Source organism: Fundulus heteroclitus, chromosome 14, assembly GCF_011125445.2.
Source record: "Fundulus heteroclitus isolate FHET01 chromosome 14, MU-UCD_Fhet_4.1, whole genome shotgun sequence".
Classification (NCBI taxonomy): Eukaryota; Metazoa; Chordata; class Actinopteri; order Cyprinodontiformes; family Fundulidae; genus Fundulus; species Fundulus heteroclitus.
In genome coordinates, this window is record NC_046374.1 from 26,218,014 (window position 1) to 26,362,192 (window position 144,179).

The 144,179-nt window shown below is 41.4% G+C and overlaps 1 protein-coding gene and 1 long non-coding RNA gene across 6 annotated transcripts; both read right to left on the reverse strand.

The window, feature by feature from the left end:
* Window positions 1–2,547: 2,547 nt before the first annotated feature.
* Window positions 2,548–30,950, reverse strand: LOC118565739. The gene is made up of 4 exons (XR_004932562.1): window positions 30,479–30,950; window positions 24,129–24,300; window positions 23,303–23,358; window positions 2,548–2,574 (listed from the first exon to the last, which is right to left on the reverse strand). It is a non-coding gene; the product is annotated as an uncharacterized LOC118565739 (long non-coding RNA).
* A 10,396-nt stretch (window positions 30,951–41,346) lies between these two features.
* On the reverse strand, window positions 41,347–62,418 carry dnah2 (dynein, axonemal, heavy chain 2). Of its 5 annotated transcripts, none has more exons than XR_004932690.1 (7): window positions 62,095–62,418; window positions 61,867–62,008; window positions 60,368–61,777; window positions 57,734–57,853; window positions 57,506–57,641; window positions 56,909–57,099; window positions 41,347–41,526 (listed from the first exon to the last, which is right to left on the reverse strand). XR_004932690.1 is itself a non-coding variant. In XM_036146933.1 (3 exons), exons 1-3 carry the CDS (start codon window positions 57,858–57,860, stop codon window positions 56,958–56,960), a joined length of 405 nt encoding a protein of 134 aa, XP_036002826.1. In that variant the 5' UTR covers window positions 57,861–57,953; the 3' UTR covers window positions 56,909–56,957. The 5 variants fall into 5 exon arrangements, 1 of the variants encoding a protein (XP_036002826.1); XR_004932691.1 differs by having other exon boundaries at window positions 60,368–60,436; window positions 61,461–62,008; XR_004932689.1 differs by having other exon boundaries at window positions 60,368–62,008.
* Between the last annotated feature and the right edge of the window lie 81,761 nt (window positions 62,419–144,179).

The following is a 144,179-nucleotide window of genomic DNA, read 5'->3' on the forward strand; positions in this document are numbered from 1 at the left end:
GTCTTAGATGATGGTGCTTTGATTTAAAGTCCAGACCTAAATCCAATTAAGTAGTTTTTACCAGACTTAAGTATGAATGATTAGTTACACGCTGTCTTAAATGTAGTTTACCTTACATTTTGGGAGACATTTCAGCAGGCAGATGTACAATGTTGGTAGAGGCATATTGCAAAGACCTGTGAGTGTAAAAGCAGCAAAAGGAGATTCTACAAATCACTGACTCAGAGGGGCGAAATGCAAATGCCTGAACTAGTAAGATTTTATCTTCTTAAAAATGTTAGACATCATCCAGCATTTTTCCTCCACTTCACATGTATGAACTATTTGTGTTGGTCTGTTGCATGAAATCCCAAGGAATACAGCCATGTGTTGTTGTTTTTTTAAATTGGTAAAATAAAAAATAAAAATAAAAAATTAAAATGATGTTATTATTTATTATTTTACATATTAAATATTATGCAACAAAAACAACTTTCACGTGCTAATTGTGTGAACCGCTGAATTAAGATCCTAAAAACCTTAAATGTCTATTCTGTAATTATTATCTATCTATCTATCTATCTATCTATCTATCTATATATATATATATATATATATATATATATATATATATATATATATATATATATATATATATATAAACTATGTTTTTGGTTTTTGATACCATCCAAACAAGGGTGGGAAATTTAAGTTATAAAAGGTAATTTTTCTTTAAGATATGTTTTCTATTCTGTATTTACTCAAAAATTAAAGCGTACTACTTACATTTCTTTAAATAATGCAAAAGATTCAAGAATGTATCCAGCTAGTCAGCTCCATGAACCTTTTCGTTCTCCAATAAAACGTTTACAAATTTATAACACAGATAACAGATTTTGAAGGGCAGATAAACTTTAGGTCACCTTTGTCTCAGAGGCAAATCACCAGGGAAATTTGTTCCCATCTTTTATAACTAAAAAAAACTAAATATTTACTAGCGCAATTATAGTTTTGAGCATTTTCAAGCACTTAATTTTTTTTTTCTTTTAAACAGAGCTTGATCAAGTTAAACAGAATCAGTGATGTTCAACCCCTGTATGAACCCTAGCGTCCATAAACAAGGACGCACATTGGGGGAGAGAGAGAAAAAGCCCAGGTATAAAACAGGGGGAAAAATAAGCACATAAACTTCCTCACATCCCGCTTTCTGTGTGGCGCTTCTAAGGATATGAACTGAGTTCTAAACAGCATGAAATATTCAGGGAATTTTTTTTCAACATGTGCTCTTTCCTCTTTTGCACGTGTAGAAGTGCAGAAAGAAATGTCGAGAGAGAGCAAGGGGGATGCAGGAGAGAGGAGTTGGAGGAGGGAGAAGGAGTCAACGAGGGCAAAGGTAGATCAAGCAGCGGGAGAGGAGAGAGAGAGAAAAAGAGAGAGAGAGAACCCAGCTGACTGTTCCTAGCTACTCCCCTTAGCAACAGCCCCGGCTCTGCCTTCGTCTCATTGGTCGGCCGGCGGCTTGCCTCGGCATGTCGGCCAATCGGGGGTCTCCTTACAATCCTGCATTGTGGATTTGATTCTCACCATGGCAACACTAGCCTGATCCTAGCTGTGGATGTGGCCTGTGTTTTAGCCTGCTTCTCCACACACACACACACACACACACACTGTACTGTACATACAGTACAAAGCAGAGCAGCACCGCTGAGCTCAACCAACGAGGCTCCACAGATAAAATAAAAAAAAAAACACACAAGCTCACATGGCAGACGAGCATAGGAAGGTACAGCAGTTCAGGCCAAACAGTTCGGCTCAAATCCTTGGTGAGAAGAAGTAGAAAATGAAGCTTTTATTTGGCTTCTTGGCTTGAACTATCCTCACGCTCCTCTGTGAAATTGCTCCAAAGCATTAATCTTGAGCTTCTCGCGCTTCGGGGGGGAATAATTGCATATTTCGTTTGTCTGTAAAGGTCATGCTGCCATTTTCATTCCTTAAATATGCCGGCATTTCGGTGATTTCTGCTCTTCGTGTAATCACAGCTACACTCAAATACATGACAGCCCGGTAATAATGATTTACAAACCTAAATCCCTTCAAGCACGCCACCCCTGCAGATATTAGTAGCCAATATATATATATATTTTTTTTTTTTGTTAGACATATAGGCTAGAAAAGTTTTTCTAAAACATACATCCTGAGTAAAAAAAACCCAACATGTACATAAATATAAAAACTAAAAGGTGATCTATAAGCTTTAATAAAAAAAAACGTCCTAACTGAGCATAAATATAAAGGTAAAGGTAAAAACATTCACGAAATTAGGTAGTAATTAACAAGTAGTTTTTGCAGCACTATTATTCTGAGATAAAAGTAGATAATAGCTAGTTAGTTAGTTGGACTATGCGCTCAGTTTGTAAGCTGCATGACAAACACTGGCCTACTGTAGCTTTAAAGCTGTTTCCAGACCCTTTTCAGCCAGCTGAGCAGCAGTGAGCAGCAACGGTTTGGGGGTGGACCCCTGACTTACCCTATGCTCCATAAAGGTGGGTGGGGGGGGGGGGGGGGGGGGGGGACTCCAGCACTTTCTTCATTATTCTAAAAAAACAAACAAAAAAGAAAAGAGAAGTTTTAATTGTTAACAACAAGGGTTGCAAGAGCACACAAAATTCCCAGTTAGGTGTGCACTACAGGCTTTAAGTACCTTTGGAACGTTTCAATCAACACAAACGATAGAAATGTCAAGATGTTTTCTTAGTTCAACAATACACAAAGAATGTTACAGACAGTTTCATTTCATTGATCGTTCAAGCGTTTCAAAAAGTGACCAGTATAGAACTGAGTGGAGATTAAGTGTGAATTTGTCAGTAAAAACATTGTAGCTGGACAAAAACGCTTGAGAATGGTCGGTGATGCTGTTAAACACTTGTTAAATAAGACTGGCAACCTTTAATAATAATAATAATTTTTTTTTAAACCCTTTGGAGCTGATTTGATGTATAGACAATCCAGTGAACACTTCCGGAATCACGCTTGGTGGGAAACCCCCTCCCGACAGTCAGACAGCCTCCCCTCATCACAATATTGTCTGCATGTCCTCATAATGTTTATTTTGGTACAGCTATTGAAATCTGCATGGCGGAACGTGAAGAGCTGCGATGTTGTTCGGCACAAGAACATTCCCAATGTGCATTGGGTTTGACGCGGGCCGTATTCGTTGGTTACACGTGTGAACCAACAGGGCAAAACCCAACATTTTCAGCATGAATAGGGACACCATTACAGCCCTAGCAGCAAAAGAAAAAATTTTCTTTTGCAAAACGCTATCATGCTGAAGACTGCTCGTCTTTAACAGACTAAAAGGTGGGTTTCGAATGTGATATATATATATATATATATATATATATATATATATATATATATATATATATATATATATATATATTCAGCCCATTTACCATTACTCCTGAACTTTTATTTTCCTCAGTCAGACACAGACTCTGGAAACGAGGCTCCAGTCACAGAAATTAAAACTAATTTCAGGCATAAAAGTGTGATCAGTGAACAAATGATATTTCTACAGCGATTAGACATCGTAACTTGTAAAAATTCATCATGAAAGCCAATGGAAAGGTTTAAACTTGAAAAAATTTCAAAGGTATTTAGCTTTTCTTTTAGAAAATAGCTCTGTACCATAAAGAGGAGTTCTTTTGGTCACCTCTGGTTGTTCAGAAATCGCTAATTAAGCAGACCACATCCTGTAATGAGGCGCTGCTCTATAAATGAAGGCGACACAGAGGGAACTAAACCAGGTATGGACCGCTAGATCACAGCTTACAGCTTTAGATAAACATTACATGACTTTTAAACCCCCTTCCCCATCGTGTTCCACCTACTAACTTTTTCGAAATCCAACCAAGATGGGCAGAAGACATTTCAGTGTTTTATGAAGGCGACTATTGTCAATTTGATCTTCTAAGCATTTAGCCTCTTTTACAACTCTTTCACATAGCTGTAAAAAGAAGTCTCTCTCTAAAAGCTGCACAAATGATGGCAGCCATATTTCCCCACAATTCAATTCAATTCAATTCAATTTTATTTATATAGCGCCAAATCATGAAACATGTCATCTCAAGGCACTTTACAAAATCAAGTTCAATCACAACCTATCTAATGTGTTATAATGGCAACAAATAATGTCCTTCAGTCCTGGTGAGGTTTTTTTTTTCCCCCATTGAATCGTATAGTTTCTGGTACCACTACTTCAAAAACCTTGAGCTACGAAGCCCGCTTAGCCTTACAAAAGTTCACCTTTACGGTGGCGTTTCTACCCTGTTTGGTGACTCAGGTGCCCTTAACAGCAGCAGCCTGACTTCAGCCCTCCATGCAACCTTGGTCCTTTCAGAAATCCCGCTGAGATGGTCTGAAGGGGTCTCAGCCCAAGGCTGAAGTGTTTCATAAAAGGGGTTGGAGTGACAGGTTGCTGCTTTAAGCCACCAGCGATTTTCACAAAATGTTTTTCTGTATTAACGCTATATAGAAAAGCCCCTCTCCAAGCTGCCTCTGGCCTTTCATGCGTCGCAAATCGCGCAGCCACGCTCCTCTTTCAAATATGAACCTGGCATTGTCGAACCACGGGAACCCATGTAGCGGAACGTAGCGGGGTTGATTTAGAGAGCTAGAAATGAAATGTGCGTCTGACATCGCCTAGTCTAAAGGGTAAAGCAACAGCAACATCTAACACTCTGTTTTCATTTTCCATGTTCACCTTAAATCCAGTGAGCTACACTGTCTCAATCTACCTGGTCCAGTGTCTAAGACTGCAAGAAATTATACATCTGAAATGGTGCACTCCTGCAGCCCCTGTTGATTTTCGCTTTAAATCTTTAAACAAGCTGGTACCACGGACCATCCATCCATCCATCTATCTCGACATCAAACCCTTGAGTTCTGAAGCCAACCTGGCCTTGCCTAAGTCAATCTTTACAATGTCTTTGTCCCTGAGCACCCAAGCAACTTAGACACCTCCCTCTTGCCTAAAAGGGACCTAAGTCCTTTGCTTAAAGTGTTTTGATTTCAGAAAACTTGAAAATGAGCATGTTAACCCAGGAATTAAGTGTCCATCAGTGCTGAAGTCAATAATTACCTGAAACTACGCCATTGACATTTGACATTAGACCAAATGTAGACTGTACCCTTTCCCAAAGCTATTTACAGTTTACAAGTTTCAGCTCAACGACAAAAGAGCTTTCAAACTCTGAAGCTACTTTAAACAAAGTGACTTTATTTAGAATTAATCAAATGTTTTTTTAATTTGATACTGAATGGTCATCTGAAAGTGAAAGTTATTTTGCAAGGTGTTTAAATTCAGGGTCTCAAAAAAGCAACTTCGGACATGCATCATCTTTGTTTTGAATTCAAGCCACTGTTCTAAAAACAAAACAAAAAAAAAACAGTTTAAGCTGAAACTGTTGGAATGCAGAAAGATTTCTTCGGGCGCGACTATTCAATGTGGTACTGCGTTTAAAACCCTGAAACAAACACCCGGGCAGTCCTAGAAAAGGTAACTGGCTGTTTCGCCTTTGTTCTTTCAGCAAGGCCACATTTGTAGAAGCTGTGAGCTAGACAGAGATAGAATCAAAGGTATGAAGAACAGGGGTGAGAGAGATGGAGAAAGGGGGGGGGAGAGCAGAGAAACAAAGAGCGAGCAACTGGGAGAGGTGGAGAGATGGAGCATGAGACAAGCCGGCTCCTAGAGAATAAGCAGGAGGAGAGACGATGAATAGCAGCTCCTCTGCACACAGACACATGATGAATGGGTCTGCAGCCTGAAAAGCCCGAACAGAGGACAACGAGGGAAGTGTGTCTGCTCATCCCACACTGTGGATGTATGTAGGCTCCAACAGAATGATCCATCTAAGCCATGACCACACTGGAGGGAGGGTTTGGATCCCTTCACCCACCACGAATCAAAAACCTACCCACAATCCCAAGGAAAAAGGGCTCAGGGTCAGTTGTCAAACCTAAGAGTGGGTAATTAAAATGAAATTACAGAGCTTCCTTTGGAGTTTGACGCCAGGCAATGTATGTATCTAACTGACTACAATTAGTCAGCCAATTACCCCAGGGCCTAATTACATTGGGCCTCCATAGGAAGGCAGTGGGAGAGGCAATAATGGGTTTTAGGGTGGCTTGTGTTAATATAAGTGATCGATAATTAGCATGATCCCTCTAAAAAGGTCAACACCTCACATGAAAGGCTGGTTTGCCAATGGAGACTTCTGCTGTTATTAAGTTAATTGGCACGGCGGCAGTAAATTGTTATTTTCTATTAGCAATTGACGACACCATGCATTAGGATGCTATTGTTGAGGCAATGGATGTAGGTTGCAACCTGTTACACGTTCGTTGGATGAGATTGCTATAATTTAAAGTTCCTGAATCAATAAACATCTCATATACCACTTAGATTTTTTTAACTGAGTTTTTTTAATCAACAATTTTATTAAACATGCAATGCAGCACTTAAAGCATTGCAAGAACAATCTGGTCCAACCAGTTCTGGATGCTAGCTAATGACGTTTATATTAAAACTAAACAAAGACTATACCTGCAAGCTCATTCTTTTAGTCACTACCCCAATCCTGTCAGTGTAGGCCTATATAGGATAGGGGCAGGACAATGAGACACGTTTGGGCCTTTTTAACCAAACCATCTTAAAGTATGGCTTAAAAACAAGCTCTAAAACAATCTTTGTTGTGTCAAAGTAGAGGGAAGAACTCTCATGCCTGGCCCAGGACCTAACATATTTTTCGGATTATAAAGCGCACTAACTATTCTTCCCAAGTGTATAATATCACTCCACCCCTCCACGTACACACATACTACCTGAGAGGGAGAGCTATCCGTCTCTGTCAGGAGGACAGTGTAGTTAGACTACACTCCCCTGTTTCTAACATACGGCCAAAAATAAACGTAACTTTTATATTGAACTAACTTACTAGGTTTATTTTTGCTAGCTCGTACTCCGGGTGCAGGCTGCCCAAAGGCTCCCACATAGTCGGGCGTACTGTGCGCATACTGTGACCTTGGCGGACTTCACACTGACTCTCCGTGGACAATTTACCCTTCATAGTCGAGCGTACCGCTGCCTACATTTATTGTGGCAAATTCCTACAATTCCCACACTTTCTGCCAGTGGGATGAAGCGGTTGAACGGATGGTGAAATGTGTGATTAGCTAGCTGAGCACCTAGAGCCATTTCTTTTCCAGCAGGCTCCCACCGCAAACATGTCAGTGCAAACAGAGAGAGACTGCGATGTTGCGCGTCCTTGGGACCGCCTGCTTGGAGCAACTCAGGGTATCAAGCTCGGTGACACATACAAAACAGTTCAATGTGAAGGCTTCTTGCCTCTGAGCAGTCTAAAGTGTGACACATGCCTGTATGAAGCGGAGTCTGTGCAGAGTCCGCATTGAGTACGCCTCAAGTACTCGCGGAGTGAACTACGCCCGAGTATATGGGGATCTTTTGATGAATGCACTTCTAGTTTCGACATTACAGTCAAGCAGTCTTGTAGACAGCTCAGGGGTCCGATCAGGCAGTGGCACATTGTACCGTAATACTCTGAATAGCCATTGAGATTTTTGAACACACTGTACCACATAAAATCGGACACTAAGCACAACTTTGATCACATATAAGGCGCATTGGATTATAAAGCGCACCATACATTTTTGAGAAAATGTATGGTGCGCCTTATAATGTTGAATGTTAGGATTTTAAATGTTCCTTATAGTCCGAAAAATACATTAAGTGTAAAGGTCTAAAACATGGAGTTTATACCCTCTGGGTTACTCAGGACTTTCTCACCAGATGTCATGTGGTATGGCAGCAAAGACCATCGCTGATGTAAACCATCCTGGTCTTTTACTGGTCAACTATAGCATTTTGGTCAAGTCTAAAGACATCGCAGAACCATGAATCCAGCAGATATTAACAGCTCTATTAGAAAAAACAAAGTCACTTGCATTCCCACTACTTCACATCCACTCACCATGTCATCTCTGTGACAACATATCTTGGCAGCCCAGAGGCGTATCACCATCATCACACCATTACATTTGTGTATCTGGCTAACTTCTTGGTCAACTAGCGGGTCCAATCCAGATGAAGCAGCGGCAAAACCAACTACTACATTTGAAACCTGCTCCCAGAGTGGATAAGTCTGAAGCCCCCCACCCCCCCAGCGGAGGCCTCATCTTGACACCCCTATTCTCAAAACAGGCTACAAACTAACAAGTTTGCGCATGCAAGCCAACGTAGACCTCGCCTCTCCCTAATCACGAATGCGCTAACACAAACAACAATAATAGCGGACTTTGGTGTTACAGTTGTGTTTCAGAGACTATTCAATTTATATAGGATTTTTACACCAACACATTTTGCTCTTCTACGGCTTTGTGAAGATCAGTCTGTGCACAAACCCCTCTTTTCTCTATCCTGCATTTGCCATTTTCTCTCTGCTCTTCTTCCTTTTTCTTACTTCTCTACATCTGTAGCAGTGTTACTGCATCACTCACTGGTGGGGCTTAGTAAGCACGATGCCACCTATTAAGGCTCCTCCGGCTTCAAGTGGTTTCATCTTAATGCTCAAACCTTTCTGTGCAGATACAGTCTCGGACTACATGTGGGTGTAGCCTATAATGGCAACGAAGCAAGAGGAAGGCATTTCACACCCTGTGTAAAAGGGCCAAAAAATGATCAGTTTGAGTTTATGCAATTAAAGTTACTTAAGACTCGTTTTGCTCAATGACCCTGCTATATGGCCAAGACAGAGGCCTGATTTAATCCAATCTCACCTTTCACAAGACAAACAACTGAGCAACCAAGATATTGTTGAACTGCAAAGCAGAAAGCAACAGCAACTCTGCCACCCGTTGACATCACCCACCGTCTTGCCTCTGTGACTAACTCTGGTGAACCAGAGGAGTGTGAACTTCACCAAGGCCAGTTCCATGTTGATCATTTCTGTACTCACTATGAAGCCAGCGGAAGGCATTTCAAGGTCTGGTGTCTTAACAGCTGCCGGAAAGCCTCTAGAAATACGGGCTCTCGGTTTACAGCCCTTGGGGTCACTTGTGATTTGGCTAGACGGTCCCCCTAGACATTCACGGGTCAACTTACTGAGCTTGTCTTGTAGCCAGACATAGAAACGTGAAGCTAGCAATTAACAGCATTGCTGCCACCACTTCACACCTGCTCACTATCTCGTCTGTGTTACTACCCCTCTTGGTGGCTCAAAGGGATAAACAGCGGCAGGTAAGCTTCAGCTCCTTACACAGTTCACTACAGGTTGGAAGAGAAGGGATATCTGGAGGGTTTTGGTTCCCGTTATGTCACATTAACACCTCCATAGACAAACACCAGCCATATAACATATTTCTGTCACACATTTTTTCCAAAGATGGAGAAACATTTCAAAGACAAGGTTTCTGCTGGGAAATGGGCTTTAATGCAGCAAAAGGAAAGATGGGACATTCATTGTAGCATTGCTTGGTCTCCGTTGAAGCTCTATAACCCATACCACTAGGTCAATATTCACAAAATGTACATAAAGGTTAGATCTTAGCTAACATCTGCATTACTGAACACAATTGGCAGTACATTTTGATAACGCTTTACTGAAACAGGTGAAATATTTCAGAGCTGCAATGACTGTAGATTCTGGATTATTTAAGATGATTGAATTATATCTGGAGTGGGGCTTTTACACTGTGGCAGTATGGGTTAATGGCGATATGTGTGTCAGTGTGCTCATGTTGCAGAGGGCATGGCAGCTGAAGTTCCACTAATCGAGTTAGCTGTGATAACAGCAGCGGCAGCCGGCTTTCCAGGAATAAACTCCCCATCGTGTGTCCACCCCTCAGCAAGAGGATTTCACACATGCTCACAAAACAGCAATACGCACCAAGCATGACCCACCTTTTTTTTTTTTTTTTTTTTTTTTGCTTGGGTTTTTAAAAGTCCATGGGAACAAAGAGATGCATAATGCATGTACACGCTCCCTCTGACAACCTTATTAACGCTCTGAACTCAGCGTTCGCACTCCTGGCCTCGTTTTACAACACGTCAGTTCTCATCGGCTTCAGATCCACAGGTGCTGACACGTCAATCCCTGTGCAGATATGTGGATGTCTTTCTTGTTGACCTGCCAGCAGGTAAGTCAGAAGATTAATAACGTCTTGAGTGCCTGGCCTCCTAACCGACGCGCCATAAAGACCTCTTAGCGACATAATGGCTCACTTCCTCCGTTCAAACTCGGTGACCCGTGTCACCTGTCGGGCCATCAGGTTTGAATGTGTTTGCAGAGGAATCTTGCAGCGAAAAAAATCCAACAGCCATACCTATACAGGTTTTCCTTTCAATGTATTAAAAACTCTCCCAAGTCCTTTAAAATTTCCTTCAAACAGCCAGATTTTGTTCTTTAATAGCATTGCTTAATACTTTCCTGGACTTTGTGAAGTTTTTTTTTTTTTTTGTGGACACTGGCAACTTTCTCTACCCATTGTCTGCCCAGGCTTTCCTTTTTGGCAAACCCAACTCGTACCTAGAAACAATGGTTTATTCCTAAGTGATATAGCATGAATAAAGGAAACTAGCACCTCCCATTACACCACCACCCCCAAATGGTTTCATGTTTTTGCCAAATTCTGACCCTTTAAAGTGGATGTTGCAGCTGAAACAGAGACGCATTGGACCAGGCAAGATTTCTTCAATGCATCACTGTCCAGTTTTAGTGGCGCGTGTGATAGCTATACGCTCAGTTACCTGTTCTTAGCCCATGGGTTTTCTGCTGCTGTAGCCCACCTTGGTGCATCTTTTGCCAACCTTGGTGGTAATTTGTGGTTATTAGAGCCAATGTTGCTTTTTTATCTACTTAAAACAGTCCGCTGACAAAGGTTTCCGTTCCGCGCACCTAGGAAAATTCCTACCTACGTGGACAGTCCTGTGCCAAAAAACATGGTGGACGAACAAACGCATTGTCTGTAAATATAGACGTCTTTATGATTCAGCTCATAAAGATCACAGTGATCAACAAATTGTTGACAATTCCTGGAGAAAAATCGCCGTCACTCTTGAAAGAAAGGACGAGGCTTTAAAAATGTTGGAAACAACTGTGTTTTCTACGTGTAGCCGGGCGTAGTATGCTAGGCGTAAGAGCACAACGCTGCCCTCTAGGGTATAGGAGAATAGTGCTGCTCAAAAGCCGCATAGCGCATAAAAGCTGCAGATCTTGTGTCCACACGGCTCATTTCTGCCTGGAATGTACCAGCGTCAAGCATAAACCAGCTTTTAAGCCTGGTTTATGCTTGAGGCAATCCGCGAGGTCTCCACAGCCATATTACGTCATTTTGGCTACCACGCCCCTTCGCGTGGCCAAAAGATTCTGTTCCACGCACCTAGGAAAATTCCTACCTACACGGACATATTAAAGGTTTGACCCATAAACATCACAGTGATAAAAAATGTGTTAACAATTCCTGAAAAAAAAAAATCAGCATCACTCTTGGAAGAAAAGAAGAGGCTTTAAAATGTTGGACAAACCTGTGTTTTCTACTTTTACGTGTAGTGGGGTGTAGTAAACCGCGTAGGAGCACAACGATGCCCTCTAGTGTCTAGGAGAATAGTCCTACTTTGGAGGAATCTCTGGGAGGGAGACCTGCTGTAACATCTCCAGAGGACTGGCTTTGGTTTGATGCCCTGGCACAACCTGACCCTCCATTGTTCTATAGAAGAAAAAGCTGCTATTGGAGCCTCATCCACTGTGCTGCATAGAAAAACTCTCCACTGGGATAGCTTTGTCTTTAACAGCAATGTTGAAAACTGGACTGTCCAGATAATTTTTTTCCCCCCAAAGAATATAACTTTATTCTTCTTCATGTCGCACATTTGGTGCCATGTTGCAACTTTCCAAAAGGGTTAGGAGAACCTGTATCCTCCAAAGGCATATTTGGTTTATAAGCACTTCTACCACAGACGTCCTCTTATTGTTATGAGTTGCAGTCAGCATCACAAAGTTGGTTCGAGGATATAAAGGCTGTCATTGCACATATTTGTCAAAATTACAATGAAATTGCGTTGTTTCACAGACCGAGAAATAAAATTACCAAAAGACAATTTTATCCAAATGAGTACAAATAAGTCAAAGATTAAAGAATAATATAAAAATCGGAATAAAGCAGTTTTGGAGCCACTGAAGACCCATCTACATCTCAAGTTGTAGGTGAGAAAAGTGAAGCACAGGGAAAGCTGCAGACCGTAGCACCTAAAACAGGAAAAACAGGATCTGCTTGAGTCTCCACAGATAACCTCTTAAGGTTCAGCACAGGTGATAAATTCAGGCCTCCCAACTTCACTTTTTGTCATAAACCCCTCGGGATCTTTTTGAGAAATTTAAAAAGACTAATCTCTGCAATGATGACACATTGCGAGAGCCCTTAGTTATCTTTGGCATCATGCTGTCATGATAGTGTGAACGTCTGACAGAAAACGGCATGGAAGTCAGATTTATGCACAGATTTTGACATTTTAAAGCTTAGGGTCTTAAAATCGAGTCTTGGTCTTAAGCTGATTTACAACTGTGTTAATGAGCAACCCCCATTAATGTGAATTTCTGCAATTTCTTCCCCGGTCTCTTTCAATTAAGTGACTTTATCTTTACTTATTCTCTGTATTGATAAGCATTAGAATTTAAGTTGTAACAAGATTTCTTGCAGTTCAAGTTCATTGGTAAGCCAAACGTCCAGAGACATGCATTTCCCCCTTCGTGCAAATTGCGCATCATTTAAAAATGGGTCAGAAACCAATGCTGTCTCCCCAACACGGCTCTTGTCCAGGTCTGCCATTTTTTTTACTTTTTTTATCCCCCAAAACTCAGCTTTTCTCACACTTGCGATTCGTTTTGCAGATACATGCAGACGCTCGCTCGGTGCTGCTTTTCATTTGCTGCCGTCTGGCTCGGCTGACTGTAACCTTTTACGGCATTGTGGGTTCCCTTATCTACCTGCGTGGCATTTAAACATCTTACATGTGAAGTAATTTCATATAAAGAATACCAGGTCTGATGCAAACCCACTGCGACACATCTAAAACTCTGATGAGTTCTGGTGAGGCAGGCTAACGAGTTGTTTTCTTCACAGCTTTGTCTGTCGGACACTCCCTTCGACAAAAAATCTCTCCAGTCTTGATACCACCACTTATGTTCTCTGTCGCCCGTCCCAGACAGCCCAGCAATTTGAATCGTTCTGCATATTTGCTAAATGACATCCCGATCGGACGACTCTTTCTGGATGTGTTTGACTGGGTTTGTCGGTGAACGCTGTGCATGAAAGAAACAAAAGACAGATCCAACCAATCGAACGAGAGCATGTCAAAAAATAAAAAAAAAGCATCATGTGTGATCGACTGGATCCTTCTCTCTTTCTCTGGCGCCTATCCCACCACCCTTCGCTGGCCTCTCGCGCACAAAAGGCAGGGGGGGAGGCCGGGTGGCGAAGGAGCACAAAGGACTGGGAGCTGTGGGCAAGCCCTGGGGAGAGGGAGGGGGGGTGGATGTGGGGGTAACACAGGGTCAAAGGGGGGCCACGGGGGTGTATGGAGAAACCTGAGAGGCAGAAAGCCAGAACAGGAGCTCTGGGAGAGAAACACGGAGGAGGGGAGTGATGAAGGGAAGAGAAGGGGGAGGGAGGGCAGGGGGAGTCCAACAGGACCAGGGCTGGATTTGTTCAAGAAAGGGATTGGGTTTGGGAGAGAGGCCGGGATTTGATGAGATTTGCACTTTTTCCCTTGGAAGAGAGATGCTCATCCTCCAACTCCTAAAGCCTGTGTAAGCTTGTCGAAGACACGTTTCTTTTTTTTTTTTAAAGCAACAGTTTCAATGTTCGCCATCCTCCTCTTTCCGCTTAAAAACCAGAGCTGCAGCTAGATGTTCCTCCATACCATAAAAAAGCAAACGGGTCTAGGTTTTCTGCTAAGACGAACCTTCAGAAAAAAAGTAGAGGTGTCAAAAGTATTCACATCTATCACTCAGGTAGAAGTATAGATACTAGGGTTTGAAAATACTCCTTTAGGAGAAGAAGTATCAACTCAAAGCTTTTACTCAAGTAAAAGTGTAAAATTATCGGATATAAAACTACTTAAAGTATTAAAGTAGAAGTATCCCCCCTCACCCCATTACTATAATCATATAATATGATGGTAATAATGAAAGAAATTGGGATTTGGCTGTTTCACCCATATTTAGTACAACGCTAATATATCAAAGGTCCATAGAAGCGCAACACTGAGCATCAACATGGGTTTCATGGAGCAGAAATCTGACGACTGGTTGTCTATAAGTATTGGTGCAAAAAGTCAGACTTCAGAGACATTATCAATAACCTTTTACTTATAATTGGAATGTAAATGAACATCTAAGCGTAGCTACAGGAATTGATGAGGGCAACAGATGTAAGATAACACACCTGGACATGAAAATGAGTGCGTTACCCTTTTAAGACAATTACCCTGGTATGGTTGTCTGTATACAGTAGACAGTGTTGTCAAAAAGAATAATCCCAGCGGTTAATCAAAAAAGGAAAAAAACAAAAACAAATCCAGATGCAGATCCAGATGCGCAGTACTGCTTCCAACCACGATGAGAATCACTCTGTTCAGGTAGCGCTATTTATCAGAATCTTTTTTGTTTTGTTTTGTTTTTACTGACAAGCCAGAACCAAAACAAGCTGAAATAAAATAGAAGTAAAGAGATTATTTTCAAAAAGTAAGGAGTAGAAAGTACAGATAATTGCTTGAAAATATAACGAGTACAAGTAAAAAAAACAGGCTAAAAAATATTTACTCCACTAAAGTATGAATAACCAGAACTTCTACTTATAAGGTAAAGTATTTTTACTTAGTTACTTGACACCTCTGGGAAGAAAAAAAGGAAAGAAAAATGAACACTTTGCTGCAGGAATGTGTAAATTATGAAACATTTTAGCCTACGACGCAGGTTCTCCTTGTCCTGCTCTTGTGGCTACAGGGGGAAATAAAGCCAAGGTCGGACGTTATTATGCCGTCATGGAAATCAAAGTGACACGAGAAACATTTTCTCAGACGCTGGTTTCCATGGCAGCTCGTCCACGGAGCCCAACAAACGTGCAGAACGCACGAATGCAGCGATGTGTTTAGTATCAAAGCTGTCAAAGCGGACTAAGCTCCTCATGGGTTCAGCATTGATAACACGTTCGTTAACGGGGTTCAACCCAACACACCACTCTGTTCCAGCATATACGTTGCTATGGAAAAGTAACCCCCCCCCTCACTTATATATTTATTTACTTTTGACTATTTTAACACCAAACATAGATTACTAGGTTATTAAAGCACATGCACTGTTGTGAGCTATGATTTTTTATCCAAAACAACCATGCGTAGTCTTTTTACGTCGCTGTGGCATTCTGGCCTACTCTCGACTGCAGACTTGTTTTAAAGAGGACATATCACGCTTTTCAGTTCTTCCTTTTCACATTTAAATCCCTCAGTTGTGGTCCGTATGAAGATGAACGTCACGGTTTTGGTCTGAATTCCTCAATAAATTTCCGTTGCCGTCGGAGAGCGACTCGTTTTGGTGCCGTGTCTTTAAATCTAAAGGAGGCGCTTATGTCCCCTTTAATTCAGCCACAGCGTATCAATAAGATTCAAGGGGTGACTTTGACTAGGCCACTCCAGAACCTTTGCTGTCCTGCCGCATAAGTGTGCTAGAGCTTAAGGATACAAACGAATGGATTTCCAGGACTCATGGTTGAAGCAATTACAGCAATTCCTCCAGGCGACAGCCAAGCAGTCACAGACCACCACACCACCGCTGCTGTGTTTGATTGTTGCCATTGTGTTGTCTGCTGAAAGGCTGTCCGGCAAAGTTTCAATCGTCTCTCACAAATAGGTGAAGGGGACGGTTGTCCTTTTCTGCTCCTTCTGCACAGGACAGGTGACAGATTGACTGGAAAAAAGTAAATATTTTACTATTTCTGAGGCTGATATAACTTCGCTTGTACTCTATTTTAGTAATCCACACATTGTGAGCAAATTTTACTTTGTCAAAGTTTCTCTTTCTGCTTTAGTTGTGTAACTTGGTCCTTTCTGGTCGCATGTTACGCTGCCCATAAGAGCCAGGTTTCCCTTAGAAGAGGGGTTTTAATCTTTGAAGAAAGAACCACTGTTTACAAAAAGAACATGTAATTGGGCCCCATTTTAGTTTCGCCCGTATTTATGGGTGACGTTTGATGTTTTGTAATTATTCGGCGTTATAAACGTTTCATTGGGTCTGTCCTGGTTAAATAAAGTATAAATGAAAAGGCAGGAAAAAAAAACATTTGGGAACCTAACAGGACAGAAGCTAATTCTCCTCCGGTCGACATTAAAAGTTATATAACCTCTTTGTCTGCGTTGCGCCTTTTTAAACTCCCTCTCGTCTTGAGCTCAGTGGGTTTTCTGACTCTTATTTGTTTTAATAGAACCAGTGTTCCCACAGCTGTAGTTTGGGACCATTGCAGCCCTCGGATGGTGTGTAAGCGCAGCGATACGCCCTCGTAGCCCTCCAGGAAGTGAGTGATGTCAGCTCCACCTCCCTACGCCGCTCCTCCCTCAATGACACCATGATGATGATGACGAGGAGGAGGAGAAAGAGGCAGATGAAGAGGAGTCTCTGTCGCTCTTTCCTTCCTGTCCTCCACCTCACCCACTGCTTCCTGCCAACCGGCCTCCAGGCGTCCTGACTCAGCTCCCTCCACCTCTCTTCACATCAGTTCAGACTGAAACGCATTTTGTCTTGTCTTTCATTGTCCATCCTTATTCTCAGGGTCTCTGGCTGTCTGTACGTTTTTTTGTAGCGCAGCGTCAGGTAGGGGCAGCAGAAAGGGAAAACAGTGAGCACAAAGAGAAAGGACACGGCGCAAAGAGGAAAAAACCTAAGTGCAAACAGGCCGAAGCACCGATAAGGAGGGGAAAGACCATCTTAGATCGTAAAGATAGGGAATCAAAAACCTTTCGCTGACCCTCCTCCGCAGTGCGGGGGACATGTGGATGGCACATTGCTCAGCGTTTCAAAGGTAGACAAAGAGAAGGATGACAACTGAGCTCCAAAAGTCCTCTGCTGGACGTAGAGATCAACAGTTTTAGAGCAAAACCAGGAAAAAAAACACCCATCTTCCAGCAAATTGTGGTTTATGCAGTGGAATACTGTTAAAAAGGAACGTAGCGTTTACTACAAAGTCCTTAACCCAAACATGTGCCACTCGTCACGTCTTAAACTAGATCCCAGTCCAAATAAGCCGCCTGACCTAACTGGAACCAGGTGTAACACGTGGAGCCGATTGTCTTAAAAAACGTGCCGACATCAAAAACGGTTAACGCTTTCTGCCGGACCCAGGAGAGTCCAGCGATCAGACGCGGTCCAACTTTTAGATCTTCTGAAATCACTCCAATGAGGGAGGAGAAGAAAAACGCGTTCGGTCGGGGGACTTTTTACGGGGCTCTGACGCGCTTTAATTCATCGTGGGCTTTAGCGACAGAACAGGTCTGTAAATGTTCTTCGTCAGGTCAGTCCTGACGTTCCTCGTCTGCATCCTTGAACTATTTTCCTTCCTCAATTGATCTGTAATTCTGCGCTTGTCCGATGCACGTCCTAAATTTTTCAATATTTTAGTTGTTTAACGACAGTCGGGCGGCTATTGGACCAATCACACCAAACTCTAAACGGTCGTTTCATGCAGGGATCCTCAACACCAAGTCTTAATATCCTAATTGGTCACTCAATTATAGTAGTGGTGAAAACACATTACTACGAAAAGGGACACAGCGTCGGCATTCATCACCTGCTCCTTGTACCGTTAACTCCAATTATTCCTCACCCTGGCAGGTTTAGGTTTTCATAACAATCTTCAAAGTGTTTTCTGGCATGTTCCTTCTAAATGGACTCGGCATCAACAGCTTAGAGCGACCAAGGCAGAGACCCCCGACTTGATTCTGACAGAGAAAAATGAGGGTGATGGAAAGGAGGCCTTCAAAACCTCAAAGAAAAATCATCAAAATAGCGCTTATTATAACGGTTTTCCCTGAACCTTTTGTCTGCATGTGTTCGGTGTGTGAAAATAGAATCGTCTCGGTTATTAGGAAGCTGTGCACGGTTCAAATTGTTGCCTCGCTGCGCATGCTTTGAGGCGTGGAAGGGGACGTAGCAGCCCGTTTGGTATCAAACCATAAGGTTTGATACAATGAAAAAATTTAATATGCAGAGGTTGAACAAGGTTGCCAGGTATGTACAAGGAGTGTTCGTCCTACTCTAGCATCCTTAATCCCATCACAATATCGCTAAATTAAGCCAATTTATCTTAACTTTTACACAAAAACCACTAGCCAAAAATATTAGCAACCGGTAGCTCTGTTAAGTTTTGTCATTATGCATAAAACGTCAAACCCTATTTTGCAAAAAAAAGCACGTTTATAACAATTTTTATTATGTTTTACAATTATGTTTCAAGCAACTGCAACAGTTCTGAGATTATGCGTCGACGTTGGGCCGCACTTAACTTGCATATTAGTTTATCACACCGGTCAGTCTAATACCAGGAGTTGCTTTGGTTAAAAAATTAACAATTTTTTCTAGTAATAGCTGCATTTTGTGGTGTTGAGTCTAAAAAAACCAAACAACAACTGAGTTGCAAAATATTAGAGAAAAGGTTTGGTCTCAGTCTTAGATGTTCTGGTTTTGATGGGGGATGGAGGTCTTGGTCCCGGATGAGCCGACCTTGACTCCATGTCTGCTGTTCACTCTTAACACCGCATTGCCCTTTCTTCGCCCATATGCAGTTGTATACTGTCCATTTTACACTGTTTATCCCAATACACATGGAAACCTATCTCAAACACATCACAGGAGCCATACTAGAAAGACCTGACAGGACTTGAAGTTTCAAAAAAATTTGCTTCTTTTCCTCGAGCTTAGACCCGCACATAAAGCTGTTTTAGGTATGTCAACAAACAGCATGACAGCAACCTCTATTGCCATCATCCTTGCAGGCCAGTTTTTAACCCTGAGTCCGGTGCCAAAAACACATCATGCCTTTAGTGTAAAGGAGCAATAAGTGAGATATTTACTGTAAAAGAGGCAAGCTCATCATTAGCCAAGCCCAACTCAAAGAGGAGTAAAACCTCAATAACAGACAAGCAAGTCGATAACGTCCGGTTCCAGAGCCGCACCGACCCTCCAGGTCTTCTGCAACGGCCCTCTGTAGCTTCAGGCACAAAAAAAAAAAAAACGGCACAAAAATAAAGGCTTGTTTGAGAAGTTTGAGCATGAAATCGACACAATGAGTAAAATTGCCAACCAGCAGGCTAGGCTACTTATTAACTGGAGTATAAAATGAAACAACTTAACTTGTATTGGCTAGATCCACTGTTTCTGCAGATCATGTCAACTGCTGATCCAGTTTTATGGCATCCAGTTGAGCAAAAATACTTGACACAGTCTGTTCATCAGCAATGATCTCCCTATGGGGCATCTTAGACCAGTAGAGATTTATCGTTAATTTTCCAAGTCCTGGAAACATCCAAAGAAGGCGCTCCGGTCCCACTCCAGTAGCCCTCTGGACGCGTAGGATGCAGCGGCTCTACATTTTTGGGACTGAAAGGTTTTGGCGGGATGCCTTGCTTCATTCGAGTCCCCTCGCACCGACGAGGCTACGCGTTCTTTGTTTATTTCAAACATGTTTGTTACACACCATCAACAGGGATACCAAAGATAGTAGGGATGTTAAAATAAAGTCAGCAAAGCTCCCGTGTACCTGTGTTTACAACAGTGTAGTAGTAAAACTCCCAGACAACATGAGCTAACGCTAGCTGGCATTAGCTTGACGGTAGCTTGGTCTGTAGCGAGAACACTGAGCACGTTGACCTTTAAAATGACTATTCAAGAAAGGGCCTCCCACTTTTATGCAGTTCTTTTTTCATTCGGGTTGTCCAGTGCTTTGGAGTGAGCTGAAAATCTTGAGAGAATTCAAAGAGAACCCCTCAGACTAGTAGCCTTTCTAAGAACGGCGGCCATTTTGATATTAAAAGCGTGCTTTTTGTAGCCGTTCGTGTGTGTAATCGATCTGATTTGTGTCCAGCTGTGAATATCTGAAACAAAGCTGCAAAGCTTGTAACAAACCGCCTCAGGTGTAAGACTTAAGCCGCGTCCTCAGAGACCCCGGCTTTAGAAAAAAAACGTGTGTCTTTGTCCCTGAGCGGCGGATCAAAGCCGTGAGCGAGAGGAGAGCGGGGGTGTTTGGGGCAGATGTCAGAAGGTGTGTAAAAGTGAGACGGAGCGCTTAGCTTAGGTGTGAAGGCACCTCAGTAACGGGTAGAGGTATGAATTTTGTTAGAGAAACACACAGTCTATGGACAACTATTCCTACTAAAATGACGAATATCTGCATATAAGTGAAACTAATATTTTAGTTATTCAGTTTGCCCTCAGTTTCCAACCACATTTATTCTGCTATGAGTTAGTTTTGTCCATTACATTCATTTAACTCGTGATTTTGAATTATTTTTTTATGTTTCATTTGACAACATATATAATTAAAATCCATTAGAAAAATTAAAACTATTAATGCTGGTTTTTAGCGGTTGCATTTTGCACTAAGATAAAAAACTGAAAAATGTAAAAAAAAAAAAAAAAAGACAAAATTTCTTCTTAATGTGACATAAATTAACTGAAATAATTTACTAGAGTCCTTTTTTATTTGATTTGGCCTTAACTTCCAACATTATTTAAATAAATTGATTTCTGCATCATTTCCGTTTCCATGTATTTCTCATAACTGATTTTTTTTTCTATCTTGAATTTGTCACTTCATACCTTTTATTTATATTTAATTTCAGCAAAGAGGTACACTCCTCAAATAAAATAAAACTTTTTAACTATAGTATATCTAAATTGTTCATATTAATCTGGTTAGTTCAGTAGTAGAGGGGGTTGTTAATCAGTGCTGCTGCTCTGGTGCTAATCAAATTAACAACAGGGGCACTAAAAGATTTTCCTTCTACTTAACTTTCCATTAATATCCCAGAATAAAGCTTTATATGAGCAGCCAGCTGCTGTCTCTCTCCATCTTTCTTATTTATCCTTCTGTCTCTTTACTTTTGTCTGTCTTAATCTATCATGTATCTTTATGTGTTGTTATACTTTGAAAGATACCTGCCTCTTTTCATTCCAACTTCTTGATTGAATGAAAATGTCTTTATCTATAGATCTGCCAGAGTTTAGAATACATCTAAGTGTAACTTTATTTAGCGCTTATGTTATTACATTTGGGATCAGATTAATGCAATCCATTAATGCTGTCTATCTAGCAAACATGAATGTGTTTTCCAAGAAAAAAGCAGCCATCTGTTTTCAGTGAGGGACTCAGGAAGGTGGATTTCCAGCAGACAGACTCTAGTCCATGCATTTGTTACTTCAAGGCTGGACTATTGTAATTCTTTACTATCAGGAAGTCCACAAAATGCAGTTCAAAGTCTTCAGCTGATCCAAAATGCTGCAGCAAGAGTTCTGATGAAAATCAACAAGAGGGATCATATTTCTCCAATTTTAGCTTCCCTTCATTGGCTTCCTGTTAAATCAACAATAGAATTTAAAATTCTTCTTTTAACATCTAAAGCCCTTAATAATCAAGCTCCACCATATATCAGAGCTCTGATTACCCCGTATGTTCCTAACAGAGCACTTCGCTCTCAGACTGCAGGTCTGCTGGTGGTTCCTAGAGTCTCTAAAAGTAGAATGGGAGGCAGATCCTTTAGCTATCAGGCTCCTCTCCTGTGGAACCAACTCCCAGTTTTGGTCCGTGAGGCAGACACCCTGTCTACTTTTAAGACTAATCTTAAAACTTTCCTTTTTGACAAAGCTTATAGTTAGAGTGGCTCATGTTACCCTGAGCTACCTCTATAGTTATGCTGCTATGGGCTTAGGCTACTGGAGGAGATCAGGATCTATTTTTCTCACTCTGCTGAGTTCTACTGTTCTTCAGTTTACTGTTCTCCAGTTTTTGTTCTGTCTTTTCTCTCTTCATAGTAGGTACACCTGGTCTGGCGTTCGTTAACTGTGACATCATCCAGGGAAGACAGATCACCTGCTATTACCATCTAACATAGGAAGGATTTCTGGATCAATGTATGCTTCTGTGCTTTCTGTGTCTCTGCTCTGTCTTCTCTAAGCCCCAGTTGGTCGAGGCAGCCTGGTTCTGCTGGAGGTTTTTCTTCCCGTTAAAGGGGATTTTCCTCTCCACTGTCGCTGCATGCATGCTCAGTAAGGAGGATTGCTGCAAAGCCATCAACAATGCATCAACAATCCCTGTGGCTCTACGCTCTTTCAGGAGGAGTGAATGCTGCAATCTGCTGGGTTTCCTTAGATAGGAATCGTTTAACCAATTTGTATGTATGATTTGATTGAATTTGACTTTGTAAAGTGTCTTGAGATGACATGTTGTAAACTGCCGTTATATAAATAAAATTGAATCGACTTACTCTTATAAGAAATTATCACCCAATTTGTACATTTCTGCAGTTACCTTGTGATGTTTTGGCAGTCTCTGCCCTCCATACAGTAGAAGTTACCAAAACAAAATGAAAAAAGATTGAAGGTATAAATTGTTTTAAAGCATCTAAAGTTTAAATAAGCATGTCGCCATAAATTGACTCCAAACTGCTGCAGATTCTTTGTAAAAAAAAAAAAAAATGGAGCTGGTTACTAAAACAACAGAGTGGCTAAAAGGAAGTTGGCAGCTTAACAACAAACACAATGTGAATAGAGAAATATGTTTTAAAGAAATGAACCTGTCAGACTGGGTCATGGTGTTTAAACAGACACACAGCAGGTCAGAACACAGAAAAAACAAACACGTGGCCCACTCCGAACAAGTCAGTCTCTCCGAGCGGTTCAGCTCTTCACGTTATGTTACAGAGGTCGCCCCCCCCCCCCCCCCCCCCGTATGCAGACAGCTTCAGCACCGAAAGTCTCAGACATAAGAAACGCTCCCCGTGGGACTGGTTGCCCATCGGAAAGTTTTAAAGCTGAAATTTCTCAGCAACGGCAACTTTCTTTTCATATTCTGGCAAAGGTTGTATTGTTCCCTGACAAGCATTCGGCCGTTTGCACATGGCAGCAGAGCTGAACCAGTGAAGTCGTGCATTCATCACGAGCGACTCTGCTGGCAGGCGAGGCGATAAGAGGTCAGAAGGTCTCACCTGAGCAGGAACGCTCCGTACGCTCGCAGACGGATGCAGGTTCGGCCCGCCCCCTCCTGCAGCAGGAAGAGAAAACGACACCGATGTGTTCGATATGGATCAGCTCAGTCCGTCTGCCTCCAACATGCACATCGCCTTATTAGAGGGAAAGCTATTTTTGCTGCTGGGAACCTTTTCTGACGGCTTTAGACACGCCGGCTCCGTTCCATTTCCCACACACTTCCAGACTCAAACTTCCAGGATCTTAAACTCTGTGACGGACGATTTTTACGCTCAATTTGCCGAATTTAAATAGACATTTTAAACCAAAGTCTCTCACAGCAAACCACTAAAACGTCCTAGTTCTACTTTCAGTTTGGTCCCTCTGGGACATTTTTAAAGAAAACAGGAACGATCATTTCAAGCCCGTTCTTGCTTTTTGTTTTTGATTCTGTTCCCCGTTTTAAACGGCACGATAATGTTTCCGTATTATTGTGTCATTAACTGGTGTCTAGTTACAGGTCTTCCCTTGGAAATGAGAGCAGTCCCAATGAGATTACCTGTCTAAATAAAAGTGAATTAATAGGCTTTAATTAGGTTTATTTTAAGCTTTAGAAAAAAAATGCATTAAACTCAAAATTTAAAGAAGAAAATCCTAAACAGTTAAAAAAAGTTACCTTTAAAAAATTTACAATTTATTTTTAAATAGAGTAAGTAAAAATCAGGTGATTTTAGGGGAAGTTTATAGATTTGTAAATAAAACTTTAGATGATTATAAAACATGTTTTGATTACATCAGATTATATTTCTAGCAATCTAAGATTTAGGTCAACTTTGGCCATCTTACCGTCTCTTTAAAGACGATGGAGGACTTTTGCAGCTGCAGGTGTCGCCGTGCATCTCGTCCATCTCGTTCGGTCGGTCGGCAGCCATCAGTCATCACTCGGTGACTTCAGTCAGGCGCTGGAGGATCCTCAAACACAGCCCTGAGGAGTCGGTTCATTCTCCTGATTCTTTTTCTGTGGAGAAAAACAGACAGAAACTTGATGCTGTTCTTCTTAAACGAGCCCTACGGCTGCGGTGAACTGAAAAGAGCAGCCGCTCAAGTTAGAATATCTTTAAAAAGTCTACAGAAACTCGTTTTTCTTTATCAACTAGTTTCATGAGTCAGTGATATTTCAGGTGTTTATTTCAAATCATTACTGTTGCAGGTAATGGAAACTTTTAAGAATATGACTTTAAAGTGATAGAAAGGGATTTTTAAGTCCAGAAATATAACCACCTATGAAATCAGAGTCATCGACACCCTACACATGGGAGGGCAAGGCGCGAAAGCTCACAGAGAGCTGCATCTGAACAGTGGAAAGTCAAGTGGAAGGAAGAAATTCACACAAGCAACAGGGATTCAATTCAATTCGATTCAATTTATATAGCGCCAACTCATGAAACATGTCATCTCGAGGCACTTTACAAAGTCAGAATCAATCATATTATACAGATTGGTCAAAAATGTCCTATATAAGGGAACCAGTTGATTGTATCAAAGTCCCGACAAGTCGTCTGCATTGTCCATGGCTTTGCAGCAATCCCTCATACTGAGCAAGCATGAAGCGACAGTGGAAAGAAAAACCACCCATTAACGGGAAGGAAAAACCTCCAGCAGAACCGGGCTCAGAATAAACGTTCATCTGCCTCGACCGACTGGGGGTTACAGAAGATAACGGCAGCCGTGACATGACAGGAGCCTGTTGGCGGCTCTGACGGCGTCGGCAGCAGCTGGAGTCACAGCCTCAGGAGACACTTCTACACGGAGAGCAGGAAATGTGTCGGACACCCACGTTCTTTGACTTGGAGATGACCGGTACGATTTCTTTCCAGCGCACTGGTCAGGCATGATAATGAAGCCAATGACGCATGGAGTCCTGCTATGGTGGGTTGTTGATGGCCGACAAAGTTTGCCCCAAAAAAAACCTTGTGTCCCCCTCTGGAGACTAGTGTGGACCAGCATGGGGTTTGGATTTAAAGGTTTACCTCCTGGTTCAACGAGAAATTTAATCTGAAACCCAGCACCAAACGACTGCTTTGTTCTGACAGAGCACTGCACACATGCTTGCTGAAAACAGTACACCTATTCTACATATCAAAATATTTGACATTAAAGTCCATTTTATAATCAGCTCGATGCAAACAGCACCCTGCAGCGATGCTTGCACCGGTTCAGCCTCCAACCTCACACAGCCTCTGGTTGGTTTTACTAAATCATCTATGTGCGTGTCGCCCTCTAGAGGGAACAGCGGATTCCTGCAGTTGAAAAAAAAGACACCAGTCAAAGCCTGAGGTGGAGGTCCTGACTGCTGCTCCAACACGTGGAGGTAAGAATTAAAGAGACTAATTTTCTTTAAATAAAGACAAACGACATGAGACAAAAAGAAGAAGTCCTGCTGCATTAAATGCAACACGCTCATACCAGACTACGGTTGTCGGCATTATTATAGTGATGGGACAGTGATGCACTCTGGGCAAAAATACCAAACTTGGAGTTTTTTTTCTATTTTCCTGCTAAATTTAGACAAAATTATGTTAAAGCTTTGATCCCAGACCAGTGGTTTGTGACCCTGTTCCTTAGGACCCACTGCCTGCATGGGGTAAGAGTTTCTCTGCATGCCCCAAACAACTTAACTGAAGGGCTTCTGGTGCACTTACAGAGGAAGTAATGCATTTAAATGAAGGCCCAGTGGTCCAGGTATAAAAAGCACTGCTCCTTTGTATCTTCTGAAGTTTTTTTTATTAAATGACATTAAAGCTTTTGACATAAAAAAACAAACTGAGTAAATTTGGCTCAGCCTTTAGCTGTTTGGGCGTTTTTTTTCCTTTCCAGTCAAACATTTACAGCAGGGACATGTGGCTTGAAAACAAAATTAATCGATTCCCCCCTCCCCCCCTCTCCCCCTGATTTTGTAAAAACAAGCTACAGAAATAATTTTTAAACAAACCTGCTTTTTTTTAAATCATCTTGCCTGAGAGTTGACCTAAATTTAGAGCGCAACTAAAAACAAGCTGGGAAAGGTGCTTATAATACAAGATGGTACGGCCTTTGAAAAAATATATAAAAATGTTTGCTGCTAATGGTTTTACACAATGAGTTAGTTTGTGTAACTTCCAATCTATTGAAAATAAATGAAGGGTAAAAAAAAAAGATTCCACAAAATATTTTCCTAAACATATATTCAACATTACATGCTTTTACAAAAACAATTTCCCCTTCCAGGACCGACATAGCACAAAGTTACATGGATTACCCAGCCATAAATTACAGTATTTAAACTAGGTTGGGAGACCTGAACCCAAAACCGTCTTAAATATCATAGAGTCGTGAAGACATCAGGACACCTTATGATGGATTTTAGGTTTTTCCAATATATTTGGACCTATGGATATTTACCATAACAATCCTGGCAAAGCCAATAAAATACATTTTAAAAATTTCTGTCATAGATTCTGTTGTAGTCTGTGGCAGGAAAGGAGATAGGCCCACATTTATTCCCACATAACGTGGCTAAAATCCCACGCAGGCGCAGTCTGTCGCAGGGCAACACAGAGACAAACAACCATTCACACGCACACACCTAAGGACAATTTAGAGAAGTCAATTGACCTAACAGTCATGTTTTTGGACTGTGGGAGGAAGCCGGAGTACCCGGAGAGAACCCACGCATGCACAGGGAGAACATGCAAACTCCATGCAGAAAGACACAGGGTTGGATTTGAACCCAGAACCTTCTTGCTGCACCAGCGCTACCCACTGTGCAGCTATACTTGGGGAGTATTTGTCAGAGCTCAGTGCCGTACTGCCATCTTGCCTCACTGGAAGTTTAGGTATTTTATTTCTTAGTTTAACAGCATCATAACATCAATGAGCTTTTGGGGATCAGAACTGTTCTAAAAATAAGAGCAAACATTATTTCTAAGTTTATCAAGTGGATAAGAGCATGGCAACAACAACAATGCTACTTTGCAACTGTTTCTTGCTCAGACATCGTTCCTTCATGTTACGAGCTCTGGTTCGTTCTACATATCAGTTCTAATTTCTTCAGCACCATGAGTACCACCCATCCTTCTCTTTGCCTTCCCTGTCTGGCCTCTGGTCTGCAGGTAATACTAACTCCTCTTTAAGTCCCCATTTTGTGCCTTGGGTGCTACTAGATCACCCACCACAAGTTCCTGCCATGGCTCCACAGCCATCCTACACCTCTTTTCCTCGAAAAAATAAATAAATAAATAAATAAATAAATAAAATCCCACGCAGGCGGATCACATCAGATGCAGATTAATAGGCCATCATTACTCAGCATTTTAAGAGTTAAAACTCAGAAATTTAGCTTAGATAGATAGATAGATAGATAGATAGATAGATAGATAGATAGATAGATAGATAGATAGATAGATAGATAGATAGATAGATAGATAGATAGATACTTTATTGATCCCTGATAGGGGAAATTCTTCTGCCCGATAAAGATAAAAACATGTCAAATAGGATAAAAACATAAAATTGGATTTAAAAATGTAATTAATAAATAAATTTGATTTATTTATTAACTGCACTATAGTTATTTCTCAGATCACAATACAGAGTACAGCGCGATATAAAATTAAATCCACCCTTAGCCCACTTAAGTGGAGGACATTGAAAAGAACTGTCAATACGTCCGGTTGGCTGTCCAAAACAAATTCACCCCGAACGCAGGAAGCAAGATGCCGTTCCACGTTGAGACGGAAAGAAGACAAAAAGGTCAGGATTCTGACTTTAAATGTACAGCCTTGACTTTTCTTGTTTGATACACACTGTGCGTGAAATGATACAGACATTCTGAAAGATACTGTATGCCCCGGCCTAGTAAAGTGTGAATAGTTTACTATAAGCATGTATAAGTAGGGCTGGACGACAATTCAACAACAATATATATTGATCAATAGACGTATATTGATAATAGAAAAAATGGTCAATAAAAAGTTAAACAGAGTAAAAGTTTTCCTTCCTTTTCCATTCTAGCCATGTAGGTTAATATTACAGTTATTACATCCTCCCAACCAATCACAACGCAGACCCAGGAAGCTCCGCCCCCTTTAAAGAGTTCAGAGAGCACTCGTTCTTGTTTTTGTTTTTCAAAAGCTTGCAGTTTTGGTAAAAAGTCGGTTGAATCTACTTTGAATTCAGTGTTTGTGTGTATCTGTATCTAAAATAAGTCGCTAACAGCATAAAACGGCCAGGGTTGCACTTTAAATATACGTTTTGAAGTTGTTGATAATTATCGATATCGATTCATATGATCTCCATTTTATCAATATGCTTTTTTTTTCTATATCGTCCAGCCCAGGGGTCAGCAACCTTCCTGTCCTGTGAGCCAGCTAAACAAATTTTGTTTAGAGCCACAAAAGTTACAGAGCTTGTTTTTATTTGTTTAAAAATATTTTTTTGTTAAAGATCAACAGTTTTTATTATTTAACCAACAGTATTTTATGTTTAGGTCCCATACGTTTTCTTCAATTGGATATTTGATTTTTATAGCAAACGGCATCAAAACGATGAAAAAGCAAATCGTTTGCAACCTATTGATAAAAAGATATTGGACTTATCTATAGTAAAATATTCTACACACCATTAGTTTATTTCTTTCTGGAAATGTTATGCATATATTGCAGAACTAAATGCATCCTAAAGCTAGCAATTTTAAATTACCTTTACATGTAGAAACATTGCCCAACTTTTTCCCTCCGCATTTTTGGTCTAAGTTTTTAAGAGCCGAAGCTGAAGGTGAAAAGAGCCACAGGTTTTTAAAACCAGCTCAGGTGGACCCCTGGTCCAGCCCTGTGTATAAGCACTGGTTAATCCTCATATCTGTGAAACCCTAACTCCAATTTTCTCCGACTAAAATCTACGTTAAGAAAGAAAAAACAACCTTAAACAGAGGAGGGGGCCTTAGGTTCCAAATCTCAAAAAGTTACAATACAGCTATAGGATTAATTCCGGCCTATCATCTCCTCAATTCTCACCCTCATACGGGTGATCGAAACATCATTCCTTTAAGCCAAGCCAATAACAACCCTAACGACTCCTCGTTACAGAGGAGTGGACCAGTTTTGGTTCAATCTGCTGTCTTAATGGCTTTAACGACCGTCCATTACTAAGGGGTGGACCTGTTTCTGTTGAATTTGCATGTTATCTAAGCCATTACAAGGCCTTTGTTTGGGCAGTAGTATAAAGCTTGTTACTTCACATTACTCCAGACTTTTTGAATTGAGAAAGCTTCCTGGAGAGGAAGCAAAACGTCTTCAACTACAAAAAACAAGTCCAGTTGTTTTGTTCTGTTTTTTACTTTTTTTGGAATGACCATGACCTGGATGACTGAGAATCTTCACCAACTAAAATGCAGGTAAACCGTCTGTTTCCTGTCCTGTGTCGCCATCTAGTGGCCGGTAAGCGGAGTTGCAGGTGGAGGAGCGGCATAAAGAGGGGTGGAGACAGGGGGAGGAAGAAAAAAAAAATCCAAGGGGAAGAAAATTCAAACGCTCTTCCTGGAAACAGTGGAGAACCCGCCACAACTTCACCACATGACATTTCAGAAAGAAAACTGCGACATCCATTTCTCGGAAAAGCGGCGAAGCCACCGCATTTCTCTCTCCCCCCCCCCCCTTTCCTCCCGTTAAAGCCGCCGCATGAACGATCCAAGCAGGACGGCGGCGCCAACCCACCCCCGTTCACCGACTCCTTCTTTTAATCTGCGTATTTATGTGGAGACGTGGGATGGACACGGGCTGATTGCGACATCACCTCCATTCCCGTAAAACTATCCCCCTTCCTTTACCGTAGAAAACATGACATCACTTTCGCTATGCGATGTTAGGATGGAGGAGGGGGGGAATAATCACGCATAAAAAAAAAACAACAACAACGCAGATTCTGCCCAAACTTAACACATGCGTGCATTCAAAGTTGAGTCGTTATTAGTAATTATGTAACCGCATAAAAAAAAAAAAAAAACCTGCAGCCTCTTCAGAGTCCCCCCCCCCCTCCTCCTCTCCCCTTCACCCCCCTTTCCCTCTCCCTCTTTCATTTAAAATGTCAGGAAGACGACGGCGGCTCTGGTAACATTGTTAAAAGGAGACTATCTGGTCAGGATCGGCGCGATTTCTCACCTTTCACACGCGAATCCCGGAATCAGCGGCGAAAAGCAGAGAAGGTTCTGCACAGCAGTGCCTCTCCATGCCCATCCGAAGATGACGCAGCCCCCTAAAAAAAAAAAAAAAAAAACCTTCTCCCCTTCCTCTGTCATAAAAAAAATAATAATAATAAAAAAACACGTACAGATCCCCAAATCCAGCATCGAGACGCAGCTTCAGGTGCAGCGGAGAGATAAAAAAAAACACACACAGCAAACGCGTCTGCATGTGTTGCACCTCTGCATGGTCGTATCGCCTTTTCTGAGTGATCGCTTCCTCCTCTGGGCTGGCAACTGAGATGAATAAACGAGAGCGAGGCAGCGACCACCACCCGTGGACCATCCTCCAGAGGGGTCCGCCGTGCGCGATCCGAGCCGTGGATGGGCACTCCAGCAAGAAATTGCGCAGTTTTTATTCCATTGAAGCAGAGGACCCTTTCCCTCCTGTCCCCCCCTCCTTCTGTCTCTCTTCCACCGCTGAACGCCTCTTTTCTCTTCCTCTTCCCTCCCTCCCTGCCTGCCTGCCTGCCTGCCTGGCAGCCTTCCTCCCTCTCTTGCAGGTCTGGGTTTCTGTGGAGGGTTCTCTCCTCCTCTCCGTCCCTCTGCAGGGAATAAAAGTCCCCTGGTTCACAGCAGCGTGGTGGTCGAGATGGACAACCTGCTGTAAGCTATTGAGGATGCTGGATGAGAAGCCGATCTGCCAGATGCTTGAACAACTTTTCAAGAAACTGGAAAATGGAGCAGTGCTGGGGGAAAGCCCGACAAAGGTCACTGAGGGGTCAGTTGGTTCCCAGGAGGGCTGGAGGTGGCCACTGGCTTCATTCGGCCGGACCATGTTGACCAAGAGACTCTGCAATGAGGAAAACATGCCAGCTATATGTGGTCGTTTTAAAGTTTCGACTGACTTTATAACAGCGTACAGTGGCGCTCCTTGTATAAATGACACCGAAGGGCAAGGGGGTGTCCAGACATGGCTGGGGTGGGGGTGCTACTGATGATCTAGGAGTGGCGTCACACCTGAACAGTACCGTTTGCCTCAGAACTTGGAGATAAGAAGTCGCGGATTGCCTCAAGTCCACCTTTTTTTGCGTTAGTTTCCCTGCTTGTCGGACAGTAGGAAAAAACATGGACGCTCGCACAAAAGCCATTGGTAAACGTACAAATACAATCAATCTGAGCCTCAGAATGCGTTTTAAAGTCACGTTTTGTTGAAGATTAGCTTTTTAGCTCGTCTAGCTACTATCGCCACTCTTGTCAAAAACAAAAACAATGATCATAACGCTGTTCTACATGGTAGTTTTGCTGCATTTCATTTGCGGTCGGAACTTCCGATGGGGAAAAAAATCGACCGTAACGGCCGCTATAGTCGGACTTTTCCTTCGGAAAGTCTGAGAAATTTTTAAGGCAGATTGTCAGATCCAACATGGCAGCTAACAACAGTAAGCTGTGATAAAGCATGTTTATTTTACGAGACACGGTTGCGTCTAAAATCAACGTCACATGTACAACTATGGACCGGACAACTTAAAAGTGCTGTTTGCTTGTGGAAAGTTCAGCTTTAAAAGACGTTAATAAGAGGTACTACGAACAAAACAACAGCTTTCCCGGTCGTTGCCATATTGGAATTATAACTTTTATTTTTGGAATAGTCCCCCGACTATTAACTGGAATGCTTTTTACTCGGGTTTACCTCATTCCCAGCTCCTATTTTTATTTTCCAAACCAAATGGAATGTTTATCCCATCTCATTAACATTAAAAAGTAGTAGCCTACTGACTAAATGTTAAATAAATAATGGAAAACTGATAAAAAACAGTCAAAATATAAAGCTTTACTCTATGCTACTTCGAGTAGTAGCCATCATGAATGCCAAAGTCCGACATGGTTCTTTGGCACAGATTTTCCAACTTGTAATTCCGACATTAGGGGCCATTCCAATTGAAATTGCCGACTCATAGGACAGAATCTCTGACTATTGAGGACAAACGCAGCATTATTATAATGTTGTCATATGTAACTAAGTCCAGGTTTAATCACTTTATTTTACCAACATGTTTCTTCTGACTAGCAGTAAATTAATGTTTTAGAGTGGCACAACCAGAATCCTGACTTTAACCTGATAGAAAGTCTTAGGAAGAAGCTAAACTGAACTCCACTCCACCAGGGCCTGCGACGAATTTGCTTACTTCTTTACTGAGAAAATCATACAGATCAGAGGATCAGTCTGTACATCCACGTCAAGTTCAGAACCAAAGTTGTCTCCGATTAGAACTGATCTTGACAAAATGTCCCAATTCAGCCAAATAAACTGCAAAAGCTTAGAAGAAATCATTCACCTCCTGCTGCCTTGATGTTCTACTCAGAGCTTTCTTTAAGGAAGTTTTGCCTTTCATAACGTCTGAGTTGACTCAGATAATAAACACGTCCCTTCTGTCAGGAGTTTTCAAACCACTGCTGAAAAAGAATAATTTGGACACACTACTTCTGCAGAACTACAGGCCCATCTCAAACCTCCCCTTTGTCAGTAAGATTATTGAAAGAGTTGTGTTTCAACAATTTAACACCTTCTTAAGGAGGAGAGTGGTGGCCTAGTGGTTAGCGCACAGAGCTTCAGTCCCAGAGGTTCTGAGTTGAACTCCCACAAGCTGCCATTCTGGGTCCCTGGGCAAGACCCTTAACCCCCAATTGCTCCCAAAGCGCCGCACAGTGGCAGCCCACTGCTCCCCAAGGGGATGGGTAAAGATGCACAAGTTAATTTCTCCATTGTGAGATCAATAAAGTTAAATTATATTATTATAACCAAGCTACATTGACGTTTTCCTGTCAGGTTTCCGTGCTCACCACAGTACAGAGACTGCCCATGTCAAGGTGTTTAATGACATCCATATAAACGCAGACTGTGGTGGTAAGAAAAGAAAGTCTAAGTCTATTTTTGGACCTCAGTGCAGCATTCAATACTTTCAACCATTTTGCGGCCTAAAAATTCACACACGTAGAGACCAAAACCCATGAAAGTAAGATGAGGAGAAGCAACAAAGATTTAGACTGAAGTTAGTATTTTAATGCATTTCTGACTGGAAGTAATATCACAATTTTGGAGTGCACCGGCCAGAGCCATGACTTTAATCTAATACACAAACTGTGGAGGGAGCTAAAGATTCAGGCGATAGAAAGGGCCGTTTCAACCCTGGAGCTGGTCTCCAATGAGACATATTGTCAAAAAATTGTCAGGTTACAGCTAATTAGCGTACCCCCTTACAGCCTTAAGGAGCGGTGCTTCTGACCCATTCAACGATTTCTTCAACATTCCTCAGAAAACCATTAACCCCCTTTGAAAAAAAGGGAATAAAGGTTGAATGACACTAAAACCATTTTAAATAACCTCTGTTTGTTATAGAATAATATAGTTGACATGTAAATACTGCAAGTTTTAATCTAGAGGCGGTCAAATCCAGTGGTGGACCTCTTAAAACAAAGGACCACCACTGTAAGATCTGTGTCAGGGACCAACTTTAACTTCATTAACCACTGTTACCAAAAGTTAACACAGACTGGATGTACAGTCATCGGAAATAAAAAGTACACCTTCCTCACAATAATTACCAACAGTGCAATAAAACCAATTCATTCAATTCAATCAATCAATCAATCAATCAATCAATCAATCAATCAATCAATCAATCAATCAATCAACTTTTATTTGTAAAGCCCTTTACAACATGAAATGACTAAAGTGATGTAGATAAACTCAACATTATAAAAACAAAGTTAAATTAAAAGTAAATAGTCTCACTATGCTGTGACACAAAATGATCATATAAATCGCAGACAGAGTATCCCTGAATGTCATGCAGTCTGTTTGCTGTTTTTGTTTGGGCTGGCTGGCTGTTTTCCACCGTCTGCTCTGGTCCACTCTGCCAATTAGTGGAGCAGCTTCACCTGCTCCGTTTCTAATTAAATCATGCAAATCTTTTCCGCCTGCGTCGCTGCCTATTTATACCTGTCCCTACCATCCAGTCAGCACCAGATCGTCTCCTTGCCTAGTGTGAGCTGCCGGCCAGCGTTGACATGTTTTCCCTGTGTGGACCTTGTACCCTCCCCTTGCTTGCGTCCGACACTGGTCACGACTTGGACTGTTTTGTAGTTTTGATTATTGCCCGCCCCTTTTTGGACCCATCTGCTGTCTCCTATCACCACTCCTGCCCAGCTCATGGACCCACTGTCTGTGCCCAGCCTGTGTGTCTGGCAGAGCCCAACGGCTGAAAGCATAAACAGCTTCATTTGATTCCATTTGAATGGACTAGTTCATTTTGGGGCCAAAAAATGGAAAATTAAGATAAAATATTTGTAACAACAAATGATTTTGATGTTAAAATTAAATGTGACTTTTAGAACAGATCCCATGCTGTCGTTATTTACTGAATTTAAACTTTTTTAGCAAAAATATTGAAGCTGGGTGTGGAAAAACTAAAAATACAGCCCTGTTTTGGCTCCCAAACCTGCAGACGAGTATCATCGCAGTACTCCATGAGTGAAAGAGATTTTTTTAGACTATAAAACAACCTGACTTGGCCTCTTACAGTGTTGTGAAAACAAAATGTAACAGAAATACAATGACACTGTATTAGAGGAACAGTATTAATACTATGAATGAGTGAAGGAGAATGGGAGGTTTCTGGTGGACCACTGACCCTAAAATCCAAAATGGCCGCCTTGCATTGTAAACAGCGACAGGCGTGGTAAAAACAACTTAAAGGAACGTGTAACTAATTTTATCTTACTAATGCGTTCATTAGTAACAGTCCTCTGTATTAGCGAACAGGCTGCTAGCGTTGAACAGAACAACATGCAGAGGAGCAGGGTTTTAGCTAGCATCGCTAGCAGCGGTTAGCCAGTCATTTAGCATGACAGTGAACCAAGTTATGAACTGAAAACATGGTTAGGTTGGGTGTGATTACATTCTCAGATCCAGGTGAACATTTCCTTTTAGTTGTGCTATTTAGCCAGTTTTTCAGCTAGCAACCCTAACGTGCAATGTCCTTTCATAGACAGACGGTAAGCAGGAAGGAATCTCAGCTAGAAGTGCTCTGTTTATGAATAGTCGGTTGGCCCTAACTACGCCAGGGAACCGGACAATAATCTAAATCACGATGTACTTTACTAGAAACTAAAAAAGGGGAAAATTAAATACTAAAAAAGGGTTACAGTCCAGCTCATTTCAGCTTCAAGTCTCATGTCTGTCACAACTGGGCTGAAGAATAAGCCCATTTGAATTTGAATTCAGGGTCTGCCTCTCTCTACCTCCCACCCACTGGAGACCACCAGAGTGAAATCACACACACCCATAGTTTAAAATGCAAAGTGAGGACCGTGCCTCGACTTCCATTCACTGTCAAGCCTTCCTATGGCCTAACCATAACCTAAACCCACCTTAGACCAGAACAAAGTGAGGACCAAAAACAGTTCCTCACTTTACATCAAAGCCCCCACTTTACTCGTAAAATGAGCAAAAAATGTTCTCGCTCAGCTGCAAGTACAACACACACACACACAGAGCAGGGTTTGATAAAGAGGCTCTTAAAGCCCGAGGAAGTCCATGTTTGGTCTCTTATAGGCCGGACGGTCCTTATTGCTTGTTGAATGTAACCTTGAACTGCTCCCCTCCACCAGCCCCTTCCCCGTTCCCCTCTCTCTCATTACTGGATCATTCTTTCTCCCGGCCTCCCTTTGCTCCAGGGTCCTTCTCTGGTTTTTTATTCTCTCCCTCCCTTTCAGAAGTCTTTCTAGAGGGGAAGTCCGGGCCTTCTCTCTCTCTCACAACGCCGACTGACTGACTCCAAACGTCTTGTCCCGTGAAGCTTCATTAGGATTCATTTGTTCGCCCTCAGTCACTGCCTCCTCCGGTTCTCTCATCCAGCTCCAGAGAGATGCATATGAGCCTTACCTCGTCTTAAAAAGGAGTGTTGTTTGTTTACAACTGTGTTTCAGGTCTCATTGTCTTGAATCTTGGTGCCTCTGAATATAAAAATAACGTCCCGTTAATCAGGGATTTCCCATCTTCTGATCAGAAGTTTCCTTTAATCAAAATGGTTCCTCTGGACCTTTTATCAATTATTTTTAATCCCCGGTAATTGTCAGATGGCATTATTAAGCTTTAGATTTTGTTTACACTTGTTTATTTACACTCCTAGTTGACATTTTTTGTGTCATTCTCATTTACACTCAAGTATTTTATGATGTTTGAAGCCCATAAACATTTTCTGACCAAACCATCTCTTTTTCCAGATGTTTTGAAGGTGGATCCGCCGAACGGTTGGAGTTACGCCCCCAGGCGCGTTCCTTGTTGAGCGGGATGAAAACTACTTGTGAAGACAGGTGGAGGAGTGCGTCGCTAAAGACTTACTTACCAGCAGAGGCTGGAGCCACACAGAGAGGGGGGACGACTAGAGAAACCAGGACACGAACATCGACTAACATCATGCTGTTCTATGGCATTCGTCTGCTTTATTATTCGGAACTTTAACTATTTGGTGAACAACATTAAAATAAGAAAGAGATTAATAACAATGCAAGAGCTTTTAGTGGTCCAGACTCATGAGGAGAGCGGTAACAACGAGTAGTAACAACGACACAGGTACAGGTGCCTACAGAGAGAGGAGGAGACCGCCTGAGCTGAAACATTAAGAGGAAGGAAAAGACCACTAACCATGCGTCTGCTTTAACTTTTTGCTCTCTCTCTTTTTTTCTTCATAGAAGGTATACCTGGTCTGACGTTCTGTTAGCTGAGACATCATCCAGAGAAGACAGATCACCCGCTATTACCATCTAATATATAACAGATTACTAGATCAATGTGTGCTTCTAGGCTTTTTTGTCTCTCTTGTTGTGTCTTCTCTAAGCCACAGTGGGTCGAGGCAGATGACCGTTTACACTGAGCCTGGTTCTGGTTCTGCTGGAGGTTTTTCTTCCCACTGTCGCTTCATGCATGCTCAGTATGAGGGATTGCTGCAAAGCCATGAACAATGCAGACGACTCTCCCTGTGGCTCTACACTTCTCTAGGAGTGAATGCTGCTTGGAGAGACTTTGATGCAATCTACTGGTTCCCTTATATAAGAACATTTTTGACCAATCTGTATAATATGATCCATTCTGTATAATATGATTGAACTTGACTTTGTAAAGTGCCTTGAGATGACATGTTTCATGAATTGGTGCTATACAAATAAAATTGAATTGAATTGAATTACATAAATCTAAACGGTGAAAAAAATGGAAGCAATTCACAGATAACTCACTCTTGGACATCTTCCTGCGGTTTTCCACTGGTTTAAAGTAGATGGTAGGAATTGGCCAGACCATCAGTGTGGGCTCAGCTTCCACCAGACAGGATTTCTTCCTGTCCCAGAAGTTAGCATCAACGCATCGTCGGCATGAAAGTCACGCTCGTTTGGGGCCTTCGTCGAGTCATTTGAACAGTATTTTTCTGAGGTGGTATGATTATACGACAAAAAACGTCAATTAATGCACGTCTTAATCTGTTGTGGCTTCTCTCTAATGCACACAGGGTGAAAAAACGTTCTTCCTGAACCTCCTTTCATGTCTGGGTTTTGGGGTCAGATGGTTGAAAAACGCTGACACAGCAGGATCTTCTCACCAGACAATGACCAAAAAACAGGCTAAAACGTATAAAACAGGCTAAAGTTAAGCTTCTGCGATTTATTAAAAGACCAACAGGTGTATTACACTTATACTCATGATGATTGCATTTATACTTCTGGTTGACACTGCGTGTGAAGGTGCCCCAAAAAACAAGGATAAAATTTACTTATTCAGGTCACAAAATATTAAAAAGGAAACAGGATGAATGAGAAACATAAGAAAAAGTGTAGTAAAGGCCATGGGAGGGGAGGATAAATGCAAAAAAAAGAGAATGAAATATGAAAGAAAAGGAAGGAGCAGGAAAGACGGGGTAGATGGAGACGTTATGTAATTTAAGAGAGGACCAAATATATAGGAAATTTTGACCAATCTGTATAATCTGACCCAATCTGTATAATATGATTGAATTTGACTTTGTAAAGTGCCTTGAGATGACATGTTTCATGAACTGGCGCTATATAAATAAAAAATTTTTATTGAAAAAATAAAATAAAAAATAAGTACCAAAATGATGACATGTTCAGTGAATGAATGCTGTCCGGGAGCAAAGAGCTCAGAAAGGAAAGGAGGTCTGGATGGCAGGTTAAAAGAGATCTTTGTTTTATCCCTGTGGAGGACTTCTGACCCACTCTTTCTGCACCATCGTTTTATTCCTGCCTCTTTAAGGTCCAGGCTTTGACTAGGCCACTCCTCCACTGTCATGGAGATCATCAAGATGGCTTCGGGGGAATATTAGATGAGCATTTGTGGATTTACGCCATTTCAGTCGGTTGTAGTTTTATCCTGATCGCTGCTGTTAAAATAATTTATTCGTATAGTCGTGAGCAAACAGGAGCTGATGGTTCTTTTGCTTTTTGGGTCGGTAGCTGTGCAGGTCTTGGATTCTAGACATGGAGCCCTTCAGCGTTTAGCCTGTGCCTTACTGTGGAAATGGAAACAGTCAGTGGAGGATTTCTGACCCCCTGCCTCCCGAGGAATCTGATGGCATCCGCTGATAGTAGCTTCCTCTTTCTCCCACATCTAGGAAAACCCAGGACTTTGACATGTTGTCTTATTATCTTATTTTTTTTTTTTATTTGTTCTCTCAACCAGCGGGATAACTGGCCATGTTATTGACATGGAATAAAACGACAACAACAGTCGGGGTGACTGAGATGTTTTAAGTCCCCTGATGCTGCTGGTGCAGCCTTCAAGAACCGTTATGTGTGCCGTTATGAATCATTTTGAGCCTGCATTAGTCTTTGAAAGTAGGATTTATTATTTGTTTTGTATGAAATCCGTAGTATATTGGTTTTATTTCACTATTCAAACTGTTCTTGTGTAATTTTCCTATCACAAACACCTCTAACATACTTTTCACTGGGAGTTGAATCTTTTGGATGCGGCATTAGTAGTTGCAGAAGGTTTAGTCAAATTCCTCAGCACGGATTTCAACAACATCTATTAAATAAGAGAAATAATATTTGGAAATCTGGATTAAGAAGCGTAAATGAGGTTTCAATCTTGGCTTAAAATTTAAGCAACAGGTATTCAGGAAAGAGTCTTTTTAATGCAACAAACCTGATTGTGTTTTGATTTTTCTAAAGAGCTGGATAAATATTCCCTCACAGCTTCATCGTTTAGGATCTTTTCCCCCACATACCAGACGTAGTTATTCACGTTTCACCAGAAAATAAAAAGCTGACGGTGGGAATTTCAGGTCAAGCTGACTAAAAACTCCCCCCGGATCTTTCCGTGCTGCGAGGACGCTGCGGGAAGGTGGGACTGATTAAGCGTCTTTGCTCTGAAGGAGCGAGAGACATTGCTAAACCTGCTCCTGGAAAGACCGCAGAGTAGTTCTGACCCCAGCAAGCCTAAAAGTGCTTTCCTGTGTGCGCCCCGGAAGCGAAAACAGCTCCCTAACAGCGACAGGTTCATGAAATCAGCACCGAGATAATTTTGCTCGCTCAGGTTGTGTTGTCATGCGGTGGACTGCAGCACGGCGGTGAAGAAGCCGTTGGGGAAGGTGAAGACAGGTGTCGTGTCAAACGACTTATCCCCGCCAGAATGTGTATCCCCCGGAAATGAAGATGTTGTACTTTTCTTAACGAAATATAGGAATGGTGCTGTTACAATGTCGCTCAGTTAATGGGTTAAAATTGAAAATGTAACACTTGTTAGCACGATCGTAAGGGTTAAAACTCGATTGATCACTCAATATAACACGTTTAGATAAAGTAAACGGCTCTGTGGTCATTTCCAGATGTGTCACGAAAATATTAGCTTTATGTTATTAGACTGTCGCATGTCTGTCTGCTGAAACCAAAACTCCACTTTCCTGAGTTCATCACAGCTGTCTGCTTGTTCCTCTTTCTTCTTCACTGCAAAAACAACTAAAAATAAGTAACATTTTCTTAAAATTTGTGTTTTTGTCCTAGATTTGAGCAGGTAAATAATATAATCTGCCAATTGAATGAGTATTCTGACTCCTAAAATAAGATCATTAGATATCCTGCACTTGAAATAAGATGCTGGAGATGAGTTGTTCCTATTTTAAGTGCAAAAATCCAGTCATCTACAGTGTTTCTGTAGATGACTGGAGTCGTACTTGTGCTGCACTGCAAAAACGGAACTAAAAATAGTCAAATCTTCTTGAAATGAGTGCATTTGTCCTTGATTGGAGCAGGTAAATAAGATTATCTGCCAATGGAATGAGTAATTTTACCCCTAAAATAAGATATTTTGATATAATGCACTTGAAATAAGTCGATGCAGATGAGTTGCTCCTATTTTAAGTGCAAAAATCTTATTCCATTGGCAGATTATCTTATTTACCTGCTCAAATAAAGTACAAATACACTCATTTCAAGAAAATTGTAACTTATTTTTAGTTCTGTTTTTGCAGTGTCTTTCTTTATTTTTGTTGGTACCTAGACCCGCATGAATGGATGTAACATAAAGCGTATTTCACGTGTGATCAAATGAACACTGAATAAAAGGTACAGGCAAAATTATCAGATCTGGTAAGATTTTAATTCAAGCAAGAACCATATAGAGATATTGACCATATTAAGTAAAGGAGGAATGTCGCTTTTAAGAAATAGGAGTTTAAAAAAAAAATCTATTTCATTTTCATTTTATTAGAATGTGATGTTTAAAAGTATTTAGACTTTACAACATTGGAGGTCAAATTTTTTAATTGATTTCAAGCACGCTCCCGACGCAGGGGATGCAAACTCTGGCGGGGGATAAGTCGTTTGGCACGACGCCGGCAGCCAGAACAGGACGGGAGGCTGGCCCTTCTCCGCCCAGCGTGCGAACCGGTCCCCATCTCTGGCAGAGATCCCGCGTCCACGCTGCTAGGGGGCCTCCAGAGACGGATACGCCTGGAGGGCAGAGAGAGGAGGAGAGGAGGTGAGGGTCAGCTCTGCTTCCAGCTGTTGGCTGCTCCTCATGGAGGGGATCCACAGCACTGGATGCTGGGAGAAAAGTCTCACAGTGTTATCCTCGTTCTCCCTGCGAGCAAGCCAGACTTCCTTCTCATCTATTTATTTGGTCTGTGCAAGTGTCACATATCAGAAGGTTTACCAGAAGAAGAAAAGAAAAAAAAAAAAAAAGATGGAAGGTGAGGGTTTCCCCTCTGAAACAAAAGAGATTTGGCCGAATCAGCTTCAACAACGGCATCGTTTTACTCTACTCCACCCAAAGGCTTTCAGAGATCTTCCCCTAGCTTTGGCTGTCTTTACGTCTGTTTTGTTCAGGTTTTCATCTATTTTTATTTTCAAGCCATGCAATTCCAAATATACAAAGTTATTCAGGCACAAAGAAAAAAACCAACAGACTTCAGGGGATGAATGCACCTTTTATCACGTTAGAAATGCCCGACTGAAGGTCCGAACCTTAAAAAAAAAAAACCTTCCCCAGTCTGTTCTCCTCTTTCTCTTCCTTCCTCTTCCTCAGCGTACTCATTTCATCTGTTCAGCACACTCTGATCACTCATTGGTACATTTCTGTTTCTGTTCTTAACCGGCTGCTTATCCTTTCCAGCCAGTGGATACATGCTTCCTCGGCATCCAACCTCACACACACGACTCATATACTACTTTCTGCAGCTCTCTGACAATTTATTTTTTTTATTAGACCCGTATCATTTCTGCCCACAAACCTCATACTGAAAAACTGTGCAAACGCTTGAGAAGGAAGCGACATGGTCATAGAGATGGAGGCAGGCAGGCAGGCCAGAATTAAAGCACCGAGTCTGAGCTCAGCGCTAATGACAGGCTGCCATGCCAAGGAGGGCCGGAGAGGAGAGAGAGAGCGCGAGGTGGAGGGACGAACGAGCCCGACGGAGAGAATCTGAGAGGTAGCGCCGGAGCAGATGAAATGAAAGAAGGGAACATCGGGTAAGAGGGCGAAGAGAGAAAGCGCGTGATGCACGCTGGAAACGACGAGAGACACGGATTAAAGCCAGGATTAGAAACACAAAGGAAGGGACGGAGTCGCGTAGTTTACAAGCCGTCCGTTGAATGGAGACGCTCAGCTGGAAGCAGCAGCCTTAATGGCTATCCAATGCTCCTATAAAAGGAAACACATTCACACACGCGCACACACAGATACACGTACAGTAGATTGACGGATAATAGGCTGCTGGCTGCAGCACAATGAGCTCAGGGTCTTATTGGGGAAAGCGGAACGGGCCTTGGAAGGTTTACGTTGCTCATTGCGCTCCGATTAGTCCACAGACAGCTGCTTTGTTCGGTCTCCGAGGGCCAAGGTGAGCTCCTCGCCACGAGGGCCACTCATAAACCCCGACGCCGCTCTCAGGTGCAGTCCTTAGAAAGAGGAACAGGTCGAAAATAAACATCAACTCATCTGACCCAGAATGGGTCAATGCCCCTTTGACCCGGTGTCCCTTCACACCCGCCCCGCTCCATACTGAGCGGTCCAGCAGCCATGAAGCCAGAACAAGTCGTTCACAGCTGGAAAGCAGCCAGAGCGTGCTTTTGGCTAGGATGAGCGGAGCAGAATCAAACTCATTTTTCACGGCCCGTTCTGCAGCTGCTTCAACGGCTCATTGAGCAACACAAGAGGAGTGTTGGCAGCAAACGAACACGCCGATCCTTCTGCAAATGAAGCCGATGACGTTTTTAACTGAAAAGCCCTGCAGCCCAACGTTCTTGTTTCTTCCGAGAGGAAACGGATAAGCAAACATCTCTAGTCGTATCAAGCGATCCCCGTCAAGGTCCCGTGTTTGAATCCCAGGTGAAACTCAACCGTGGACCCTGGCAGGCTGCGATTCTACGTCAGGCACTCCACCAGAGGAACACAGAACCCACATCTACAAGTTAGCGATGAGTCGGTGGAGAAACGGCAACATTAGCCTGGCATTGGAGCGCAGTGCTCTCGTCAGGCCCATATTAAGACAATGTGGTGCCCCTGGGCACTATACCTCAAAGCCCCCCCCCCTTACCCGTGTTGTCCTCCGGTCAAAAACATTAGACATAATCAAGGGGATTTCTGTAATGTAATTTACTATTTACTAACTTACACAACTACATGTAGGCATACGAGCAGTGAGCAATATTCAAATATCTCGTTTTAAAATGTTGAAATCAAAAAAATCTTGATTTATTTATCATTTATTATTATTGTGACATCAGTGTTCAAAAAACGAATAATGCATGGTCTTTCAACAATTTCAAGTAAATAATATAACAATTTATGAAAAATATATTTTTAAAGCATGTGTCATGTGGTGCCCCCCCATGGTTGGTGCCCCTGGGCACTGGCCCTTATGGATAATCCGGCCCTGGCTCTCGTAAACCACAAGGAGGCAGATGTCCTTGCATTGAAGACCGTAGCTCTATCTATAGCCACATATTATATATACACTGTGTTATGAAGTCTAAAATGAACCTTTTCCACTTTTTATTGGCGATATATCCCATATTATTAGACTAAAACAGTGTAGTTAGATAATAATTAGATGTGACTGAGGCTTCGTTTTAGACTTAAAGTCAAAGAAAAGCATGCAACCATTTTCATGTGAAACATGCCGTATTCTTAGCATAACACCCCAGTGCACTAATAATTGACAGACGTCACATAATAACCTCCTGACGCCCCCAAAAACATTTACAGTAGCAGACTACAAGCAATCCTCAAGCGCAGCTATTATTATCTGAACCGGAAGCCTGGTAGTGACGTCTGAACAGCACCGAGGAGGAAGTAAGCACACCTTCCCATCGTACTGGAAGCTGTCAGTCAGTCGGCACGCCAAGCAGCTGCGTGTTCTCGCACGCTCGCATCTTCTTTCAGTGGGTTGGGAATAAAAAAAAAAAAAAGGGACTTCCCTTTGCATGCATGTGGTTTCTTTTTGCAACCGTATGCCGAGCATTGCGGTATGTTTAGATCTATTGCCTTCAACCTGTTGTATATTTGCCTGATGCAGCTGGTACGTCACTATTATCATAATTTTTGCATGATTTTAGTGTGTTCTTTGGACGCAAAGATGGCAGCACCTGTTAAAAGCGCAGAAAGGGTATAAAACACAGTTTTACTCTATATAAGCACCAAATTACTAGTGATAATACTTCAACGTTGCCATCATATAATCAATGTAAAAAGAACATTTCCAGGCTTTTGATTGACTTTGGACACCACATTTAGGTGACTGATGTTAAACAGGAGTATCTATACACCTACCATCAAATAAAAAAACATAATAAAACCCAGCTCTGTGCACTTTTACTGACATGTTCTTAGTCGTGTCTCACAGCAAAGGTCATAGGCAGCAGAGAGCTGCCAAAAGCATCATAAGGATGTCATCTTCCAAAGGTATTGGTCAGGAGAAGGCCACAAAAGAAATGCCGAGGTTTCAGTCCAGGGTTTTCGCCAGCGCATTTCAGCGTAATGGACCGTTACGCTGAAAATGGTCAACGTTACGCTGAAATTAGACCGTTAGGCTCACGGTTATAGAGCAACATAGAAAAGTCAGTAGAGCTCTTGAACGTGCATCAGCGCGGCTATAAACCCCGCCGGACAACAGAAGCCTGCGCTAGCTGTTATTAGCTTGACGAACAGCCCCCTTCGAGCTGCACTACGCAACGCTCCGCTGCAGGAATGCATCCAGAGGAGGCCTCCCACAAATACAGGAATATACACAGAAAAAGTGACAATACCAAGAATGCACCTTTGAATTAATTCTCTGTTAAAGCTCCTTGGGTTTCATTAGAGCGCTCCAAATGTTTGGGTTTCAGAGTTAGCATAGCACCCCTTGACTTAGCAATATCAGCCTATTTAGAGTTTCTACATTTGCTCGGCCATTTCTAAACTACCTCTTCTGCCAATACCCTTTTTTTTGTTGATTTGGAGATATACTTTGAGTTTTTATCGTGTTACGAGACTAAGCCATATCTTCATATTCAGCTACAGTTCAGCTAAAGTGCCAAAGCATGTTTCTCCCACCGCTGTGTGTCGCTGTCGGTACCGTGTTCCTTCGGTGATGCGTTGTGTTCTTGTACCAAACACGCCTTTTGGACAAATGGCCAAAAAGTTCAAGTTTAGGTTTTGTTTAGACCACGACACATTTCCCCCACCTGCTTCAGGGACTCGTCACATGTGGCTAAACTCGGGTTAAGTCTACTGTGTTGCTACCACTGGAGTACGAAGGATATGAGAGATTGTGAGTTGTCACAAGTGGCAATCCTCTCCGCCCAATTCTTCGCCGCACAGCTTAATTTTTCCGCTTTGTGAAGAAAATAAAGAGGGTTGAAACTGCTTTTTGGTATGAAAGCCTTCAGAAACGCCACAGACGGATGTGAGAACAGACGCTGTTGAGGTGAGGCGACGCTGAAGGCGTGAATGATACCTTTAGGAGCTGAGAAAAGGAACATGTACAAAAAAGTACTTGAATTCTGTTTTTTTTTTTATTCCAAGACAGCATAAGGTAAAGGATGATCAAAACTGCTTTTCATGGCCGTGTGTTTTCCATGTGTCTCTGCACCTTCTCCCACAGCGGGGGCACCCGGGCATCGTATATATTGTTGACATCACCACGAAGCCTTTGATCCCCTTCTCCAGCTCCACCAGGGATGAACTGAAAGACAAACGCGCACAGAGACAAACCGAAATGACTCTTATTTCCGATCTGCTGGAATCACATCCTCACAAACAAGATCGGCCTTCTGTTTCCTGAACGTAGTTTTGCCACAGAGGACGTAAACAACATGAAATCCCCCATCAACCAAAGAGCTAAATCTGTAACTCTTGTTTTTAACAGACTCACGGCTCGTCAACATCTAACAATAAAATAAAACTTACAGCAGTTTGTTACTAACAAACTGCTGGTTAACTTTCTATCAAAAATATCATACCTTCATACATGGCTGCTTTCACCTTATTATTATGCGGCAGATGAAAAACAGCTGCAATCATATGAACGACTATCTGTAGCTTGACAACAGAAGGAGTTTTTATGAACCTGAATATTATAATAATGAAATATGTTCTACCTTTCGCAGATGCTGGGATACTGGATCTTTGTGATGAGACTACTAAAAAACAACAACCGACTATTTTAAAGATCCAGATCAGACCAAAAAAATTTTTTTTTTTTTTAAACCAATTCAGTCTCTGGTGTCGTCTAAAATGGGCGAGAGCTGACGCAGAGCCAAGACATGTTTTAGATAAGAACCAACCTGAAATGGAAATGATTCAGCGTTTCCCACAGTAGCATCCCGTGTTTACATCACTGGACACGTTACTGGCAAAGATGTGTAGAAAGCCTTGAAATAAATCCATCTTTTATTGCAACTACATCATCTCACTCAAATACAGGGGAAATACATTCCATGTAAAGAAATTATTGTTTTTAGCTAAATTACTGCTGCCGTATTTAGTTAGTACATCTATGTTATCCGATATATTAAATGCAATACTTTTTGTTTAATGCATGCTTAGTTAAAATGGGTTCTTCTTCACCGATCAGAGCATCTAGGAACATCCAATTTATAATCCATGACTTCCTGTTTCTCACAGAGGCCATCAGCCACCGTTTAGAGTGGGAAACACAGAAGAGACGTCCCATAAAGGTGAAGTAGACGTGTTGATCTTCATGAGTTAAGAAATAGAGGCCAGACAAATCACTTCTCACCTAAACCTTAGTTCCTATGCTCCACTTATCTGGAACAAACTTCCAGAAAACTGTAAAAGTGCGGAAAGCCTGAGTTCCTTTAAATCGAGATTAAAAAACACATTTGATTAAGATTGCATTCAACTGTTCTGGTTAAACTGTTTTACTGAAACATCATTAGTTTAACTTTGTAGTCCAACTGTTTTTAATGTTTGCTTTTAGTTTCTATTTTCCCATGTTCTATTTTGTTTCTACATTGTATCCCTACTTGCTTTTATTCTGTTTTTTTCCCCTATATTTTAATCATGTAAAGCGCTTTGCATTGTCTCTGTACTGAAATGTGCTATATAAATAAATTTGCCTTGCCTTGCCTAAACTTGTTCCTATTTACGGCTAGAGCAGAAAATATAATCAAAAATAACTGAAAGTATAACAATAAAGGTTTATCTTACCACCACGCACAGCTCTAAAAGCTCTCCACTAGAGAACTGCAGTAAAAAGCTGGTTGCTAGGGAGGGATCAAGAAAAGGTCTTTATATGTCCTACCATTACAAACATAAACGTGGAGGTTGCTAAACACTTTAACTGGATCCGTCTCTTTCGTTCAGATGAGACTGAGGTTAAGATTTTTGGGAAGAAACACTCGAGAGTGAAGCAGGAATAGGTGAAGAAACTCAGGCCCACTGTTGAGTACGGTGGAGGATCTGTGATGCTGTGGGTCTGCTTCTCTTGCAAAGGCCTAAGAAACCAAGTTAGAGTTCATGATAATTAGTTCTCCTATATATTCAAATTCAATCTTTTTTTGGTAACACTTTATTTGAAGGGGTGTACATAAGACTGACATTACACTGTCATAAACATGACATAACACCTGTTATGAACATAAATTACTCTTTATGAATGTTTAGGACTGTTGTCATTAATTGTCATTCGGTAAATTATGACACTATTAAAGCAAAGTTGACATTGTTTAAAATGTCTTTGTTATGACAAGCCCTTAACTTAACCAAATCCCAAATCAAGCCCTAAACTTAACCTTGTCTCTGTTCATGTCAAGTTGTCATAACAAAGACATTTTAAACAATGTCAATTTTGCTTTAATAGTGTCATAATTTACAGAATGACAATTAATGACAACAGTCCTAAACATTCATAAAGAGTCATTTATGTTCATAATAGGTGTTATGTCATGTTTATGACAGTGTAATGTCAGTCTTATGTACACCCCTTCAAATAAAGTGTAACCCTTTTTTTTTTAAAAACAATTGTCATAGATCACATCAGCCTGGATCCACACAAAGAGGAGATGAGAAATCCGTCTCTGGTTTATGATTTTAAAACATAGCTGATTATTTTTGCCACAGAACCTCCAACTAACTTCACCACCAGCAGATAAAAGTGTAAGGAAGGCCGACAGCCGAGCTGAGGGAACACCAGAACCCAACCGGTTCTGCTTGTCTTTCCGAAACGTAACACGTGCGTCTTGCAACGTCAGCATTGTGGCCTCAACAGCGCATCGAAACCGAGAGGCTTTTATTCGCTCGCTGTTTCCAAGCCGTGGTGTTCACCAAATCAAATTCTCCAAACATTGCTGCTGGAGGGGGTTGGACTGGTGGGTTTGATGTGAAAGTTATCATTTCTTGTCATGAGGACGCAAAAGACATGAGCTTCAGGTTGGCCGTCTCCAGGACTTTTCTGTTATGGCGTCCTCCAACAACACCACAGTCCAGCTTACTCCTGTACACCACATTTCGAGGCTTTCCCTTATTTTTTAGCTTTAATGAAGCGCTCCGTTTGCCTCAGAAATCAGATCTGGGTATGAAGTATCCCTCACCCAACCAAAATCCCCCCCGCCCCGGCTAGAAGACTTCAATTAGCAAAACAAGCTAATAGCAATTCATTTTGTGATGTTAAACCCCTTAGGGATTGGTTCACAGGTAGAGGGTGTAAAGCAGCGGGGCTGCCATTTATTATTTAGACACAAAGCATCAGAAGTGTGAACACATGGCTACCACTTTCTAACTTCTGGCATCTAACTCTGGTGACTGGAGGCTGCTGTTGTCCCCCTGCACCGAAACACAGCTGGTTCAGTCAAAAGATTCGTTGCCCCCTTTTGAAAATGTGCTTCTTTTTTGTTGTCGTGTCCTTGTTTAAATGAAATAAATGTTGATATCAGATAACAATGACTCCAGTAAACAATCCAGTCCTCTGTGGAGAAAATAATTTCTTATCTTCTTAAATGACAAATTACATTTTTTCTACCTTACCTGTGGTGCCAAGATCCTGCCTGATGCAATGAGGTAGGCCAAAAGATCTCAAAGACCAATACATCAAGACACAATCTAATGGGATACAAAAACCAATGAGGAACAAAGTCGTTTATAATAATGGAGGTCCCACATTTTAGTCAAATGTGTGGGAAGATGGTTGAAATTAGGTTACTGAGCAGACAAAAAAATAATAATTCAGCAGCAAATCTTCAACAGAACGTCTGAAAAAAATTATAAGAATCAAGGTGCTGTGATGGCCTAGTCAAAGCTCAGACTTGAAGCTAATTGAAGCCACAGTAAGAGCCATCATCCATGGAGAGAGCATGGAGCAGGGGGAAACGTCCCAGGACCGGCCCACCCACCAAAATTAAATCGGTGGCTCACCTTGGACGTCACAAAGAACCCAGAACCACATCCAAATCAAGCCGGACCTCAGCTAGGGTCAGACTTCATGGCTGACCTTCGTCATGGCAAAAATTGGCCTCCATGGGTTCGAAGACTAAAACTGCTGCTGAGGAAACTGAACCCAGGTTTTCCTTCCTGTCTTATTTCAAAATAAAAGTCTGAAACATGGACACAGGCTGTCGCGTGCTGACACAATGTGGGCCCTAGCAGAAGGACTTATGTTTGATGAGGAACATTTTCATGTTTTACCCTTCCACCCTCCCTGACGGTCGTGGCCCCCGTTATAAATGTGCAGTCAGTTTCACATCTGACTTTGTTGTCGTCTAACAAACAAACAGCATCTGACTTTGTTGTCGTCTAACAAACAAACAGCCGCTCTAAAGCATCTAAGAACGCGCTACTGTGTGATGGTGGAGGTGGCGGTGTCACTGGTTAAGGGTTATAAGGCAGCTGGAGGGCTACCTCCAAAATCTTGAACTTTATCTCCAGCCAACTGTGACATGGATCCTAAACACATCAAACATCATTTGGGACTGGATAAAGCAGGCAAATTAAAATGTGGGGAGTCCTTTGCTTAAAAGCATATTCTCAGCCAGGAAACCAGACAATTTAAAACCAACTCTACCTATTCTGCCATAAAGAGTTGTCAAATATTCCCTTTTTACTTGTTAATGGCAACACAAACAATGTGCTTTCTCTGCAACTTGCTAAGACACAATGAATCAAACACTACTGGGAGTTCATTTCTACTGTCATTTAACCCTGGATGTGAAATTATGACCCCTTGTGGATCTGAGTAAAAAAACAGCAAGAAATAGAAATTTGTGCAACAAACTTAAGTAAAATGCAAGCTGTTTGTTATAATAGTTAAAACTCTGTAAAAAAAAAAAAAAAAAAAAATGGACAGCTGAAATAAATGATTAAAAACCCCAAATTAATGTCCCATTCATTGATTTGACGAGTCTCGCTGGAACTTTATAACTTATAATTCCTCATTTTAAATGTTGAACATCTTGTTTTTTTTTTTTTTTTTTTTTAAGTTTTACCAAACTGTTTCTATTTCCTGTAGACACAGGAGTTCCCGCCCTGGTTTGACTCCACAGACACATTTTATTCCTCTGTAAGCAATTCAACAACAGCAAACTATGCAAAGAAAATAAGAATAAAATACAAACGCCAGGCTGCAGGAAGTATTTCACTGAACTACCCAGCAATCGCTACTATTATTCCTCTCCTTTCACTCCCCTGAGAAACTGCAATAAAGAAAACAAAGTGAGGACATTTTAAAAGCTGCACGTGTTGTGGTAATACTCGCCCTGTCCTCTTGGTGGTGCTAGTGCTCTGCTAAGGGCACAGAGCTTCAGCAGACCACAGCTTACTTTTATAATGAGGGAAAAAAAGCTCTTTTCAGGCAGATGGAAGGACTCTGACTTTTACTTTACTCCTGAACCTAAACTGTGAACAGCAGAGGGAAGAAGACAGAAAAATAAAAGAACGCCAGCGCCTCAGTTGTAGTAGTTCTGATTCACGGCTGCCTCGCAGAAGTAGCCGTTGATGTAGGGCAGGGGTGTCCAAATGTTTTAGTACATGGGCCAAAATAGTCAAGTCAAAGAAACACGAGGGCCAGAAAAGTAAAAATCTTTTAAAAAAAAACAAAAAAACAATCATGTTTTTGTTTTACTTGCTCTACAAAATATGATAATTTTAAATAAAGAACTCAGATTTTCTTTTGTAAGGAATGAATGTGTAAATTATTGTAAATCCAAAATAAAAAAAGGGGTTCGCTCATTTGTTGTATTCATCCAGTTTGTAAATTATTTTGAACCATTTGACTCTTTAACAATAATAAACAGAACTCTTTTTTTTCCCCCTTTTTTTTGTCTAGCAATATAAAAACAGTTTTTGGGTCAGTAGTTCTTTGAAAACACTTACTGTAATTAGCCAAGTTTAATAATTGAATTCAAAGCAGATTTGAATGCACCTAAGTCTGAATTTAAGTATCATTAGATGGATGTTACTATCAAATTAAAGACAATGTCAAAAGTGTGTTTATTAAAAGATGTGTTGGACTTAACATTTTTAACTGTAGGATTTTTATCTTTCCTGTAATAATTTTGTCCTGATTTAAAACTAAAATTTTCAATCGCCATAAACCATATGTGCTGGTGGACCTAATCTTTATTCCAGTGCAGATGGGGGGGCCTTATCAAACGTAAAAAAAAATATATATATATATATAGTACTGGAGTATAAAAGCACCCTTGGCAAAAAGTAGTTTATTAAAATGTACTACGAATATACTTATTTCATACTTAAAATGAGGCAGCGTACTTGAACTGTACTTTTTATTAACTATATTTCATATACTTAACAATAGTAGAGTGAAATATACTTGACTTATCCTGGAAAGTACGAACAGAAGTCTTAAGCTTATGCATAAGTATACTTAACAAAATGAACTTCAAAAGTACTACTTTTTGCTAAGGGTGGCCCACCTGCATTGTTTTTGGCTGCAGCTTACAGCTAAAGAAAGCGCCGTCGTTCAATTCTTGGGCTTTTGCATCAGGACAAGGTAACGATCTGGCCTGTAGCAGGTGGCAAACATTTCAATCTAAACTCATCGCTTCAAAAAGTTTAAGCCAAAATAAACCAAGTGCTGCTAGTGAAATGTACGCGAGGAACCGACCTGTAACCCTCAAAGCGGGTGCACCTCGGCGGTTTGCCGCTGTGGAGCGTACAGGTGTGGTAGCTCAGTACCGAGGTGGAGACGCCTCAGAAAGTCATTTCAGAAGCCATGGTTGTAAAGTCTGAGGAGAGCTTTCAGACATGAGGTCTGTCATTCGGCAGAGAAAATTATTTCGGGTGGGGCTTCTGCACCTGCATCTTGTCCAGTCCCGGCATCCATGAAAGAGACAGGTGGCAGTTGACGAGGAACACCCAGTGACCAATTTCTAGAGGTTTAGAGGTTGTAGAGCGCTGTGCAAAAGCTTCCAGGGGGTCGATGGAAGTTTTTTTTTTTTGGAAACCGGATTTTTTAAGTGTTTGAACTGAGGGGAATTATGAGAATAAAGGCGTAAAATTACAGGAATAAAGTAAGATTTTGTAAGAGCGCTTACAAAAAAAGTGCAGTTAAAATAGGAGATGTGGAGCATCTTGTAATGTTTCGCTTTGTTATCGTTTTCACAAAAAAGAGAAATGCTAAATCTTTTTTGCACATCAATATCAAATCAAACCCAAGAGGTGTGTCATGGCCCCCCCCCGGGGGGGTCCCGACCCCCACTTCAGGAACCCCTGGGATAGAAGGACAGTCAGGTGCACAGATGGATTTAAAAGCCACAGAAAAAGCTGATTGGAGCAGCTTAAATTTAGAAATGTAAATGTATCTTTTTTTTTTTTAGGCTAACAGGGAATAAGTATGGGAAAAATTAATTTTTTTCCATACTTATTCCCTCCCCCCCTGCTGCTTATCCAGACATGGAAACTAATTAAATCAAATTCTGCACTTCTTTCCCAGACTGCGTATGGGTCTGAATGAATGACTCAGCTAAAATGACAGCAGCTGGTCCTTTATCGTTCTTCACTTCCCTCCTCTATCAGGCTCCTGGCGATGGGCGCCTGGCCCAGAGACACGGCGTTAAAGCGTTTGCTCATGCCCGAGGCCTCGGCCAGCTGCAGCAGAAAGCTCCTGTGGGGTCCGCTCCAGGAGACAGCACAAAGATCAGAGGAGTGCAGCAGGTGGATTCCTCCACCACCTGAGAGAGAACGCAGAGGAAGAAGGAGGGCTGGGGGCCCCTGACCTTTAATCGTTTAATCGAATGTGAGCGCTTTAAACCGCGTCAGACTTGTCCTGTTGCAGTGTTGAACACTCTGAAAGCAATCATTCGCAACAGCTGACGCCGCCGAGTCCAAAGAACGGCAGCCGAAACGTGCCGCCTTCATGTCGAGGACGGTCGGCTCCACGAAGCGGGCCCCTAGGTTGTGAACGACGAAGGAGGTGATGCAGAACGACACGCGGTCTTGGCGTATAGAGAGCGCCCTATGGTAAACGAGACAGACAGGAAACGGAAGCGTGCCTTTGGATTACGGTTGTCACAACAGTAAAAGTACCGTATTTTCCGGACTATAAGTTGCCCCGGAGTACAAGTCGCACCAGCCATAAAATGCATAATAAAGAAGGAAAAAACATATATAAGTCGCACTGGAGTATAAGTGGCATTTTTGGGGGAAATGTATTTGATAATATACAACATCAAGAACAGACATGTCATCTTGAAAGGCAATTTTAAATAAAAATAGAACGGAGGCAACAACAGGCTGAATAATTGTACGGTTAGCTTACGCTACATGACACAACTGAGAACGTGCCTGGTATGTTAACATAACATATCAAAAGCTTTTCAGATAACTTTAGCATAAATAACATGCGAAGAAGTTAACCAAAGCGCCCGTGTCACTCCAAATAACTAAAATCCAGTGAAATCTTCATCCTCGGTGTCACTTTCAAATAACTCCGTTAACTCCGGAGGTAAAAGATGCGGCACTTCCGCTTCTACGTCGCTTACGTCTGATTCAACACAGGCCTAGAGCGCCCTCTGGTGGTTTGGTGTGAAAATAACAGGTGTAACGATATACCGGTGAAAATGTGTAATAATTTCACACATAAGTCGCTCCAGAGTATAAGTCGCACCCCCGGCCAAACTATGAAAAAAAAACTGCGACTTGTAGTCCGGAAAATACGGTAAGTCTGTTGCAGGACATCAAATGTTTTAAAACCCATATAGACAGCCTTGAGTCAAAAACTAAAAAATATCCCTTCCTTTCTTCAACAGACGATCAAACCTCACATATTTTATGTTTCATCTGGTCCATCTGATTTATTTTGCCGTGCTTCAGTTATATTCAAATGAGGTTGCGATTGGGTTAGAGTCAGACTAAGCCTCGCCACTAAACACAGTAACAAGTGAGGATGATTTGCCGTAAAGGAGTTGTTATAAAAGGCTGAGGTCAGGGGAAGGTAATCAATCTCAGGATTGTCGACGTTTGAGAACTAAAAAAAAGTCCCATCAAAGAAAGACGACGTTCATTGTATATGTCTCCATCAACAGTATCTACTGTCTTTAAAGGAACCTGGGTTTTTACGGTTTGAGCCTAAACTACAGTTATTGTGCCACAAAAATTCAACATTCAACATCACACTTTTTAGGAGGAATACAGGAAAGACCTTAGGATGGAGAATTTTACCTTTTAGCAGGACAACAACCCTAAACATACAGATAGTTATAACTATCTGTATGTTTATCAGGATAAACTGACATCAGTAGTACTGCCGCTGTGGAGTATGGCAAAACATTTTAACATTTATTTTTACCATTATAGATATCCGTCATTTTGATTCATTTTGACAATACTAACAGTATGAATTTTGGTTTAAGATATAGCTAATGTAATCTTTACTAGTTACAACTAAAATACAGGAATCTATGGTGACAAACGACCCATGAATGGCAAAATAGTTTGAATCTTACTAGGCAAAACTTGTTTTGACTTGTCAGTATCTAATTTCATATATTTTGAATAAGAGTCTTGACAAAGCAAAATTATGTTGCAGATATCAGTAATTAATATTTAGTCTAGTGATTAAATGTTAATCCCCCCTGCCGCGGGGGCGGGGCGCCCCCGCGGCCTCTGGCCCCCAGGGCCCATGGCCAGGACCACTTCAGCGCGGCCGGCTGCCGGCGGAGCCCACGGGCTCGTCCCCGCGGCTCTTGAGGGCGTCGGCATTGCGGTGGCTGGGGGATTTCCTCGGGGTCGTCTCTCCTCTTTCCTCAGGGGGGGGTTGTAGATTTCCTGTGAAGGCCCCTCTCGGGCGCACTGCTTTGGGGGCCCCTTTGGGAGTCCGGGGTTATGGGTCCCCTGACCCCTGCCTCTGTGCTCGGGGAAGGCGGGTCTTCGGTTCTCCACAACCACTATCAAGCCATTTCCTTCTGGATAATTTTCATCTAAACTAGTGCACTCTCACAATCTCCCACAGGTGCTGGGTCCCAGGTATTAAATGTTCACTTATATACAGAAAGGCTATAATTTATTTACTTTCTTTTACTTTTTTTTTTTAGGTATCACATTACACATGTCAGCTTAAATAATAATACATATGATTTAGCAATGGTATCAAGGTGTTACACGATTGTATCTGTTGCTTTATGTCTGTTGGTTGTCCTGTTCTTTTTGTGTCTCTTTCCAGGTGATGGAGCAGACAGAGGAAGTTTTATCATTCTCTTCCTTTTATCTCTTCTTTCTTTCACCTCTTCTTTCTCTTTTTTTTTCTCTTCTTGTTTTTCTTTTATTCTCCTACTTTCCCATTGTAGTGTCCATATAATTTGAAATTCTCCCTGCAGGAATCACAATAAAGCTATTTACACGCACAAATCAAGCGGAGCATTATGGCGAAAGCTGTTTGCTCCACTTGTGAAAGTAAAATCTGTCGAGCTCTATTTGGCATTAAGATATCAATTTTTATTGCCACATTGCTAGACAGGACACTGGGAAAAAAAAAATAAATAAAAAAAAAATAAAAAAAAAAATAAAATAAAAAAAAAATAAAATAAATGTTAATCGTATTGCCATAAAGCTGTCTCAAAGGCAGCCAGCTGCTGCCTTGTCCTGAATCACGCCTCCACTGCTCCCAAATTTTGGAATAAGGTACCACTGCAAATCAGAGAAACTGACTCACTTGCTTTTTTTAAATCTTCGCTTAAAGAACATTATTTCTCCTTGGCTTTTAACTCAGTTTGAGAAGTTTGTATTTGATTCTTTTTTATTTTATTATTATTTATTTTTTGTTCTGCCAGCTAGAGTGGGCAAGAGTATTTCTGCATTTTATTAGTTTTTATCATTGTACAGCAGTTTGGTCAACGGTGTTGTTTTTAAAAGGCTTTATAAATAGAGTTGTATTTTAACTACCTTGTCTCAGTTCTCCATCGTCTGTACACCATTCCCCCGTCCTGACCTCTCAGGCCGAGTTGATCTTCAGCTCGGCCTGTTCGCTGCTCTCCAGCTGCTCTGAAACTTTGCTGGCCGTCACTTTGGAAGCCTGCAGGGTGTTTACCAGCGGTGCGTCATCCAGCAGAGAGCCACTGGCTTCGTTCAGGAGCCTGGTGGGATCAAACAAACCCAAAGGACACCAATACTTCAGATAGTTTGCAATTTATAAAAATATAAATAAATACAGCACCCTTCACCATCACTGGAACCGACAGCAAAGACTTGCCCAAACTTCTTAAAATAACCAGTCTTGAGACATTTGTCTTCACTTATGCTCTCTTCTCTTTGGCTCGTCCTACCGGTGAATAATTCTTCTCTACAATGACCCAATGATGACTTAATCTCAGTTATCTCAAAGAGTTCATGGTCCTGTACAGTCAAGGCATTTAGGAAATCTAACAGTGACAGATCCTCCATTGTATTTAAGAGATGACATAAAGTGCTTTATATACTGTACATACATCTATTCATCAACCTTTGATGAACACTTTCTTCCACTCGGACACAAACACACACCTGCTCCTTGACAGCGGAGGTAACTGTGGTGGTCTTTGAAGAAAGTGGCGATTGGACAGCTTGGTGGTGATGTAGAATCTGAACTCGGGATTGTATTCCGACTCCTTGTCGCCGAGCTTCAACAGCAGCCTGCCACCTGGGAAAAGGCAACCCCAAGAAAAAAAAGTCACAAATCTGACATCTAGATAAGTCAAATCCCACCAAGGGTTTTGCTCAGGCGAGTCAGACCTATACGTGTCAGGGACTTATCGAGAACAGGGTTGAGGGAAGGATCTATTTCCTCCTGGACGTTCTGCAGCAGAACAGGATCCCCAAACTGGATGGCATTTTCTAGCACCCGGATGTAGTCTGGCATTTGAAAGTCGATTAGTTATAGACCCCGGACACAAAGGAACCAGCGAGTCAAAACACAATCACAAATGGCTGTTATGTTGGTGAAGATTCTCAGTCATCCTGGGGTCCGTTCTTCATACGTTGCTTAAAACATCCAAGATCAAATGAGACATCCAAGATGATTTCATCCGGCTAATTGGGTTCTTCCAACACACCTGTTGTTTACGATTAGTATGGCTGGATTGAGTTATCTGAGACAACTGCGCGTTCATGCGTTTGTTTAAAAGGGGAAATGTATCGATAGTAGAAACAATGATCAGCAGCGCTGCTATTGGCTGTTCAGCATGGCCAAAGAACGCCCACAGTTTTTCTCCCAAGCAGAACACGAGCTTTTAATGGAAGGTTATGCCGAATTTGAGTCATTAATTAAAACACCTAAAAATCTGTCAAAGCCAGGAGAGAGTGCCGTCAAAAAGCAGCAGACAAATTAATGCGTAAATACTGTCCATGGTAGATGTTTCTATCACTTTCTACAGTATGTATTTTTGCTTTTTAATAATTTCATATTTACTTTGTTCTTTTATGTCAGAGCCTCCACAGGACCCACTAGAACATGGGGACAAGTAAAAGTAAAATACAAGAATATTCTACAAAATGGTAGCCTTTAATTATTACACTTTATTTAAAAAAGGCACTTGTTATGTCAAGAGATCCAAATTTCGGTGTCATTCCTTAGACACGGGAAGTAAAGGACACGTGCAAACTGGGAATTTTAACAAAAAAATAATCTTTATCCATAAAAAATTAAAATTTTCCTTTTCCAAGTCATCCACAGTTTACACGGTAAAACTGTATTGCTCCATGTCTAGATAATCCGTCCATAGTTTTTTCTAATACAATGTACGGCTCGACAGGAAGCAAGCCTTTCAAAGTAAAACTAAACTTCACAATAAAATGGCCCGAACAACAAATAAAACAGGGTTCGCAATACCGAACGGTGACTAAGGTTTAAACATTAAACTAAAATTCAAAATTTAATTAGAATACGTTTTCAGCTGAAATACGGACTTTCCCACAAGGGGGGAGGAGGGGCAGAGTGATTTTCACCTGGAGAACAGGTGACCGGCTGAGCAGTTCTTACTGAATAGGATAAAAATAAAAAGCAAACCATCATACAAATAACTTAAATATTTTAGATTTATGGCTCCAACACCACTTTTTCCTCTTTAAAAGCCACTGTTAAATGATGTGTTTGACTGTTTATAACAGCCACCAAGAAAAATCTCTCTACTGTCGCGCTGCGCTACAGGATCCTGTCTATTGTGCAATACGCGATTAATTCGAAAAACTCTGCAAATTATTCTTGCACCTTCCGCAACAGTTTGCTGTTGTAAAAATGGACATGGCTACGACAGACTTCCCTATCTCCTCCGCTTATACAGCCGTGATCTAATCTTGTTTACATGAAATAAGCCTGCTCTCGAGCAGGTTCAAGCTGGCGCACATGTTGCTATGACAACAAGTGCAGGAAGTCTTTCGAAGAACCAAACGATCCAAGATGATGCCAAATCGTCAACAATGAAATCCTGCTAACTGAGTTAGCGACGTACGAAGAACGGACCCCAGGTCATTGTCATTCCAAAAAAGTCAAAAAACAAAAACAACTGGACTTTTTTCCGAAGTTTTTCGGAAAACTTCCGCTTCCCATCCGGAAAGCTTTCTCAATTGAAATGTCTGGAGTAATGTGGAGTTCCAAGCTTTATACTATGCCCAACAAAGGACTTGTAATGGCTTAGATGACATGCAAATTGAACTGAAACTGGTCCACTCATTAGTAATGGGGAGTCGTTAAGGTCATTGTTGGCCTGCAATTTAAATCAATTTGCATGTCATCTAAGCCATAACAAGCCTTTGTTGGGCAGTACTATAAAGCTTGGGGCTCCACACTACAGACATTTGAGTTGAGAAAGCTGTCTGGATGGGAAGCGAAACGTCTTCAAACTTCGGACAAAAGTCCAGTTGTTTTGTTTTTTTGAAATGTCTTTTATACAATCACACACAATAACTTAGAGTAAAGTAGCGACTGCCGACAGAAACGAGCCACAGCTTCTCAATCCAAGGCCTAAAAGCTGAATTTATTCAATTAACGTCTTCTACAGTAGATATTAGAAGGTAGGTTTCAGCGATCAGACCATAATAAATTAAACACATTTAAAACCTTTATTGTGTTTACGTCAACACATGGCTGGAAAAAAAGGGGCAATCATTTATGTAGGTTTTTATCATTTTCCATTAAAAATGGCATTTAATTTTGTGTGCATCTGTTGCATTATCAGACAATATGTGGCATCTTAAGCTACTTTACAAGAAGCCAAATCCTCAACGTATCATGTTGAGAAACTAGACTGCACTTTAATCTTTAACTAAAAACAGGCCAAAAAGAGAGGAAATTGACTGAGAATCCCACTAACAGCGCAGGAAGAGAGAGAGACGAGGACACAGAAGAAAGCAGAGCCGCGTTGCTCTCACCTTTTTTCCATTTCCATATTTTTGATCCACTTCAGAGCCTGGCCTTGAGGGTCTGCTATCAGTGGCCATCTTAAAAAGGGGGGAGAGAGGAAGTCATTTATGTCACACTGAAGAGTAGTAAGAGATACAGCTACGGCCAAATATGTGGAAGTGACCCAAATGCTGGGCTACAGATGCAGTGATATTCCAGAAATTAGAAGAGTCGTTCCGATGAGGCTCATTTGTCAGATTAAAAAGTACCATTTGAGAAAGAAAACTGTAAGCAGATGTTAAACATACTTTTCTCTAAGCCTATATTTCTGTATTAAAAATGTTCTTGGTCTGATGTAATACGCTAATGTTAAATGTTATGTTATCATTAGCTGTAAGCGGAAAATCAATATGATCAACAAAACTCAGCGAATTGAGTTGCAAAAAAAATAACATTTTATATATAGAGCATAAATGGAGCATGAATCCCTATCTATATTTCTGACTGCGTAAATATTACACATTATCAAATTTTAAAATCAATAAATCTAATTTAAATTAATCAAATTTGCCTTGGGGATTGATAAAATATATTTTTAATTGCGTTGTTGAAAATAGTAAAGCGTCCTTCAGCAGTTGTGTGCCATGCTGAATTAAATGTTAAAATATTAAAAGCTAATTATTCAAGGTAAATGTGATCATTTTAGGATAAGACGAACATTACAGGTTTGGTATCCCGGCTTTCAGCAATACAGGGTTAGAGGAGCACTACATGTCATGGACTTGATGAGAAAATGTCTACTCATTTCATTAGAGACTTGAAACCTGACTGTGACTTGGAAAAGTAGCATGTTGCTGAAATCTTCACAACAGAGCCAGTACACAGTAACTCTCAGAATGACGTTGCCCTTAAACATCACTATTACCTTCATCCATATACTGTCTGTGATTCATTCAATGTGATTTATATGTTTTACAGGCCTACAATAGATGAAAGGTTTACTCATGAGCTTTATTGGACCTCAATGATCTGTTGAAATATACATTTACATCCTAATCGGCCTTGTGCAGTAAGACGTGTCAAACTGCAGCAACTCCTTTTTCAACGTTAGACTTCACTTACGGTAACTCTCCTCCCAGCGGACCCTTTCTGTGGAGTGGACAGTTTCAGCTCCATCTCCTGAGATTTCTTTCTCAAGCCCTCCTTCATGACCAGCTTCTCTGTGTGTTGCTTTTTAAGCTCGTTCAGCTTATCCGCCACCTGTCCCCAAACGTCCCTTTGAAATGTGTGAGAGTCAAAGTAAAACCTCTTTCATTCCAACCTCTTGAACCTTTTCTCTGCGTGTCGACCAGGGCAGCTTCCTTCTCTGCTAACTGGTTCATGGCGGCGTTCAGCAGCGCCCGCTTCGGCTCCACATCCTGGTAGATGCCTCCATACACCTGGAGAGACGGAGGTCACGCTAATACAGGACTCCTTCTTTCCAAACTGGTCAGCCGGTGTTAAGTTCTGCCCCGTTGCCGCCTCTCACCCAGCTGTCTCTTGGCTTCGGCCCAGGTCGGCTCGTTGCCAAGCGGGGTCATGTCGGCGTGCATCACAGCCTCCAACGGCGCTGGAGGACGGCCGTGAGACTTGATCTCTGTCATGTCCTTCTTATTCAGAGACCCCTGGGCCTGAGAGTGAGGAGAGGGAAAATGAGTGGCAGTGCAAAAAAAAATAAAAAATTAATGAAGGCGAAATGTGAGGGAAGCTGAGCGACCTTCAGGGCCTCTTCCAGAGCAGGCAGGGCCTTGTCCAGCTCCCTCTGCGCATTATCAGCCACGGCTTTACTCCTCCGCTCGGATTTTCTCGCTATTCTCACCCACCCTCTGAACAAAACCACACCTATCACAGCATCTGCTGGTGGATAATTGCTCACCGACACGTCTCGGCGACACCTACCCTCTGCAGTTCATCAGCCTCCGCCTTTTGCTTTAAAATGATGGATAAGTACTGGTCGCACTGTTTCTGGAACTCCACCACCTGCTTCTTGGCCTCCTCCTGCTCCAGACTCATGGCCTCCACTTTCTCCCGGGTGTCGCTGATTTTTAAAAAAGGCCTTTTCGCAGCTTGCTCACCTGCTCCCCCAACTCGCTGAGCGCAGAATCGTCGCTCACGGTCTGGCCCAGGTAGGTGGTGGTGGGAGTACAGTTATGGACACTTGAATACAAAGTATCAGCCATAAACATGTGAGAAACCCAAACTTTTAGTATATTTTCTTTTTCTTTTATTTTTTTCCTTTTTTTCCCCCTATCTTTAAATTTTTTTTCTTGTACATATTCAATGGTTTTTGGTGCAAACAAATAAATAAATAAAAAATTTAGTATCTGAGGGCTCCACAAATAATGGAAGTAGACAAACTTGTGAACTCTGATGCCTGTATTTTATTTGTTTGAAAAATAAAACTCTATTACAAATTTTAGGGTTCTGTTTGGGGTTGTGGACCAAGCTTAAAGACCACGGGTCCGGTTTAGTTGTCTGGAGATCAAACAGGCAGTTGAATCAGTCTTTTTAAATGTTTGTATGAGTGTCAATTCAGTAAGCAAAAAAACAAACTACTGATGGTTAAAATGTAAAAAAAAAAAAAAATTGCGGGTGTGTGGTTTGACCAATTAAAGACAAATCAACTCAATATATTTAAAAATTGTGTATAAATAAAAAAAAAATACAAGTTGTTTGATTTTTGTTTTGTTCTCAGAGCACAGAAATAAAAAGGTTAGAATTTTTTTAGTGCTCAGTTTCCTTTTTTTCACACTTATCCTGAAACCTGAAAAATGCTAAAAGCAAATCCCAGACTTTTCCAGACTGTGGATCTAGTGACTACGGCAAGGTGTACTTAGTTTTTCCCATGACTCTTTATTTCTGTATAAACCTACGGATGTTTTGGGTGATTTTAAACTTAATTCCACCACTTCAGGCTAAATTGACAGTTCTACCTTGGTCTTAAAAATATCTAGAGCTAAAATTGAAACGCTACTTTAAAACAGTAACCCAACACACTGATATGTGTCCTGTCTTTCTCCTAATCTGCCTCTCCATCCATCCATCCATCCATCCATTCATCCATCCATCGAGTCATGGGAAACCCAACCACCATTACGTTTTAGGTGACAGGAGCGAGAAGGGGTTTGAATAAATAAGGTGAACTTCTTCATACACCTTTTCAGACACTTACTGCTAATCAGGGTCACATCTGAGGTTATACTTGCAGGTTTATAAATAGGAATTGTTTTTTTTGTTTGTTTTTATTAGTTTCTATCTATGTTCAAGTTCATATACGGATATGTAAGGTGCCGTTGGCGCTCATACCAATGAAAATGCACGTGTTGATTGGGATTTTCTTGTAATTTTGTTTATCGCGCACTTTTTTTTAGTTGGTGGAATTGTCTGTCTGAAATAAATGTATTCATTCATTCATTCATTCATTCATTCATTCATTCATTCATTCATTCCTCTCCCTGGGATATCTGACATGTCTAATGTGTATTTGTGCATTGAGATTTAAATGAATATAAGCACTAGCGTTAAACAATAGGTATAGGTAATGGTGCATCAATTAGTAATTATATTTTAGCAACATTAATAATAAAAACATTAGCATTTTTGTTTAAAAAACAATAAAAAAAAGCATATTTCTACATTTGTGTTTTAGTTTAAACAGTTTAAACTGTTGGCCCTATCTTTATTCCCTGAAAGGTTGTCATACCTTATCTGCCTGTGCTCTGTTGGGGGGGGGGGGGGGGGGGGGGGGGGGGGGGGTTATCGTACGTTTCAGTTTTCCTTCCGCAAAACTACATTTAGCTTGTTTCTTTTAAAGGATGGAGAAATGTCACAGGCAAGCTTTTACTAGTATGCCACGCAAGCTCCAAACAGACCTCTGCTGCCCCTTCCCACGGCGAGGGGCAGGCAGAGACAGGCGTGTGGTACAACAGGTCACACAGAGAGTGGTGATTAGCCATGGCAATGAGAAAGTGCCAGAGCTGCCAGTCCAATTAGCAGCAGCATGTGTGGCCGTCGTCCTGCGGTCCAGAAAACCCCCACAGGTGTTCTTTCTGCGAACAGCGGCGCTCGCAGCAACGGCAAGTCTCCTCGCTGCAAAGAACCGCTCCTGCGAGTTGATTTTCTTTATGTTTTGATGCTTTTCCCGCATCAAAACATGAAGAAATAATCACTGCTGTGACGCTCTGTTTTTGATTACGTTCCAAGGACTCACGTGATGGCTTCAGCTGGACTGGATCAACGAGGCAGCAGTAGAGCGTCTTTAATCCTTCTCTTTTCTCTGTGTTTCTGCACGTCTGTCTTGTTCAGAATACCAAACTTCATCAGTCACACATTTCCAGAAGTCTCTGGCCGCTTAAAGCATTCATTAAAAACGTCTAAAGTGGTCAGGCTTCATATACAGAACCATAGAAAACAGCAAACGTTGAGGGAAGGGGCGGCGGTGTTGGTTTTTCGTCAATGAAAAATGTGGTGGACAATAAAAGGTGGACAACTTAGCACTCATATGTATTAGGAATGCAAGCCACATGGGCATGACTTTGATTTCTTGTCTTTTTTGGCTTTAACGCCACCTGTTAGCAAGAGAACGTTTTGGTCCGATCGGCGTGCTCTCCCCCATTTTTGGCATTTTATGGGCAGGAAGTGGGCAGCTGAGCCGGCCCGGCTATGTAAACGAGAGATTGCAGAACAACACAGAGAGATGGTGTGTGACGTTTAACACAGAGAGATGGTGTGTGTATAAAATGGCATAGTTTTAGCCATTTTATACAATTTAAAAGGATATCTGCCTCTACTTTATGACATGATTTGCCTTTTTTGGCTCTTGAGGGCCGTATAAATTACCTTGACAGCTCCAGATTTGGCCTGTGGGCCGTGAGTTTGACACAAGTGCTCTATCGTGTCTAATGTTAGAAAATCTGGTGACTTTAACAAATATCTACCATCAAGGGATTGTTTAAGTTATTCTTGGTCATATACGTGGGATTACAGCTACACTAACTAATTGGGAACAGAGTGTAATACATTAGAGCATTTATATGGCCTTTTTATTGCCATAATTCATAGAAACGCTTCACTAAAAGGACAAACGATTAAAAAAACCCTGAAATGGCACAGCTTAAGTATCTTAATAGTAACTTAATAGTAACAGCTATAGGAAGAATATCCTTTATATAGACAGACCAATTAAATATTAACATTTATTTTACATTTCATATTAAAAAGTATTAAAGCAGACCTATTATGCAATATTTCCTTTTAGCATGTTTCTGTACCTCTGTTTGAGTCTCTACTGCTGGTAGAAACAGTCCAAGCACTTAAAAAAAGTAAAAAGTAAATGTGTTATTGGTGTTTGGAAAACAAGCCGTTTGAGAAAACTCTTGATTATATTGTGAAATCAATAAAGTTCAATTATTAATCTTAATGGCAATGTCCCAGCCACATTGCCAAGGAAAGTGCGAGTGTAAACATTGAGTTTTGCGGTGCCGCCAGCTACACCTTATATATATATATATATATATATATATATATATATATATATATATATATATATATATATATATATATATATATATATATATATATAGATATATATATATACATACATACACACATTTTACAAATTTGTATATATTTTACACAATACGAATTTTAACATAGAAATAATTTAATAGAAAATAACACAAACACTTTGCACTGTCAGATTGTCCTCTTTATGTTGGGGAAACATAGTAAAATAAAATAAATAAATGGTACAATTACCATTTATCAAAAGTATCAATTTGATCAAACAATACCAGAAGTGCTCTGTTTGTTATATCCACACAGAGACAAGCAGGACTTGCATTTGGGAAGGTCATATTGATGAGGTTGAAACTACTTTGAAATTGAGATCTGAGTCCCTCCTCCACCAGGAGGTCCCATGGATGCCAGCAAGAACATGTCCTGAGACAGAGAAACTCTATCATTAAAACCCATCAATGAAATAATAAAACAACATCACAATACCGTAAGCCCTGAGGTATCTGACCACAGACCTCCTCAATATGACACCACTCACCTTGACATACTATAATGTCTGCTTCTTGCGGTCGTACCAGAAGCAGTAGTCGATCCAAAAGCGCAGCAGCTCCAGCGGCGGCTGGGTGCCAATCAGGTCGTGGGCCGGCATGTTGAGGTCGTCCAGAAAACACAGCATCCGCTTCCCGCCTAATGGGAAAATACACGCCTTTGGTTCTCTTCTCTGTCCGGCTCTCTATGATGGCCTGGATGTTGTTGGAGGTTATCTGGACACAAAAGAAAAATACTACAAGCTGCGTGTGACCCTTTCTTCAGAAGTGAAATCACAAAGCAGGCTGATTTCTAGGCAGCAGGAGCTGCTCTCTGACTGGCTGCAAACATGCAACAGTTTGGCCACAATGAGCCTTTGTTTTTTGATAGTCAAATTTAAGGATCTTTTCAAATCCAAAACTGGTAAAAAATAATGTAAAAATAATAATAACGAGAAATATCACTTACCAGACTTTAGAAAAAAAATATCTTAAAGAAAAGGAGAATGTGCAAAGCGTTCTGTAAATTTGTGGAAGAATATTGATGAGGATCTCAAACATTGCAAAAATATAAATATAGGGATTGAAAGGATTGTTTAAAAAAACCCTGTATTGACAAAAACACATGGATATATCAGAGTTTTACGTAAATACTGCTGATCTGGGCAGCATCCAGTTGGGTGATCAGGCTGGATGGTTTTTATTTGTTTTGGTTGATGATCCATGTAGTAGTGTTATGTACATATCTTATAGGAGATGGTTACAGGTATGGATGCTTTAGACTGCACAACAATACTATACTTTGTATCGGTACATTTGAGGATAGTTTAGACTGGACGGCTGTGGAAATATTTATGATGTGGAGAGCATTTAGATATTCTACACTGAAACGCACAACATATTTACTGAGTCGAATGGAGGTAGGATTTAAAAGACATTTTCTTCTTCCTCCCTTTCGAACCAAATGTCAAGAATCTGTTTTATGTTTGAGTATTATTCATATTTCACTAACAAATATCTGCTGACATTTTATTTTAAATTAAAAAAAAATGTCATTCATTCAAATTCAAAGTAAAAATAATCAGCCTGCAGCACGGCTTGTAATTTAGAAAGCCCTCCACCGAGATAAGGATGCCTAAAACATCTGAATTCATAAAAATGCATCTCTCATCAATCAATCAATCAATACATAAAATACCTAATATCTAGTTTAAAAAACTTCAAAGAAGAATTTGCCTTGTTTACAGCAGTGGTTTCCAAACTTTTCAGCATTTGGGCCAAAATTATTAAATCAAAAGCACTCCAGGGCTATAAAATTTATCTAAATAAATAACCAAAAATATTGTGATTTTCTTTTCATTTGTCTATAATACATTTACAATAATTACAAATAAAAAGTTTCCATCTGCAAAAAGCCACCAGCGCTGGTCGGCCAAATCTTTCTTGAAATGGTGTTGGAGGGCCGCACAAAATCAGCATAAGGGCCACAAATGGCCCCCGGGCCACACATTGGACACCCCAAGTTTAGAGGATACCAAAATTAAACTTCCTGGCCTAGATGCAAAATGTTATGTCTGGCAGAAAGGTAAAAGCCCCCATCAGAAAACATGGTGGAGGTGGGACTGTAGTCAGAGATAATGGAAAGAGGGATGGAGGTCAATACATGGCAACCTGCAGGAAAACCTGATAAATGCTGCAAATGACTTGAAACAGCCAGAGCTACAATAGAACGGCTTAGATCAAAGCATATTCATGTGCTGGAACGGCCTAGTCAAAGTCTAGACGTAAAGTCCGACTGAGAATCTGAGGCAAGGTGATAAAATTTGATTTAGAAACACGGAAAACTTCATCCAGTCTAAGACGTAGAACCAAAAGAGTGGCAGCTGCAGCAGGAGGTACACCTACCACCTAGCGACTCGGGCGGTGGGGGGGGGGGGGGACCTTTCAGATTTTCATTCGTAAAAACAATTAGAGAGACTGCCTCACTTTCCTCCCACACTTGTGTGGGACTGTACATTTGTCTACCGGGTACAGTATAAAATCTGAATAAAATGCACGGAAAGTGCAACGGTGTAAGACGTATGGACACTTCTGCAACGCGCTGCTTGTCAAACACAACAGAGGTGCCCTGCTAGAAACACCGCTGCACAGACGAGCTGCCAGCGACAGTGACGGACGTGGCAGAAGGCCGTAAGAGTGCGTGATAATAACTGTAATAGCAGTAAAGGTGTGTGATGGTGATGAGTACCCCTCATCGTTGCAGGCTATCCTGCAGCCCTTCATCACACCTGCATAGTAATACTGGGGCCAACGGCCTTGGCACACTGTATAACTTTTACTGAAATTGTGCCGATGCTGACATGTAGCATATTAACATTTACTGTATGTAGCGGGATGAAGGCAGAGGCACTCATGCACACAAACACATGCAGGAGTACAGCTAATATCTGTTGTCAGTCATTTTTTAGTGGAACTATTTAATGCATATTGTAGCTCTCTGTACACTGCTCACCTGTGGTCTACATATAGAACCTGCAAAGGCTGCAGGTGGCCTATAATGATGCTTTGTGGGTACTTTCAAAACAGCCAAGATCGACTAGTGCGAGTGAGATGTTAAGGGTTGAGATGTTAAATGCATCTGGCAATGACATTATCTTGTCACTTACTGTCACCAAATGTAGTGCAATCCGATACCAGTCTAAGCTGTGGAGACACTGGTATTCCTATCTCCTTAAAGCTCCTATGTAACTGATAATGGTACTTGTATTGTTTTTTATTTTTATTTAATATATGTATTGGACCATGAGTCCAGAATAAAGTTCATCTATCTATCTATACACATTTTAGCTGTGTCCTTGGGTTTTCTCTCAGTCCTGTTACCTAAACACATTACCTCATTCAAAAAAGTTCAGTAAAGATCCTCTAAAAGTCATGGGGAGATCGAAAGTAAGTTCTCTCATTTATTTTTCTATAGATTAGATATTTCAACCTAGACTGAAAATTTTCATCTTAACATATTCTCCCATTACCTAAAATATATCTTAGTTTTTATTTGTTAATTAACAAAAAAAGACGTTTTAGTAAATCACGAAAATGTGCTCAGTGGCAACATGCTGTTAGCAAGGATGCCATGTGGCTATGTTCCATGTTTTTTGCTAACTCTATGCTAAAAACTCAGTCCTGTTACTTCTATAAAGAGTAACAGGGGTGAGTAGTCTCGCAAAGATGAATTGATTTAATAATGAAAATGTCTGATTATAATTAATACCGACAGGGAGCCAATCCACCCCTCAGTGCTGCAGAAAAGCAGCGGGCCCATCGTGCTTGACGTGATGCTAATCCAGAGAACGGAGGACCTAAAATTAGGTAGGAAGAAAAAGATCAAGGATCAAAGTGAAAGAGAAAAGTGTATTTAGTTTAGTATTTAGTTTACCCAAAAATCAGTACAATCAGCAGTGTTTGCTTATTTGTGACATCATTTCTCCTCCTCAGGTAAGAAGTATTATGAAATGACTAAACCAGTACTGGCCCTCGAACTAGTAAGAGACGACTTTACATTTGAGTGAACTATTCCATATTCCTGAGTCCGTCCACATGGATGGACTCTTTTGTAAGCTGAATAGCCGATTAGCAACAGTTACCGTGGGACGGAGTGTGTCACTATTATAAAATTAACATGACTTAATCAGGAGCAGTTTGGAGGTGTTACTTATCACGCAGGCAGCCTACTTAAAAGTACAATAAAGAAAAGGCAAATGTGGTGATGCAGTTATTTTTTGGAACATTTATTTAAATAAAACACTTCAGATCTGAATTTGACATCCTTTGTTCATATTTCATCTTAAATTAATAGAATCAAACACATTAAAAGCAATCAGATAAACTGAATAACTGGTAAACTTTTATATATCATTCAGCATCATCATTCAAATTATTCAACAAAACAATATGTAACAAAGTCTGATATGTTTGAGATCAGCAGGACAGCCCTGTTGTCAGAGCTTAAAATGCTCATAAGACTAAAGCTCCTCTAACACTCTGCTGTACTTACAGGAAACGTTTTCATGCAGTTCATGTGTGGTTTTAGATCCTTGGGCTCACTACTGGGCTCCTCCAGTATGTCCAGCATTCCCATTCAGTGCGTGGTCTGTGCACAAGTTTGCTTGCACAGTCGCGTAATTTGTTCTTCACCATGGCGGATGCTGGGCTTTGATGGCCATTTACTCTGATCAAGGATGCTGAGGTCCTTGATGGTCTCATTCTGGAAGGCAAAGCGTTTTTTTCCAGATTGTTCACAAGGCTTTGTAAGAACTGGCCTGGATTGATTGACTTCAGCTTTGCATTTGTTTTCAGTACTGTAGACCGACACTCTCCAGGTCTCACTATATTTCTCACCTGGACTCTCTTTAAATGAATGGACCACTCTGATTGAGCGTTTCAGCAGATGCTCTGCGCTGAGCAGAGTCAACGAACGAGACTGAAGCTCCTCTGACAGGAGACATAGTTCATGGAGAGTGTCTGGTGTCCGGTCAGACGACAAGCTCAAAACACGCCACACAAGAACAGATTTCGCTTAAGATCATTCAGATGTCAGATGGGAAATCTTACAAACTCCCTCAAGATTAAACGGGAGTTCAGAGTAAATAGTCGCCGATGACCAGGAAGAATAATGGCGATAGTTTGTGTACCGATCTTAACGCAGAAAAAAAAAAACATATAAAAGAAAAGGCGTTGGTTAAAGAAGCGGAGACGAGACCGAGCGTTTCTACAGCTTGCAGCACTGTGAAATGGAGACGAGTTGGGTTTTGTTTTTCCCTCGGGGAATGCCTCACCTCGCTTTCTGATCATCTCCATCATCTTATTTCAAGTGCAGTATATCTAATTAACTAATTTTAGGGGTCAAAATACTCATTCCATTGGCAGATAATCTTATTTACCTACTTAAATTAAGGACAAATACAGTAATTTCAAGATATTTTTACTTACTTTTAGTTCCCTCTTCGCAGTGTATAGGCTGTGGTAAATCTACTTTATTTTTGAACAGGCAGTGTGAGTACCAGAAATGGAAGACATATGTCACTCTGTTATGAGTTATTCTATAAAAGTTGCACATTTTGAACTGAATTAATGGCTTAAGTGGACCTTTTGATGATATTCTAAAGCGCTGAGCTGCATCTGTCCATGAATGATTAGAAGGAAGTCATCGGAATAGGATTTCCACACGTCGTTTTGCAGTCTCCTCTCTCTCCTCTCTCTCTCTCTCCCGGACGGAACAGACCAACCCTGAGGAAATCTGCGGCTGGTCTTTCAGGAGGACAATCCTTAACTCTCGATACAACCCTGAACTCGGAGTCTCTCTCCCCGGTGTGTTCCCCTCTCTCATTATAGGAAAGTTCTTCCTCCCGGCTCACTTTCTTCTCCTGTTTGTCTCTCTCTCCCCCTCTCATGAGTTTCAAGTCTTCTCCTGCAGGGACTTCTGGTGTTTCTCTAACAAAATACCGACTGGATCCAGACCCTTTGTGTGTGGAGCTTTATTCTTTTTCTCAAGGCTCTTTCCGCTTTTGCAGAAATGCATATTAGGATTTAAAATAATTAACCTCACATTCGCTATGTGTTTCCAGGCTTTTTACTGCTTCTGCTTCGCTTAACGACATAACAAGCACGAGCTGGCACGCTTTTGTGCAATATATTCTGGATCATGTTAAAAAAGAAAAATATGTGACAAACATTTAAGTCTGTTGCTACGTTGTTTCAGTTTGGATTTACAGTATCTAAAAGACTTGTTACTGAGAAACAGAGGAACAAAATAGAAACAACAACATTTTGGCCCAGAACTTTAGCAAACAGCTCAGGGGATCATGCTAAATCCTTTTTTTCCAGTCTCTTCCACAGCATTATCCTTCACTGCAAAAAGGGAACTAAAAGTAAGCAAATTATTTTCTTGAAATGAATGCATTTGTCCTTGATTTAAGCAGGCAAGTTTAAATGATCTGCCAATGGAATAAGATTTTTGCACTTTAAATAGGAACAACTCATTTCCATCATCTTATTTCAAGTGCAGTTTATCTAATTATCTTATTTTAGAGGTAAAAATACCATTGGCAGATCGTATTATTTATCTGCTCAAATCAAGGACAAATACACTCATTTCATTTTAAAACATGAGGACAAATCAGCTTTGTGACATGCTGCTGCTGCTGCTGGCAAGAAAAGGGCCAAAAGCCTCGATGGAAAACCCGTTTATCTCTAGCATGAGAGCTTTTTTTAAACCTGAATGTTACATAGGTCTGAGTTAACCAGCTATATGAGGGAAAAACACCTAAAGTCCAAAATAAAAACGCGAAAGGCCCTTTAGAAAAGAACGGCTGATTAGAGAAATTAGTAGAACAATTTTTATCTGACCTTAAACAGGTCACATAAAAGTTTTTTTATGTGCATCCAAGGCATGAGATCAAGAAAAAAGGAGCTGGGAATACATGCTTCCTGTGGATTAATTAATTACATTTTGTACCTTTAACAAATCTTTTATGACTTATATCACCCAAAAGTTTATTTATTTCAGCGACATGGGGACAGGGTGATGGGAGTGGTCCCAACCTTGCTGAAAATTTATGCAGCATGTTTAAAAACCGGGTCCACGTGAGGAACCAAAGACGAACAGGCAGGCAGTAATGATGGGCAGGGCAAGACAGACTTCGAGGTCAAAAAACAGTCCTAAGTCAAAAACTGGGCAATCAGAAGAGCAGGAAAAGTCCAGAGCAGAATCCGAGCACAGGCTGACAGGCTGGATGAGGACAGGCAGGCTTGGTGGTAAGAAAACAGTCCAGGTCAGTAGACAAGGCTAGCAGGTTACACAGGCATGGATCAGGGAAGCTCAGATAGTCCAAAAACAGGCTAGGTCTAGTACACAGGTTAGCCGGCAGGAACAGGCAGGAAAAACAGGTTCAGGGATCAGGCTGGCTCAGAAATAGTGATGGGACATCTGAAGCCAGGCTTTGAGGCGTGTACCGAGTAAAAAGGGGGCTTGTCATGGACTCATTGTCAAATAAGTCCATGACATATAAGAAAACCCAATACAACCACTGATGGTAAAGGATTAGATGCTACAAATCATTTTAATAATTAAAACATGACAATTAAATATGAATTCATTGATTCTCCTCTTACTAAACATGAGTTTGATGAAAACTTTATGACAATATCACATTTACTAATTTTTGGAAGTATGATACAACTAAGTGACAAGTCTGTTACAGTTTCACCAGCAGATGTCACTAGTGAGTGATGAATGAAATATCGAGTAATGAACATTTTTCCAAAGCAAAGTGTTGGAAAGCTTCATTGCTTCATGAGGCTTCATTTACCCAATCACTACTCAGAAACTCTCAAGGCAATTCGGGTCAATATCGACAGGTCAGTCAAAAGTGAAAAGCTGGGGAAAACTCACCGAACGGCTTGTAATTGATCTGGCACCGATGACTGGTGTGAAGGCTGGTTATATACTAAATAATGCTGGTGGATAAGATGAGCAGGTAATGAGAACTGGGCAGAGCTAAGCAGGTGTGTGAGATGAGTGATCAGACCAGGCATCGGTGCCTAGATCCTGCCAGAACTCAAACCAAGACCGAACACAAAAACATAACAGAAAACAAACAAGAAAGAACACAAAACAGAACCTAACTACGACAGAAACTCAAACTATGACACAAAGCGTGCAGTTTCTCTGCAACTTATTAAAAATACATTCATCCAAATATTAGTGGGGTGTGAGTATACATTCAAGCACGGTGAAATCCAGAATAATTTAAACGTGTGCATCTTGTTTAAGAATCCACCCAGGTGAAAGACGTGTCAGCAAATGCTCATGTAAATCATAAGTGTATGTAAATTTCTGAGCCGCACGGTGAGTGTTTTGGAAGCAGCCAGAGATGAACGGACCAGAGACAGACTGACAGGCAGGCTGAAACCAACGAGTCTGTAATCTCAGACTCTCAGACTACGGCTGCCGTGCCAAGGAGGGGGTAGAAAGAAAGAAAAAATGGGATAGAAGGGATAAATAAGCAGGACAGATGGCCTATTTACACCGGATGAGGCCGGAAGACGTACAGTGCCGCTTTGTCAGATGACAGAACAAGGCCTGTGTATGAGTGAAGAACCGGGGAAAATGGAGTTGTCCAGTTTACAAGATGCTAATAGAATAGCGAAGCCCAGCTGGAGGCAGTAGCCCTAATAGCAATCCAATATCTCAGCTAAAGTACAAACCGCACACAAACACAGTGCATTAAGCAGTGAAACACTCCTGGCCACTACACAATGAGCTCAGGGCCATTTTCAGGAAGGTGGAGCAGGCTGTGGAAGGTCTATTTTTCTTTCTGCTCATTGAAAAATCCACAAATGGCAGCTTTGTCTGGCCTCTGAGGGCCAGGGTCTGCTACAGCCCATGAAACCCTGCACAGAAACGTTACCGACACGGTTCAGGAGTTTAATTTTCTATCCGTCCACCTCTTTACCTTTCCATAAGTCCGTCCGTCCATACATCCGTATGTCTAGAACACGACAAATTTAAAAAAAAACGTCAGGAGCAGAGCGTCTTGCATTAGCACCAAAACGAAAATCCATAGAACAGAGAGTCGCAAGCGAACCCAAAATTGCTTCCCACTTTAAAAAAAAAAAAAAAAAGCGTTGCTTCGTGGTTTTAATCCTTACTCTTGAGTCTCGTTTTTTTATTACAAGATTCATTCTCCAAAGAGCTGCACCTTCAATAATATTGATCCGAGCACCTCTTCATTCTCACCCATGCATGTGAAAGTGGAAAAAAAAATGAGTACCTTTGTCAAGGCAAAAGCTGAAAGGAAGAGTGAACATGTTGGGATCCGTTTCAGAGGATGATATGTGAAGAAAACGCTGAGGCTGTGCGACTTTCTGTGATTGTGTGCAGAGCAGGTCTGGGATACAGAGAGACTAATGCAAACTGACCTCAACCACTGGTTTTGATGGGTTCCCACCCCCCAAAAAAAATTCTAAGTTATGAAATAAGACAAAACTGTGCAGTTTCTGCTGGCATAATTCATTTTAGCTCCCGTTAAAAGTTTCTAACTTGGATTGTCCAGGAGTGTACATCAGAAATGTGTGGTCTATGCCAGAGTTTAGCTTCATCTGAATTGGGCGACCCTCAGGTTTTCCATCCATCAGGGCTGTCAAGTAAGGTTGAGAAATCCGAACCTCCATCAATCTTCAGATTTTTAACGCTGCCTGAAGGCACAGGGAACGCAAGGGTCCGAGAAAAAAAATATGAAACGTCTTCTGGGGTGGTTCACAAAAGCTTCAAACACAGGCTTTGTCCATCCATCCATTTGTTTTCTATCCATCCGTCTATCTTTCCGGAATTCCATTTATTCCTCCCTCCATCCATCCATCCACTTATTTCCTTCCCAGTGAGACGGACCTGGAAAACTCCCAAGCGGAAACATCCAGGAGGCATCCTGATGAAATACCCGAACCACAGCAATATGAATGAGCTCCTCTGTTTATCTCTAAGGCTTAGACAGGAAAACCTGCAGAGGAAGATCATTTATGGGGAATCTTGTCTTATTGGTCAAAAATCAAAACCTGCATCCTTACATGTTGGAGCTTAAAGTAGATTTATCATTAAATCAATAGCCTGTCCTTTCATGCAGCTCCATTTTAACCACAAAGATCTGGAGCAGCATCCCTTATCATTGCAGATGAACCCCTGATTTTTCTCGCTCCTTCGCTATCTCCACCTCCGTCCTGCCATGAGTTGGGAACAAGATCTCAAAACCTCCTCCTTTTGACCTTCCTTGGACCTTAACGAAACAAAACCACAGGGACATTGGTACGCTTCACCTTTCTGCTCCAGGGCATTTGGCCTGATAATCTCCAAAGGGTCAGTCATTTCTATATAATCACAGTGCCTTTACAGAAACATTATAATGGACTTTAGAAGGTGTTTTTCTTGGTTCATAAACTGATTTCCTCAGATAACTTCACATCCTGTCCAGCATGTGATGCATCGGTAGCTTTTCAGGTCATACCTCTGCCGCTTCAAGTTCTCTTGGTGATTCTGTTTAGAGATGTCACATTTGTATTTTTACTTTTGAATTTTTTGTAGGGGTGATTAAACAACTTTTGTTCTTCTCCCCAGGCGAGGAAAGATGTAATAATCTTTTCCTCCACTTGGTGGTGCTGGTACTCTGCATTCAGGAGGGCTTTCAGCAGGGGGGCATGGGGGGGGGGGGGGGTAGGAGTGGGTTTCTGACATGGTCCCCAGTCATTGTGGTGCAGCCGCAGTGCGATTACTCTTGAAGGGAAGAAAAAAAAATACAAGTAGAACAGAAATCAGAGGATTGAATGCTTTAAACCCCATACAGATGTAATGATTTGATGTGGTGAATCCAAAGTTAAGCCAAACACGGAGCTTATGCTAAACAAAAGGGTTTTTATTGAAAAAGATGACGGATCCTCCAGGGTGAAAAAAAGGCTGGGACAGACTCAAAAAACAGGACAGATAATTCGGGGTAAACAACATATAACATAAACAGAGGCTGCAAAGCTCTTACCATGAGGTAACGGACAGGGACGAGACGAGATAATCCAGCAACTAAGCAGAAACAAAGGTGGGCTTAAATAGACGACCGGAACAGAAGAGCAGGGCGGGACTAATTAACCAAAACAGGTGGAAATAATAAAGGGAGCAACAGACTGATAGACAAAAACTTAAGGTAAGAAATAAGGCTAAACAGGCAAGGGCTGAAATAAACTAATAACAAAGGCCAGATAACAAAAACAGGCTAAGCATAGCTCTAACACAAGAAACAGAAATAATGCTAAACCAAAACCACAACAGAACGTTACAGAGCCCCTCCCTCAAGGGCGGATCCTAGACGCCCTCAACCGTCTCGAAAAGTACAAACAAAACAAAAGGAAAGTCCAACCGGGCGGGTGGAGGGGGTTACAGGCTGGAGGGTCAGAATCTGAAAAAGAAAAACAATATCGAAAATACAAGTCCCTCAACAGAAAACAACCCTCAAAGGGCAGGTCATAACAGACAGTCATCCAGAAAAAGCAAGAGTCTGATGGACCTCCCGGAGGACGGCCCCGGCGTGACAGGTTCTCCGGTGGACGTCCCGGAGGACGGCCCCGGCGTGACAGGTTCTCCGGTGGACGTCCCGGCGGACGGCCCAGACGTGACAGGTTCTCCGGCGGTCGTCCCGGCGGACGGCCCAGACGTGACAGGTTCTCCGGCGGTCGTCCCGGCGGACGGCCCAGACGTGACAGGTTCTCCGGCGGTCGTCCCGGCGGACGGCCCAGACGTGACAGGTTCTCCGGCGGTCGTCCCGGCGGACGGCCCAGACGTGACAGGTTCTCCGGCGGTCGTCCCGGCGGACGGCCCAGACGTGACAGGTTCTCCGGCAGATAGCCCCGGCGTGACAGGTTCTCTAGCGGACGACCCCGGCGTGACAGGATCTCTGGCGGACGACCCCGGCGTGACAGAATCTCTGGCGGACGACCCCGGCGTGACAGGATCTCTGGCGGACGGCCCAGGCTTGACCGGTTCTCCGGCGGACGGCCCAGGCTTGACCGGTTCTCCGGAGGCCGTCGGCGGAACTGGGTGACAGGAGGCCGGCGGCGGAGCAGGACTCTCAGAGACCGTTGGCGGGGCCTGAAGAGGAAGAGAATAGAACCTGGCGGCGGACTACAGGGTACGGAAGGCGCTGGACTACAGGGTGCGGAAGGCGCCGGACTACAGGGTGCGGAAGGCGCCGGACTACAGGGTGCGGAAGGCGCCGGACTAAAGACTACGGGAAGCGGCGCCTGGTTAGTGGCTACAGGCGGCGGCGCCTGGTTAGTGGCTACAGGCGGCGGCGCCTGGTTAGTGGCTACAGGCGGCGGCGCCTGGTTAGTGGCTACAGGCGGCGGCGCCTGGTTAGTGGCTACAGGCGGCGGCGCCTGGTTAGTGGCTACAGGCGGCGGCGCCTGGTCACTGGTTCCTGGTGCGGGAGCCTGGCTACAGGCGACTGGAAAAGGAGCCTGGCTACAGGCGACTGAAAAAGGAGCCTGGCTACAGGCCACTGAAAAAGGAGTCTGGCTACAGGCGACCGAAGGGGAAGCCTGACTACAGGTGACCGAAGGGGAAGCCTGACTACAGGCGACGGAGGAAAGAGCCTGGCTACAGGCGACGGACGAAGGAGCCTGGTTACAGGCGACTGACGAAGGAGCCTGGTTACAGGCGACTGACGAGGGAGCCTGGTTACAGGCGACTAACGAGGGAGCCTGACTACAGGCGACCGAAGGGGGAGCCTGACTACAGGCGACCGAAGGGGGAGTCTGACTACAGGCGACCGAAGGGGGAGCCTGACTACAGGCGACCGACGAAGGAGCCTGACTACAGGCGACCGACGAAGGAGCCTGACTACAGGCGACAGACGAAGGAGCCTGACTACAGGCGACAGACGAAGGAGCCTGACTACAGGCGACAGACGAAGGAGCCTGACTACAGGCGACAGACGAAGGAGCCTGACTACAGGCGACAGACGAAGGAGCCTGACTACAGGCGACAGACGAAGGAGCCTGACTACAGGCGACAGACGAAGGAGCCTGACTACAGGCGACGGAGGAAAGAGCCTGGCGACAGGCGACCGACGAAAGAGCCTGGCTACAGGCGACTGAAGGGGAAGCTTGGCTACAGGCGACTGGAGGGGAAGCCTGGCTACAGGCGACTGGAGGGGAAGCCTGGCTACAGGCTGCTAAAGTGGGAGCCTGGCTACAGGCTGCTAAAGTGGGAGCCTGGCTACAGGCTGCTGAGGTGGGAGCCTGGCTACAGGCTGCTGAGGTGGCCACAGGACTACAGACTACAGAGGCCACCGGGCTACAGGCTTCAGGAGACCCCAGGCTACAGGTTTCAGGAGACCCCGGGCTACAGGATTCAGGAGACCCCGGGCTGCAGGTTTCAGGAGACCCCGGGCTGCAGGTTTCAGGAGACCCCGGGCTGCAGGTTTCAGGCACCAAAGTCAGACCCTTAGCCACCAGGAGTCTCAGGATCAGCTCCTGAAGGGTCTCAGAAAGGGACATCCAATAAAGTCTCTCCCAGAGTTGGCTGTCCATGAGGGTAATAAGGAGTCTTGGCTTAAACACAATACTATGAGGCTCTAAGTCTTCAGGAGGCCACAGTTGCTGCTTCCTCTTCGGCGGCCCTGGGTGCCCGAAGAACGAAGGATCCCCCTGGGTCCCCACGTCGGACGTCTGCGACGGACCCCCCTGGGTTCCCACGTCGGACGTCTGCGACGGACCCCCCTGGGTTCCCACGTCGGACGTCTGCGACGGACCCCCCTGGGTTCCCACGTCGGACGTCTGCGACGGACCCCTCTGGGTTCCCACGTCGGACGTCTGCGACGGACCCCCCTGGGTACCTACGTCGCACGTCAGTGACGGACCCCTCTGGGTTCCTACGTCGCACGTCCGTGGCGGACCCCTCTGGGTTCCCACGTCGCAGGTCAGAAGAGGCAGGTCCTCCTGGACCACCTCTCTGGACTTGGGCAGAGGCAGGTCCTCCTGGACCCCCTCGTTGGGCTTCACGAGAGCCGAGGCGTCGGCCGGATCCTCAGAGACAGATTCAGGGGCCGAGGCGTCTTCCAGACCCTCGGGGACAGACTCAGGGGCCGAGGCGTCTTCCAGACCCTCGGGGACAGACTCAGGGGCCGAGGCGTCTTCCAGACCCTCGGGGACAGACTCAGGGGCCGAGGCGTCTTCCAGATCCTCGGGGACAGACTCAGGGGCCGAGGCGTCTTCCAGACCCTCGGGGACAGACTCAGGGGCCGAGACGTCTTCCAGATCCTCGGGGACAGACTCAGGGGCCGAGGCGTCTTCCAGACCCTCGGGGACAGGTTTAGGTCGGCTGTAGAAGGCCTGAAGGGCTGATCTATAATGTCCCTCAACCTCCTTTAATTTTCCCTCCAGCTCCTCTGAATAATGACTGAGAAGAGCCTCCCTGAGGCGTTTAATTATGGGTGCAAACGTCCTTATTTTGTCCTCCAACTCCTTGTGAACAGCTTCTGCATCACCACTAGGAGGAGCTGTGGGCGGGGTCGGACAGGGAAGTGGAGGACCCCGGTCTGCTGAACAGGAAGCAGCGGAAGGAGATGACGGGGCAACCGGCAAGGGCTGGGCAGCACCGACCGTTTGAGGCTGACCAGGCTCAACTGACGGCTGCTTAGAACGGCTGGCGGAGTGGTCAACAAGCCGTCGTCTCTTCCTCCGGCGGCGGGATGATGGGCTTGGCGGAGATACTGATTCCTCCTGACGGAAGGGGACCGCCGACGCCAGCGGCGATTCATGCGCCTCATCGCCAGGAGAAGGAAATGGGACCGACTCCAAAAAAAGGTCCGGACGGAGCTCCTGGATCACCTCCGCGTCAACCTCCAGAAAAAAGTCCGGATCTGACTTGAACGGCGGTGAAGGGGACTGACAGAAGAAATCCGGTGAGTGGTTGCTAGAGGTGAATGGAGCGCAGGCCGGGACAAGCATAGCTCCTCCGGTGCGGAGAGGATGTGTTGGCTTTGGATTCATAGTGGCTGAATTATACTGTAATGATTTGATGTGGTGAATCCAAAGTTAAGCCAAACACGGAGCTTATGCTAAACAAAAGGGTTTTTATTGAAAAAGATGACGGATCCTCCAGGGTGAAAAAAAGGCTGGGACAGACTCAAAAAACAGGACAGATAATTCGGGGTAAACAACATATAACATAAACAGAGGCTGCAAAGCTCTTACCATGAGGTAACGGACAGGGACGAGACGAGATAATCCAGCAACTAAGCAGAAACAAAGGTGGGCTTAAATAGACGACCGGAACAGAAGAGCAGGGCGGGACTAATTAACCAAAACAGGTGGAAATAATAAAGGGAGCAACAGACTGATAGACAAAAACTTAAGGTAAGAAATAAGGCTAAACAGGCAAGGGCTGAAATAAACTAATAACAAAGGCCAGATAACAAAAACAGGCTAAGCATAGCTCTAACACAAGAAACAGAAATAATGCTAAACCAAAACCACAACAGAACGTTACAACAGATGTTTCTTTGAATTCAAATGTAGTATATTATGCTTAGAAAACGCGTTTCGCATCAGATCATTTTGCATTCACGCTCCTGTTTGTCCTGTTTTGAAGACAACGAGGAATACATTAGGTTAATCTCGAATAAAATAAAGGTTGAGGTGGAGGAAAGACATGAACCCTACGAGTCTAAATAGGAGGATGAAAATGATCTGTTGGGTTGTTTATGTTGTGGGGGGGGGGGGGGGGGGGGTGTTTCACCGCAGAGTCATTGTAATTCAATAATGTACTGCTCTGAGCGATCTTCATCCGGCAGTAAGAGTAGCCTCCCCCTGGATCAGCAAGCCCAAAATTCAAAGGGTTGTAAGGGGGGTAACGCAAAAATGTTGCTGTGGTCACATTTATCAGATCTCAAGCAAACGGAAAACCCTGAGGGAGACGCTCAACTGAACCCTCGACGACCCAACATCGAGGCAGAGCAAAGGTGTTGTCCCCTCACGCCTAACTAAAGACACTCTGTTGACAGCTGTTTTATTTCCCTCCTAAGATTGCCGTCCGTCTGTAAGTGTCTGTCAACATTTAAATACCTCGTCACGAAAGGGTCAGATTAGAAACGCAGCCCAACATTTCTGCTTCAGTGTCCAGACACTGGAGATGGAAGTGAAACGAGGGAGACTTTTCAAACAACAGACATACAAAGAGTTTCTGCCTCGTGTGCGTGAGCTTGATTGTCACCATCTATTAATCTAATTGGACTTTACTATAGCGGGGATTGAAAGACCCTTTCTGCTTGAGTTATGCATATATTTGTGCTTCAGAGCAGATTTCTGACAAGTAAAAAGAAAAAAAAACCAAAAAACAAAATCAGCCATGCATAAATTGAGTCGGTCGTTATAGCCGCCACAATTGTTTTCACAAGTTCACTGTATTGTTCAGTCGATTTTACCACAAACATGTCTAGATGAATAAAAAGGGGGTCAAGCTCTTTAATTCGGGTGCAAAAAAATGGAAGCATTCGTTTTTATATGTGAGTATATGTTACAATAATAAACAGCCCTATAAAAACAGAAGGTTTCCCTTAAAATCACCATTAGGATGGCCAACAATGTCAAACAAAGACAGTTTTGACCTTACAATGTTGAACTGCTGCTTGTAGGCGGTGGCGGTTTTTAACCAACACTGCAAAAAGAGAACTAAAAATAAGCAGAATTTTCTTGAAATGAATGTATTTGCACTTGATTTGAGCAGGTAAATCAGATTATCTGCCAATGGAATGAGTATTTTTACCCCTAAAATAAGATAATTAGACATACAGCACTTGAAATAAGATGATGGAGATGAATTGTCCCTATTTTAAGTGCAAAAATCTTATTCCATTGGCAAATAATCTTATTTACCTGCTCAAATCAAGAAAAAATACTCTCATTTCAAGAAGATTTTTCTTATTTTTACTTCTATTCTTGCAGTGAAGGCCGTTCTGGCAGTTGCCCAGGGCCGCATCAGAAGGGGGATGGACAAGCATCATCTGAAAAACTCACACAGAAAGAAGTAAAAATTAGAAGGATTTATTGACAGTAATTTAAGACTTTGGCGCTCAGACCTTGGCAGGAACATTAATGCTGAATTATACTTTAATATGCATAAGTAGATGTATGAGAACAGGGATGTTCCCCCAGGTCTGAAACTGGTGGTGGAGTGGAGATAGAAGAAGTTTGTTCAGTCCATACGATCTGTTTAAGCTAGATGTCCAACTTGATAAACACAGGTTTGCATGAACTGTCCATGATGAGCAAGCATGAAGCGACTGTGGAGAGGAAAAACTCCCCTTTGGGAAGAAACCTCTGGCAGAAGGTCCTTCTGCAGGACCAGTAATGAGGTGAAAGGGAATGCTGAAGATTGGGAGAAACTCTCTGATGGGTTGAGGATGGAGGAACATCATGAAGCTAGATGAACTCAGCTACGATGATGGAGAAGCGGCTGGAGGTGGGTTGAATCGAGCATCTGATTCGTAATCCGACATCATATGATGCTGTTTGCGCTTGCTGTTTAGCAGGCTGAGACGTGGATTTGAAGTTGCTTTTAAGATGAACGCGGGATCCTGATTGGGCTTCGTGGAGGTTTGGTTCGAAGCTGATTGGCTCGTGTCAGAGGCGGACCAGCCTCTGATTAGATGGAGGTAGGCGATGAGCTTCTTCAATTGAACTTTTGCTTTAGCTTCATATAAGAAAAAAACAAGAACAGAAACAAAAATCCCCAGAGTTTAAAGCTAAATTCTCACTGAACGCCAAACCTACAACTATATTGTCACTTTTGCTTGCTGTGACTCGCATGACATATCGCCGGCCCTTCACATCAGCGGGCGACGAGCCAGAAATACAGTAGCACAATGGCGCTATCACTCCAGTCTCCTCACTCACTTTTCTCCAGGCTTGCTCCTTTTTGGACTTGTCTGGGTAGAAATAATTTGCTGAGTCGTACAACTCAGGCCGACAGCAGACCGCTACTATCAGCTTGTCTTCCATGTTGAATGAAGCCCAGTTTAGCGTGACCTGCTACTAATAAGAGTTTCTGCAAAAAGTATTTGCATTTCCAACTGCTCCAGGGTGCAGGATGGTGATGATATGAAAAGAGATAAAAGAGACATTCATGGGTAGTAAGGTGACATAATGGTCGCAATCACCTGGGAAAGATAAGTGCATGTCAAATAGGATATGTTGCGTTGATAAAACGTAACTTTCATTTAATCGACATGGTCATATACCAAAACAGTTCAAGATGTGCCTATATTACTATTATTATCATTGTAATGCAATAAAGAAAACTAAAACTGAATTTAAATAGTCTTTTCTTTCAGAGCATAGCGAATCATCAATTTTGTAGCTAGGCTTTAAATTTCAACAACGTTTTTTTTTCACTCTAAATCTGTTACAGGTTACGTTAGAAATACTGAGCATGAATTGTTTACTACAGTCGAAACAGCGTTAATGAGCAGCAGCTATCTGGATGAATGAACCAGATTGATGTGATAGCACTACTAGCATGGACGTGTCCACTTCCAACTGCTGTACTTTCAGAAAAATCTCCAACAACAACAACTAGACCCGAGACAATCTCAGTTGTTGAGACGGGTGGTCTCCTCGTGAGGGTTAAATTTACCTTCAATCTTGCATTTACAATATGAAATGACAATCAAATAGAACTTATTTAAATGTCACGTTTTGTTTTAAATCAAGCGCTGAGCTAATGAATCCATTTCTATGAGGTTCTAGCTAATACAGATAAAATACCCTTTTTTTAATAAATCTTGTAATTTCAAGCTTATCTTGAAGCCAAAGTAATCAAAACAAACAGGAACTCTGAAGGTGGAAGTTTTTTGGCAGTGAGTTTGTCCAGAGCCATCTGCACCCACCCCACTGCTACTCTTCTGCCTCTGAGGCCACGGCAATTTGGGACATGGAAAGAAGAAAACGAATCAAAGGGAAGACAATAAAAATGATTTCCCCCCAAACAAACAAATTGTTTGATGTATAACAGTGACATTTCCCTTGTCACAGAGAGGCGTGTCAGAAAAGCAACAAACCATAGAAAGTGACAGTCTGGCCCCCACTGTTACAATAAATAGCTGCAAATCATGCTGATGAGCGGGAGAAAGCAGGCAAATAGTGGGTCGATACAGGGAGCGAGAGATTTGTCTGAATAAAACAAATCAATCACATATTCATAAAGCATTTCGCCATGCACAAATGACACTTAAATAAAAAATATGTGCAAACAATAGCTAGACTTAGTGCTTTGCAGTTGTGCCCCACTGCCAACAAGTAAAGCTGCAGTCTACCTTAATTTTCGTACAAAAAAAAAAAAAAAAAAGCCAACGAGAGGTTGGCCTTTGACCTTTTGGATTTGAAACATCAAGTGTGAATCTACTATTTGAGAATGTGTGACCTGTGACCACTAAAATGCCAAATCTGTATTCATGAATCCAAATCCAGTTAACACCAATAATCAAGATGCTGCACTCCCACAGGCAGTTCCTGAGAAGAATACGGAATAGGATGGATAGCCAAAAAAATAACACCCTGATAAAGGAAGAGGGATAACGAGGTATAAAATGAGAGTATTTTAAAAAAAAACTTAACTCAAAGAAATATTTTAGGTATCTAAATTGTGATTTGGTGGAGTGGTTAGCAGCTTTCTTGTACTAAACGGTGGACAGCAAGATGGAAATTCAGAGAGTTATTTGGCAGATGGTACACTTTATTTTGACAAAGCACACAATGAACATGTGGCCTTTAAGCACCATTCCAGGACCGAGCCTTTCTTCTTCTTCATTTTCTTTACTTTGTTCTATTTTGCAAGCTTCACAGGTGCTGAAGAAAATACCAAAGGCGGACGTATAGAAAAGTTTTGCCGTGTTGCTCGCAAGGATTAAAGCACTACCAATTATGTAATGTTGCTTGACTCTAATCAGCGCATAGCTAAGAGTTGCTCATTCACACTAATGCTGCCTTCAGACCGAATGCGATTTGAGCGTGAAAAAGGCAGACGAGCCTGGTGCACGTTGGGAGGAGCCATCTTGTTCTTTACCAGGGAAAGTGGTAAATGTTTTGAGAACTTAGCAGAGATCCCGACCTCCTCGTTGACCTTCCTACAGCGAAGGTCCTTTCTGGTGATAGTTCAACTGATCACAGATAATAGGATGGGCACAAACAGCAACGTTGAGTCGGTCCTTCATCGACTTCCTGGCTCTTCCTAGTCCTTCAATCCTGTCGAAAAATGCGCCACTACGCCACACAGCAGAGTCTGTCTGATTGGTTGAAAGTTCCGATTTTCCAAAATCTACCGTCTGTTGCTTTGGAATCCGCTTGGATGCGTGTTGAACTCTCAAAATCTGAAACTGCTCAGCGCCAGATGAGCAAAACGGTTCAAACGCACAGCGCTAGACGTGGCGGGTTGCACTGCGTGACCTCTCAACACTCCTAGACACGCCTCCATCATAGACTTTGCGTGTAAACCAGACGCCCCTAACGTTCAAATCGCGTTCGGTCTGAACACAGCTGCTAACATGCTAACAGCTACTTGCTACCAGCTGCTCAAATTTACAATTTTCCATTGATGATAAAACCTAATAAAAGTCTAGGTAATACCTGCTCAGTCAAACTGACAGCTATCCAGAGCTAATCAAAGTCAAGTAATCAGCTAGTGAAAGTCCAGCTACAGTTTTTCCAGAATCGAGCTAACAGCTATTGAAAGTCAAGCTAAAAGTTACTAATAATCAAGTTAACAGCTATTAGTCTAGTTAACAGCTAGTCAGAGTTTAGCTACCACCCAATAAGAGTTGAGTTTATACCAACGCAGAGTCAAGGTTTTTGATTAGCCATCTTCTTAGAACTGTTTTTTTGGAGTAGCTAAGCCTTGATAGTTTTTTTTTTTTGCTTGATTCTCCTGGTATCTCCAGTGAGAAACTGAGTAGTCAGTGGTTAAAAAAAACCTGCTCCATAAAGAAATACAAAAGAAATGGGATATTTCCTAACAAAACTCTAAAATGAGAGTTTTTAAAGCCTTTTAAAGCCTCGTGGCATTTCCTCGTACAAAAGGCATTGAAGCCACCAGAGTCAATCAAAACAGGGTTATTGAGGAGAGCATGTGGGTGGGAGGGCTGCACCAGACATCTACAGTCAGAGACAGCCAAATGGATGGAGTAGAACAAGAAGACAGAAGAAGCAACCGGGACTGACGGAATAACAGCTGACACTCACAGCTTGTGGAGAAGTGGAGAGCAGGCAAGATCCACAAAGCAAGAGTCGAGGCGGATAAAAATGAAGATGACACAGAAGGATATGCAGTTCTGATCCAGACAGCAAACAGTCCTCTGTGGTAGCTTATTACAGCCAAGAATGTGGTTTGTTCTATGGAATGGGTTAGAGGAAATGGAAGAATTGATATAAAGCATGAGAGGTGAGACAGCGAACATGTAAAAGGTGAGGGCAAAGAAAAGATCAGTGTGCGTTTTTAATAAAACAAATAAGCAAAAGTGAAACTTTTGTCAAACTTACGAGCGAGTACAAGCGCTGGATCCTGGAATCATTAAGGCAAGATAAACACAGACTCCCCTGTTAACTGAAAGGAAAAATACATTTTTGGCAGCGGCAGACCCTCCTGTGATCACATAAACCTTGAGCTCAACTTTGCCAAACCTAATTCACACTGAAAGAATAAAACAGGAACAGAAAGCCGAGTGACAGCTCCCCTCAAAAAAACCCACACATTCGCTCCCTCAATGAAGCAGCTGTGAATAGATCTTTTCAGTTGTCATAAAAAAACAGAGGAGACGCGCACCCAGCATCACATAGGTACGCTACACAGACACAGCAGGGGGCTGCTTTTTATAATCAAACAGAAAGCACACACCTGCCGTCAACTCTCCGTGCTATATTAAGAAAAAAAACTTTGCCACTGCAGGAAGAGCGTAATTATGACACTAACAAACACGCTCTGCCTCTTCCAGTGCTTCACACCTGTTTTCACTTAAGCTTTATTCTTACAAGTAATGCAAAAACATCAAGTAAGGAAGTAAAAGAAACAAACAAAGGTTTCCCCTTTGAAATACACCACCAGAACATAGCGGATGCTAATGTGACAGTTTTACTGCTTGTATGGGTTTAGGATTCATTCCTCCTTGTTAAACCAACAATATAAGTGAAACCAGGGATTCAGATAACATTAATGAATTTTATTGCACCAACAACAACTAAACAAGAAGAGATGCTGAAGATTTGACCAGAGCCAGGAAGATCCAAGGTAGTTACAGTATCTATATCTTAAAATTCTGTTAAACAAGCAATTTTATATCTTGTGGGATGGTTAACACTTCAAACATTGGTTACATGACTCATGCAAATTACTAACTAGTGAGAATTTTACAAAAATAACCTGTAAATAATAATATATACACAGTAGCCTTTGTGTTGTATGCTGAAAAAAATAAGCCAGCAGCAAATAAAAGCAAAAGTGAAAGCACACCATTTCAGCTATAAACATTGAAGCTGAAATTTACTTAAAAGGAAGTATCAAAAAGTACGAGATGAGAGTAAGTGAGCTTTTGTTTAATTCATCAAATTTTCTGCTCTTTAATGAGTGGACTGATTTTGGAACTCCTGAGCGGAAAACGCGGCTCCAGCTCCAGCACGCCACAGATTTTTATCACACAGATCTATGCTGCTGAAGCCTTCTTTCCACCAATAATTTGATGAAAAAGTTAACAAAGAACAAAGTCAAGAGTATTTTAAATTCCATCCCAGCAGAGAGCTGAGAAAAGGTTGAGTGAGGTGAGAGAAAGGTGTGGAGAGGAGAGAAGGCGAACAAAGGGGAAGCAGCTATTAGTTTGGAGGATCTGGGAATAAAACATTTATAGGGTAAAATAAGGTTCCTTGAGTCCATCCGTCAGCTTTGGTGCAAAGGAAATTAGTCTCTGCTGCAGTGAAGTCTTGACTTTAACAATGCATACTAAGTTTAACTGGCTGTTCTGGGTTGCTCCTTGCTCATATTTTTGCTTTGTGTCAAGATTTCCAACATTTTCTTGACCCAGTAGTTCTTAGCGGAACGGAGCAGCTGTTAGTTTGAGTCTTAGTAACTGTTAATATCGTATTAGTCTATCTTAGTAGTAGGTATAACTCTGGATTTAGTGCTGGCTTGACTTTAAATAACTTAGTCTTTGCAGCTGCTTTACTTGGTGATGTTTGAGCTAGACATCCCATTGGAGCTTTCTTCGATTCTCTGAATTTAAATAATTGATTGCTGTCTACTGGGGGTAAGACATTGCGACTGATTCGTACACAAGGTATTCTTAGTTAAAACAAGCCATAAAGGGGTGTTACATTTAATTTGATCTCCCATGTCAGAAAATACTGGACGTGAAGTACAAAGAATCACTGTGGCTGCTATCTTGACACTGACTAGCTGTTAGCTTTAAATGATATTAGCTTGAATCTGACTAGATATTAGCTTGAATCTGACTAGATATTAGCTCATATTCAACTCAATATTAGCTTAAATCTGATATTAGCTTGAATCTGACTAGATATTAGCTCATATTCAACTTAATATTAGCTTAAATCTGATATTAGCTTGAATCTGACTAGATATTATCTTAAATTCAACTCGATATTAGCTTAAATCTGATATTAGCTTGAATCTGACTAGACATTAGCTCATATTCAACTCGATATGAGCTTAAATCTGATATTAGCTTGAATCTGACTAGACATTAGCTCATATTCAACTCGATATGAGCTTAAATCTGATATTAGCTTGAATCTGACTGGATAGCTTGAATCTGACTAGATATTAGCTTAAATTCAACTCGATATTAGCTTAAATCTGATATAAGCTTGAATCTGACTTGACATTAGCTCATATTCAACTCAATATGAGCTTAAACCTGATATTAGCTTGAATCTGACTCGATAGCTTGAATCTGACTAGATATTAGCTTAAATTCAACTTGATATTAGCTTAAATCTGATATTAGCTTGAATCTGATATCAGCCTGAATCATTTTCTAAAATTAAGGTCACTCACACTGCACTTCACTGCAAATAAGACACTGACTACTCGCCAAGATACTGCATAATCAAAGCTAAAAACAAACAAATAAAACAAACAAAAAGGGCATACCAAAGAAAACACTAATAATTTTAATCAATTAAATACCATGGGTGCGTTTTTTTTTTCTTTTCTTTGCACAACAGTGGACACAACTTGCATGTTTAAAAGGCTGGACGTGTGCTGGACAAAGAAAATATAGCAACACGTGCAATATTTTCCCTTTCATTTTAAACGTTTCACTTCAGAGGGGAGGTCAATTTAAACCTGTTTGATGTGAATTGCCTGTGCTTTGTCATGGAGGACATGAATGAACAAAGGAAGATTGACTTTGAAAGATTAACTGGAAACAGAAGCATGACATGCTGTTCCATTAATATTTAGTTAGAGATAGTTAAACATTTAATAAAAAGACAATGAATGTTTTATTCTAAAGACTATTTCAAGTTTATTTTGCCATTTGAAAGGCCCCACATTTACCCAATTCTTAGAAGAGCAAAATCTCCCGAGAGATTGTATTTCATCAAATATTTAAATTTTCATTTTCATTAAACAGAAACAGAATGAAATATTGCAAAAAAATCATATATGTTTCATAATCATTTAACTCCTAGGGTAGATATTTTATTAATTCCACAAGCTATTTTCCTTTTTTCGCCTTTCAGTTTAATTATGCGCCCCATTTGTGGGAATTTAATTTTTATAACACATCAGCGGCTAGAATAATAATAACAATGTTACCATTATGTATGAATTCACAGCTGAACAGACAAACAGACCGCACCAAACACATGACTCCACCATCTGTCAGAAACGTCAGTCCGATACGCCCCAGTCGCCATCTACGACTGCCACGACTCAATTGTCCCTGAATGTCAAGCTGTGGCCAGACTGTGAACTGCCAGCAGAATGAAGCCTGAGCGATGAAGCTGCAGGGACAGGGAGAGGGAGAGGTCGGACAGACCAAAGAAGAAGAAACTGTGTGAATGGCACACGCTGGTAAGAAACTGACCAGGGAAAGGAAATAAGAGAGATAGAGAGAGAGAGAAGTGTCCTGTGAAGACAGGGGACATTTTAAAAAGAAGAGGCACAACGGAAAAATAGTAAGGTGACTTACTCGCTCATTCTCCTTTACCTCCTTTTTGATAGCGTATAAGTCTTTGAAGCTCTCTTTTATCATTGAGGGGGAGGACTTTATGCAGCACTTAAGGTCTCAACTAAAAAGCAAGTCAACAATCGGTTTGTTTTGGAAAGATCTGACATGCAGTAAAAAGCTAAATATAGCTAAATTACCAGGTGTATTGCAGGTCGAATAAAAAGATAACAGAGCAGAATTCTGGATCCACCCCTGATTTTCTCTTCAGGGTAAGAGACATGTGTATCACTACTACACAACTGACACAACTTTGACCCTAATATCGCAGAAATGATTATCCCATAATTACACTACTTGATTGTTAAACTATCCAGCTGCCTGGCTCACCTCGGCATGCTATGCTTGAAATGGGAAAGTATACCCCTTGACCTCCTTTCTGATTCATTTGGCTAATCATTATTTGTCCACCTGGCGGGCACTTGAGTCCAAAAACAGTTTGTTGATCCTCTGATAAAAAAAAAAAAAAAAAAAAAAAAACAGAGTGGTGGTATCGCTGCAAAAGTGACGCAACCCCTCCTGACACAGCAGAACGATGACTTCCAGGAAACGGTGCGACGAGCAGCTTAAATCACTTTTATCCAAACTATAAAGCGTTCAGGCTTACGAAACTGTAAACGCTGGGGATAAACCTGCGTTGTGCCGACACATAAGAACCAATTTAGCAAAAAGGAAGGCCTACATTGACTTGAATCTTAAAGGACTTTACATGCAGCCTATTGCAAAAAGACATTTCTTTAGCTGGACCTAATTCCTTTCTCCTCCAACTGCTCGGTTTCCTAATTTCTTTGAGCACACCTACACACAGATGTGGTGAAGATGTCAGAATAGGGAAGAAAGGAAATGTGGGTGACCTAAACCTGACAATGTGTGCTTCTGTGCTTTTTTGTCTGTCTTGTTGTGTCTCTGCTCTGTCTTCTCTAACCCCCAGTCGGTCGAGGCAGATGACCGTTCATACTGAGCCTGGTTCTGGTTCTGCTGGAGGTTTTTCCTTCCCGCTAATGGGTGGTTTTTCTTTCCACTGTCGCTTCATGCTTGCTCAGTATGAGGGATTGCAGCAAAGCCATGGACAATGCAGCAGACTCTCCCTGTGGCTCTACGGTTCTCCAGGAGTGAATGCTGCTTGTCGGGACTTTGAAGCGATCTACTGGGTTCCCTTATATTGGACATTTTTTGACCAATCTGTATAATATGATTGAATTTGATTTTGAAAAGTGTCTCGAGATTACATGTTTCATGAATTAGCGGTATATAAATAAAATTTAATTGAATGGTTGTTGGAGCCAGACAAACTGGTCTGAGTATTTTAGAAATGGTGGATCTGTTGTCATTTTTATTTATATTCTCCTATAAGGTTTACAGAGAATGGTCTCTTTTCATACTATATACATTTTCCCCTTATAGACCCAGAGAGGGGAAACTTATCTCTGCATATAACTCATCCCTTCGGGACCAGTGTGCTGCTGGCACACTGAGTGGTGCAATCCGTTGTCAGGGGTCTTACTCAGGGACCCGGAGTGACAGATTGAGTTTTGAACCTCTGACCTGTGGGGACTCTCCAGGACACAAACGCATGGCTGTCAAACCATGAGGCCACCACTCCCAAGTCAGGTGTTCCTCCTGTCAGGGGGATCAAACCCCGGTCTCCCGCATGACAGGTTGTTGAATCTACGCAACAAAATTTCCAGGTAGGTCTGAAGACAATGGGAACCAACCTTAGACTTAGACAACTTTATTTGTCATTTTGTATGCACAAAGTGCGTACAGAATGAAATTTCGTTGCATACAGCTTGTAAAATTGAAGTAAAAATTTAATAAAAATTGAATTACAGTTGATTAATTACAACCTGATACTACCCAGGTACGCCATTTGGTAATTTTGCAGTTTACTGTAAAAACATGTCAACATTAAAGTGAGTCAAGTGAACATTATGTTAGCAGGAGGTTGCTCTGAATTACTTTTGGTTGGATCAGAGGGCATCCTCTGTCATATAAATTCACCAACACGCAACCTTGTAGTGGTAGTGTGATGGTTTGGTTTGCTGTACTTAATGGAACCATGGATTCTGTTCTTAAACTTTGAAATTTAAAGTCTGGTGATCAGTTCATGGCATCAAGATCAAACAAATTTTGGGTTCAGCACCAGTTTGAATGGTCTGAAGCACACCAGCAAGTCAAAACCTGAATGGCCCAAAAAAAAAAGGTCTTAAAGTGACCTAGTCAAAGTCCAGTCTTAAATGGTACAACCGCTTTTCAGGTTTACAGAGGCATTGCATTTCTCTCTTAATAGACGAAATCCTAATTTGACAATTGCAATTTTATTAACTCTGTTGAGTTAAACCAATACATAAACAAATAAACAATAGCTCTACCATTCACACAACCTGAGATCTGTAACAATAATAATTTAGCAAAAAACAAATAAATTAATCTAATTCTTAATAGGCTCCAACATCCCGGCCCCTAATTGTCAGCCATTGTAACATTAATAATTTAGCAAAAAATAAATAAATTTATTAATTAATCTAATTCTTAATAGGCTCCAACAAACTTAGTTTATGGTTGTCTGAAACCTCAAACATAAAAGTAAAAATAGAAAAATCTGAGGGGTGAACGCTTCGTCAAAGCACTAAATGTAACTGATTCACATCTTTCATTTTCTACTTGTTGATGACATATGTCGCTAGCTATTTACTGAATAGGGTACTGTACTTTTAAATCCTTATAATGTGTCAGAATATAATTTGTTATATAAGAAAAATATCTCAGAGGAATTCCAAATATGACTTCTTCTTAATCCTTCTCTTTAAATAAAGTTGGATTATCTTTTAAGCAATCCATTTCACAACATTAACTTAAAAAATTAACTTGTTTCTACCTGTTTACCTTCAGCAGAGTGCAGGACCATATATACCATACATACACCCGAAAGGAGCACAAGGACATTTAAACTGCTGGAAACTTGTCTTTGTGGCTCAACTAAACTTTCCCCCAAACGACGTCTTATCTGATGCTCAGTCAAAATAAATTAACCCCAAATATAAACAGACAGCCTCTGAGATAACCATAATGCACTTGGCTGAAACGTCTCGGCCCATATCGGCCAGGGGTAACATGGCTTTCATTACAACCAGACGCACTCGGCCCTTATGTTCTCATGGTGGGCCGCGTGTTTTCAATCTGCTGATCACTGTCTCAGAACCTGCTAATGCTTCAGCCTCGGCTGCTTTCAGGAGGCAAAGTGGGAAATAAGTGCAGTGAAACTCCACAGGAGGCAGCGAGACATGGAAGGCATCACGGGTGACTGCCTAAAGTGCACGATTATGTCAACGGACAGAAGCAACATCAGCAGTTTCCACCTCCAGCAAAAGCTACTCATGATTTTGATTTAATTTTTTACTTTTAATAAGGTAGTAACATACACAGCTGTGTAACAAGGCAAGCATCTCAGTGAGTATAGACTAATCACACACACTCACACTCAGATGACTTGTATTGATCCACATGTAAAACCATAAACCGAAGGAACTAAGTCCCGTTCTGTCGTATTTTGTAGTACCATGGTTGGAATACAGCGCTCCTACTGACCATTGATCTAGATTTTCTAGATATCTATTGTCTAGATAACACATACAGATACTGATGAAGAAATGTTTTCGAGAATAATACACTCACAGTAAAGGTCAAAGTTTCTGATAAAACATAGGCAATGCATTATGATGTTTAATTTAGTGGATGGATTATTATTAGCATTTCTTTCTCAATACAACATAACTCTTTAGTTGTTTATGCGTGTTAATTCCTATTATTTTTTAAATAAGTGTGACTTTCTCCTGTATTGTTTACACTTTAAATTGTTTACTTTTAAATCACTGCTGCACCTCACACTGTAATTTAAATTTACTGTGATGTACAAGCTGTATTCTTGCACAAATGCCCTTTGCACAATCAATTCTGCACATACAAATGGTTTAAAAAAAATACTCACCTGTACACTGTGACTTCTCCTACATTGTCTACATTTCAATTGTTTACTTTTAAATCACTGCACCTTATACTGTAATTTAATTTTACTGCAATTTACAAGCTGTATGCAACGGAATTTCGTTCTGTGCGCACTCTGTGCATACAAAACGACAAATAAAGTTGTCTAAGTCTAAGTCAATTCTGTGCCGGCTGCCACCATGCGGTTTAGGTAGGTTTAGGCATGTGTAGGTATGCATATGTGCTCACTGTAGTGACCGCTATGCGTGGCACACCTGATTACATATCACAAATCCCCCAAAATGGCCAGACATATATACATTTTTTCCTCATTTTTACCGCATTTGCACGTTTGGAAAAAAATCGACATTTTTGTTTTAACAAACTGAAGATATTATTTTCAACACAAGTGTAAATACTGTAGATTTGTAATTTAGGTTTTACTAGAACAGAAACTTAGAAGACATTTAGCTTAAATTGTGTTTTAGCGGGAGAACGAGGAGCTAAAAGAACGAGTTTTTAACATCAAGTGACAAAAACAAGTATCAGAAATATGTAACATGAAAAAAAACAACACAACTTATTGAAGTATACACAAAATCTAACCCATAATTTGTTAGGAACTAAGGCAATCTTTGCCACGTGGAATATCTCAAAACAATATGAGAACGAAGTTGAAATTAACTGCGTCTTCTCTTTGATTTCCCCTTTCCCTTTAACTCAGAAGGGGAAGCCTCAGAGAGCAGGCCTCAGTCGTCCTTGTACCTCGCCATTTCTGAGCAACACAGGTCTTTGTCCCGGTTTGCTGAAGGTGATTCATCTACAAAAAAAAAAAAAAAAAGAAAAAGGCTTCAAGGGTACCCACACACACACACACACACACACACACAAAAGAAAAAAATCAAATACATTATTATAGTATTACCTTGTGATACCGTAACTTAAGCCTTTCTCGTGAAGAAAAAAAAAATTGCTAGATTGTGATCTCACTTAATCTTCCCATTGTTTTGAACTTTATGTTTTGTTTTCTCTTTGTTTCAGCTTCACGGTTACAGGATTAAAAATTTAGTTGAGTTAAGTCTGGGGGGGAGACATTTTCATCTGTACTCCAGCAGCTTCATTATAACTTCACAGCACTTGAGAAAATTGTTTCCCCACAAATCCATCCCCTTTCGCTGTCTTGGAAAGGACCTTAAGGTGAAAGCACTGAGAATACGTGACATCACATCTTTGCATCAATTAATGTAAGATTTTCTATTGCCGGAAATTATTCTTGAAGAATTTTCAAGACAAAACAGGAGCTGGGCGGATTAACCGTTGAGAAATAACAATGTGACAGACATAAAAACAACCTCTAACAAAGTATAAGAATGCATGAGATACTTCACTTTGTTTCTTTTTGCTGGACTGAAGGAACAGCTTAGTTTGAAATATTAATTCATCTTACATGTATGTTTTTAGAGCTGCAGTTCAGCAGATACAACAGGCTGACTGTGATCGGATTGACTTCCCTCCATTACCACATTCCCTTCCATCCTTGAGTCCTTTTCATTCCTTATCTAATTTGTTCTTTGTCCTTCATCTTTTATTCCTTGTGTCCAGCTTTCCTCCCTTGGGAACTTTCTTCCTTCCTTGTACCCTCTGTGCATTCCTTCCTTGTGTCCTCCTCTAAGTCCTCTCCTCATTCCTTGTGTCCTTCCTTCTTCCCGCCTGGAGTCATTTATGACTTACTTGCACCCATGTTCCCTTCCTTCCTTCCTTCCTTCCTTCCTTCCTTCCTTCCTTCCTTCCTTCCTTCCTTCCTTCCTTCCTTCCTTCCTTCCTTCCTTCCTTCCTTCCTTCCTTCCTTCCTTCCTTCCTTCCTTCCTTCCTTCCTTCCTTCCTTCCTTCCTTGTGTCCTCCATCTCTCTCCTTCCTTCTTGTACATTTCTACAGTCCTGTATTGCTCCCGCCTTTAGTGCTCCCTCCAGTCTTACCTTATATTCTTGGTTCCTTCCTTGTGTCCTTCCATCCTTCCAGCTCCATTTTAAATATATTCCATATTCTAAGCTTTTAGAAATATCTGCCCTGATTTCAAAGTGAACTTTGCTTTTTTTTAATATGCTTTAAAGTGAACGTTAAGGACAGGGGACTCTTGAAACTGTAGTCTGTGAAAATTACAAAAGATTAACATGAAAGATATTTAGCAAACTTGTTTTTATGAATTTGAAGGGGGTTCCCTTCTATTTAATCAGATCCAAGCTGTCTAGTAAACTACCTTCGCATGACAATATTAACTGGCACGCCCCACCATAATGTTTTACAGTTATTGTGTTAGTTGCAGCTAACATAAGTTAAACAAAGTGGGACAAGGGGGGTTGAAGGCCAGACACTCTGATACTATTCACTAAAAAACACTGTGATCACAACACATAACCAACACTTAGTATCTGATTAGAACATCCCTGCTGGTTTATTTGAGGAATTTGAAATTCAAATTGAACCTTATTAAAATATAGACACGGTGAGTTTTAACAGTTTGATAAATGTATTATAAACAGCAAATAAAATGTGACAAAAAATGTTATTTAGAGAAGCAATAAAAAGTGACTTAAGCAAAATATAAAACTGAACCCAGATACTTTTTTGCCTCTGACATTTAATCAGATTTAACCTTGCCTGTTTTGGATCAGTTAGTATCAGAATAGCTAATACATAAAAGCTTATTAATAAGGCTCATGTTATCATCAGAAACAGATATGTTCAGCTGTCTATCCTCAGCGTATGAATGAGAGATACCGTGGTGTCCAATGATAGAGCCAAGAGGAGTTGTACACAAATAGAATGAGAAGACCAAGAATGGATCATTGTTGAACACCACAATCTGTTTAACCTATCAGATTCAAAGTTATTGACAGAAACAGAAAACATTCTACCCCATGAGATATGAAGAAAACCATTCAGGAACAAGACCATTTAGACCTATATGATGTTCAGGAGGCTTAAGGAGTAAAGCATGGTCAATAGTTTCAAAAGGTGTGTAAGGTCAAGAAAAATTAAAACAGAGATTCCACGTTGGTCAAGACTAATCCTGAGATCGTTAAAAACTCTAACCAGTTTTGTTTCTGTACTGTGATTTGCTCTAAACCCAGACTGGAGCGTCAGCAACAGCTTATGATGCAACGCATGCCAATCACACATGGCAGTTTTTGTAAGCAAAACAATCTTTATCCGTTGTAATAAGATTGTAGAAACCCAGCGGAATGGTTAAAACATGTACATTGGCCTAGTTATTTCAGAATGGATTCATTGTACTAATGCAGAACGTTTTTCAGTGTTACATTAAAAAAACAATACCTTTTCAAATATACCCAGATTTCTCAGAAAAAAAAAACCTCCTAAATGAGGGATAATAACTTTGTTTAGTAATAATAGCTGGATGGCCTCAAACCGATTTAACAGCCTATGATGAATTATTCAACATCTTGGCATGTGTATTTTATGCAAAGAGCATATTAAATTATATAAATGAAATAATATAAATAAACAGAAACTTGTACATTCTTCCACTGCAGAAAGGGAAAGATAAACGAGCGTTTGGAAAAGAGCTCCAAAACCCTAATGTGAAACCAGGTCTGGTTGAGAAGCTTGCAAATGCAATTAAACTCAGGTCATGTTTAATGGGCATGAAAATGAAAGCCTCGTGATGTGGAAAGCTAAATAAAGCTCTCTGTTACTGTTCAGCTATGTTCAGGCTTCTGCCTTCCTCCCAGACAGCAATCACCCTTCCCTCTTTTTCCAATTCAAACCCTGTCCTCTCAGTATGGCTGGACTTGAAGACCTTGTTGGGCCTGATTTATTTTCAAGACCCTTAAAAATGCATCGTCTTGGGGGGGGGGGGGGGGGGGGGGGATGCATGTGCTGTTATTGAATAGACGTGGCTTACCGGTGCTCTGTGTTGCTTCTATTAGTTTAATGTAATGTACCTGCACTAGACATTTGTTTTTCTTTGTTTTGAAGTCCCTCTACCTTCCAACAGGCCAGACCCTTCCATGAGACAGTAAAGCCAGAGATGAGTCTCATGATTATAAGGCATCCTCTAAGTCTGTGGCAGCCAACAATGCCATTTTAGTAGCGATTGCTAAACAAGACGAAGAGTTTGCTAAATTCCGTAACATCTCTAGACAGACTTACGAACTCTATGGGAGGATGTTTGGACAATGTGGAGGCAAGCCTTGCCAGCGTTCGAAAGGACTCTTGGGAAGTGGGACAGCACATTGAAGGGGATAGATGAGGTCCTTTCATCTGCCGATGCTTGTATGAGTGCTCTGGAGGCTGCACACAGCGAGTTACAGGTGGCATTAATGGTGGCATTATCGGCATTAAAGAAGGAGAAGAACAAAATCATTCAACAGAATGTTGTAAAAGTCAACCGAGCACACCACAGCTATGACCAAAACCTAAGCCCATGGAGCTGCCCTTAAACTTTGTCACTATGATACAGATTTTTCCTATTTCTCCCAGATCATCTGTTCTGATCAAGCCTGATATATTTTCTCCTTTGGTACTGTACTGGGGTACAAGGCAGGAATGCTGCATGTCTCCAGTCCTGTTTGCCCTCACTCTTGAGCGGCTAAAACTGGCATTGGGTCATCTCTCTAAATGATGGATATGAATATTGAGGCCAATGCTTGTACCATTGGATTGTACGCTGATGACATCATCTTGAGCCTGGCAGATGCAAGGTCATCTTACCCTCTTATGTTTAAAGTTAATTGGTTTGTTCTCTGGCTTTACCGTCATTTTTATTGTTGCCATTTCAAGTTATAAATTATGTTCACCAGCCTCCTTCAAATTTTCAGGTTATGCCTGAACAGGACACTTTCCATGACTTGTGTTCCAGTGATTCATCCTAAAAGAATTTGATTTTAAAATTTATTCCTGCTGTCAAGTCCAACCTTTCACATCAGGGATGTTTGGGCAGAAGATCTGGGAGATCTCAGATGATCTCTGGGGAAGAGCTCTGAAAGGGATCAAAACATATACTATCAAAGCAAGATTCCAACCTATCCAGTTTAAGATTGCTCACTGTGTTCATTTTTTAAAAACAAGACTAAAAAATTATTTCCAGCTGCATTCCCCTATATGTGATAGGTGTAACTTGGGGATTGGTACTCTGGGACATACTTTTTGGTCTTGTTCTAAACTTGTGAGTTTCTTTTTTAGGTTTGCATATATCAAACACTTGTCTCAAGATATTCACCTCATCATCCTTGGTAACCTTTTTTAAACACTGGCTTTTTTTCAGTGCACAGAAAAAATAATAGTGGTTGACAAGAGGCTTCTTCTGAAGGAGCGGAAAGCAGCTTCTCCGCAACTCCCAAGTCGTAGTTGAATGATATGGTTTCATGTCTTCACCTTGAAGAAGTTTGTTACACTATCTCAGATTCCTTTGCTATGTACAGATACATTTGGGGGTATTTATTTGGCCACACAAGTCAATGATATTCAATTTTGTCTGTAAATCTACAGTTTCTTTACACAGGTTGTTCTGTCCTGCACTGCTATTTTACGTTTACCTGAAGGTATTTCCTTTTTTTTTTTATGTCAGCTTAAAGATGCTACTACCGACTCTATTTTTTTGTTATTATGATTACTACATTATTTCTTAAAACAGATACTGACACTTAACCATCAGAGACATGCAACTGTTTAATTTTGTTTTTGTCACTATTTACTGTTTTTGTATATTTCTGTTTAAGTCGATTGTACTGAAAAGTTCTTCATAAATAAAAAGAAATAAAAAAGAAATGCATTTTCTTGTCATTTGAAGATTAATTGATTGATTGCTTTATTGATTGATTGCTTTATTAAACAGACTCGTGGTCCACAAAGAGATAAAAAAACAAGAAAAATTTAAAATAAAAACAAATAGAGTGAAATAAATAAATCTTATAAAAGACTTGCATACCAATGTTTCCACAGAGCCGACTGGAATCTTAGCGCACTGAGAGAGGGATGTGAAAACATTACAATAAGACTGTTCAATGAGCTGCCCAAACGGCACATAAATTTGTATATCAGATTTCTCACAAGTGCCTGGAATGTTCTGACATGTGCGTTACAAAACATCTCACTTGCACTGCTGAACCTGGATTTCTTAAGCAGAATTTTCCAAGAGTCATTATAAGCAACCTTAAGCTTGTGCATGCTAGCTTTTTTAAAATTACACCACAAGGGAGCTGTATACAACAATGTACAGTAAGTTTGCAACAGGCTTATTTTTACATCATCAGTGCACGTATAAAATTTCCTCCCCAGGATGTTTGCCTGGGCGTACAATACACGACACTGTCGTTAATTGTCATTGTCATCACAGAGCTGGTCTGTGATGTAGTGACCCAGATATTTAGCTTTGGAACAAACATTTAACTTTTGCCCCGACAAAACAAATACAAATCAGGGAAACAAAGTTGTTTGTCTGCTTTAGTCCTACAAAACTCTGGTCCTGCAATCATGATCCAAAAGATCCCTAAACTAAGTCTTAAGCATTTGTAGATGTCTCCTTTAAATTGGGGTTAATAAACTTACTTGAACTGAATAAATGGGTAGACAGTTTTAAGGAGCCAAGAGGCTGAGGACTGAAAGAAGGTAACTGGGAGGGCCATGATAGTACTTTGATGGACTCTGCTGAGGATATAGAGGACCTTGGGGTATTGTGGCAATTGGCTAAGAAACCCTAGAGCGCTGAAGAAAAGTCATACAAACAGGCTGGACAGCTAACTGTACATAAGATAAATCACTTGTGGAGGGCCAATATCCTCAAGGAGCCGAGAATAAGTTGGGTTAAACCTCAACCCCTTGGAAAAGTGCAGGAACAGTGCAGACACTGGTATTTGGAGAGAGCAGGAAGATGCGGAGGTAGGATCCGCTGGCTGAGGCTAGGGATGCTTGGGAATCTTGGTATGTGCAGCAACCAGATTTCTGGGGACTCTTGGAGAGGCCAGGGCTCTTGAGATTTGAGAATTATTAATGTAAAACTATCAATACCTGAAGTTACTATTTTGTCAACTAACCTTAGTCGGAATAAATAATTGCCGTCTATTTTCTCTCTGCATTACAAACACATGTTCACAAAAAAAAAAAAACATCCATATAGTACAATGGAAACAGAGGTCTGCAAATGAATAAGGCACAGTTTGCTCAGTAGTGTATGGTGGGAGTCAGGGAGTTGGTCAGAGCTGGTTAATTGGTGCAGTAGAGTTCATTGAGCCCTGGATATGTGATACAGAGCTAGCAGCTATTGGTCAGAGGTTCAGGAGGCCTCATCAGCCAGGGAATGGTGATTAGCCCTGGGTAATGGTGCCTGCCAGTCCAATTAGAGGCATTATGGGTGACCATTAACCTGTGCCACTAATTACAACCAAGCCAGGGGGGGGGGGGCGTGTGTATATGTGATGTGCACGATATGAGTTAAAGTATCAGAAAAAAACTGAGGAGACATGTCAGAAGAGCTTTCCTGACAATGAAAGCATGCATGGAAAGGAAAGAGAATAGGAATGCACCACATCTGTGTGTGTGTGTTTGCATGTGTGTGTGTATGTGCAGGAGACAATTGACCCTTTCAGCTATAGCATCCACCCTGTCATTTCCAATTAGAGCGAGAGCTTTGGGTCTTTGCTACAGCGTCACCGAGCATGCTAGACCTTGTTCGCTTGACACTAAGCGTCAATCCACAATTAACTGATTCATACTAAGACATGACCTGCTGTTCTTAACATAATACACAGGGACTGCTAAAAGCTACTGTAGGCGGTAATTACATTATCTAAGGGATGTAAGAACAAGCGTGTGTATCAGATTAATCTTATTTAACATAATTAAAATGACAGTCACACAGTAATGATGGCCGATGAAAGGAAAATGACTAAAGCACAAACATCAATTTAAACCTATAGCGTCCTAAACAGCCTCTGCAGGCACTGCTAGGTTGGCTTAGGAAATAGTTGAGTAATCTTGGCCGGCGTTTGCAGGACTTAATCCCTGACCGGTTTTTGTCTTCTCTGCTTTCCTCTTTCTCCTTCAGGAAACCAACAAACTTGTGCAGTCTTTTAAATGTTGACTCACCCCCTCACCAATGTTGTGTTCACTGTATAAAGGCCAAAGTAGCTGATGAAGGTAGCAGGTGTTTCTGTCTTTTTTTAACAATACTTAATCAGGGCTATGTTATAATCACACTAGCAATTCAATGCTGTGTAAAGACATGCTTGCAAGAATAAATGCCTAAATCTAAACGATATGCTTGTGCACAAACGTAGAGTTTAGTTTTAAAAATGCCATAAATCTCAGTACGTGAAAATTACCCATAGAAAGCTGTTATTAATGTCATAACAAGCAAATGTTTTCCGTTGTGGATAATCAACTGAATTTATCAGCAACTGGTGGAAGGCAGTTTTATTTTATGTTGGAAATTACAAGATATCTCTGATATAGCTTGTGGTTTACACTTAGAAAACAGTGGTTTAAAGTCGGTGTTCAAATGGTGTTAGGAGTTTAGATGTCTGGGAAACAGACATCTAAACTGTGTATTGAGATAATTCTCAATACACAGCTCTGTAACTTGATGCTATAGATAGCATGCTAATATTAGCATTCGCACACTCAATCATCCCAGACTGCAGTAGGCCTATATTGTGATTTTTTTTTTTTTTTTGCTGAATATTGTGGTTTATTTTGCTGAATGTTGTATACAACTGTTGCTGAGCCAGATATTTTTAGTAGACTAAGGGGAGAAATATTTTTACATGAAGGATGACTTATTATGTAGCACAGTATTAGCTCCAACACTGGGATGATGAAGTTATCGTGCCCAAACTCAGTCTGCGTAGGTTCACGCTGCAAAGTTATAAAATCAGAGCTATCAAGTCTCACTCAATGAGCATGAGACACACAATTACTTGACTTCACACGCACAAATTCAACACATGACATTTCTCATGCAGAAACATAACAAAACCGATAAGGGCTGCGAGTGATCCGTTGACTGCGCTGTGTGTCAGGAGCTCAGTCTAATCAGCTCAGCCTTCTGCGGAGCAGCTTCAACTATTTTCCCACTGTTGCCTTTGGTGTCGACATAGCACATAACGTGCAACCAACCCCACCAATAAAGTAAAACTTCCCCTTTCAGAGTGGCCTTTTATTGTGAGCAGTCTAAGGCACACCTGTGCACTAATCATGGTGTCTAATCAGCATCTTGATATGGCACACCTGTGAGGTGGTATGGATTATTTCAGTAAAGGAGAAGTGGTCACTATCACAGATTTAAACTGGTTTGTGAACAATATTTGAGGGAAATGGTGATATTGTGTATGTGGAAAAAGTTTTAGATCTTTGAGTTCATCTCATAAAAAATGGGAGCAAAACCAAGTGTTGCGTTTATATTTTTGTTGAGTGTAAATTGAGTGACTGAAATTAACTACAATTAATATTCTAATTTACTGAAGATGGGTTTATACATACATGTGCTTTATACATGTTTTATTTTTAGTGCAGCATGCTAACACTAATATTGTTCTTAACATGCTAACATTGTCATTAAGTACCAGGTTGATCTTCCACCTTTTTACTTTGACTATATTGCATGGCATACTTCCAGTGGTCTTAGTGAATAAAATGTCACAACTGAAACTTTGAATATAGTTAGAAAACAGCTGACTTTTAAGCATTTTGCAACACCACCATTAAAATTAGCATGCAGACATTGACATTAGCGGGCTGTGAGCAGATGGTAAACAGCTTTTCTGGACACAACTTTTACTGTGGCTGCACAAATTTCTAGCATATCATGCTGTGAATGAAAACCTAAACTATAACTTGGACAAGGCCCATATAAGGGATGAGAACAAGGCTCTGAAACTTTTAAAATCCAAAGAGAGCTTTTTTTTTAAACCTACAGTCCAGCTGAATGAAACCTCTTCAGAGCTGTAAATGTTACATGACCTTTTGATTTATTTATTTTTTTAGCATTTTCGATAGATATGTACTATTGGAAACAAACACTCATTCATTTGCACATTCATGCGCGGACAGTGGGAAGCTACACTGTAGCCACAGCTGCCCTGGGGCAGATTGACAGAAGCGAGGATGCCACACAACCGGCGCCATCGAGCCCTCTGACCACCGCCAGCAGGCAAAGCGGTTGAAGCTGCTTGCCCAAGGACACAACGACCGAGGCACGAAATCCCTAACTCGTGTGCCACGGTCACCCCCTGTTCCAATGTTAAGTTTTACAGTAAAATAAAGAAAAACATAAAACCTTTGAAAATAATTATAGAATGGATACATTTTCCTCCATTGGATGTTCATATTGGTTGGGAAAAAAGCATAAAACGCAATTTCCAACCTATGAAAAGAAAAATAGATCTAAAAAAGTTACTGGTACCTTTCTTGTCACCCTGTTATGGAAATTCAGTAAACTTATTCTATGAAGAAAGCTGAAAACTAGCTGAAAACCAGCATCTGTTATAGCTACAGCATATTTAAAAAAAAAAGAACAGTTGTTTCTTAATGTTTAGCTAAAGTTAAAGAGCCACTGGTGGCTCTGGAGCTGCAGGTTGCAGACCCCTGGGTTAGACTATTTAAACAGCTTTGAAGCTTATTTAGCTCAATGTAATCTCCTTTTCTTCTCAACAAAACAGTGCGCGCAAATATCATCCATGACTAACGAGAAAAATCAATGAGTAGGGTTCATCCCTGCTTACAAATGCAACACTGTTGTGGTTCATTCACATTTAATTAGATTGTTCTCAATTAATTACCAGGAGTTGTGAGCCACAACCAAATGCACACATTGCAACACTTGGAACACATTCCTCACATAAGTAAACAGTTGGTGAAGTTTAATAGTTTAAATCCAGATTACCATGTTTCACTTTGCTGTTAAAGCCACATTCACCGCAAAATATGCGGATCCGTGCTACTCTTACATCCTGAGTGAACGGATAGGGGGAAAAGCCGAAATAGGCTAAAGCCGCATTGAAAAAGATATACAAAACCAGCTAGAAATCCCATGCTGCTAAGACATCAATTCGCACTCACTTGCTGGAGAGAAACTGAGCGCCATTAAAAGCAGAGGCTCTTCAGCCCAGAAGCACTATACAGTGTGAATCATGCAGTGCCCCCGCTCGTAATCCTGTGTGTCGACGCCGCTGAAAGCTGCTGTGTGTGTTCACGGTAAGTACCTTGCCAAACACATTAGTAGATGAAATTTTCTGGCCTAATTACAGTTGTACAAGCATGGCTATTCATCTGTGTTAATGCACTCGTTGAGAACTACGGGTCACAGAGGTGTGAAACAAGAGAAAGCGTGGCTTCTCAGAAAGAGAAGACAAAGGGGGGGTTTGGAGAGGAGGGGGGGGGGGTAACATTGGACACTGTGTTGCTTTGAGAAGCAGAATTTGAAAGAGTGCCCCAGTGGGATCGTATAGAGGTGTGTGTCGGTTGTTCTTGCCTTGCTTGATCAGGTAGCTGAACAGCGAGTTAGTCTGCAGCTTGCCATTTTTCCCCAGACTTGAACAAACTAGTGGATAGCCACACCTAGGGAAAAAAAAGCAATGTGTTCTGCTTTTTTTGATTCATTCTGCTCTCTTGCAGAAGTTGTGCTGTAGATTAGGTCCCGTCGCAGATGAGTTCATTATCCCGTTTACACTATGCTTTTTTAACCGTGCCGAGACCGGTCCGAGCTCGGCAACTGAGATAACTATCGAGTGTAAATTAATCGCAAACTGGACTGAACTGTGCCAGACACAACCGGACCACGCTAAATGCAGACCAGTTCCATGGGTGGGCTCGGCCCGGTTTTTCCCTGGCTCTAATAAAAAAAGAGTGCATGAGCAGACCGCTTCATCTCCTTACAGTCAGCTGACTAAATTTTGCGGTTTCAGAGATTCATAAAATATTAGCTTCTCTACCGTGCCACACAATTTCCAGTGATGATTCTGCTTAGCAGCGTGAGGAACCTCAGCGTCTGTCGTTGTTTCCAGCGTCTGTAAGCCCTGATTAGACGTTCGGTTGTCTTACCCACTTCCCAAAAGCATACTCTGTCAAGTAAATTCATCAAGTAGGCCTTCTTCACCTGACTCTCCACAAACAACGAAGTATCACAATAACCAAGCATAACTGCCTGAATGTAATCAGCGCCGCCATTTTGATTTGCTTGATTCCCTCCTTCAATCCTAGAGAGCAGCAGTACCGCAGATCGTCACTAGGAGGCGAGGAACCGTGCTAGGGTGATGTGTACACGGTCGTCAGAACCAAGCTTGGCACGGTTAACTGATCCGAGCTCGGTCCAAACTCGGCATGGATCGGTTTAACAAGGGTAGTGTAAATGGGGCTCATGTCAGGTTTGACTTGGGGAAATGCAGGCAGAGGAGCTCATGGCGCTGGCTTGGTGACCTCTGGACGCCATTCTACCACCTATGTCGCCTTTAGTATGAGGTGCTGATCACTCAGTTGGGTTTTCCCCACCAAATGTGGCCCGGGAGGGGTTTAGGGTTCAAACATTTCTAATTTGTTCTGATCAGTTCAAAAGGACATTGCAGACATCTTGGGGTTCATTCAAATACACCTCTAAGCTAAGTGCCTGGTGCCAGTCAGGAAGAAATAGACGTTTGCCAGGCCACCTTTCCAAACAAGCCACACTTGTTCATTTTTTGTTTTGTTTTGTTTGTAATTTGTCTGTAGATTGCATGTTGTAAGGAAACGTTTCGGATGTGCGCTCTAGGAAGACGGGCAGCTGTCTTAAAAGTTTCCCACTTGTGATTTCAATTATTTTAGAAGATTTCCCAGATTAATTGGGCAGCAACAGTTTTCTTCTCTGATGGTTTTTTTTTTCTCTTCGTAATGAATGCATTCATGACCTGCAAATGTCTGCTTTTATAGGGGGGTTGGCCATATAAAATAATCAAGTACGTTTGATTAGTGGCACCTGGCTGCTAGTTTCTCTCCTAAAGCAGCAGCAAGATCGAGAGCGAGCGAGAGAGGGAGAGAGAGAGAGAAAAATCACCCTCTCAAATGTGGCTAACTGGAAAGGATGAAAGGAGTTAATTGTGCAAAGGCAGAGGTAATTATTCAAAATAGTAATTAAAGTCACTGAGTCAGAATCCAAACTCCTTTATCATATTATTCACAGAATAATTGGAGGAATTGTTAGGTACAAATTATGTCCATTGTCTTTTGAGCAGGCCTTTCCCCAAATCTATCTAGCCCCAAAAATAAATCAGATTCAAAGGTTGGAGTCAGTGCACTTGTACCTACTGCAGTGCTTTTGAACTGTATGCATACAATCCCCTCAATGCTGCACAGCACTCGGCAAGCTGTAGTTCTCTCTGATGTCTGTGAGCAAATATATGCAGGTCAAGAATATTTGTCTGGTTTTGATCAGTGTTTGTATGCAAAAAAATGTGAAAACTAATAAAAGGTTGAAGAACCGCTAGAAAAAAAACAAAAGCGGTTTGTTTTTGAAGAAGTGTTTTCAGTTTTATATTCCCTGATGAAAGGAAGAAAGAAAAAAAAAACTGCAGTGAGTAAAAACACTAAGCTTTGATTATTACATTGAGATCAACAAATACAAATTGTTTCTGTCTCCAGATCCAAAATGTAATTTGGCTTAAATTACCGTCGTAAATAAAGATGCAGCTGGAAGGGAGTTACTTTTCAGAGATCCCCCAAATGCAAAATGACAGAAAAATAACTCTGACAAACAGGATTTATGTAAAGTGTTCAATTTACTGGAGATCAGCGGCATAACAGCCGCAGCAGTTTGAGGAAATTAATATTCCACATAAATGCAGTCACAGCAGCGCCGTTCACATTATGTGCAAAACAAACTCGTTTAATCTCCATTGTATTACTGAATAATTTGTTTATGCCCTTCTTATTGACAGGAGTTAAACATTTCCAATCTGTCACTAACTGGATCAAGCTGTGCATAGCCGCCACCTACTGGCATCAGGAAGTATTACAACCAGTTGCTAGCCTTCAAACGAAAATGCTTTGCCAAACAACCACAACCATGTGGCAGCAGCAAAAGCAAATTAAAGATAACACAACATTTATTTCAATTACTCACATTTGTGTACCGTAATTATTTGAAGACATAATTTTGATAAGTATCTTTATCATAGAAATACTGAGCTTTTCACATAAAGCAAGAAGAAAAACAACAAAACATGTCTAAGGTTGGAATCATTACAACAACTCGAATTAGGGAAACCACCACATATATGACGTACTGTCTTGTTATCTTGTGAGCTGGATGTATTGTTACAGCCATTATTGGTAAAACTTTTGCGAGTGTATAGGGCTGTGTATCATCTAGGATGAGCTGATTCGATACAATTCTTGATACACAGCTCAGCTCGATTTGTTTTGACTCCAATATCGATATTTATTACTTTCAAATTAACGCTCAAAATCATTCAGTCACCAAAACCAGCCAAATATTATATGTATGTTAAATTTATTGAACACTGATATATTAACAGGAAAATAAAGTGCATTTGCTTCAAAGCATTTAACGTATCACAGAAACCAAAAAAGTGCCCGAACATCTGATTTTAGGGACGAAGGAGCTTGCACTTCCTCACCGTGAACAGTAATATCACGCTGTAATAACGCCTCCTAGGGGTTGGGAGGTATATCGATATTGAAAGCCAGAATATTGATATTAAATCGTTTTTAAAAACATCGATATTAATCTTTGTATTGATTTTTATGCACAGCCCTACGCGTGTACGTATATATATCTGTGGGAACCACATGATAGGTAGAAATAGCGCTATGAATGAACAGAGAAATATTTTTATTATTATTGTGGATTTCAAAATAGCTCTGGGGTGACGGGGTGGACTCGGTGGTGATTACAGTTGATTGCCAATAAATCGCAAACAATATCACAGACATGCGAGACTCATGATAACATAAAAAAAAAAAATCGGCCACCACATCACACACATTACAGCAGTTTCAACAACTTACCCAGAAATAACAGCCAATCAAGAAACAAATATGAACTTTGTAAGGTGAGCGAACTTACTTTCGGCAGCTGTACAGATGCAGCCCGCAGTCTCCACCTCTCCATCCTCCGTAACCACCATCTAAGGATTAAGAATCTCTCATACACTGGCTTGGTTCAACATCCGTCTTCATGTCCACCAAATTCCCTTGTTTTTGTTTCAGCACACAGCCGACTTTGTCGCCATGTAAGTGCTGATAAGCTTTAGAGCTTTTCAGGTCGGCAGGGTTCCAGTCTACAGACTCAAGTACGAAAATATTTTGTTCGTTGAAACATTTGACCATTTCGTCATGTCATCCCAGTTCAATAATGTAGCAGGGTGAGGAATTTATAAACCACCTTTTATGACGACTAAGAAGGCAATTTAGAGCCATCGACATCCCTTTGTAACTTAAGGCTGACTTTACTCAACCAGAAATGACTAGCAGAATTAGATTAATTGTGGAAGTAAACCAGAAATGCCCATGAAACTTGTCTATAGGACCTCTTCAGGACAAAACTTGACAAAAAGCCTCAATATATGAAGTATTTGAACTGAAATTTGACAGATTTGTTAAAACAGTTTGAGACTATTAATGTTTTTATGAAAACAAAATGGGATTTTATTGTGTGCTTTGTTTCTTCTTGTAAACTGGATTAACAATTGCATGATCCTTAATTGATAAAACTAGTTACTGTGTACCATAGTGGAGAGGCAGTTAGCCAACGGCTAGCCTCTGACTAACAGCTGACCAGGTTGAAATAAGACAGCCATAAAAATCACAACAGATGAGTTAAACTTGGAATAGTTTACAACAACTAAAGATTCTTTAAATTGCTAATTATATTTGTCAAAGCTAAAAATGCGTTGTCTTAGTTTCCTGCAATATCTGATCTCAGCCTCATGAACAGAATATCGTTTTTTTTGTCTCATTTCTTCGGCTGAAAGTACGTGCAAACCCCTATTTATTTTGGTTTTTCTTTTTCTTTTTTTACAAATAAACACAGTCAAGAGGTACATGTTGCTTAAGGTAGCATTTGCTTAGCAGCTTCCTATTGATCGTTTTCAATTAGACGGTCATGAAAACAACAACATATGGATTAGTCAATCTTGGACTTGCTGTTGTACACTAATTACAGATTCTTTAAATAAGATTTAATATTTCTGAAACATTTAATTGTGAAATAAAGAGGGGTGGGTTCCTAGTTATCTTAGAAACATTGTCTCGCCAAAGCAATGTTGTGTATTGTCTCGGCAACCAGATTTATTTTTACACCCCCAATTAGCATAAAGGTTTATCTTTTCAATCGGGACGTTTTATTAAGAGGCTCCAATTATGAGTGCCTTTTCTCTTTGTCACTTTGTGAATGGAAAAAACAGAAGCCTCTACTTGAGATCACTAATGTACCCAGTTTTCTTTCAACTCCCTTTAATTTTTTTTTTTTTTTTTTTTTTTTTTTGTTAGCCGCGATTCAGCCTTTAAAAGGAAAACCTGTTCAAATGTCTTATTTTCTGAGGGAGTGACATCAACGTTAATGGAAGCCCATTCAGACATTAGTAAAAAAAAAAAGAAATTAATGCACTAAACACAAAAGGCAGCAGTGGTGCGGAGAGCCGTGCTGTTTTCTACAGTAATGTACTGCTATTGATTTGCCGTCGCATGTGGCAGAGTGTCAGGCTAACAGCAGTGCACAGAGACCAGAGTCTGGTGCAAAGAGGCTCTTTCTCCTTCAGCTACAGGGTGGCTTTTAGCTGCACCGCATGCTGCGATCTTTAAAAAAAAAAAAAAAAAAAAAAAGGGGGTTTCAATCAGAGAGCGGATTTCAGAAAACTCAGCAAACACGGCCGAGACAGTTAGGGACGGCGGCAGACGAGGACCTCTCCCATCGATCGTGGAAATGTGCGGGATTGACCGGACCAAAATGTTTGGAATTGATGCGCTGTGTGGTTTTTATGCTTCAGGGAATCTGCCGCGCAGTGGGGAGGGAGAAGAATGGACCACATAGCTGTCGGGTTTTCAGTATGTTTACACGGACGCTAACCCCGTTCATATCAGAGAGCGAGATTGTGGTCCTGCAGGCGCCTCTTTGCACCAGAAGGCTCATAGACACACACAAGGCAGAATTCGTGAAATTATCCGATGCCTTCGCGGGGAAAGAGAAAACACACAAGCGCGTCCACATTACGGCCTGCTGAATTCATCAGTTTGTCAGATAAGCTATTGGAATTGATCAACTTGAGCCGCTTATTAAGCCGCGGTCCATCTCCTCATCCATCATTGTGTCTCTGAGATCATCCCAGCCAAATCTGTAAAAACAATATCAACCCCCTTTCCTGGGGTGTTACTCCACCTGCAACAGAAACAGCGGTGCACTGCGAAAACGGATCTAAAATAAGCAAAATGTTCTTAAACATAATGTTTTTGTCCTTGATCTGAGCAGGTAAATATGATCATTTGCCAATGGAATGAGTATTTTGACCCCTAAATTAAGATAAATAGACATCCTGCACTTGAAATAAGATGATGGAGATGAATTGTTCCTATTTTAAGTGCACAAATCTTATTCTATTGGCAGATCATCTTATTTACCTGCTCAAATCAAGGACAGATACACTAATTTTAAGAAAATTTTACTTATTTTTAGTTCCGTTTCTGCAGTGTGAGCGTTGGGTCTAGGTTTTACAACAACCGATATGAGGTGCTGATTATTAAGAAGAATGTCTCCACATCTCCTTCAAGTAGAAATATAACCGGTTATTTATACCCCAGCTTTCAAGTCGGCATTATCCTGTAAAGAGTTTAAAGTGCAAAAGTTTTTCCTCCAAGCTGTAAGATGTTTTAACGTTTTTCCCCATCGACAGTTCTTTTCGCTTTCCAAAAGGTCCTTCAGAGTTAGTTTTTTTTTGGATGCAGGCTGCTTTTTCCTCATTCAAGCATTAAAAAGGATCCTAAAATCAAGGTATGAGTAGAAAACTCAAATAAGAACAATTGTGAAACAGCATGGTTTTAACCAGACGGCCCACCAGAGGGGCATATTGTTTCTTTTGCTGAATGTATTAAAAATAATAAAAAAGGCAGTATACTTTAACAAAGGAGTGTAGAATAAAGGGATGTTGAACAAGATTAGGGAATAAAAGATAAAACATTATACATTATAACTGTCTGGGTTCATCTAAAATATGACAATAACAAATATAAAAAGAATTTCATACACAGCTAAAAGATTACTTCTTTGATGTAAACCTTTTTCTAAGTGATCCTCATGAGGTGCATTTATTTTATTATTTAAAGTCCATCTGAGTGCATGCTGAGGATTGTTTTCCCACTATTAGCACTCAACCGGCGTAACTAAAAAATGTTACCGTTAAAAGTCGATGCAGTCAATAACGCTGGACAGGCACAAAAATCACGCAAACCAGGCTGGATTCATTCCTAAACTTCATGGCAGACCACAAATTGGAAAAGGAAATCACTATCAAAGCTGTCCCAGACAATCCTAACGAATGGATTGTCAGAAAATCCGCCAGCATACCAAGGAGTGTTGGTGCCTGTGCGACAACCAATGCAGCGGAAAGGTGACCAACCAAAGAAGTTTCAGTCGAACGTGTTGAACAGCTGCTCTAAAGGCTCTTTGGAGGGTTTACCTGGTTTCAAAACAGTTATTCAGTATCAAGGTTGGGTTATTAAGACATAAATAAAAGGAAAATCTTCCATATTCTGATAAAAGCTATCAGATTTTCAAACTAACAAAAAAAAAAAAGTCCAACTTTTACTTCTGTATTTGACGACAAACATGCTTAGAATGTAAAAGTACCACTTATTGCATTAACTTTGTGCTCTCATGATGTGTTTCTCGTGATCCAGAAGCTCCACCTGGCCTGTTGCTTCTCTGTCTCACTGTGTGGATTTCCAGGCTGGGATCACCGATGGAGCTAGTGCAACAAATAACTTTCTCCTTTCTCTGTTCTTTTTTCCCCAACACATTGAAAGTACTTCTGGTCCTAGTGTCCTTTTTTCTGGATAAATCCATTAATACAGATTAAATATTTGCATGTGCCGTCATAGTTTATCTTTTAAATGCAATTTTCACCCTATAGTGCCAAGCCGGTTGTCTTCCCCCACAGAGATTGATGAAGCTATTGGTGACTTTAACTGTGCACTTTCGTCGTTTTTCTTTGCTGCAAAAAAAAAGTACTCCAGGCTCAGTGTCTTTGTGCCTGTTTGATTCTTTTTTCCTGAACTATCCCGTTGACAGAATAATTGCTGCCATTTACTATCTTCATGTAGAAAATTCTCCAGCTTTTTAACACTGCACCTTTCTTGCACAAAGACATTGACTGAGTTATGACCTGCACACTGCTAATAAAGGAACAGGAGGGGGATAACGTCAGGTCGGATCATTTTGGAGTGTTGAACTGGTCAGTTCACTGGTACAGGGGGTTTGGCTGTTTTGGTGTTAATGAAACAAACAAGTGCACTGAAAGGGCGACGAGGAGACGACCCCAAAAACAGGAAGGATTTTGCAGGCAGGGGGGTCACAGACATTTTTCCCTCCTCGTTTTCATTATTTTTTTTTATTTTTTATTGGCAGCGTTTCAGTAGTTTTGCATTTGACCACCAGGATCAGTGGCACTACTGGTAGCATGAGGCGATGCCTGGACCCTACACAGGTTGGGTCCAACTCCACCGAGGCGGCTCCCCAGTACTTGAATTATTCAGCCGGTCTCGACGGGTGATTTTAGCGTTTTATTTTCTTTGATGAAGATCCATCACAGGTTCACCAACAGGTTCTGTAAAAGCTTTTTCCCTGCGGCCATCAGACTGTTGAACTGCTGAAGCTAAAACTGGACTCTGTATCACATGTGTCCTGCATTGTTTACATCTCAATTGCTGTACTGTGAAATTACTGCTGCACTTTATCCTGGAACTATCCTGCAAAGTTACTTTATTATCCTGCAAAGTTACTTCATTTATCCTGCAAAGTTACTTTATTACCCTGCAAAGTTACTTTATTATCCTGCAAAGTATTATTATAAATACTATTATCCTGCAATTTACTGAAATTCTTAAGCTGTATGCAAACGAAATTTTGTTCTGTACGCACTCTGTGCATACAAAATGACAATAAAGTTTGTCTAAGTCTAAGTCTCAGTCACCAAAGGTATACAGTCTCTCAGTCACCTCAGTCACCAAAGTCACCGTGAAAACTAAAACATATACAAATATTAGAATACAAAACAAACTTACAAAACAACGGAACACAAATAACAAAACAAAAACGTACCATGCTGCTTTCACTGGGGAATACTATGTTGATTTCTTGGTTACACATTTTTTTGACAGTTCAAGCCATTCGTTGGCGCAATGGCTGTACCAGCTTTTATAGAGCCCGCCCTCATTATCTACGGCAGCCCGTGAGGTACGCACAAAAAAAAACTCAAAACATTACAAAGTGCAAATAACATTAAACAAAACAAAAATGTAAACCACCAAAATGCTAAATCAAAACAGACAAACATCCATAAACAATATGCAACATTCTTAATTCATAAAATTCACCTTGGATAATTTACTTGATAGTCTACACAAATATTATTTTGGCAATTTATTTTAAACAGCTCACCATCCATTACAAAGGCCGTTGTCAGAAGGTTTGCTCTGTCTCCCAGCACAGTCTCCAGAGCACAGAGGAGACTCCAGGAGTGAGGCAGTTACTCAAGGAGTGATGGACAGGGGTGACGGAGGTGCTTACCCCATCAGCAGGACCGGTACTTTGTACAAGGAGGAACAGGATGAGTCCTGCACCAATGTCTCTGACCAAACCATCAGTTTCACTTTCTCCACGACTTTGGATTAAGCCCTCTGCGGGTTGATGGTTCTGGTTTCCATCAAAGAAAGTTGCATCTGTTTGTTCCCAACACATCACCCATTCCATATCAGCGTGGACATCCAGCAGGACTTGTTCTTCCCATCCAGATCTGACGTGTCTTCAAAGTGTTCCTTTAATCTTTATGAGCATTTTATGTTTCTATACAGTAAAAGAAATATATCTCTGTGTGATTTTGCATAGATTAAACATGTTTGTCGTGTAAAGTGTCAAGATGACGTTTGTTTTGAAATGACAGTGAACTAAAAAAAGAATGAGCATTGACAACTTTTATTTTGCATATTTGATTCCCCACAACTGCTTGTGTGCAGGAAATAAATTCAATTTGCATCTTTGATGTGACTGGCCATCGTAAAACTCTCGTCCTCTGCAAAACTGAATAGGCGTGCAGCGACGTCTGTTGAATGTGATGTCTCAGACAACAAACAAGTAAACCCAGTGCTGCTGTGTTCTCAGTAAAGTCACCAGCACTATTATGTCAAAATCCTCCAATGAATGCTCCTATCAAGACTTCTCTTTCATTGTACTGGTGCAAGATTAGGAGGAAGGAGGTGGGAGATTACAAGAGGCGATAAACGGCACTGTTGACGAGGCACTGATATTTAAATACCGAGCTGATGTTATCAAAGGTCTAAAGGGACGAGCGAGTGGAAGGAGGAGCGAGACGACTGAACAGGAAACATAAGTATACAGCTACAGACCGACCACAGAGTTTTTTAATGGTCGGACTTAGAAACCCACATGTGAGCTCACACGGCGGAAATTAGACAATAATAAGACCTGTTAATACATTGAATTAAATTTCAATAGATTATTTTGTTTCTGGCCAAATTTTCTGGAGGATCAGCGGAGAAAGCGTTAAATCTTTCTGGTTTCTGGTCAAACTCTCTCTGGCATTTATTTTTTTTTTTTTTTGAGTTCCACATTAAATGTTCACATTCTATTGTTTTACTCTTACTTATGGCCTAAATTTGCATACAGAAAACAATGAAAGACTAAGCACAACGTAACCAACTCATAGGCTAGCAAATTATTGGCTATTTTAAAAGCATTATTCGAAAATATCATTGTGTTGCGTTGCACAGATTTCTGCAAGTACGCGCCAGACACAGATGCACACAGATTATGTTAAAGTGAGACTTGTTTAAAGTCATTGTTTCAGTACTGTTTTCTATCTGCTGAGGTTGCTGTACAATCTGGGGGTCAAATAAACAAAGAGCGTATATATTGTCAACGCGGTGAAAATAAATTTATACTTGCACTTGTGTTCCTCCTGTAGACATCATTTTATTCATTTTTATTATTTTTTTTATTTTAGTGATTAAAATACCTGAATTTGCACATAACTTTACAAGTTTTGTCTATCTGATTACATTTGTTACAAATTACATCAGATCAGTTACTTGGTACCTAAGTAGCGTTTTTATCAAATACTTTTTTTTACTCTTGAGTAATTTTACCACTTTTTATTTAAACTTGAGCAAAAATATCTTTAAGTGGTCCTCTTACTCTAGTCCAATTTTTTGGAAAGTATAGTACTTTCTTTCAATTTAACTAACATTCCTCAAAAGGTAGGTCCTCAAATTTTCTTGTTTTTTTTTTTTATCAAAAATAACATGTGCATATTAAAAGTAACAATGTATTTTCCCTCGAGTTAATCATCCATTTTTACCAAGATGACAATCAGTCAAAAAAAAAGGAGTAACCCTCCAAAAAGAAAAAATGGCACCTTTTTTGGGGCCTCTCAGTGACGATACCCTGCATGTAAACACATTAAAGAAAACAAATAAAAAAAAAACCAACAAAAAAACCTATATATTCTCAGGAAAACATCTTTGAGAAGTCTTTTGGGCAGTGATGCATCATTAAAAACAAGTCTATCTGCAGGCAAGGGCACATCAAAGATAAAACAATTCTGAAATATCCTATGATTACCAGAACAGTATTTTCCAATCAGTTTTTGATTAAGATCAGGGCTGCAGCAAATTGAAATAATTTCATGCTGTCAAATCAACTCTGGAACTAAACTCAAATTCTCAGATAGCTTTTTTTCTTCCCTTTCTTTGGATGGATTTGAGACACAGTGTGGTGGTTACATTCTATTTCATGCAAGACAATTTCTTATCATTAGTTATTTCGTCACAAAGCCAAACTGAACCCTAAAAATGTGACATCTACTGGATAATAAAATAAACATATAAATTGGTTAAAACCAATAAAATGGTGGGTTGGTGTTCCTCGTGGTGTTTCCTCCAAGGTTATTCCTCCATAAGTCCCTGAAGCTATGATCCACTCTATAACGATGGCCCACCTGATCTATTGCATCATGCCAGGTCCCTAAATACTTGTAGGTTTAAATCCAAGGCTCTTCCAGCCCAAATTACAAAGTTGGTTTATTTTTGATACATTTGTATGATATAAATACAAATGCTCACAAATAATTTACTGCAAATTTTCCTATTGAGGATTGTATGTATGTATGTATGTATGTATGACTGGATGGATGGACGGATGACTGGATGGATGGATGAATGGATGGATGACTGGATGGATGACCGGATGGATGGATGGATGGATGAATAGATGGATTACTTGATGGATGACTGCATGGATGGATGATTGGATCGATGGATGGCTAGATGGATGGATGAATGGATGGATGACTGGACGGATGACTGGATAAATGGATGGATGGATGACTGGATGGATGGATGACTGGATGGATGACTGTATGGATAGATGAATAAATGGATAGATGGATGACTGGATGGATGGATGGATGGATGGATTGATGACTGGATCAATGGATGGCTAGATAGATGACTGGATGGATGGATGACTGGATGGATGATTGGATGGATGGATGGATTGATGGATGACTGGATGGATGGATGGATGGCTAGATGAGGGGATGGGCAGAAAGATGGGTGGATGGATGGATAGAAAGATGGGTGGATGGATGGATGGATGACTGGATGGATGATTGGATGGATGGATGGATGGATTGATGGATGACTGGATGGATTGATGGATGGATTGATGGATGACTGGATGGATGGATGGATGGCTACATGAGGGGATGGGCAGAAAGATGGGTGGATGGATGGATAGAAAGATGGGTGGATGGATGGATGGATGACTGGATGGATGATTGGATGGATGGATGGATGGATGGATAGAAAGATGGGTGGATGGATGGATGACTGGATGGATGGATGGATGGATGGATGGATGGATGGATGGATGGATGGATGAGGGGATGGGCAGAAAGATGGGTGGATGGATGGATAGAAAGATGGGTGGATGGATGGATGGATGACTGGATGGATGATTGGGTGGATGGATGGATTGATGGATGGATTGATGGATGGATGGATGGATGGATGTATTGATGGATGGATGGATGGCTAGATGGGGGGATGGACAGAAAGATGGGTGGATATATACAGATTGATAGAAGGACTAATGGCTAGAGATAGATGGATAAGTAGACTGGAAAAATGGACAAATCGATAGATGGCTAGATGGATGGACGGAGGTTGGATGAATGGATGGATACAGGAGTAGAAGAAATGCTAGATGAACAGACGGACAGAAAGACAGATGGATAGACAAATAAATGGATGGGTGGTCATATTCAGATTGATGGACAAAGACAGACTGAGGGATTGATGGATGGATGGATGATAAACAGATGGATGTGCAAAACTGGCTAGATAGACGGATAGACAGTCAGACGGATAAACAGATGGATCGATGGACAAACTGACAGACCACTGGATAGATTGATGCACAAAAGACTGGGACGCAGATTCATTGACAGATGAACAAAAGGAGGGATGGACAGAGATGGACGGATGGACACAACTCCAATAACAGGGAATAAAGTCGAGAGATACAGATATTATCCACATATTATTATCTTTCCCAAACATATCCAGCTTTGGATAAATGTCTTAACAAAATTCCAGAGTTTTATCCAGATGGAGTAGGAATCACGTGACCCACATTTGGGCTACATTTTAAATTAAAACAGCACATGAGAAAATCGTGTGGAAATATATTGCGATAAACAAAAAGGAAAGAGAGTAGAAAACAGATAAGGACAGGCGCCGGAGACAAACAGAGTCATTTCATGCTGTCTATTTTACCTCATGAAGGCGCAGGGCAACTCTAATTATTTCCTGAATGCAAAAGCAAATTAATCTTGTTCCTCTGTGGCCGAGGAGAGGGAGTGAACAAATAAGGACTCGAAAAAAAAAAAAAAAAAAATAGATGGGGAGCTGAGACAAGTGGTGGCGGTGAGATGGACCAGGAATAGGTTGAAAGGAGCACAACAGCAGAGATGAAAGAGTGGCAGAAAATTGAAAAAGACTAAAAGGACACAAAAGGTGAGCCGGGAAAGGGGAGAGAAATCCGAGGCAAGAGAACAAAAGTACAAAAAGCTAAATAAGACAAAAAGGAAATAAAAGAGAGGAACACAGAAAGCATAAAGAAGAAAAGGGAGAAACATTTGCAGACATCCTTTCAGTCAATCATAATCTCCTGAGAGTTGGATACGAGCGAGGCAGCGCAATTTTGCAGCAGTTATCATTATCATCACAGCTATAATCATAATCAGGGTAATTCCTGTGTGGCGAGATGGAAACGTGGATAGTAAAAGGTGATGGAGGAGTATAAAATGTCAGAGAGGAGGAACAAGGACATTATGGGGTGTAACCATGGTGAGACACACACTAACAGACACTGATACAGTAATGGGGAAATTAAAATTAGGACAGCAAATAAAAGGATTGCTGAAATGATCAGCAGCCTCTTCTAAAATGAATCAGACGGTTACAATTACCAGACCCTGTTTACTATACCTTCAGACACAATAACTAACATAATGAAAGAGTGAAATAAGTCCACTTTTATATTACTATTATTTTTTTTATTTTTTTTTTTGCAGACTGATGTGCAGAGCGGGTCCTGAGGTCCACCAGCTTCACCGTAAAAGAAAAGTATCCAATTATTGCTGTTTATCAAACTTTGGCTGTGAACCGTTTAGTTACTAATTCAGCCACATTCTCTCTCGAGTTAGTAGAAACCTAATCAATAATCATTCCCTGAAGCACTAGTGTTAACCATCTGCCAGGCTTTGTTTCATAATATTAGGTTTCATGCGCATTCCCCCCACCTGCAGCCGGAGGAAATGTTTAGCTCTTTCTGCCGCTGATCCATTTCTCAATTTATTCATTTAAAGGCTAAAGTGACTGGCTTTATATTGTCCTTTGCAGTCATACTGACTACTGAAAGCACTTTACAGTAGACCCACGTTCACACAGTTGCACCCAAACCCATGCACTTATTTAAACACAGATTCAAAGGTCAGTGGCTAACTTGGATTCAAGTGGGACACAAAATTGTCCTTGAGGAAAGAATAACACCTCCAAAATCAATTTGTTCCCCATTTCCTTCCCTTTATCACCTTATATGTCCATCCTTCCACACATTCATCCGTCCAGCTATAGAACCATGGATCTAGTCATCACAATCCATCCGTTAACTTACCCATCCATTTATCTATACATTATCCAGCTTCCATAGATCCACTTGTAAAACTCTGAATCCATCAATAAATCCATCTTCAATTGACCATTATGGCCAACAACCAATCTTGGTAGGTTTTACTTGGTTGTGTTTTGCTTTCAGCCAAGAGAAAATATAATAATAATTGAACTTTATTGATCTCACAATGGAGAAATTCACTTCTGCATCTTAACCCATCCCCTTGGGGAGCAGTGGGCTGCCATGCGCGGCGCCTGGGGAGCAATTGGGGGTTAAGGGTCTTGCTCAGGGACCCAGAGTGGCAGTCTGTGGGAGTTGAACTCAGAACTTCGGGGACCCAAGCTCAATGCTCTAACCACCAGGCCACCACTCCCCATATAAAGATCAGACTGTAAGTTGAAAGCCACCTGAAAAGTGAGACTTTTACAGGCATTAAGGAGCTTCCCCCATCACAGCAGGGGTGCAAACACTGCTATGTACTGAGCGTCCCCGGATTTATCTTCCTCTTTGTCCGCGGGCCCTCGTGAGCAGTGGTCCGCACTGGAGAGACAGAGCCACCTGGCTCCGAATGGGTTCGGATACCCACAAACATATGCAAGCTGGATCGAAGCTAAGTAGTTGCACTCTGTCCTCTGCGGGATCAAATGCCGGAGTAAGGAACCCGCTTATACCGAAATCAGATCTGTGATTTTACTCAGCTGAGGCAGGAGAGCTCAGTCGAGGCGATGCGGAGCGGTTTCCTGTGACTTGGCCAAGCTAAGAGGAAAGCTGATCTGATGTGGCCCGCTGCAACCTGTGCAGGACCCTCATAGGTAGCCTAAAGAAACAACCTCACACGCTGGCGCCAGCTGCCTTCCGGAAGGGGGGTAGGTTGTGTCGGGTGCCCCACCCTTTTGCCCCTCACGTTTTTAAATGCAATTGAGAACAACATGCAATAACATGATATGTGAGCAGGTGGTGGCAGGTGCCGAATCTTTCTCACACCCCTGCTCTCCGATTGCCATCTGCAGTTTGGAGCCTGGAAGATGAGCAGGCCCGCCTGGATGGGCTCGTGGCTGGAGATGGGCACTGGGTCCTGGGGGCCTGCTGAGGCTGGTATTTCAGATTATGAAGGGCAGGGTGTGGGGGAGGCAGCGTCTCAGGGTTCGTGGGGTGGGTTCTGGTTGGCCGGCCCGTTTGGTTCATGTTGGCCCCATCTCCGGGTGAATGAGCCTGTGAGTTGTCTGGGCTGGTATCAGGGTGAGAGGTTAGGGCTGGACTATGGACAGTGTAGGTCGGGTTTGATGGTAGTTCCTATCAAACCATCCAAATGATGGGGTTCACCACCTGTGTATGGGGGCTGTGTAATGAGTGCGATTGTGTGTACTGCGCCCCCGTTTCTTTTTAGTGTAAGAGTGTATGCATGTGGGGACACTAGGGTGGGAGCCTGGTGTACCTGGTTTTCTGTTTGTGTTTATGTCAGGTTGGGTTTGGACTGCCCCCTTTCCTGTGACATCTCAGGGCTTCACTAGGTGGGGAGCCCATCCCCCCCGTCCTGTTCCCCTCCGTTGGCTGGCGCCTTGACCCGCTGGTGCGATAGTGGTCTGTGGTGTCCGGGGCTGGGTACTTGGGTGTGTGCTGGCTCACTCTTGGTGGCTGCTTCACAGGGACTGGGCCCAGTGGCTCTGTAGGAACACCACCTGGGGGCAAGGCGCCCCTGGGCCTCGGGTCTCTGGGCCCATTGCTGGATCCGCTCCGGTGTAGATGGCTGCTACGCCGGAGCCCGCAGGCTTGTCGCCGCGGCTCCCAGGGGCTTCAGCACTGTGGATGTTGGGGATTTCCTGGGGCTCCTCTCTGTTTGTCCTTGGGATGGGGAGGCAGTTATCCCTGTGTTTGTCCCTCTTTGGCACCTTTGCTCTAGGGGCTCTTTCGTTCTGATTTCCCCCGTGTCTTTCTCAGCGCTCTGGGGGGCTGGGCTTTGGCTCCTCACAACCACATTAGAGCATTTTTCTTATAAACCTTACATATACAAGTACACTCTTGCAGACACCTAAAGGTGCTTGGATTCAGATGCTTACAGACTCACTTCTATATAGAAACCCCCCGATTATTAGCTTAGCAGTCACATTATACCTCTCATATTAAATAATACAGTGTACAGTGATGTTATGAAGGCATCGGTTGTTTGTACCTGTAATACTTGGTTTGGTTTGTTTTGCTTTTCATTTTATATCTCTCTTTGCTGGTGTAGAAGCAGACTCTGAGGATATGATCTTGTTCTCTCATTTTCTGCTCCTCTATTTTGTCACCTTTTCTCCCTTTTAGCAATTCATCTCATCTTTTTCTCTACTTCTATCTCTTCAGCCTTTCTGTTTTTGTGTCCATTAACATGAAATAGTCCCAGCATAAAATCTAATAACGCTTTGTGCATATATAAATCAAGAGGAGCACTATAGCAAAAACAGTAATTCTCCACTTGGGAAAGTAAAATCTGTTGGGCTGTCTTTGGCATTAAGACAACAATTATTAATACTACACTGCCAGACAGGACACATTAAAATTATTACTTGGCAAATCTTTCTTTCAAATTGTATTTCCTCAAATAATGTTTTGGCTAACTCAGAGTTGCATTGTGAATGGGTTGAACACAGACCAAAGGTTGTTCTAAATGAGTTAAGCTGACTTGATATCATTCCATATTCTTCAAGTTAACTTTGGTTCTCTAACTTTGACCTGCAGTGAACCCAAGATTCACTGAAACACTCTTCTGATGGTTTTCAACTTTTTTATTTTGTCCTTTTGATCTTGTGTGTGTGTACATAGTTCCTTAATGTCTTTTCTATCTTATTTTTGCTTAGTAATTTAGTTATGTTTCACTTGCTTAGTAGAGAGGGTTTGCTCTTTATATATACGGTTAATTCAGGCAAACAATGTTCTATAGTGGTGTTCCCTAGATGTGCATTTGTTTCCTTGAATACATTCTTATACTTCAAGAGAAGTTGTCACTCTTGTAAACCATATGTGTGCAGTTTTTGTTGTTAAAGAATGCCAGTGCTCGAATCCCCCTTTCAACTATTATCCTAATATTATCTGTTTGCGCTGATATTCACCAGACAATACCTAACAGACTGAGAGCTATTTATTAAACATTAAATAACTTAAAAACGTCTGTAATGGCACAACAGTTGGTGACTAGAAAATAACAGTAGTCCAGTAATGAAGAAAATGTCATTCCAGCCAGTTCAGGCAATCCCATGTCTTCGGTCACCATTCACAGCTCATCCTCAAATCTGCTCTGTTCCAACGCTATTTTAATGTCAGTAAGAGCAGAACTGAAATAAGATGGGTTTGACACTATCTGGATACTTTTACGACTAAAGAGTATAGGTTCTGTGTCTGCTCCATAAATGGTTGGAAGTATGCATTTGAACTACTGAGGATATAAACCAAACAGTAAACAAAAAATGCAGAAATGACAGCTGTACACCTCATAATTACTTCCATAAGATTCATTGAGAAAAGATATTTCCGAACAATACCCTCTTGTAGAACAATGGTCTCCCTTAATGGACAGAATGCAATTAAAGAGGGTAATTATGCAGTAATTATGGAACAAACACTAATGAGGTGGAAAACGAGCATGTCTCTGTAATCTCCTACACACAAACTTCGCTTCTTGCTGAGCAACAAACTCTTTCACTTGTACAACCTAAGCTGCTCACGGTGGTCACCGTGTGCTGGAGAGGCGGTACAGAGCACAGCTGGTGTTCCCCACCTGCTGGCACAAACACACGTCTGCCTCTCGTTTCCATTCAGCTCCACACCTCAACTTGATGATCAGAAGTGGTCTGGACAGATAATGGTAGACTCAGAGGGAGAGACCGTGAGGAACACAAAGTTTTTCACGTTACCAAAACAACCAGAGGACAGTGTTTCAATTCTTTACTTTTCTTTGTAAATCACCAGGTAAAATTCAGAGGCTGATCCTTTTCACTGAGCCAAATGTTTCTGTTTAAACTTGAACATCTATTCGCTTTGGAGCATATGGACATTTGAATTTCCAAAAATCAGATCCTCAGACAAGCTAAGGGTTACAGATAACAAGGTAACAAATATTGTTATATTGACAGTTAAATGGAGATATGACAGACTGCCAATTTATTCATCTTACAGTATCAAAGGATAAATGAAAATAACCTTTAAGGAGGCTAAGACTGCTGCACCTTGCCACGGTTGGTAACGCTGTTGCCTTGCGACAAGAAGGCCAGGGGCTCGAATCCTGATGTAGGGGTTTTCTGTGCAATGTTTGCATGCTCTCCCTGCACATGTGGGGGTTCTCTCTGGGTACTCTCCCACAGACATTATTTGGTTACTCTAAATCTCCCTCACATATGTATGTGTAAACATGGCAACCTGGCCTGTGTGTTCCTGTCTTGCTCTGTGATGGACAAGCGACTCGTCCAGGGTGTGCCTAGCCTCTCGCCCAATTACAGCGGTAGATAGGCACTGGCCCTCCCACAACCCAGCAAGGATAAGCTGGTATAGAAGTTGGATGGATGGATAGAGAAAGTGAGGACTGAACAGTGAAGGCGATGGAAGTGGATGCTTCCCAGCCTATAAACTAATCCACAATGGTACTGATTAAAAAAAGATTTGTTTGGTGTTGCAGTTACACAGGACAACGTGTTCAAGATCCACCCAGGAATTCATGACTAAATAAAGGCAACACAAAATAGATGACTGCTGATAAAAACCAGTCTAGTGCTCCAAATGTTCTTGTTAATTCACTCACTATGCTCTGTTCACTTCAAAGAGGACTAAACACAAAAAGATATTGCCATCTATTTTTGCATTTGAGCCGCATAGACCTCATTATTATGCACAGAGTATTCCCAGATACCTGAGGTAAAAACAAACACCGGAGGGACCAAAGTTCCGTAACACCGAAATGCATTCTTAAATTATTCATGTCATCTGTTTTCTAACCATGATTCCTTCTAATTGCACGCATTGCTCTTTCTTGATGTAGACCTACTGAATTATAGCAATTATATAATCAAATACAAAGCTAAACATGTTTAATTTAAACCAATGTTACACTTTTAGCGTGTGTCCAGTCGCAAATCATGGGAATCTGTTTTCAGATTCACATTAAGGCTAATTAGGAGCATGTTTTACACAATAGGTAGTTAAAGCTTATCAACAGAAAAATAAGATGACATCTGCTGAGGTCAATGAGAGGAAGTCCTGTTTAGCCGCTAAAAAATCTGGGAAATGCTAAGTTTTAACAGTTTCAACAAATAATAATAATAATAATAATTTTTAAAAAAATCACAAAAATCAGCTGAGGGAGTCAGCGTTAGTCAACTGGTAAGGCTAACAGCAATGCATATTCAGTTGGCTGTAGTACATTATGTTGGCTACATGTATTTCAGATGAAAGTACTCCATTAAGGGAATTAGCATTAGCATGCTAGAACTAGCATACTGACCAGTGAATTGTTTTTTTTTTTTTTTTTTTTTTTTTTACAAATAATTTAGAGTAGCTGTCTCTACCCAGGAATTGCAGTGCTTTAATATTTTTCATCTAACTGGAAATCCCAAGCATTTAGATGTTAGTCCTAATTTGCTAACATTAGCATTTACATTTTTACTCAGTCTTTCTGCTGTTGGAGTTTATTTATAACTAATTCAGACAACGGTACTCTGCTCAGGCTGACGAGGAGACAAACTGCTTCACACTTGAGACATCTGGATAATTTTTTTCCTTTGGCATTTTCATCAACTCTGAAAATTACACTGATTAGCTTTTTACTGCTAGCATTGGCAAGCTGCTGCTAGCATTAGCATTCTCAGTTGGCTCATTTTTACATGTAAAATATTTTCAGACGAATCAAAATAAAGCTCTTTGTGCAAGTTGAGAAAAAGATGAGCTACAGTACAGCTGTGGCATCTGGAGAATACTTTTGCTTAGGTGTTTTCAAAGAAGTATGAAAAATAAATCAAAATAATTAACAATGGATCTTAGCACGTAGCATGCTAATGTTAGGAGGCTATGTTACATTTAAGGTGACATACTCCATCTGTGCAGATTGGAAAATTATCATGTTTGAGTGTACAAACTTTGTGTTTTACTTCTAGGTAGTACTCCCTAACTCCTGTGCCACTGTACCACCTCACCCCCCAAAAAAATGATTACATGCTGAAATTTTGAACATGTCTCCAAAACTGAATACATATGAGACTGGTGTATTATATTGGTGAGCGGGCATCTGAACACACTCGTGTGAACTTTAACAGTAAGCAAAATCCACAATGTACAATGAAAATTATAGGAAAAATAAATATTAGTTTGAATATAGGAAAGTAAGTAAGAAAGTTAAACAGATGCAAAAGCTAAAAAGAAATCATGACCATTTCAAGCAGAACCAATATTATTTTTCTACCAACCTGAACAGTGGTACCCTTGCTCATCAGGTCAGAGACACAAATTCAGTACCAACTAAAATAACATAAAAAACTAGAAGCCATAACAATTTTTCTTGGAAGAATGTGTCAATTGTCAAACAAAATAATCAAATTTAATATTTATTAAATAAATGATTGGTAACTTTTTTTGCCTGTGATGTTTAATGTATGAATTACTCGCAGTTCCTTAAAGGATCATATATTTTTTTCTTTCTTTTTCATATGACCTCATCAGAGCTGTTTATCTGCTCTAATGAATCACCTTTCTGCAGCTCTACAAAAGGGAATTAGAGACAAATGTAACTTAATTTACTGTATGATGATTTGATTAACCTCCTCCATTTGTGCACTTTACAGCCGAGTCACCCACAAACAAGTTAATTAACACTGAACCTCGCTCTAATGAAACAGCTCTCGCCATTTGTTCTTTTTCGTCTGTAATTACACATACCTGAAATCAGTTAAAGTCTCCTTTAAAGGCAATATTTGTGTGCATATTCCCATGCCAATATATAATATATCTAATGACAAATTAATTTCAAAACAACAAAAAATCCTTATTTTTCATGGCTGGGATTTATCACTATACTTTAATGTAATGATTTGTTGACCAGACCAAAACCTTTCAAAAAATACATATTTTTTGCTAAAAATGCTGTGGTTGGGAAAAAAAAAGATAATTTTCTAAAATATCAGGCAGGCAGACCACAATAAATCCACTTTTTAGAGACAAATCAAGGCTTTGATGTATTTAAATAGATTTGAGAGCAGAGGAGAAAGGAAGGCGGAGATGGATGGATAGGGGCAAAATGATTCAAGCCAGGTGAAATGCATCAAATTGGAGAAGATAAGTGGAGAATAAGAGAAATTGAGCTATTAAAAGAGGTGCACGGCTTGGAGAAGGAGAAAAAGGGGAAGGAAGAGGGAGTGAAGCACTCGCACAGACTAAAGAGAGGAAGATGAATAGATGTGCAGATGAACAGAAGGGAAATAGAGAGAGGATGAAGGATAGAAAGCTGGAAAAGAACCAGTGAAACAGAGAGAGAAAGAGAGCGCAAGCAGGTGTAAGATTCATGGAGAGCACTTATCCCAGAATATATATGAATCTCTAGCAGGAAATGAGACAGATGGAGGGGAAAAGAGAAGGGAAGAAAAGTAGGAATAGATCAGCCAGGTTAGAATGACTCCTGCTAGGCGAAGTTTCCCCGGAAAGTTTGCCGGTAATGGTGATGGATCGTTGAGGGAGAGGGTGGAGGAGCCGCGTGGCTGCGGTGACGGATGGAGGTGGAGGTGGTGCCGAAGGTGGAGGGCGAGGAGTGCCTCCATCATCTCCGGCTCCTCTAATAGCCTTTCATCAGAGCTGTCCAGCACCAATGTGACTCAGCCTAATTGTAGCGCCTTGGAGCAACACATCATTTTCCCTCTAATTGCAGAGAAGCAGAGATGGAGGTTATTCAGAGACGCTGCAGGGGTTGGACCGAGGCAGCTGCGCTCGCATAAAGGAGAGTGGCGCATGCTTACCCGGTCGCCTGTACTCGCTGACCTTTGCATGGCTGCATCTCCCGCTGCGAGACGGGGCAGCTTGTCCAGAGTTATATTTAGCTGACAGGTGAGACGCGTGTGCATGGGTAAGCTCGCATTCGTCCGTGTGTGTGCTGCCTAATGGACCGGCTGAATAGGGGAAAGCACTGGAGACAGATGGGAAAGGGAACAGAACCGGGCCTTATCCTTGCTTTCAAAAGCTTTTCCGTTTTACAGAACATCAACTTGACTTTTACAGTGGATAAGCCTTCAACCTTCACACGTTGTCGCATTATAAAACCCAAAAGTCAAACGTTTTCTTTGGGGGATTCTCCGTGGAAGGACCAGGTGAGCGTTTGTACTCAACGCCTTTTGTTCCCGATTGCAAATGTGTCAACGGTGACATAATAAATAGTCCACCTGTGTTCGATTTCATTTTAATATAAATCCAGTGGTTCTCGGCGGGCCTCAGAGGTTTATTAAAGACCATTGCTGACCAAAAAAAAAAAAAGCATAATTGAAACCAAGGTACATAGCAGACAGATCAGAGAGAAAGTTGTGGAGAGGTATAAAGCAGAGCTACGCTATAATACAATATCCCAGGCGCTGAGCCCTGGTCCATCTGGAAATGGAAAGATCATGGCACCGCTGTAAAACTACCAAGACATTTCTGTTCACCTTAACTGCAATGCTGGGCAAGTAGAGCGATAACCAGTGACCTAAGCAAGAGGCTCATAGTAACTCTGGAGGAGCTCCACTAACCAGGTTAGAGAATCTATTGACACTCCAAAAACTTTGGTTTAGATTTAAAAGTTTGTAAAGACATGAGCTCAAAAAAACTTGCAATTAAAGCGAGTGGTGGTCCTACAAATGATTCACTTAGGGGGCAAATAGATATGAACTGCTTAAAAGGTGGAACCCCTCCCATACTGATAATGATCAACAATGCACCACTTGCAATGGGATGAAAATGGGAAACTGGTACGATTGGCTTTTGCAAGTCACGTTAGCACTTTGAGCCAACCGCTTTTATCCTTTTTAAAACAAACACTACACACCGTGGGCCATCCTTTTCAGGAAGAAAGACTCGGCTGAACATGACGGAAAAAAACAACAGCCACACTCCAAAGAGCAAATCAGACAGACCAGGAAGACTGCAGATTAAGACCACTTTGAAGTGTTATCAGAAAGTCCCGCTACTGGAAAGGTATATTTGTGATGAAGTTACTGGGTGTTTCAGCGTTTCCTACGCTGGCGACGTTGAAGACGTACTCTGCCTCTTTTCCATGGTCTGACGGATAGAGATGCACACCAGCCCTTCCCACGCCGCGACCCTGAAAAGTGTAGTGAATGCACAAACTTGATTGATTTGATTATTTGTTCCATCTTACTCCATTTATTTAATAATTCTGGTTCCAGGGTATATTAAACTTAACTGGGAACTCAGGGTGCATTGGTTTCTGAGTTTCTGCTGCTTTGTCCTGTTTGATGCTTGCTTCACAATAGAAAAAGTATATTTTTAAAGTGGTCGGCGTTGGTCTGTAAATGAAAATGGTACAAACTCTCAAACAATTCATTTCACTTCAATTCCATATAATGAGGCAACAGATCATGCAGAGATGGTAAATACTATTGCAAGCTGTTGTATATATCTACTGCATAGATGCGACTCTGAAGGATTTCCCCCATGCGGGTCTGTTTTAAGTCTTGACTCTAGAAAAGGGTTGTCAAGTTCAGAAAATGACAGTTTGTACGCAGTTTGGGACCAAAAACCCAGGGACTCTGATAAACAGTAAAGTCACAAACCTGACAGATAGGGAAATGGATGAAACACAGAGAAAAATGGGACGAGATGAGACAGGACGGATAAAAGGTTGACAGCGGAGAGAAAGACAGAAGCGATAAGGAATGAAGGCTGAGAATAGAAAGAGAGAGACAGATGAAAGGGTGAGGGGGTTGACAGCAAGGACGGAGAGATGTAAAAGTGAGATGAGGGTAAAAGGGATGAAGAGACAGGATGGCAGTGATCTGTTTGGGGAAGGGGAAAATTAACGGGTTAAAACGAGGGAATGAAAAGGGCTGGATGGGCGAGGTAATTCATACTTGAATAGTTTGCAGAACCCCCCGAAAATGTGCAAACAGCCTTGCGTGGACAAGTGTTTGTGGAGGTGTGTGTGATGGCTGGAAAGCAGGAAGCTGGCAGCAGGTGTCTGGCAGGTGGAGCACGCAGTGTCGACTGCTAACACTCACTAATTCACACGTGTATACGTCCAACACCTGAGGTTCAGTTCATGAGGCCACATACACGCTCACCTGGCAGCCTAAATCCAGCCCTTTGGCTGCTTATCTTCAAAAGGAAAGCAGCGGCTTTTGTTTTGTTGGTGTCCGCATGGTGTCAGAGCCTGGTGCTGAAAAAAAAAGGGATTCAAAAAAAGAAAGAAACTAAAATGGGGGGTTTAAGTTTGAATTTATGGGTTCTGGTGTGCTTCGGCGCGAGATAGGGGGCGAAGGGGTATTTTTGACCATTAAAAGAAAACACAAAGGCCACATCTTCATCTTCAAAATAAATCAATATATGCCAAGTGTTCATCCATTTTGAGCCTGAAAAGAACATTGCTCAACAAATATAAATATTATTGTGCCATCTGTCGGCAGTACCTCACAGCTATCAGAAAGCAAGATGGAAACAATTGACGCAGCTACTGTAAGAGGCCGTCCTGCAATGCCTCGCAGCAAAGTGACAGCTCGGCGTGGTAGAAGACAAACCAATCTACAGGGTCAGGGTTAATTAACTTCTTTCATTTCGCACCATTGCTTCTCCTTGTTTACGCAATGCGCAATAGCGTATTTCTGGTCACGTGGTCTTGTTGTGGAAAATATAGACAAAAGGTGCTTTGTTTACTCCCATATTGAGCAAAAGCAAAGTGTAAAACACAGAACCAAAATATAATAAGACAAGAGGGTGCAATACGTTGCAGCGAGAGTGAACTACTGGCGTAGAAATTCGTGAAGTCAAAGACGGTGACCAGGCCTTTTGTCTTAAACTTGCAAAGGCCAAATGCTCATTACTGATCACGATTGGTTGCAGCTCGTATTTTCTCTTTAGCCGCATTAAGCCATCTGTATTTCATTGACCAATACTCTGAACGATGGGGAACGTCCAAGGAAGCCCGTGCAAATTCACATGTGTCGGGAAAGTCTCTTGCAGTAATACCCAAACAGCTGCAGATTCCCAGATCTTGAGCTCAATCTGTGGTATGTAATAGCAAATCATCGTCTTACCACTGTGCTGAGCTCTGGAAGAAGACCCAAACATTGGTCAGGATGTTCAGGAACAACCCAGGAGCAACCCCAGTGTCTCCAGTCACAGTGGTGCAAGCTATCACATCGACCAAAGGAAGGGGCCCCGTCTCTAAAGCAGACACTTTCACCCCGTGTTGAAACTTGCATCTGTCCACGACGTGAACGAGCCAAAATGTTCAGAGGAGGCAAAGACAGAGCTGTTTGGCCACAATGACAAGAAGGATGCTTGGATAAACCGAGGTGAGGCCTCAACACCTTAGAACACTGTCAGAAACCCTGGTGGTGGTATCATCATGGTGTGGAGCTGGTTCACTACCAGGGTTACACGTGGACTGCATACATTCATCAATACTACTGTGTAGAAAACAGTGGTATAGAAGGGTTAGGAAAAACACAAAGAACAAAGAAATCTTTTTTAAAAACAGCACAAAAAGGCTGAAACTATCTTCATTTATTTCCCTACCAATACGTCCAGCAGATAAACCCAACCATCCAACCTTCTCCCCCGTAGGATGTGCCCCAAAACCCTCCAAAGGTAGGAATCCAGGAGGCATCCTGATCAGATGGCAAAGAACACATCAACAGACTCCTTTTGAGGCAGCGAGGCAGCAGCTCGTCCTACCCCATCTGGATGGTTGATCCCAGTCACCCTGTGGAGGATCTCATGACCAACGGTGAGGGTTAGAACGTAGAGAGGCAGGTACATCCAGACCTTTGCTTTATGGGCCTGCTCTCTTCCTTCAGCCAAACAGAACGCGGCAGAGCCTGAACTATCGTAGAATCACCGTCCATCCATTTCACTCTTCATCATCCTCATCCACAGTCATGAAACAGAACCGCAGGATCAAATCCATAGTTTGCTGGTTCTGCTCACATCGGTTAAACAAAGGTTAGATCGGTGTCTTTCCTGCTGCAAACAGCAGTCGTCTGACTCTCAGTGGTGGAAACCAGGAAGGAATTGTGATTCATAGCAAATCTGTCCGCTGTTCAAACTGTGGCTCAAAGCAGTGGAAAATAAAGCCCAAAATCTTTTTACACTCATAACAAGGTGACCTGCTCCAGCAAAATACAGGAAATAAAGCAGAGAAGCGCGTCAAAGACACCCGAAAGATTTTAAGGTCATGCTGAACTCTTCTAAAGTATTATCCAGGAATTATGAGTTTGTCTTACTTACAACCCTAACCCATCAGCAGGATATATATATATATATATATATATATATATATATATATATATATATATATATATATATATATATATATATATATATATCAAAGCTCACTGGGAGAAATGTCACATCACAGTAATAACATTGTGGTTATTAATTTTATGCATGTATACATTACAATCAGAGCTGTATACCAGCAGTTAGTGTTGCACATTTGGCAGAAAAATTGTATCATGCAGAAAAAAAACACACCAGCAAAATGAAACAACAACAAATGGCCAACCTTCTCTGATATAAATTTAGGAACTTAGAATTTATAAACTGTTATACAAGCGGGAATATGGTAATTAAAAACTTTGCATCCATAGGTTTACAGTAACTATGTAGAATCAATTCTCTTCAGGATCCTCTGTTAAATCAAAATTGTCCACAAAGTATTTGAATGGTTTCCATTGTTCTTCAAGCAGTGCCAATTTCCCTTTTCTACAGCATGCAATCCTTTCCAGGGGAACACTATGAGCATTTGTTTCACCCAGTGAACCAACTTAGGCCTATCGTTTTTCTTTTCTTTCTTCAAAATATTGCAAGTGTTCTTTTGGCTTGCAAAAAACACATATTTATCATTACTTACTCATTCTTTGTAAACTTTTGCTTTCCTCATATTCCCAATGTAGCACAGATTTTTTTGGAATGTCCTTGAAAATGATTGTCTCTATAGCTCTCCGAACCTCGTCCCAGAAAAGTCCCACTTTAGGACATTGCCACACACAATGGAACAATGTTCCTTTAGAACTAGTGCACTTTGAGCATATGTCAGGTACATTTCGATTTCATCTATGCAATTTTTTCTGGTGTTACATAATTACTCATGACCCACTTGTACTGGAGAAGCTGAAATCTAGTATTAATGAGCTGTTTATGTGCTTTTGTACATGCTGCTTACCAATCATCTCTTGAAATATTATAAGGTAATATAAGGTATTTGAAAAAAATAAGTTATATCTATATTATACTAGCAAAGTATAAAAAACATGAGAGTATCTGAATTTGGCCTATACAGATCTTCTATTGCCTCTATCCCTTAAAGATCCACTGTTGAATAACAGTATTTGTCCTTCCTGGAATAAAACAATGATTCCCCCAAACTGGAGTATAATAAGAAAGGTGATAAGGTTCATTTATATTTTCATGTACTTTAAGCCAAATTCTAATCATATTCTTAATGATTGGGTTTTTACTTTTTTTTAACCAGGTTTGAAACCTTGTCTGAGTAAAGAAAAAAAGGCAACAGTAGATCCAGACCTTCTGACTTCATTTCCCTCCATTGGATGACTTTTTTTGTTTGGAAATAAAATTGAATTGATCAAATTTGTGAAGCCCCGAAGTACCAGATTATGTTTGGACATTTTAGTCCTCCTTTATTGTATGCCAACTGCAGTAAAGGCAGTTGATTCCGAGCCTTTGACTTTTTCCAGGTAAATCCTGTGAATCATTTTTTAATCTTTCCTAAAAAGTCAACAGGCAGTGGCAACGGCACATTCTGAAAAATATCTAACATTTTGGGGAGCATATCAATTTTTATTACACTAATTCTGCCATTCAGGGATAGTGGTACATAAATACATCCATCGGTCAATTAATTCTGTCATCTCGTTAACACAAGTATCATAGTTAAATTTGACAATCAAATACAATTTGCGCCTAATTTCTATACCCACATATGTAAAGTGATCCACCACTTTAAATAATAAAGCTTGTGGGACAGGATTTTCAGCTTCTTTCTCATTAAGCAATAACATATTTTGTATTATTGATGGCATCGCCTGAGCCTTTACTAAAGGTATTCATCAGATCTAGGATAAGTGGAATTGTTTTGCGGATATGTGAAACAAACAGAATCATGTCATCTGCATAAAGTGCACGTTTATGCTCGGTATTGCAAAAATGTATTCCATCTATTACAGCATTTTTGTTTCTTATGGCTATTGCTGGAGGTTCCATTGCTAAAGTAAACAAAAGAGGTGAAAGAGGGCAGCCCTGGCATCCTCTTTTGATCATAATAGGTTGTGAGATGTTTTTGTTTATTATTTCTGCTGTTGAGTTTAAATATAAAACAGTCAAACCCATTCTAAAAATGTATTCCCATATCCAAATCTCTCAAGAACATCAAAAAGATATGCCCATTCTACCTTATTAAAGGCTTTTTCGACATCCAAGGATAAGAGAGCCTTAACTGTAGTTTCTTCTAGCACTTGAATAAGTTCTAGAAGAACCTAGCATTGTGGAACCCATGTCGCCCAAGAATGACCCCATTTTGAATTCAAGTTACTTGAATTTGGCTTGTTAGCTCTTTACATAAGATCTTTAGATCAGCATTTGATAGGGTTATTGGTCTCATATTTCCAAATTAATCACTTGGTCTTTCATATTTTGCCAATAAGTTTATTAATGCAGTGGTTAACAATGTTGATAGGGTTCCACACTGAAATACTTCTAAAAACATTTCCAAAAGGGGTTTAAGCAGTTTAAATTTTAATTTTTTTGTAAAAGTATATTGGAAGTCCATTAGACATCGTTTCAAGCAATTATTGAAGTTTGATAAGAAAGTTGTATTGTGCAAAGGTTGTCTAATGGATACTTTATACCATTCAGTCAGCCTGATTGTCTATTAGGAGAATCTGCCCAACCCTTCCAAAGACTGGAACAAGCAGCTAGGGTTTTGCAAGCACTCCGTTTCAAAAGGTGGCATCAAGCACACCAGCAGACAGAGATGATCCAGAAGCAGAGGAAAGAAAAACAACAAAGAGGATTTTTTTTTAAAAGCCATGTGTGGGTGGATCTGCTGCCATACCACACCTGGATGATTGCTTCCTCATGAATCACTAAGACTGCCTCAAATTCTTGGTAAGAAACACTCTCAACACATCATCTACAGATCCAACATGCTTGGGTTCCTGATTTAGAGTCCACGAAAAGTCTGAAATTCCCATTTCTCATTTATTATCATGTATACAAGGCGTCAAGCGCTTCCAAAAAGTTCCAACAGTCCAAAACACAGTGTAATGGGTAATACAATAGAAAACAAAATATGGCTGTCCATTTTTATTTGTTGTTTAGAAATCTGAAAAGTGTGGAGTGCATCTGTTTTCATCCCTCCTCAGTAAATTATTTGTGGAACCGCCTTTCACTGCAGTTACCGCTGCAAGTCATGGAGGCAAGGTCTCTGCCAGCTTGGATTTCTTTTCCTTCTTCTTTAGAGGGTAGCTCAACCTCCATCAGATTGGATGGAAAGGATTTGCACAACACTTTTTAAAGTTACACACAAATATACTTTGCTCTGTAGCTCTGGCTGTATGTCTAGCGCCATCCTACTGAAGGATGAACCTCTGCTCCAGTCCAAGTCTGTTGCAGCCTCCAGCACATTTGCTTCCAGCATGTGGCTCCATCCTTCTATCAACTCTGACCAGGTGCCCACGTGAATAACAAAACAATCCCCACTGCATGATGATGACACCGCCTTGTCTCACTGCTTTTGTGTTGCAACACATTTTGCAAGTAATGCAGGCCAGGAAGTCAAGTTCTCACCTGACCGGAGCTCCTTCTTGCACGTGTTTCCTGCATCTCCTACATGCTTGTGGCAAGCCTTTCAACAATGGCTTTCTACTTGCTACTCCTTCGTAAAGCCCACATTTAATAAAGACTGTGTTCAGGGTGTCAACTTCAACTGAGGACCTTCTTCTGCATGCTCGGTGCATGCTTTGCATTGCTCGTCCCAAACTACACGTAGGACTATCTAAGGGTTTCTTCTGTCCACTTCTCCATAAAAGGCCAGGTTTGTGAAGTGCAGCTCCTCCAGAGGCGTCTCGTAGCTATTTCTTTGATCCTAACTCTGTGATTTTAGGGGTAGGGTCAAGTCTTGATAGCTTTGCGGTCGTGTCAAACTCTCTTTTCCACGCTCAGATGATGGACTGATCAGAGCGCGGTAAGATTTTTAAACACCGATGTATTGATTACCAACCAAGCCCACAACTTTATCCCTGACTTGTCTGCTGTCTTCATGGGGCTGTTTGCTCACAAATGTTCCTCAACGAACCTCTGCGGCCTTCGCAGGACAGCTGGATTTATGCGGAGACTGAACTGCACACAGGTTGACCACTGGGTCTAAATAGAGTTAAAATAGATGCAACGCTTTTCAGATTTTCATTCGTAGAAATATTTACGCACTGAACTTGTTCCACTTCCCCAATTTGTCCTTCCTTTGTGTTGGTCCCAATAAAAATATATTTAAAATTGCGATTGTACACTGCAAAAAGGGAACCAAAATTAAGTAAATTTTTCTTGAAATTAGTGCATTTTTACTTGATGTGAGCAGGTAAATAAGATTATTTGCCAATGGAATAAGATTTTTGCCCTTAAAGTAGGAACAATTCATCTCCATCATCATTTTTCAAGTGTAGAATATCTAATTATCTTATTTTAGGGGTAGAACTACTAATCCCATTGGCAAATAGACTTATTTACCTGCTCAAATCACTGAAAAATAGACACATTTCTAGAAAGTTTTACTTACTTTTAGTTCCCTTTTTGCAGTGTAGATTGACGATTTGGAAAAGCAACATATTTTCTATTTGTGCTGTTATAATCCCATTTGAGCTGGTTTAGTTAAGTTTCACTGCAAACTAAGAAGAGAAATAGGAGCCAAGCAGAGACAGACGGAGAGAGGAAAACATGCAAAGAAACGTTTGACAAGGGGGGAGAAAAAAAAAGCCTTCTGGGACCGAGGCTTCTGACAAATAAAGACAATGTTTGGGAACGCGATCCAAGCTGAAAAGGGAAGAACTACTCCAGGAAGCAGTTATTCTGCTGAGGCACGTGCATCTATGTTAAAATATAAACATGCGAAACAAAGCAGATTGTGCATGACTACGGGGAGACTGAACCGCCTCGCAGTTCTCCACAGAGCTGAATCGAAGGATATTAGCAGGGGGAGAAAAAAAAATGGAGGCAAATGAAAGGCGTGCCACTGAATGCGACCTTGCACACGAGTGCACGGGGAAGTGGCAACAGGTGACGGCGTGATTGATTCATAGATAGATCCGTGGTTGCGTCTCAGCTGCTGGAGCGGCTTCATGTCTGCGGCGCGGACCGCGATGGAGCAACACAGCTGGGAGGGGGGGGGGGGGGGGGAACAGGTGATAACGGTGCCGAGATAAATATCCAGTCCCTGCGATAGGAGATGGAGGCCATGAAAGGAGACGAGTCTCCAGGAAGAGAGGCAGGCGGAGCAATTAGAGCTGCAGAGATGGTGAAGAGGGAGCGAATTAGTGGCATTAAACGGGATGAATGCCGGGAATCGACGCTGGTAAAAAAAACAAAAAGTAGAAGTTTTGTGTTAATTTAGCAGAGAAGTAACAATAAGGTTCATTAGCAACAGCTAAATCATTAATTTGAGATTTTCTTGATAAAATGCGATTGAGATTTTCAAGTTTCATGGTTGCAACGGGCAGAAATACAGTTAGAAACACGTTTCTACCTTTACCCTGCAGACGTCTACACTCACTTCCAGCTTTTTTTTGTCAAAAACATCGAAAAAGAACGATTTTTAGGGCAAAGAAATCAGAAAACTGCCACGACCTTGACAGTCCTCTGGTTTGCCTGTTTTTTACGTCAAAATAGAAGAAAAAATATTAAAATTCACCCGTTACGACAGGTATCTGGTCGCCAAAAAAAAAAAAAAAGACGATACGACTTTTTACCAATAAATTGCCAAATGTATCAGTTTTAAAAACACAGCTTTTAGAGAACATTCCTCAAAACTCTGATGTACCAAATGACAGGCGTTTGGTACTCTTTGAGCGTCCAAGGAAAAGGTTTAGATAGACGCGTACTCATGTGGTAAAACGGCCCAGTCAAAGTCCAGACATGAATCCAATTGCAACATGTGAATACCTGATGCTCTTCATGCAATCCGGCTGAGCTATTCTTTTTTTTGCAAAGAAGAATGGGCCAAAATGTCGGTCTCTACAAACAGAGATCTGGCCAAGAAAGACACTAAAAGAAGGCGGTTCTGCAAAATGTCCAATCAGTGACATTTTGCAGAATCCTTTTCACAAATCCTTTTCCTTCATGATTATAAAGCAGTTTGTGTTGGTTTGTCACATAAAACTGATCAGATGCACAGATGTTTGTAGCATTAACGTGACAAAAATGGGCAGAAGTATGACTACTGGCGAAGGAAGGAAGATAGGAAGGAAGGAGACAGGACTAGAGGTGGGACATAAGCAAGAAATGAAACAAAGAAGAAGGGGAAAAGAACAGATATGAGGGTACAAGGAAGGAGTAGAAGTGGAACTAAAAGAAGGACAGAGAAAGAACGAAAGAAAAGAAGAAGAGAACGAAGGTAGGGCACAGGGAAGGAAGTACAGAAAGGCCTTAAAGTAATAAAAGCACAAGGAAGGGAAAGTATACAAAGTAGGAAGGACAGAAGTATGTAGAAGGATGGGATACGACAGACTTAATGGTAATCGGACCTCAGAAACAGCTACACTCACCCTTAAGATTGACAACCATGTGATAAAATGCAGGGATTAAGTTAAGTTAAGAACTTTTGAGCCTCGTTTGAAGGAGGTGACAAAGACTGCTTCTCATCATCTCAGAAAGATCTCAAAAATCCTCATACAATGAACACTGCCTTGAGCCCCTTTCCCGTGGACTAACCTCCGTCAGGACATCAGGTTCTGTTGGTGTTTTCAAAGTTTAGTTAAAGACCCACCTGTTTACTCTGTACTTCTCGTAGAAAATTTGATTTTGTTTTTTTGGGGGGGTTTTATCAGTTTTTTTAGCTGTACTGTTTTTATTTGTCTTTTATCTCCTTATAATTGTTTAGTGCTTTGTATGAAATGGCTTTAGAAGTAAAGTTATTGTTATTATGAAAGAACACTTGGACAACGAAACAACTGAAGTCAACAAAAACTAATTCCCCCGAAACACATTTACTTTGTCAGAACTAATCCAGATGTGGAGAGAACTGAAATCCCGTTCTAGCCTCTTCCATAATTTTCCCAGACTACATAGGAACCCTGACGTAAAACTAATCTTAAAACGTTCCTTTTTTTTTTTTTTTTTTTTTTGACAAAGCTTATAGTTAGAGTGGCTCATGTTACCCTGAGCTACCTCTATAGTTATGCTGCTATAGGCTTAGGCTGCTGGAGGACATCAGGGCCTATTTCTCTCACTCTGCTGAATTCTCCTACTGTTCTCCAGTTTTGCATTGCTTGTCATCATTTCAGCTTTTAACTTTTTGTTCTCTCTCTTTTTCTCTTCATAGTAGGTACACCTGGTCTGACGTTCTGTTAACTGTGACATCATCCAGGGAAGACAGATCATCCGCTATTACCATCTAACGTAGAACAGATTACTGGATCAATGTGTGCTTCTGTGCTTTTTTGTCTCTCTTGTTGTGTCTCTGCTCTGTCTTCTCTAACCCCCAGTGGGTTGAGGCAGATGACCGTTCACACTGAGCCTGGTTCTGGTTCTCTGGAGGTTTTCCTTCCTGTTAATGGGGAGTTTTCCTCTCCACTGTCGCTTCATGAATGCTCAGTATGAGGGATTGCTGCAAAGCCATCAACAATGCAGACGACTGTCCACTGTGGCTCTACGCTCTTTCAGGAGGAGTGAAATCTGCTTGTCAAGACTTGATGCAACCTGCTGGTTCCCTTATATAGGAATTTTTTTTGACCAATCTGTATAATCTGATTGATTTTGATTTTGTAAAGTGACTTGAGATGACATGTTTCATGAATTGGTGCTATATAAATAAATAACAATTCAATAAACATTGAATTGAATTGAAAATTGAATTGAATTGATCATTTAATCCAGAAAAAGATGCAAACTAAATTCAAACCCATTTCATGTCTTTTTTTTTTTTTTTTTTTTTTTTTCACTGACGGTCCAGAACTGTGTGTGCAACTAGGAAATCCCCACCAACAGCAGCAGCAGCCCGGTTCAAAGTGTGGGTTACAAAAACTAATCTGACAACAGATAAAAGAAACCCAAACAAACAAACTGAAACAAGAGGGAACAGAGATATTAGAACCGCCGTTCCTGGGGGGGGGGGGGGGGGGGGGGGGGGGGAACAGGGAAAAGACGAGTGCTTCATAGAGAAAATGGAACATGAAACAAGAGACACAACAAATATAGCTTTCCCTCCTCTCTGGGGTGGTGCATTTACAAGTTTGTGCATATGTAAAAAGGATGGGTGAGTGTTTGGCTTCAATGAAATGCTTCTATGTGCATGTGTGTGTGTGTGTGTGTGTGTGTGTGTGTGTGTATGTGTGTGTGTGAGAGTGACGTCCCTTCAGGATACTGCTGCGTGCCAACACTGTGCGGGTAGAAAGGCCTGCAGAGGAAAAGTTTCAAGTAAAAGAAGAGCATGAAAGGGGGGAAAAAAGACAGCATTGTAAAAAAACAAAAAAACAAAAAAAAAAAACAGGTGCAGAAAAAGAGAGGGCAGAGCGGGGATTGGCCTTCCTCCGCGGGTCCTGCTATCTCCAGTGAGCAGCACTGAGCCTCAGCAGACCACAGAGACAGCAAAGATGGACGGAGAGGAAAGACTGGGCGCAGCGGATGAGAGACGTCTGCGGCTCTGCTGGCTGGCTGGCTATCAGGCACCTGCCTCTGACTCGCTAATCTGCAGCTCTCCCCTCTGACCGGCGGGGAGGGAAGCGGTCTGCGGAGGAAGATGCGGGGTTTCCAGGTAACGATGGATTCTGGCTGGCCTCCTACACGCACACGGCGGCGTAACGCGCCCTCGATTCCAGTGTCACACGGCGATGGCGTGTATTTCTCAAAGTGCTCCAGATACTCCACGCTCCTGTCTCAATCTGTCCAGAGAGCCTCGGTGTTTTCAAAGGACTACAGGCCTTCTCCCCCTCTGTGGCTCTCGATGGTTACTCTATATTTGCCTCCTGCTGTACGCCACGCAGCACTCCCAGCTCCTTTCTTTGTGCCTCTTCAAAATGGGCTCTCAATTTTCTCCCTCTTTTCCACAGACAGAGAGAGGAGTCTGCCTCCTTCACGCCATCATATTTGGAGCAGATACCAAAAAAAATAGTTCATACTCCCTTTAAGTTTTTCACATTTAACTTTGGTGCAACCCTCCACTTCAATGTGTTTCGTTAAGATTTAAGCGTCAGATCAAGAAAATCGTAAAAAAAAAACAAAACACAAAAGAGTGGTGAGTCTAAACTGACAGGCCAGCCGAGAGGCGCCCGCGGTAACTCTGGAGGAGCTGCAGAGAAGCACACATTAGGGAGAAGGCGCTCCGGTCGGATAACGCCAGCCTGAGCTTTCTGGCCTCTGTACCTCGTGCTTTATGAGGCCAAAACCGGTGGAGCACATCATCCAGAGCGCACCACTGCCTGGGTGAAACCTGGTGGTGGCAGAATGGTGCTCTGGGGATGCGTTTTGGTTAGCAGGAACCAATAATCTAGCCAGTAGATTCTCAGTTCCTGCGTGAATGGTTCTCTCTCTGCCCCCTCACCCAGCCGATCAAAGTACAGGAAGTCATCTGCATTCTGTCGCGTTAAAACGCAGCAAGCACATATAAACAGTCTCCCTGTTCTCAACACCAGGCGAGGGACGCTAATTCTGCGTTGGCAGCACGTGGATAGAAGCGACAGAAAACCCGTTCAAGGCGCAGGAGTCAGGTAGATTATGGTCTTTTTATCTGGTGCTTGTGCTTTTTCCCCCCTTCGCCACATCAGTTGTGTCAGAGTCCTGTTTTTTATGGCGTAAAGCTGCGATCATGACTCCTGGCGCCCCTTTTTTCCTCTCTGCACCTGGAAACTCAGCGGCCTGATGATGATTTAGCTGTGAACTCTCCATATATAAATAAAGCAGCCGAGCCGACCGACTCCCTCTGCTCTGCTGCAGCGTCAAGACGGCGACTTTTGGGATCTTTAAACCTGTTCATGTGATGTTTGGTCAATATTGAGGATCAAATCAAATTATTTCAGAGCTCGAAGAGAACATCCTC

What these genes read in the sequence shown, in the direction of transcription:
- dnah2 (XM_036146933.1), bottom strand. Translation starts at nt 57,860, where the DNA reads ATGCCAGACTACATCCGGGTGCTAGAAAATGCCATCCAGTTTGGGGAT. An exon ending in TAAGTCCCTGACACGTATAG is followed by an intron (nt 57,642 to 57,733) that starts GTCTGACTCGCC and finishes GCCTTTTCCCAG; the next exon opens with GTGGCAGGCTGCTGTTGAAG. An exon ending in CCTCCGCTGTCAAGGAGCAG is followed by an intron (nt 57,100 to 57,505) that starts GTGTGTGTTTGT and finishes TGATCCCACCAG; the next exon opens with GCTCCTGAACGAAGCCAGTG.